Source organism: Elephas maximus, chromosome 19 (genome assembly GCF_024166365.1).
Source record: "Elephas maximus indicus isolate mEleMax1 chromosome 19, mEleMax1 primary haplotype, whole genome shotgun sequence".
NCBI lineage: Eukaryota > Metazoa > Chordata > Mammalia > Proboscidea > Elephantidae > Elephas > Elephas maximus.
Genome location: NC_064837.1, coordinates 66,147,861 through 66,263,918, shown reverse-complemented (window position 1 = coordinate 66,263,918; position 116,058 = coordinate 66,147,861). Strand labels below are relative to the sequence as shown.

Below are 116,058 nucleotides of genomic sequence, written 5' to 3'. Positions count from 1 at the left end.
ATGACAGAGTAGAACTGCCCCAAAAGATTTCCGAGGCTGTAACCATTACAAAAGCAGATCGCCAGGTCTCTTCTTCCGTGGAATTTGCTGGGTGGGTTTGAACCGCCCACGTCTCGGCTATGATCCATACAATTAGAGGTATTGTATTTTTCTTTTTCCCTGAGAAGATATAGCACAGCTCCTGATCTTGGGTTGAGGTCCGGGATTTTGATCCTCAAGACTTGGGTCAGTGTCCTTGATGGACTGAGGGGGCGTGGGGAGGGTTCATTATTTTCCTCCCCTCACCCAGCTTCCCAGTGCATCTGAAGGCAGCAGCACCGGGCTGTGGTTTAAGGTTTCATCTCTCTGCTTCAACCTGTATGCTGACCTCCACCTCCAAGAGCCCCAACTCAGCCTCGGCAGGGCAGCCTGTCAGCATCCGTGCCATTGCCGGGTAGGAAGGGGCTGCAGAAGTGCCTTCAGGACGCCGCTCCTCCTTTTGTCCTCACCTTCCTTGGACAGTGTCCCTCTGTCACTGGCCTTTCTCACTGCCCCTCCGGCCCCTGCTGCTCTTGCTCACCTTAGAGCCCTGGCATGGGAACTCCACAGCCTGAACCAAACCAAACCCACTGCTGTCGAGTCGATTCCGACTCATAGCAACCCTGTGGGACAGAGTAGAACTGCCCCATAGGCTTTCCAAGGCTGTAATTTTTATGGGAGCAAACTGCCACATCCTTCTCCTGTGGAGCACCTGGTGCGTTTGAACAGCCAGCTTTCGGTTAGCAGCAGAGCCTTTAACCACTGCGCCACCAGGATTCCTTATCCTCAGTCTATACAATAGAAATATGGGAGCAGCTCTGTCCCGATCACACCTTCCATTTTAAAATTGCTTAATGCCGTCTGTCCTTCCCAGGTTCACTCTAGAAACTCTCCTTCCTGGTGTCTCTGGTGGTGGCCCGAATAGTACTGGCTGTTGTCAGCTAACGAGGCCCTGACTAGTGGCGTGTGTGACCGTGTTTAGTGTTAAAGCACATATTTACAGAAGGAGACAGACCTGGCAGGGACAAGGTCTCAGAGAACTTGCACGCCCCTTCACATAGCATCACTGGACATTAAACAGGCCATGTCATGGGGGACAGAGAGCCAAGAGCAAGGGGCCTGTCCTGCCCTCAGCCCACGAAATGGCTCTCGCCTGCAACGGGAGCAGGCTCAGGGTTAGGCCTGGGCCGCTGCTTGGCTGGCACTCCGCCTCCTGAGAGTTTCACAGATGAGACTCAGAAGCCACACAGCCCTTCCTTCGCACTGCGTAGGAGGTGAAGATGGGCCTTGAGGTTTAACGGATGGAGATGCACTTTGTTTTCACTGGTCCTGTTCTGTTGTTCTGGCTCAGGTCTCTCCTGCAGAATAAACCTGCCCCTGACAGCGGACCCTGAGCCTGTGAGAGTCTCCTATCTCCCAGGACTGAGAGGAGTGGGAGATGCTCAAGTCAGCCTATATTTTAAAAACATGCCTGAGGTCTGCTGTGAGAATGTTTCTTATTTTCTACCTGTTGGGCGATGGCCTTCATCTGAAGAAACACTAGAGGCTAAAAGCTAACTTTTAGTTAGCAGGTGATGATGCTGAAGGGGAAACCCTGGTGGCGTAGTGGTTAAGTGCTATGGCTGCTAACCAAAGGGTCAGCAGTTCAAATCTGCCCGGCGCTCCTTAGAAACTCTGTGGGGCAGTTCTACTCTGCCCTATAGGGTCACTATGAGTCGGAATTGACGGCACTAGGTTTTTTGTTTTTTAATGCTGAAGGAGTCCCTGGGTGGGCCAAACGGTTAACACACTCGGCTGCTAACCCAAAGGTTGGTTCAAGCCCACTCAGAGGAGCCTCGGAAGAAAGGCCTGGCGAGTGACTTCCGAAAAATCACTGAAAAACCCTGTGGAGCGTGATTCTGCTCTGACACGTGGGGTCGTTTGCCATGAGTGGGAATTGACAGAAACTGGTTTTTGGGATAATGCTGAACATCGGATAAAGACGCAATTTGACCAAGTTTGTCTGGCTTTAGCCCTGTTGGTTCTGTTTAGAAAAGTGTTAGAATGTCAGGCAGCTGGAGTCTGGGTAGCCCCTCTGGCCGCCCTGTCTCCCTGCTTTTTCATCCTTTCAGATACATTGTTTTGATGTACTGTCTCCTTTCCAGTTTTGTATTAAATCAAGTGAGAATTCCTGGTTTCTCTGTTTGAAATGAAGTGCTGCCTGGCTTGGCTCCCTTCGTCCCCCGGGGGATACCCTGAGGTGACAGCTGAGATGGCAGCACTGTCCCCAGCCCACGGTGACCCTGGCTCATAGCTGGGTCTTTCCTCCCAGGAGCTGGGGCAATGGCCTCACCCCCTCCAGGAGAGGACGCTTGGCTTCGAGGGTGATGTCGACCCTCCTGCTCACTGTCATCGCTGTGACGCTCCTAATTTTTAGCACGCTGAACATCATTAGCTACACAAAAAAGCTAAATGATCACAGAATCCTAAAGAGCACGTTGTTGTCTGCAGCCTTAAAACGCTTGGAACACTCAGAGGTCTAGGAAAATATCCAAAGATAGCAAAAATATGTGTTAGTTCTATTTTTTTTTTTGAGACACTTGTTGCTATAGAGGAGATTTAAACCAGATTTACCTGTAAAATTTATCGATCTTCCAAAGCAAAAAGAATAAATTGGGAACGGCCTGCATGCTGACACCACCAGGGGGAAGGACCCAACCTGTTGGTCCGTTGGAGACGTGTGGCGTGGGTGTGGGAGCATCGGGGGGGAGGGGGAGAGGCCATGGTTTCCGATGCTACATGTGACGTGTCCCTGGCCACATGGATCTGCCCTGTCCTAGCGTCATCTGGATCAGAGTACGGCTTTACAAGTGTGAGCTGGCAGTGTGATTATTTGTACAAGTTAAAGAAAATACTGTCTCAAACGGCAAACCCTGATGAAACACCTGTGGGAACCTGTGGTCCGGAGTTGCCAGCTCTCCAGGGGCTGTGATGGAAGGCAGGCAGCCTGGGGTTCTTGTTTTCGTTTTGGTTTTGCTTGGTGGGCAGGTTCTGCCCCAGGGACTCCATTAGAGGCGTTGGTGTCGGACCACAGGGAAGTTCTCCAGGCAGTTGGGGGCCTGCTTCGCCTCCCTCAGCCCACCCTTTGCCCTGGCCATCTTAGTTGTGTTGGACACGGCGGCTTTGCTTCTCTGTAGCCCTGTTGTCAGCAGATGGTCTCGTTCTATCCGTCAGCTCCAAGTGTCTGTTCCCGTGCTCAGCGGTGGTTGAGTGCATCCCGCCACTTGCTCTAGGGGTCTTCTGGCAAGAGGCAGGGCAGTTAAGACACAGGCCCACAGCTGGCCATGAGCTCTGAGTGGCATTAGTTCTGGCTTGTCTGTGAATGGAGCGGGGCTGTGGGTGGACGAAGGCACTGGTACGCCAAAACCACCCACACTGCCCAAGAGAGTTGTGTGGTAGGGAGAGCAGGAGCCCAGCGTCTGATGAGCGTTTGGATCACTGCTCCCTTGCTTATTGGTATGTGACCTGCGCAAGTGGCTCAGCCCCTGAGCAGGTTTCGTCCCTCGTAAAATAGGAATGCCTGTTTCCAAACTTGCTGGAAAGAAGAAAGTGCAGAGGCTTAGCAGCTAGTATGTTAGAGTCTGTTCTCCCCTGTGGGATGGGTGGGGAGCTGGCCTTAGAACAGCACACCCCCGACTCCTGCTCCAGGACCCCTTCTGCACGGAGCCCAGGCCTGGCACTGATGGGCCCTGTGGAAGGAGCCCCTGCAGAGCTAGGACTGCCACTGTCGAGAAGTTGCTTCCTCCTCACCGTAGCCCTAACCAAAGAAAAACCAAACCCACCGCCATGGAGTCAATCCACATGTACAGCGACCCTATAGGACAGAGTAGAACTGCCCCATAGGGCTTCCGAGGCTGTCATCTTTACGGAAGAAACCCTGGTGGCGTAGTGGTTAAGTGCTACGGCTGCTAACCAAAGGGTCGGTAGTTCGAATCCACGAGGCGCTGCTTGGAAACTCTATGGGGCAGTTCTACCCTGTCCTATAGGGTCGCTATGAGTCGGGAGCGACTCGACCGCACTGGGTTTGGTTTTGGTTTAATCTTTACAGAAGCAGACTGCCACATCTTTCTCCCGTGCAGCAGCGGGTGGGTTCCAATTACAAACCTTTTGGTTAGCAGCTGAGCACTTAATCACTGCACCACAAGGGCCCCTCTAGCGCAACCCTAAACTAAACCTGTTGCCATCGAGCTGATTCCAACTCTTAATGACCCTATATGACAGAGTAGAACTAGCCAATAGGGTTTCAAAGGAGTGGCTGTTGGATTTGAACTGCTGACCTTTTGATTAGCAGCTGAGCTCTTAACCACGGCGCCACCGGGGCTACTGCAGCCCTTGGCAGAGGAGATTCTCCAGGGAGAGCCTGGCCCAGGACCCAGCGAGTTTGGCCTGCTGTACAGCGAGAAGCTGGGGCAAACGGAGCAGAGACTTCGGGGGGCTTCTCTCCCCCCGCAGGTCCCAATGCCTCTCCCCCTTCCCTGGGCTGCACCCTGTTCAGTCTTGGCGATATCACCGGGACGACAGTGAGGCTCACGAGCTGCCATGTGTGTTTGGCAGTGCAGTCCTGCCACTGTCCAGTTTCCTGGCAATGACGACTGTTAGGCAGCCCTGCCCTCAGGGACAGACTGCTGTTAGTTTGTTCTTTGTCTTTATGAGCCTTTTTCTCTGTCAGGCGAGTGAGCAGCTTAGTGCCACTAACCACCCCCCCACCCCACCCCTGCTACCGGGGCTGTTTACCCTGCGATTCACTCCATCACAGCTCTGGTCAGACCTGAATTTCTCCATAACAGGCCCCAGGTTCCCAGACCAAGCATTTAGGCCTCTGGCCGTTTGTCTGGAAGGTGTCAGGGAGGCCCAGAGCCCTTGGGCAACATGGGGAGGCCTGGAGGCCCAGCACTTCCCAGTGAGAGTGAGTGGGCTAAAGACTTCTGGAATGCAAGCATGGCTGGCTGGTGCAATAGCAGCTGCTGGGGCTGGGAAGCACAGACTGCGCTGGTACTGCCCTATGATGAACTGTGGCCAGCTGGCTGGCTGGCCGGCGCCCAAGGCTCGAGAAAGGCGCTCATCACTCATGCCTAGGGAGGAACAGAGCCACAGACAACCTTGGGCCTGCCCTTCTAGGCCAGATTCTTGCTATCTAGCATATGGTATAGGCAGGGTTTTCTTTCTTTCTTTTTTTTGAGTTGCTACCTCTGAGCCCTCCATGTGGAAAGCCCAAAAAGATTAAGCCAGAACATTTTTTCTTTCCAAGCCGCGGCCCCTTCCAGCTCTCTCTGGGTAGGCCTTCACCTCTCTTCTTATTAGGGCCGCTGGGCAGACGTGCAGCCAGAGAATTCCTGAGGCGCAGCCCCTGCCTTCCTGACGCCTGAGGAACCCTGTAGTTCCCCTCCCCATCAGCCCTCAGACCCAGGAAGTGCACAGGCAGAGAGGTTATTAGCCTTGGCTCCAAGGGTCTGCTGGAGAGCTTTTGTACAAACAGCAGTTTCCTGCTGGGGCAGGCTCAATCAGGGAGCATATGGGAGCCTCGCAGCTTATGGCTCCCAGGGCAAAGTCGGCAGTTGCCACCATCTGCTCCGGAAGGAAGGAGGGTGCCCCTGGCCCACAGGACCCCTCAGAGCAGGAACAGAGAGTGGGCACCTAGGGACTTGAGCCCTGACACCTTTTCCAAGTTGCCACCTAACATCACAGCTGGCACAGAGTTGGAAGGAGCCTTGGGGACCACTGAATCTCATACCTCTCAATCCACAGATGAGGAAGCAAGGGCCAGGCAGGGGAAAAGGCTCACCAAGGTCTTGGGCAGGACAAGAAGCCAGGTCCTGGGCCACCTGCCTCATCGAAGGGAGGAGACAGGGCAGGGCCGAGGCCTGGGAAGGCCAAAAGTTGGGGAGCCCTGGAGAGCTTCAAGGTCAGAGAAATACAGTGCTAGCTACAGATGCAAGTCAAGCTGTAACCTGTCAATTTTCTATAAGCACATTAAAAAGGTAAAAAAAAGATGAAATTAATTAAAAAAGTTTTTATTTAACTCAGCATATCCAAAATAGCATTTCAACATGTAATCAATATAAAAAAATTAGTAAGATCGCTTACATTCTTTTTCTCATCCAAAGTCCTCAAAATGGGTGTGTTTTCCATGAGTTATGGCCCATCTCGACTCAGACTAGCCACGTTTTAAGTGCTCGCAGCCATGTGGGCCTCATGGCTACATGTGGACAGCATCAGCCCCATCCTGGCCTTCCAGCTGAATGACTGTTTTCCTCACTTGTTTAATATCCTACCTCTTCCTAGATGCTTCTCCAAAGAGTGAGAGGCCGAAGATGAAGCAAGAAGATAACCAGGCCTCTTTCTTCGTTCCTGTCCTTTCTCCTGTATTTTATTCTTGAGGCCAGGGCACTGCTCTGTGAACGGGGGTAGCCACTGGCCCGCAGTGACCAGCTGCCCGGAAATCCAGGCATGCCAGCCAGCCTTGTCTGGGTAGCCGGGCCTGATTCAGCTCAGCATTGGAAAGTCACGCCAGGAATTCAGCTCTTGTTTTTCCTCCAGTGAATCAATCAGCCCTAATCTCTGGGGTGTGTGAGGGCCCCTACAGTGCTCATTTATTTCCAGGAGGCAAAGCTTGAATGTTCCAGGTCACAGCCTCCTCGCTGCCTTCCACCCCCAGCCCTCTGCTAGCTCAGCAGGGCCTCACCTGGACATTTTGTCCCCTCTGGGACATGGGGAGGCAGCAGAGTGGGCAGTGGATCCGCTGGGAGTTTGGCCTGGGTAACATCCCAACTCAGCTCCCTGGGACATTGCCATCACCTCCCAATCTCAAAGATGAAGGACCTGAGCTGACTCCTCGCTATTGTCGGGTCGGGTGTGCTGGCTCCGGGAGCCCAAGCAGCCCCTTTCTGGAAACAGCTGATTGCAGGCATGCTACTAGTAGAAGAAAATTGTTACCCAGGAATAAAGTGCAGAGGGGCTGGGGACGGGGGCTGAGTGGCCTCTCAACTCTGGCTTCATCTCCCGACTCACACGCGCCCAGCGCGGAGGACACTAGCAACCTTCCCCGTTCAGGTGCTGGCCGACCACCCTACTTCTGTTCCTACTTGGCCAGGAACCGAGGGCCAAGTTCAGCAGCTTGTCCATGGGATGCAGCCCAAGGGGACTCAGGCCTTCTCTGTCTACTGGTGAAAGTGGTCAGGCCCAGGCCACTGTCCCTAGTCTCTCCCTTGCTGGGCCCTTCATCTCCCCCCTGGCCCCCAGCTGTGTTCTGTCCTCAGCGAGGCCTGCCAGGACAGCCCCAGGGTGCCCAGCCCCCTGCTGCCTCACTCTCCCCTCCCCTTGCTCCCCCTTGAACCCTCTTCCACCAAAACCGCTTGCTTTTCACAAATGAGTCCAGCTCTGCAGAAGAGGCTTCTAGAGCTGAGACGGTGAAGAGTGCATGGGGACCCTGGGACCCTCATAGAAGGAAAAGGTCAAAAAGCTGCACCCACAGCCACAAAAGTCACTGGGGCCGTGTCCAAGGTGAGGGTGGGCTGGAGGGGAGGCAGGCAGTAAACCCAAGCACAGTGGCTTCCACGTAGGGTCAATCAAGCCCTCGGCATAGCAGCACCTGGTGTGCCTGGGGCAGGGATGGATGTGGGGGGTGGAACCCCTGGAGCTGGCCTGAGAATCTGAGGGTCCCTGCCACATTCGTCCTGCTGCGTCTGGCTCCAGAGCCACATACAGGTGTGCTGACACCTGGGGAGCCAGGCTGGGTGTGGTTGACTTTTAAAATCTTTCTTGTGCCATTAGTCTGAGGGTGTGTGATCCCTTATCCGCCCTATCATGTCAGTGAGAACACAGGGCAAAGAACTGGGCTCGGTAAGCAGGGAGCCTTGCTTTCCGCCTGCCTGGGGCTGCCAGGAGCTGCCCCACCTCTCCTGGTGTGGATGGGGGCCTGCCTGATAGTGGGGCCTCCCTGTGCGGCAGGAGGCATTCATTAACCCTGAGCCTGCGCTGGCTCTCCCTGGGGGCCTCCAGGGCTGAGCCAGTCTGTCCCTGGGCCTGCATGAGTCTGTCTGGGGCGCTGTCCCTTCCAGCCAGCTGTTTTTCCATCTGGGTGTGATCTCTGGGCATGTGGGTGTAACAAGCCTGGACCTTCCCTGGGAGGCGGCAGCCTGGCTGCCCCGCCTCTGGGTGCTGCCCTTTCCTCCCAAACTGGTTGTGCTGGAGTGGGCGGGGTAGGTGCGCCTGGGTGCATGCGCGCCAGCTCCAGGCTTTGCTCACCTGCAGAGGTGCCTCCCAGAAACTGCCTGGCCCCTGAGCCCGCACCCCACCTTGCCAGAGCCAACTGCCCAGCCAGCGAGGACACACGCCGCTGCCTGCCACACGAGCTGGCTGAGCCCAGCCTGAGCCAGCACTGACTTCGCCACCATGTTCAAGGGGTTGAGCAAAGGCTCCCAGGGGAAGGGGTCCCCCAAAGGCTCTCCGCCCAAGGGCTCCCCCAAGGGCTCTCCCAGCAAGCACAGCCGGTGAGCAGGGCCGGGCAGGGAATGGCTGGGGCGGGGGTGGTGCAGGCACTTCAGCCACCTGAAGGCGGAGGCCCGGAGTCCAGGACCAGCCCAGCTTTGGCATTTGGTGTCCCCAGGCCAAAGGGCCTGAGGGTGGTGCTCCTCCAACAGGGAGCTGCTGGTCCAGGCAAAACTCCAGCCCTGGGCCTCCCTGCATTCTCCAGGGGGCCTGAGTCCCAAGGCTGAGGCCACTAGGAGAGAGGTGCTGGACAGGGCCTGAGCAGATGTCTGCCCCTGTGGGCAGCTGGGAGGCTGGGGTGGGTGTCTGGCTTCCTCCCCACAGTGCTGTCCCTGGGCTCAGCTTAACCTGGGGAATGCCCCGAGAGCCTGGGTGCGGGGTGGACCCAGAGAAGCTGAGAGGGGGCGCCCAGGGGCAGGGAGGCAGGGGCTGTGCTGCCCTCCTGCCTAAGCTGCAGCTTTTCCCAGAGTTCTCACTCTGGCCTTGGGATTTTGTTAGAGTTGCGGCAACTGCTTTACTGAGTGGGTATATAAAGGGGGTGCTGTAGTGCAAAGGGGAGGGTCCCGCGGCCTGGGACACCAGCAGAGCCTCCCTCAGCCCCACTTCCTGCTCATACTGAGGGCTTCTGGGCAGCTCTCTGCTGGGGCCCAGTCTGCATGACAGCTGGGGACCAGGGCCTTGGGCTCCTTGGAGTCCCCCCCCAGGAGACTTGGTTGGTGTTCTTCCCACCCACTAGCCCCCAGGCCTCTCTGCAGGGTGTAGGTGGTAGGTCACCCGGGGTCTGAGATGAGAGCAGAGATGAAAAGCTGGAGTTGAGGGTGTGGAGAGCCCATTATCCTGATAGGGATCAGGGTGATGGCGCCCAGCTGGGCTTCTGGACAGATGGGAAAGATGGCAACTAAGACTCTCTGTGGAGTAACTTGTCCTCCCTGGGGCACCTGAGCACTGCCCACAGTGGGTCATGCCTCTCCCATGGGGCCAGACCCAGGACCAGGCACAAGGGCTTAGTGCTCAAAGGCTCCTCCCCAGGCAGGGCCACTGGGCAGGATTCCTGGCTAAGCCAATCGATCCACACGGCCATGCTGACTCTGGCTGTAGCCGCCCAGAGAGGACTCGTCATCCCCCTCACATGCAACCCACTCATTCAACAAGCATTTATTGAGCACCTACTGTTCTAGGCACTGGGGGTACCACCGTAAACAGAACCAACAGCCTTTAAGGCACGTACTGGGTACCGGCTGTGCACCAGGACCTGCACTAAACACTTCAATGCATTAATTCTTTTAACGCAAAATAACCCTTTAAGGTAGGTATTGTTATTAAAGCCCTACTTTCCAAGTGAGGAAGCAGAGGCACAGAGAGGTTAGGTAACTTGCCCAAGGTCACACAGCAAGTAGCGAGGGAGAAGGCTCAAACTTGGGCCACTTGGCTACAGAGTTCCTTTGCTGGCTGTCCCTCTGCCTGGGAGGCCTGTCTTTTGACCCCTGATTCAAATCCCAGCCTTCCACCCTTCCCCCTACCCCAGGACAGGCCTGTGACCCCACAGGGCACTGTGTCTTTTATGAGGTCTGCTGGACCCCCTAACCAATGTAGCAGGCCTTCTGTAGAGAATCCAGAATGAATATATAGAAAAGGACCCTGGGGCCCGGCCCAGGCACATGCTGACTCCTGAGAAGCTGTGCCACCCAGAGAAAGCCAGGACCAATCTGCACCTTGAACCCCAAATCTGGAGAAAGTTGGGGTGCCCCAGCAGTCTGTGGACTCCCCTTGCTCCAGCACCGTGTGGCTCTTCCAGATGGTTGCCAAGCCTGGGCAAAGCTTGTGGGGCACAGGGCTGGAGGTGCATGGGGGCCTGTGCTGCTGCTCCCCTGTCCCCAGCAAGCCCAGCCGCCTCCCCAGGGCCCCGCCTTGCTGTCTTGGGTGTTAGTGGCTGAGCCAGTGATTCACTTGCTCCCTGGGCCACCAGCCCGCCAACCAGAAGTGGATGGGGAGCTGGGGCGGAGGCTGGGGAGCTTTCTGCTCCACGTGACCCACACAGCTGGGACAGCGGTCCTTGCTTTCTGAACTCTCCTGCTGGGGACAGTGCCCCCCACCCCAAGGACTCGGTGTCTCAGAGTCTCCTGCCAGGGAAGTACCACAGAGCACCCCCAGGTCATGGGCTCTGCCCTCTCAGACAGTGAGCCTGGCTGCAGGGTGGCATGGGGCAGAGGTGGGCCAGGTGACTCACCTAGGTGGACAGACCTCCTTCCCAAGGGGACCAGAGAGGCCTTTTCTGACTGTGGTACCCTCTGTCCACCCCCACCCACCAGGGCTGCCGCCCAGGAGCTGGCCTTGCTCATCTCCCGCATGCAAGCCAATGCTGACCAAGTGGAGAGGGACATCTTGGAGACCCAGAAGAGGCTGCAGCAGGTGATGCTGCATAGCTAATGGCTGGTGCAGGGGCAGCCGGATGGCACCAGGAGGCCCAATGCTATGCCTGATGACCTCTGGGGGTGCACATGGGTTACTCCCTTCTCCTGCCCATTAGCGATAGGGGAGATGGTACAACAGCCCCTAGTTCACTGCCCACAATCCCTACTGCTCCTCAGACCGCATAGTTGAAGAGAGGGCTCAGCCTTCCTTCTCTATTGGGCTCGCAACATTGGGGGCCAAAGGGGTTTGCAGAGGTGGTCCAGGCCCACAGATGCCCTGGGTCTTGAGGTTGGTCAGTGTGGCTGAGATCCCCTCAGGGTGGGGTTCAGGCCTGCAGAGCCAGGCAACAAGGATGTGGGGGCCTCTGGGCCTTGACGAGAACCCCTCCTGTCCCGGCCACGCCCCCAGGACAGGCAGAACGGTGAGTGCAGCCAGCCTCTTCAGCACCAGCAGGTGACGGGCCGCAACCTGAAGGAGGCAGAGATGCTGCTCAAGGACCTCTTTCTGGATGTGGACAAAGCCCGGCGGCTCAAGCACCCACAGGCCGAGGAGATTGAGAAGGAGTGAGTGGGGTGGTGCCAGGAGGCAGCGGGGGGCCTGGGGAGACCCCCACTCCAACCTAACACCCCCCACCCACCTCCCCGCAGCATCAAGCAGCTGCACCAGCGGGTGACCCAGGAGTGTGCCGAGTACCGTGCCCTGTACGAGAAGGTGGTGCTGCCGCCCAACGTAGGGCCCAGGGTGGACTGGGCACGTGTGCTGGAGCAGAAGCAGGTAAGACCGCCCTCAGGTCTGAGCTGCCCTCTCAGAGCCCCAAGTCATTTCCTGCAGCAATTAGAGAACAGTCCAGAAGTAGCTGTCTTTAATCACTGGCCTGCTGGGACCTGTGGATGGTTTGGGGGTCTGAGAAGGCAGAGAGCAGAGGAGACTGCAGTTAGGGAAGTCTTCCTGCAAGAGGAGGCCTGCAAAGAGGGGTGGAGTGGTGAGGAGAGAACATTCTAGAAAGAAGGAACCAAGGCTCCTGCTGGGAGGAAGCCTGGGGTGGGATGTGAAGTGGGGCTGTCTGAGCCGGTGGGCAAAGCTGGGTCACAGGGCACCCCGAACGTCAGGTAGGGACTTGCTCTTTGATGCCACAACAGAAGGGATGCCGTGGTGACAATGAAGGAACAGTGGGGGAGGGGAAGGGAGGAGCAGAGCGTGCACAGGTGGCTGGAGGTGTCCAGGCAGGAGGCACTGAGGAGGAGGCAGGGAGGGAGGGGGCTTTTCAGAGGCTGAGCCCCAGTCCTGAGACCAGTGGGACACAGGGAAGGCAGCTAGGGTCACTGCAAGGTAGCATGTCCCATGGATGAGCTGCAGGCCCCTCACCTGGCTGCTTACCTGGCCTCCCATCCTCTGCCCAGCTGATCCACTAGCTCCATTACTCCTGGTGAGGATGCGGGTGGGCAGGCAGCATGGGCCCTGTAGCAGGGGTTCTCTGGACCCCGCACCCTGCCTGCCGAGCACTGGCTCCTTCTGCAGAAGCAAGTGTATGAGGGCCAGTATGGGCCGGGCATGGCGGAGCTGGAGCAGCAGGTGGCCGAGCACAACATCCTGCAGAAGGAAATCGAGGCCTACGGGCAGCAGCTGCGGAGCCTTGTGGGGCCGGTGGGTGCGCCAACCCTGCCCCTTCCAGCCCCTTGGCCCATCAGAGCCTGAGTTAGGCCCCGGATGGCCTCAGGGAGAGGGATGGGGAGGAGGGCCCCAGGATGGGCTCTCTGTGCACCCTGCCTCTCACTGGGCCTGTGTTTTCTCTCCCTTGGTTGAGGCAGGATGCGGCTACCATCAGAAGCCAGTACAGGGACCTGCTGGTGAGCAGCGGAGAGGGCGGGGCCGGGGAGGCCGGGGTGACCACAGGCAGTCTGGTCTCGGAGACTCAGTATACAGGGTGACAGAGGGCAGGGTGAGCCGGGAGGCTGGAATGATGGGATGACCATGGCAGAGTGAGCTGGGAGTGAGGTGGACCCAGTGTTTCTGAGCCTGGCTGATGGTGCTTCTTGCCACCCCCTCTCTCCTTCTGCCCATCCTGAGCGCAGAAGGCAGCCTCGTGGCGCGGCCAGAGCCTGGGCAGCCTCTACACACACCTGCAGGGCTGCACACGGCAGCTGAGCGTCCTGGCCGAGCAGCAGCAGCGCATCCTGCAGCAGGACTGGAGCGACCTCATGGCGGACCCCGCAGGCGTGCGGAGGGAGTATGAGGTCAGGGGGGTGTGAGGGGGTGGAATGAGTGTCAAGGACTGACCTGGTCCTGACTGCCCCGGCACGGTTTCACCCAGCACTTCAAGCAGCATGAGCTGCTGAGCCAGGAGCAGAGTGTGAACCAGCTGGAGGATGATGGGGAACGCATGATGGAGCTCAGGCACCCAGCCATGCGGCCCATCCAGGTGCAAAGCCAGACCCTCCCACTGCCTTGGGGACCTGAATGGGGCTTCCAGGAGACTGCTGGCAGGGAGAGGGATGGCTGGGTCGGGCACAGTGGGCAGGGGGCGGATGGACAGGGCATGGTCGAGGCTCTGTGCCACTGTCCCCAGGCCCACCAGGAGGCCCTGAAGATGGAGTGGCAGAACTTCCTGAACCTATGCATCTGCCAGGAGAGCCAGCTGCAGCACGTGGAGGCCTACCACCGGGTAAGCCCGAGGGCAGGGCAGGTGCCTGGAACAGGGCCAGGCCGGAGGGGCCTAAGGGACGCCACAGGACACCAGTACCAGCTGCCTTCGAGCAACTCCAACTCATGGTGACCCCATGTGTGTCAGAGTAGGACAGTGCTCCATAGGGTTTTCAGTGGCTGATTTTTCAGAAGGAGATTGCCAGGCCTTTCTTCCGAGGCACCTGTATGTGGACTTGATCCTCCAGCCTTTCAGATAGCAACCAAGCACAGTAACCATTTGTACCACCCAGGGACCACCTCTCATAAATAAAATAGCTGCGTCATTGTGACTCGGCCCCAGAAGGAGATGCTATCATGCAGGCAGTCTCACCACTATCATCCCCAGGGGTATGACAATCGGTTCTTGGAAGTGGAAAAAAATCTTACTCTTTTTATGTATGAAGCACAGACACACACATAGTTGTGTGCCATTGAGTCAATTACGACTCATACCAACCCTATAGGACAGGGTAGAACTGTCCCATAGGGTTTTCTAGGCTGCCATCATTACAGGACCAGATCTCCTTTGAAACAGCTGGTGGGTTTGAACCACTGACCTTTTGGTTAGCAGCCAACCACTTAACCACTGCCCCACCAGGGCTCCTTAAACATAGAGTACATAAACAGATATATAGTACACCTGCGATATTAGCACTTCATTGAAAGAGGGGAAATTAGGAAAAATCACATAAAGTCTCCTTTGGGGGGCAATAATGGAAAAAGGACTGAGAAACACTGATATAAGATACAACTGGGTTTTTTTTTTTTTTAAATTTTCACCCAAAATGTTTCATATACTTTTGAGAGAGACAAAAGCCGAGGATTTCTCTCTCATTCTTGTTTTTTGTTTAGGGGCACCCACTCCCACTGACGATAATTCCAAAATACCATCCAATGGTGGGAGTCCCTTTAAGCAGTTTCCAGCTTCTGCCCTGAGGCAGGGACAAGTTAGCCCACAAACACGCACCCCACAAACAGCTAGTTTGGATTTAGCGTGGTTTGGTTTAGCTTGTTTGGATTTCATTGGGTTGGGTTCAGTCAGTTCGAGTTTAGGAGGTTTGGGCTTATCTGGTTTGGGTTTAGCTGGGTTGAGTTCAGGCTGTTTGGATTCAGCTCAGATTGGGTTCAGCTGGTTAGCAGGGTCAGCCTGGGTTGGGCTCGGCTGGTTAGCAGGGTTGGCCTGAGTTGTGTTCATCTGGTTGGAAGGGTCAGCCTGGGGGTTGGGTTCAGGATGTTTGTTTAGGTTTAGCTCAGGTTGGGTTCAGGTGATTAGCAGGGTCAGTGGGCAGCGGGCTGCCCTGGGCTCTTCCTTGACCACCTTATAACCTCAGTTCCAGGAAGAGGCCGACTCGATCAACCAGACCCTGGTGAAGCTCAACTCCAGCCTGGACACCAAGTACAGCCCTACTCCAGAGGGCCAACCCAGCGCCCGCACAGAGCTGCTGCGACAGCTGGAGGTGAGACGGCCCCACCCAGCCACCTTCCCCCCGACTGCACCCCACTGCTGGGGACCGGGAGCGTCTGTCTGTCTGAGCCTTCCCCTCCCCCTCCCAGGTACCCAGTCCTGCCCTGAGCCTGGGCCTGCAAGGCAGAAGGGAGTCCACTCCCAGCTCTGTAATCAGCAAAACCTAGCCCCCGGGCCACAGTTTCCTCAACTGTAATGTGAGGGACGCGCCTGGGACACTCTGAGAGCTCTCCAACTTCCACTCCGGAGGCCTGCGTGCTGGGAAGCCCACACCTCAGTCACACCTGGGGAGGGGCTCCTTTCCCCTTGCCGGCCTAGGCACCTTGCCTTCATGGAGGCAAGGTGTGGGAAGGTGGGTCTGGGCTTCAGTGGAGCCTGAACCCCCGCTGTCTGGACTGGTAGGCAGAGGAGAAGCAGCTAGCAGTGGCCGAGAGGACCGTGGAAAACCTGCAGCGGCAGAGCCAGGAGGTGGCCCCTCTGCCCCTGCGCAGGACCCCACCCCAGCAGCCCCTGCACGTGGACAGCATCTGTGACTGGGACTCTGGAGAAGTACGGGTGGCTGCCCCAGCCTTGCCCCACCTCACCCAGCCCCACCCCTCTCCAAGCCCTGCCCTCCCCTGATTAGTCCCCATCCCACTGGCCTGGGCCCCTTCTGCCTGTGCCCCTGCCTGAGCCCCTTTCTACCTGCCCCCAGGTGCAGCTGCTTCGGGGTGAGCGGTACACGCTGCTGGACAACTCTCACCCACACACCTGGGTCGTCCAGGGCCCCAGTGGGGAGACCAAGCATGCCCCGGCTGCCTGTTTCTGTGTCCCAGCTCCAGATCCTGATGCTGTGGCCAGGGCCTCCAGGTGGGCCACCCTCAGGGTCCCCACAGTGACACTCAGGGACAGGAGGCAGGCCACGGGCCCAGGCTAGGCCTTGTGGTATCTGAGGCCCCCTGCCCAAATGCTGCCCCCATAGCCAGCAGAGAGTGCTGGGGGTGGGAGGGGGCAGGCCTTCCTCTGACCCCCTCCTCATTCCAGGTTGGCCTTGGAGCTGCAGGCCCTTAGGCAGAAATTGGCCACCATCCAGAGGGGCCTGAAGATCAACATTGAGGAGCCCATGCAGCCAGGCCAGCAGGGTGCCAGGGACTGGCCAGGGTGTGGGGTCTGGGCATAGAATATATGTCTACTTCAGCCAGTGCTGGGGGGCTGCAGTGGGCAAGGGGTGGCTCTGGGTTAGAGACAATATCTCCAGGGTTGGCAAGCCCCTGGGGCCGCCTCTCCCCTTCTCCACCACACCCCGCATATGCCCCTTGGGTAGATAGGGGGTAGGCCCCGAATCCTTACCATCACCCTCTGCCCCCAGCTCCTACCAGCTCGGCCCTGGCTGACCCGCAGGCCCAGAAACTCCTGACACAGATGACCCGGCTGTATGGGGACCTGGCACAGATAGAGAAGCAGGTGCTGGATTGGGCCCGGGCCCCACTGAGACGCACCTCGCCCCTGGAGGACCTGGAAGGCCGCATCTGCAGCAGTGAGGTGGGTGAAGGCAGGACAGGTGCACGCACTTTAGCAGGGGCTAAGGCACGGATGGGAACAGCACTGCCTTGGGCTGGAGCAGAGAGAGCCTAGGGCTCAGACAAGCTGGGTCCCACCCCAGCCTCGTAGCCTCTCTGGACCTCGGTATTCTTATCTCTGATACAGACATAATACTACCTAGCTCAGTTGTGCTGAGGATGAAATGTAGTAACATCTGGGAAGGTTCTAGAAGGGGCCAGGCCAGAGTAAGTGTGTCCTGACCAGGGCCCTGAGGAACCCGGAGCATCTAGGCTTGGGGAGGGGAAGGCTTCCATCCCAGAGAGGCCACTGCACCCCGTAGACACCGCTATGAAAGCTGAACGTGTTCTCTGCAGCTCCCTGCTCCTGAAGAGCTGAAAAGAAAGCCGCCCTTGCCCACACCTGGGGGAGCAATCTGGGTGATCTCTTCCAAATCGGTTTCTATTCAAGCCTATTGTCTGTGTTTGATTTTCAAAACAGTGAATCACGCTGTTCACGTTATTGTGCAACTTGTTTCTTCCACATACTCCACGGCGTACTGTCGATTTTAGGATATCGCCTTTCAGCTGGGCCAGGGCGCCAGGTGGGGGTGGAGGTGACTTCAGAGGTAGAAAAGGGTGAAGGTGGGTGTTGCAGGTTGGGTCCTGGGGTGCACATAAGCGAGTGGGGGAGGGATGTCTGTGGAGTAGGGTGGAGGCAGGACTGCAGAAGTAGACGCTGCCCCTTGAGACAGTCTCTGAGGCCAGCCCCAGGGAGCTATGGTAGGGCAGGGGCTGAGCCTTTACACCAGTGTTCCTGAGTCACTGTTGACAAGATGTCCCTCAGCCCGGCGAACCCCACAGCGAACAGAGTTAAGCACTGCTTCTCAGCAGCACCCGAAGGGAATACGTCTTTGGGTCCTGAAGTCCCAGCATCTACCGCCTCAGGGGTGTTGAGGGACCACGAGAAGTTTGATGGGAGTTAGGCAGTGTCATAACTTGTGGAACAGATGAATGAATGAGTAGAGGAATGAGTGCGGGTAGACAGCCAGGGCTTGGTTGCCTCATCCAGGAATGTTACCGTAGGGGCCTGAGGTTTTGCGACCAGGTGACAACAGTAGCTAACTGAGTGCCTGATGCTGCTAAGCTCCTGACATATAGGATCTCATTTACTCCCTCTATTCTGTAGATGAAGAGACTGAGGGTCAGAGAGGCTGACTTGCCCAGGGTCATCCACATGGTAACTAGCAGGGCCAGGACTGTACCTGGCTCTCTGGCCCTGAGCCCAAGCACAGTCACCAAGCTCTCCAGTCTCCATGGGGTGAAGAGGGGTTGACCTGGCAGGAGGGCTGGGTGGAGTCTGTCTCTCCCACGTGGACCAGAGCAGAGATCCTGACCCCCACCTGCCCCTGCCAGGGCATGGCGGAGCGCCTGCAGAGCCTGGGAGCTGAGAAGGAGGTGGCCCAGCAGGAGTGTGAGGCATTCCTGTCAGCGAGGCCCATGGGTCCTGCTGCCCTGCAGCTGCCCGTGGCCCTCAACAACGTCAAGAACAAGTACAGTGACATGCAGGTTCTGTGCAGCCTCTACAGGGACAAGTGAGTGCCAGGGACAGGGCTGCAGGTGGGCGGCGCCCTGTGGCTCAAGGCTTGCCTGACCCTGGCCTCCTCCATGCAGAGCCAAGGCTGCCCTGGGTCTGGAGCGGCAGATCCGGGACACGGACCACATCATCCGGGGCTTTGAGTCTGCCCTGGCCCAGGAGGCCCCCATCCCTGATGGCCCGGGCGCACTGCAGGAGAGGGTCAGCGAGCTGCAGGTGAGGCCCAGGCGGCGTCCTGCGGGAGGCTCAGCCTGGCCAGCCACCAGGGCAGGTGGAGGGCGGACAGGGCGGTCTGCCAAACCGCTCAGGGTGCGTCGCCACTGTGTTCCCCCAGCGCCAGCGGAGGGCGCTGCTGGAGCAGCAGGCCTGCGTCCTGGGGCTGCACCGCAAGCTGAAGGCAGCTGAGCACGCGTGCGGCGCGCTGCAAAACAACTTCTGTGAGTTCTGCCAAGACCTGCCGCGCCAGCAGCGCCAGGTGCGAGCCCTCACCGACCGCTACCATGCTGTGGGGGACCAGCTGGACCTGCGGTGAGTGCTGGGCTGTCAGGCATGCGGCACAAACCCACGGTGGACAGGCTGGGTGCTGCTTCAAACTGTGTGACCTTGGGCTGGTGACTTAACTTCTCTGTGGCTCAGTTTCCCCACCTGTGAAATGGGATGATAGCAGTACCTGCCTCCCACAGTGGTTGGTACCAGGCAGAGGCTGTCAGGACACAGTAGGGAGAGCATGGCGGGTCACTGAGGCCTCCTGACCTATCCCAGGAACGGAGGCACCCCCTAGCCACCTCCCTACACCCCTCACCTGTTCCCAGAGAGCTGCTCACCTCTGGCCTCATCCCCCTGCAGGGAGAAGACAGTGCAGGACGCTGGCCTCACCTACCAGCAGTTCAAGAACTGCAGAGACAACCTGAGCTCTTGGCTGGAGCACCTACCTCAGAACCAGGTGGGGCCCCGCGACGGGTCCAGCCACATCGCCTACAAGCTGCAGGCGCAGAAGGTACAGTGCCTGGGCCGCAGGCGACCTGGGGACCCTGCCCAGAGCTGGGTCTCAAGCCACCTCTCTTGCCGCCTCCTCCACATGGCAGCCGCCTGTGTGCGTGCTGCCCCCTAGTGACCAAGGCTCAAAAGTGCTCTATTGTTAGGTGCCTATGAGTCGGTTGTGGCTCATAGTGACCCTGTATGACAAATTAGAACTGCCCCATAGGGTTTCCTAGGCTGTAAAAAAATATATATATATATATATTTTTTAATCTTTACAGAAGCAGATAACTAGGTCTTTCTCGCATTGAGCCGCTGGGTGGGTTCAAACCGCCAACCTCTTGATTAGCAGCTGAGTGCTTAATTGTTAAGCCACTGGGGCTCCTTAAAAGTCTGTAATGCATTGGCTGGGAATTGAACCCGGGCCTCCTGCGTGGCAGGCGAGAATTGTACCAATGTACCACCAATGCAAGCAGGGGGCTCTTCAAAGCTCAGACCACCAAGCCCTCATGTTCCCACACCCCTTCCTCCCACCCCAAAATGCTCTCCTTTTCCCACATAAGCCCCTAGCCCATCCGTCTGGTCTGAGGTGGGCAGCAAGCTTCATGCTCAGGCCACAGAGTTGCTGTGACTTCCAGTCACTACTGTGTTCTCTTCCTCATACTTGTCAGGCCCCTACTTGGTGCTAGGGGCTGGACCAGCGATTGGGGGTACAGCCCTGCTCTCAGGCAGCTCCCAGTCTGGTGGGCGGGACTACAGGTCACAGGCCATGAGGGAAAAGCACTTCTGTGGATAAGCACCCGCTGCCGAGCATGGCTGGGGGCAGAGAAAGTGGTAGGTGCCGGCTATCTACCAAAAACCTGAGGGATAAATGGAGTAGCTGTGGGGGTGGAGTGAAACGTCCCAGAGGGCACGGTGAGTCAGGGGACAGGACAGACCAGAGGCGAGGACCAGGTGGTATGGCCCTTGCAGGACACAAGATGACACTGGACATCTCCGAGGGCACTCGGATGCTGCTAGGAGGGGACCCTTCAGATTTGTGTGTACTAAGCTCGCTCTGGCTGTCCAGTGGACCTGGCTAAGGGGTGCGGGGCTGAAGACAGGGAGACGTCTAAGAGCCAGGGTAAAAATCCAGGGGAAAGAATGGTGCCTGGATGAGTGGGAAAGGGGCCTTAGGGTAGGAAGAGGTGGGGGGATTTGAGATATGCAGATGGCTGCACTGAAAAGTCCCAGGGTGCCCAAGGTTCTGTCTGGGACACTCGGGAAGAGGGGGTACCCCCACCTGAGGTGGGGAACACAGTGCATTCGGGGAGAAGGAATGAAGTTAGCTGGGGTCATGCTGAGCGTGAGGTGCCGGGGGAGGTGGGGAGTTGAGTTGGATCTGTGAGAGGAAGGTGTGGGCCAGGAGTTCCCATGGGGAGGCCTCAGGGCAACAGGCTGGGTCCCAGGGCTGCAGGAGACCGAGAGCGTTTAGGGAGAGAGTAGCAGGTAATGCCAGGAAGAGGGCCTGGCTGCAGATTAGAATCACCTGGGAGCTTTCAAAACACCCCCATGCCAGGAGCCCACCCCAGACCAATTAAGTGGGAATCGCTGGGGCTGGAGTATCGACATTTTTTAAAAGTTTCCCAGGCAACTATAAGGATAGTGATTCTCAGAGAGTGGTTCCCAGACCAGCAACATCAGCATCACCAGAGAACAAGTCAGAAATGCAAGTTCCCAGGCCCACCCCAGACCTCCTGAATCAGAAACTCCGAGGGTGGGCCCAGCAATCTGTGCTTTAACAAACCCTCCAGGTGCTCCCGACGCAGGCTAAAGTTTGAGAGCCACTGTGCTAGGACAGAACTCTGAGGGGCACCAGGCAGAACAGGACTCTGCTAAAGAGAGGAAGGAGGAAAACTAGGAGAATGAGGTCAGGGAAAGAAAGACTGCCACCCAGGCCTCCGGTCCCACCATTCCTGTCCTGGGCCACACTGGTTGCCTGTGCCTGGCTGGAGGGGAGTCAGGGGGAGTGGCTTCCTAGACTCCTGCTTCTTCCCTCGCAGAGGTTGGTGCAGGAGATCCAGGACCGAGAGCAGGACAGGGCCATGGCATTCCGCCTCTCCCAGGACCTGCAGACAGCTCTCCAGGTAAGCAGTTCTATGTCAGTTCGTCCATCTACCTCCCTCCCTCTTCCACTCCCCTGCTCCCGCACACCCAGCTTCCCCCACTGACTTCCAGTCTGTTGTCTTTTCCTCCCTGCTTAGGACTATGAGCTGCAGGCAGACACCTACCGCTGCTCCCTGGAGGCCACCCTGGCAGTGTCAGCCCCCAAGAGACCCCGAGTGGCTCCTCTGCAGGAGAGCATCCAGGCCCAGGTGAGGCAGAACCCAGCAGGGCTCAGCGTCCCTCAGCACCAGCTCCACAGCCTCTGAGGCAGAACCTGACTGCCTCCTTCTCCCTCTCTTTGACCTCTCCAGGAGAAGGATCTGACCAAGGCCTATACTGAGGCTGCAGCTGCACACCGGCAGCAGCTGCACCAGCTGGAGTTTGCCAGAAGGATGCTGGAGAAGGTAAAGAGACAATGCCCACTCCACTCCCCTAATAGCCAGCCTGGCCTGGTCGTTAACCTGGGAGTCTTCCCTCCCGTCAGCCTGCAGCATCCAGCCTCTGGGCAGGCTCAGCAGACAGAAGGTGCTGCCTCTCTCTGCCCCCCCATCCCATCTCTCCCCATCAGTTCTAACAGGCTGGTATCCATCCCAGAGGTAGGCCTTGGGGACGTCATTCAGCGTGACCACAGCTTAGCCACTGGGAAGTCCTCCAATGGGGCCAGGACCTCTTACCCAAGAAAGCAGAGAAAATCCTCAAACTGGGCAAGAGGCCACCAAGGTCTCCATCCTTGGGAGACCAGGAGCCAGGAGCTCTCTTGGTGACTGACCAGAGGACTTGCCAGCCTTCTATGACCCTCAGCCATATTTCAGCGCCCCCAGAGGAGTATGGGGCCCATTTCTGGGAAGGGTTTGGAAGGGAGAACCTGCACTATCTGCACTTTCTAGTGCAAGCTTGGCCTGAACACCGTCTTGGGTCCTAGCCTCATGGACATTTACCAGATCCTCTCCAAGTCCTGCGTCCAAGCATCTCAGGTCTTCAGAGCCATCTCCTAGGACCTACCAGACAGTCTCAGGAAGCAGGGAGAGGTCTCTGATATCAGAGGGGGCTGGAAAGATGGGGCCCATCCATTTCCTCCACCTCACCCCAGTACCCTCCCCTCTTCCACTCTCTCGGCAGAAGGAGCTCAATGAGGACATTCAGGTGGCCCAAGATGCAAAGCAGGGGTCTGAGAGCCAGGCGCGAGCCAGGCAGGAGTCAGAGGTGCTGATGTCCCAGCTGGAGGAGGAGAGGAAGCGGGTGGCCCAGGTGCAGTGTGAGCTAGAGAAACAGAGGGACCAGCTGCTACAGCTAAGGACCCAGCGGCCCTTGGAGAGGCTGGAGGAGAAGGAGGTGGTGGAGTTCTACCGGGACCCTCAGCTTGAGACCAGCCTGTCCAAGGTCAAGTCCCAGGTAGAGGACGAGAATAAGAAACGAGCTGGCCTGCAGGCAGACCTGGAGACCGTGGCCCAGAAAGTTGTCCAGCTGGAGAGCAAGAGGAAGACCATGGAGCCTCATCTGCTGACCAAGGAGGTCACCCAAATCGAGCGGGACCCTGGCCTTGACAGCCAGGCGGCCCAGCTCAGCAGCGAGATTGGGCACCTCCGGGGGGAGAACACCACCATCTCTGCCCGGCTGGAGGAGCTGAAGAAGGAGCTGCTGGCCCTTGAGCAGAAAGAGCCAAACGTGAAGGAGAAGGTGGTGGTGAAGGAAGTGGTCAAGGTGGAGAAGGATCTGGAGATGGTCAAGGCAGCCCAGGCCCTGAGGCTGCAGATCAAAGAGGATGCCGCACAGAGGAAGGCGGCTGAGGAGGCCGGGGCTAAGCTACAGGCTCGCGTAGAAGAGCTGGAGCGAATGATCAGCTCTGTGGAGCCGAAGGTCATCGTGAAGGAGGTGAAGAAAGTGGAGCAGGACCCTGGCCTTCTCAAGGAATCCTCCAAGCTGAGAAGCCTCCTGGAGGAGGAGAGGAGCAGGAATGCAGTGCTGGCCCGGGAGCTGAAGGAGCTGCGTGGAAAGCACCACGAGGTGGAGAAGCAGAAGCCCAAAGTGGAGCTCCAGGAGCGCGTCCTCCAGATCTTCCAGGTGGACCCAGAGACAGAGCAGGAGATCGCACGGCTCCGGGTGCAGCTGCAGGAGACCGCTGGCAAGCGGAGCAGCGTCGAGAAGGAGGTGGAGAAGCTGCTGGCCGACCTGGCTGTGCTGCGGGCCCAGAAGCCCACCGTAGAGTACAAGGAGGTGACACAGGAGGTGGTGAGGCACGAAAGGAGCCCCGAGGTGCTGCGGGAAATCGACCGGCTGAAGGCCCAGCTCAATGAGCTGGTCAACAGCAGCGGCCGCTCCCAGGAGCAGCTCATCCGGCTGCAGGGTGAGCGTGACGAGTGGAAGCGGGAGCGCTCCAAGGTGGAGACAAAGACGGTGAACAAGGAAGTGGTGCGCCACGAGAAGGACCCCATCCTGGAGAAGGAGGCCGAGCGGCTGCGCCAGGAGGTTCGAGAAGCGGCCCAGAAGAGGCGGGCCACGGAAGACGTGCTCTATGAACTGCAGAACAAGTTCCTGCTGCTGGAGAGAAGGCGGCCTGAGGAGAAGGTGGTGGTGCAGGAGGTGGTGGTCACCCAGAAGGACCCGAAGCTCCGTGAAGAGCACAGCCGGCTGGGCTGCAGCCTGGATGAGGAGGCGGGTCGGCGGCGGCAGCTGGAGCGGGAGGTACAGCAGCTGCGGGCCAGCGTGGAGGAGCAGGAGGGCCTGCTCAGCTTCCAGGAGGACCGCAGCAAGAAGCTGGCTGCGGAGAGGGAGCTGCGGCAGCTGAGCTTGAGGATCCAGGAGCTGGAGACGAAGCCACCTGCAGTGCAGGAGAAGATCATCATGGAGGAGGTACTCAAGCTGGAGAAGGACCTGGACCTGGAGAAGTCCACGGGTGCCCTGCGGCGGGACCTGGAGCAGGAGAAGGCCCGGGTGATGGAATTGAATCGGGAATGCAAGAACCTGCAGGTCCAGATTGACGTCCTGCAGACCACCAAGTCTCAAGAGAAGACCATCTACAAGGAAGTGATCCGGGTGGAGAAGGACCGAGCACTGGAGAGCGAGCGGTCGCGTGTGTGGGAGCTGCTCAACAGGGAGCGGGCAGTGCGGCAGGGCCGGGAAGAGGAGGCACGGCGGCTCCGGGAGCGCATTGACAAGGCGGAGGCGCTGGGCAGAACCTGGGCCCGGGAGGAGGCCGAGCTGCAGAAGGCACGGGAACAGGCGAGCCAGGAGCGCAGGCAGCTGCAGCAGGAGCTGCAGGAGCTGGAGCGACAGAAGCAGCAGAAGGTGCTGCACCTGGAGGAGGAGTCGCGGCTGGTCAGCCAGAAGACAGAGAGCGAGCGGCAACAAGCAGCCCAGCGTGGCCAGGCACTCTCGCAGCTCGAGGCGGCCATCCTCCGTGAGAAGGACCAGATCTACGAGAAGGAGCGGGCCCTGCGGGCCCTGCACACCAAGGTCAGCAAAGAGGAGCTCAGCCAGGAGACCCAGACGCGCGAGACCAACCTGTCCACCAAGATCTCCATCCTGGAGCCTGAGACAGGGAAGGACATGTCCCCATATGAGGCCTACAAACGGGGTATCATTGACCGGGGCCAGTACCTCCAGCTGCAGGAACTCGAGTGTGACTGGGAGGAGGTCACCACCTCGGGGCCCTGTGGAGAGGAGTCAGTGCTCCTGGACCGCAAGAGCGGGAAGCAGTACTCCATCGAGGCTGCCCTCCGCTGCCGGCGCATCTCCAAGGAGGAGTACCACCGGTACAGGGACGGCCGGCTGCCCATCTCTGAGTTCGCCCTGCTCGTGGCAGGTGAGACCAAGCCCTGCTCCTCGCTATCCATTGGCTCCATCATCTCCAAGTCCCCGATCGCCTCTCCCACCCCCCAGAGCACCAGTTTCTTCTCACCCGGCTTCTCCCTCGGGCTTGGCGATGACAGCTTCCCCATCGCCGGTGTCTACGACATGACCACAGACAACAAGTGCAGCATCAAGACAGCCGTGGCCAAGAACATGCTGGACCCCATCACTGGGCAGAAGCTGTTGGAGGCGCAGGCAGCCACAGGCGGCATCGTGGACCTGCTCAGCCGGGAGCGCTACTCGGTGCACAAGGCTATGGAGCGCGGACTGATCGAGAACATCTCAATGCAGAGGCTGCTCAACGCCCAGAAGGCCTTCACAGGCATCGAGGACCCAGTCACCAGGAAGAGGCTGTCGGTGGGCGAGGCTGTGCAGAAGGGCTGGATGCCCCGTGAGAGCGTGCTCCCCCACCTGCAGGTGCAGCACCTGACCGGCGGGCTCATCGACCCCAAGCGGACCGGCCGCATCCCTGTGGCGCAGGCCGTGCTCTCTGGGATGATCAGCGATGAGCTGGCCCAGCTCCTGCAGGATGAAGCCAGCTATGAGAAGGATCTGACTAACCCCCTCTCCAAGGAGCGGCTGAGCTACAAGGAGGCCATGGGATGCTGCCGCAGGGACCCCCTGAGCGGTCTGCTCCTGCTCCCAGCTGCGCTGGAGGGGTACTGCTGCTACCGCTCTGCCTCCCCCACGGTGCTGCGCTGCCTGCGCTAATGGGCCCAGCAGTCAAGGGTGTGTGTGTGTGTGTGTGTGTGTGTATGAGGGCCAGGGTGGGGTGACGTACCCCTCCCCGCAACAGGCTGATCAATCCCAGGGAGTGGGCTTCCCACTGTGTGACCGCTGTCTCATTATTCAGCCGTTCTTGGTGTTGGGCTTCCTCCCTGATTCTGGTGCCCAATCCATCCCTGGATGCAGGCTCAAACCTATTCTTCCTTCTTCCTCCCCCACCCGGTGCTTCCAATAAACGCATCCACCAAGCCTCTCATTCCCATCTGGGGACATGGAGTCAGTTTGTCTGGGGATGGGCACTGGGCAGCACTTCTGGGCGTGAACATGCCCAGCTCTCTGTGCAGGCACCTGGAGAGGCTGTGGTTCTCTTGACTCTGGGAGGTCAAGGAAAAAGATTGTGGGGCATGACACAAACCCTCCCATAAGCCCTCCCTCCACCCTTCCTCCCCGGTTTGTCCACTGTCTCTATTCTGTTCTGGGTCTCTTGGGTCAGGAACTGCCTCGAGCCCTCTTGTCAGTCTCCCCCTTATTGGCAAGTCCCTGCATCCTCCACAGTGGAACAACCCCAGGAAATTCAGAAAGGTGTCACTTTTATTTCCTGTTCTTAAAGCCAGAGGCAAACTAACATAAGCATATCGTAGGTGAACAGACAATTCCTTGGATCAGCCACATGCTCCCTGACCCCCTCTGGGTCAGGAACACATCCTCTCCTCTCCAACACCCCGCTTCCTGTTAACTTGGGACTCACTCAACTGGAACTCAACTCTTCCCCCAAACAGTTTAAATCCAAAAAGACCTGCAGGGGTCACCCTTTCCCTCGCATCTGGATCTGCAGCTGAGGGCTGGGGCAGGTGAGAGGTGCTTGGCTACAGCCCAGGCAGCTTCCTGCCCTCTCTCTGGCTCCTGAGCCTGGGGGTACAGGCTCTAACACAAGACCCTTCTGCATGGAGCGTCTGTGCCCCATCTTCAAGCAGCGCTGCCAGACCCAACAAACAACACAGGAACTCGCTAACCTGCTGGCGGGACTAACCCAAACTCAGCCCTCTCCTGGCTGATGCCAAATTCTTCAGAGCTTTTCTATCTCCCCAGATTCATTCTTTTTCTTGGGTAGTGGGTGGGACAGCAGCTGGAGAGAGGGCTGCAGGTGGTGAGCCTCATATTCTCAACGACAAAACCGCTCCAGCACACACTGGCGGGGGGCCAGGGAGGGCTCCGCAGAGGAGAAGTACGGGTGGGCCAGGGCCGCCTTGGCTGAGATCCGCCGACTAGGGTCGTACTGCAGGAGTTGCTGCGGAGAAGGAGATCAGGCCTGAGCGCAGTCACGGCAGAGAGGAATCAACCTCCTAGGTACCAGCTGGAGGGCCCCGAGCCCCCAAGCGGCTGCCCTCAAACCCACACCTGCACGCAGCCACCACCTCCCACCTCATGAGCCAGTTCTGGACACTCTCAGAACCTGGGGACAAAGAGCCAGTTCTGGTCCACCCCGACTGAGTAAGGCCCAGTCTCCTTCAGGCCTTCAGGCCACTGAAGCTGAGTCAACTCTCCCCTCCTTTTTGAGGGTTCCAGATCCCAGTCTGCTTCTGGTTGAGACAGACTTCTCTCTGTGCACCCGTCAGGGATTCTGGAAGCCGAGGGCCAGAGCTGGCCTAGAAGCACCCGGGAGGGTGGGGACAGGAATGTAAAGAGCAGGGAGGAGGATGGAGAAGCCCAGGCCATGCCCAGCTCTCACGTTCCCATCCCACTGTTGTCAAGTTGATCCTGACTCACAGTGACCCCACAGCACAAGGTAGAACTGCCACATAGGGTTTCCAAGGCTGTAATCTTAATGAAGCAGATTGCCACATCTTTCTCCCGCAGCGTTGCTGGTACGTGCCAACTGCCGACCTATTGGTTGGCAGCTGAGCGTTTAACCACTGTGCCACCAGGGCTTCTTGCTCTAGTGCTAGAGTCTCTAAATCTAGCCAGGACGTGGAGTCCCCAGGATGAGTGCTAAGTGGGAAGTCCATGCCATTCCAATGATGAAAATCCTGCCTGCTTTTCCCAGATCCAACACCAGATTCAAGAGAGAATGTGGCTTCGGGGCCTTTGTGAGCACAGACTCGGGGCTCTGCTTGACACCTCCTGGGCAATTTGGCCTGGGGCTAGCCCAAGGGGTCACGATGGGCAGCAGAAGGGGTGGGTGAGGACTGTAGCGGAGGCCCAGGCAGCAGCGACAGCCTGTTGTGCACAGACGAGCCACCGTGGAAGGCACCGAGGGGAATACCGAAAAAGGAGACGGTCCCCTGCCAGGAAAAGCTGACAGCGTAGATGGGGTCATAACCTCCCCAGGGGAAAAGCACCAGAAACACAAGACAACTAGGAACAAAAGGCAATTCTCATAGTGCAAACACAAAGCTAACTCGGAGAGAGGAGTTTTCAAAGATGAACACTGGACTCACGGGGAGAGGCTTCCAGGTTGAAGAATCAGTACAGGGGCAGAGACAAGCCAGTTGTGTACAGGGATGAGAAAAGTGATTAGCTTGGACTTACAGAAGGAGCCAGGGTTACGTAAGAGGTTGGAGGGCAAAGGGCCACTGGCTGGAGCAGCAGCTAGCCGAGAAGGCCCTTCCTGCCCTCCCCTCCTGGCCTCCTCTCCCGCCCACCTGTACCTACCATGAGCAGGTCCCTGCCCTCTGGCTCCAGACTGGGCACAATCTCCTCCAGCCCCTTCCTGGTCCACTTGGGGAAGCTGCCCTTATAGTCTGGCAGCTGGGTGACTCCTGGCCACGTGGCTTCACTGGGTGTCCCCAGGGTCCGAAAAATACGAAAGAGCTGGTCAATCTCAGAGTCGCCAGGAAACAGGGGTCTGCGAGTTACCTGGAATGGAGAAGAGGCTGTGTGGAGTCCACAGCTCTGTCAGGCCCATTCTAATGCCAGACAAACAGCCGGAACTGGAGGGGGGCCTTCAAGATCTCTTTCCAAAGGCTGTACGAAGAATCCTGGCTTTTCCTGGGATAAAGCCCACTTTATCAGTCCTTTAGCCGGTCCCAAACACCCCTTAAAACCAGCTGCCTTTGAGTCAATTCAGACTCATGGCGACCCCACGGGTGTCGGAGTAGAACTGGGCTCCACAGGGATTGCAGTGGCTGATTTTTTGGGAAGTAGGTCACCAGGCCTTTCTTCTGAGGCCCCTCTGGGAAGACTCAAACCTCCAACCTTTCGGTTAGTAGCCAAGTACGTTAGCCGTTTGCACCACCCACAGACTCCTAAGTACCCCTTAATCCACTTCTAGTAGGAATATCCAGGAGCCCTGGGGGTGCAGTGGTTAAGCACTCAGCTGCTAATCGAAAGGTCCACAGTTTGAACCCACTGGTTGCTCCATGGGAGAAAAATATGTGACAGCCTGCTTCTTTAAATATCTTAGCCTGGTCATCTCTGGAGACACCTAGGTCAACTGGGGTAACATAGCTCACAAAGAAAATGTTCTACATCCTACTTTTGTGAGTAGCATCTGAGGTCTTAAAAGCTTGCGTGTGGTCACCTAAGATACATCTATTCGTTCCATCACGTCCAGAGCAAAGGAGAATGAAGAAAAACAAGGACTAAAGGACTACATGAACCAGAGCCTCCATCAGCCTAAGCCCAGAAGAACTAGATGGTGCCTGGCTACCACCATGGACCATTCTAACAGGAATCACAATAGAGGGTCCCAGACAAAGCCGAAGAAAAATGTAGAACAAAATTCAAATGCACAGAAAAAGACCAGACTTACTGGTCTAACAGAGACTGGAGGAACCCCTGAGGCTATGGCTGCTAGACACCCTACTAACTCAGTACTGAAGCCCTCCTGAAGTCCACCTTTCAGCCAAAGATTAAACAACACACGTTAAAACAAACAACACACGTGAAGAACATGCTTCTTAGTCCAATCAAGTATACGAGACCAAATGGGCGACACCTGCCCAAAAGCAAAGACGAGAAGGCGGGAAGGGAGTGGAAAACTGGACAAATGGACAAGGGGAACCTGGGATGGAAAGGGGGAAAGTGCTGACACATTGCAGGGGTTGTAACCACTGTCACAAAATAGTTTGCATATAAATTTTTGAATGAGAAAATAATTTGCACTGTAAATTTTCATCTAAAGCACAATAAAATTAAAAAAAAAAGATTACAGTCTGGGAAACACTATAGGTCAGTTCTACTCTGTCTATAGGGTCACCATAGTTGGAATAGGCTCAAGAACAATGGGTTTGGTTTGTTTTTTTTTTTTGGTTTAGTTGGAGTAGCAGGGTGCCCCACCCCCCAACCCAGCAGGACACTGCCTGTGGCCTCCCTGTGGCCATGCTTTGTCCCTCCCTCTACCATCTCTGCAAAGATGCAACCAATGCTCCAGACATCCACAGCAGTGGAATAGAACTTGCAGCCCAAGAGGATTTCGGGGGCACGATACCACAGTGTCACCACCTATGGGGACAAGAAAACAGTATCAGTCAGGGGGACTGAGTGTGTGGGTGACATTCCTTCAGCTGCCCTTCTCCCCCCTTTGCCCCAGCAGTACCTCGTGGGTGTAGGTGCGCAAGGGTACCCCGAAAGCTCGAGCCAGCCCAAAGTCCGCCAGCTTGATGGCTCCCAACTCATTAATGAGCAGATTCTGGGGTTTCAGGTCTCGGTGGATGACCCGGTGAGAGTGGCAGAAATTCACCCCTTGCAGTAGCTGGTAGAGGTAGCTCTGGAATAGTTAGCATGAAAAGGAGCTGGCTAAGCAGAAGGGGCCTGGCTGAGAGAGGTGTTAGCTTATCTTCCCCATCAGTCCCTTGGTACCTTGACTAAGTGCAGGGGGAGCTCAGAGGCCGGGGTGGAGTCCATGTACTTCTTCAGGTCCTGGCTGAGGAACTCAAAAACCAGGTAAAGCTTCTTCTCACTATGCACCACGTCCAGCAGCCTGGCAGGGAGATGCTGGTGAAAACATGGCTCTCAGCAAGACTGAGATGGGTACAGGGTTCACTGTCTCAGCTTCCCTTTCTCCTTCCCCAACTCACCTGACAATGTTGGGGTGCTTAAGTTCTTTGAGAAGGGAGATCTCCCTGATGGCGGTGCTTGGGACACCCTCGGTCTCCCTGTAGGAAAGGAGGGTATAGAACAAGCATGGACTCAGGGAGCAAGTAACACTCTGGAGGCAGAAGGGTGTTTCTGGGGGGGGATCGTCACTTCCATGTGCCTTATTCCCTAAGGGTAGCTCATCTCCTAACGACGGGGACCCTGTGCTCCTCAGCCCATATTTATAGCTCACAGAACAGGGCCCAGGGGCAGCCCCTAGTCAGTGTGAGGAAGGGGGCAGTGAGATGGGGTAAGGATGAGGAAGGGCTGCACCTTTGCGACTGTCCCGGTATAACCAGGCAGCACTCAGAAAAGGAGCTGGATGGAAAATTCTGAGGTGAAGGAACGGACATGGCAGCCCCTGGGCTGTGGCTTGCTCCTGGGCCCAGGCGTCTCAGGGGCCATCCCAGCACTCACAGGTCCAGCCTGATCTTCTTGAGGGCCACCAGCTGCCCAGTCTCCTTGTTTTTGGCCTTATACACCACTCCATAGGTGCCCTCTCCGATCTTCTCTACCTTCTGGAACACATCCATGACCGCAGAGCTGCCCGGGAAACAGACGGCGCCTGGGGCATTCGCCCCCATGCCCAGCACCCCAGCTCCCCTCTCTAGCACCCATATAACACCCCTGCTCAACTCCCAACCGTATTTCCCCAGCTCCCAAGGCCTGTGGCCCAGCTCCCCTCCCCCTGCCCCCAGCCCATCCCTGGGAACCTGGCTTGCAGCCCCTGGCCTAGCCCAGGCAGGAACCCTAGTCCTCAGGCCCTGCACCCCGGGGGGGCCTGGAAGCCTGCTGCACCTGTGCCTGCTACGGCACGCAGGAGGGCCCAAACTTCCAGTGCAGCCTCCTCTGCGCTGGCTGCCAGACTCAGGTTCTGGGGACGGAAAGGCAGCCCAGAGGGCCTGCCCAGGGGCCAAGGCCAACTCAGGTCAGAGATCAGGGATCGGAAAGAGTTTCTGAAGCCACCATCCTGTCCTAGGCTGCAATCAGGGCTGAGGGGATAGGCCCGGCCTGTTTGGCGACGCCTGGCCTCCTCTGAGGCCAGAACTTCGGTGGGGCAGCCCGCCTGCCTCCTGAGCCCCCCACCCGGCTCCTCTGCCCGCTGCACCCTCCCCTCAGGCCCCCAGCCCAGAGTTCACCAGAAACCCAGCGTTCCCTGCAGCCTCAAGGCCAGGCAGACTGCCTGTTCCACAGCTCCCCCTCCTGGCCCCAGCCGGCGCTGCACCACGTGCACACATTGAAAGGTCATGCCCCGAGGCCTTTATTCAGGAGGACCTTCTGGAACTCTCCATGACTCCACACAAGGTACAGGATGTCTGTGGCCCTGAGGGCCCCAGAGCGCGGCCTGCGGGAGTAGGGGTGCCAGGCTTTGATGACTGTTCTCCGGGCTCTCGTTGCTGGCACAATTGCAAATTAGGGGAAGGGCTGGGTTAACAAGCCCTCCTCTCTACTCTCAGGTCTCATCCAAAGGCTGTCACTCTGGGGAGAGCTCCAGCACCTTCTGAGCAGCACACCAGAATCTCCTGTGGAGCATGTGACAAAGGAGGGAGCTGTCATTTCCTATCGGCTGCTGTCCCTCTCCTGCTGGTACATCCTCTGCTCCCGGATGGCTTGTTCCAACAAGGGTAGATTCATTCCTTCCACACAAGTCAGCACCCGGGCCTTCACCATGGCACCTCCGTCTGAAAGACAAATGCCAAGGCCACAGCAGTGATTGACTGGAGTGTCAGCGACACACTCTACAGATGCATTCTAGCTGTTTTCCCTCAATTGGCTTAGTCCTGAGTTTTGACAGGAAGGGGTGAAGGCAGAAAGGATGGCATTCAGGGTAACAGCAACTTGTCTACTTGGGCCTCAGAATGGTGGGCCTCCCACTATGTGCCTGGAACTTATGGAGTGGCCTGAAAATTCTACTTTTCCAGGGAGGGAGGGCAGGAAGTAGTACAGGATTCCTGGGCATGTCCCTCCATTGTCACCTTAATTCCTGCCATTTTCTCCTTAGGTCCCAAGAGCCCAGGGTTGAGGAGAGGGGTCTCAATCACCATCCTAGCTCTCCATTTACACTGAGGGAACGGTCCCCTTTGGCATCCTGGAACCTACTGGCATTGAACATTGGGGCAAAGAGAAACACCCATTTAATTTTTTTTTTTAAGGGGCTGAGCTCAGGAGAGCTTGGCCTTATAGGGGTAACTCATCCCCACTCTGGGTGAGGGGGCTGGGGGGGCTTCTAGCAATTAGCAGGACCTGATGGATTATGGGAAGGTCTGTCAATGTTCACGTGACAGCATCTGGGGTTTTCCCTAATACACGTTTTCTTTTCTTTTAAACTCATCTTCTCTTTTGCTCTCTGGGCACTTCAACAAACACACTCACTGTTCTAGGACATTTAGTCTGTCTTCTTTTGATGCAGTTTTGAGATAAAAGCTCTCTGAAGAGATAAAGTGTACACCTGGCTTTTCTTCTAGTCTAGGCCATCTCATGGATTTAACACAGCTGGGGGCCAGTCTTCAGAATGTCAGGCTGGCTAGGTCCCAGCTTTCAACACATGCTTCCCTTGGAAGATGAAGTCATTTGAATATGAGGTTGTCCATGTGTCTTCAGCTTCTTTTAGCACTACAGCCAGGCCGCAGTGACTGACAACATGGCCTTGAGTGGGTGGGCGTGGCACAGTATCTGGATCAACTGATCAGGGCAGATTGTTGATTCTCATCACTCAGGCCTCTTCAGGAATAGCTGCGTTATCTATACGATCAATCAAACAAATATTTGCCTCATCTTCCCTTAGAACTGAGAGGCCTAAATCTTCCCTTGTCGCATGTAGCCCTAAGTAATTTTCACAGAGCAGCCATAGATGCTCAGGACAACACAGAGGGAACAAGGACAAAATCTAATCGCAGTTGGAGCTGTTACAAACCTCAAAAATTGGATCCTATGTCAAATGTTTCCAAACTTCCTGTACAGAAATTTTCTTGACCTGACTAAAGTTCATAAAACTTCCCTTCCTTTGTGTACACCAGTTCCTTGTTTCTTTCTTCCCCTCATCCTGGGGAAACCCACCCCTCTAGATTTAAATTGTGGAACACGTTCCATCACTCTATGAATGGCAGAAGTTACTAAATATGAAAGCAAGCTTCAGAAACATGATTATTGTATGGGGCAAATTAATAATACAATAATTATATTTCTGAAGCTCTAATGACTGAAGACCTGATGAGTTGTGGGATGACATCAAGAACATCATATATGAAGAAAGCAAAAGGTCATTAAAAAGACAAGAAAGAAAGAAAAGACCAAAATCGATGTCAGAAGAGACTCTGAAACTTGTTCTTGAACACAGAGTAGCTAAAGTGAATGAAAGAAATGATGAAGTAAAAGAGGTGAAGATTTCAAAAGGCAGTTTGAGAAGACAAAGTATAATGAAATGTGCGAAGACCTGGAATTAGCAAACCAAAAGGAAGAACCCACTTAGCATTTCTCAAGCTGAAAGCAGTGAAGAGAAAATTCAAGCCTCCAGTTGCAATATTGAAGGATTCTATGCACAAAATATTGAACGACACAGAAAGCATCAAAAGAAGATGGAAGGAATACACAGAGTTACTGTCCCAAAAAGAATTGGTTGATGTTCATCTGTTTCAGGAGGCAGCAATGGTACAGAAGAAGTCCAAGCTGCATTGAAGGCACTGGCAAAAAACAAGGCTCCAGTGACTGACAGGATACTAATTGAGATGTTTCAAAAAACAGATGCAATGCTAGAAGTGTTTACTTGTCTATGCCAAGAAATTTCAAAGACTGCAACCTGGCCAGCCAACTGGAAGAGATTCATCCATATTTGTGCCCATTTCAAAGAAATGCAGAAATTATTGAACAATGTCATTAATATCACGCACAAGTAAAATTTTGCTGAAGATAATACAAAAATGGTTGCAGCAGTACATCGACAAAGAACTGCCAGAAATTCAAGCTGGATTCAGAAGAGGATGTGGAATGAGGGATATCATTACTGATGTCAGATGAATCTTGGCTGAAAGCAGAGAATACCAGAAAGATGTTTACCTGTGTTTTATTGACTATGCAAAGTCAGGGACTGAATTGTGTCCCCCCAAAATATGTGGCAACTTGGTTAGGCCATGATTCCCAGTATTGTGTGGTTATCCTCCATTTTGTAATTTTCCTATGTGTTATAAATCATAGTCTTTGCCTGTGGTTAAAAAGGATTACGGTGGAATGTAACACCCTTGCTCCAGTCACAACCCTGATCCAATGTGAAGAGAGTTTCCCTGGGATGTAGCCTGCACCACCTTTTATCTCACAAGAGATAAAAGGAAAGGAAAGTAAGCAGACAGAGTTGGGGACCTCATACCATCAAGAAAGCAGTGCCAGGAGCAGAGTACATCCTTTAGACCTGAGGTTTCTGTGCTGAGATGCTCCCAGACCAAGGGAAGACTGATGATAAAGGACCTTCCTCCAGAGCCGACAGAGAAAGAAAGCCTTCCCCTGGAGCTGACGCCCTGAATTTGGACTTGTAGCCTCTAGACTGTGAGAGGATAAATCTATTAATGCCATCCACTTAGGGTATTTCTGTTATAGCAGCACTAAATGACTAAAACAGCATTCAACTGTGTGGATCATAACAAATTATGGATAACACTGCAAAGAACGGGAATTCCTGAACACTAAACTGTGCTCATGAGGAACCTGTACACAGACCAAGAGGCAGCTGTTCAAATAGAACAAGGGGATACTGCATGGTTTAAAGTTAGGAAAGGTATGCATCAGGGTTGTATCCTTTCACCGTATTTACTCAATCTGCATGCTGAGCAAATATCTGAGAAGCTGGACTATATGAAGAATAATGGGGTATCAGGATTGGAGGGAGATCATTAACAACTTGCCATATGCAGATGATAAACCTTGCTTGCTGAAAGCCAAGAGGACTTGAAGCACTTACTTATGAAGATCAAAGACTGCAGTCTTCAGCATGGATTATAGCTCAACATAAAACAAAAATCCTCACAACTGGACTAATAAATAACATCATAATAAACAGCAAAAAGATTGAAGTTGTCAAGAATTTCATTTAACTTGGATCCACAATCAACGCCCATGGAAGCAGCAATCAAGAAATCAAAGGATGCATTGCATTGGGCAGGTTTGCTGCAGAAGACCTCTTTAAAGTTTTAAAAAGCAAAGATGTCATTTTAAGGACTAAGGTACGTGTCACGGACTGAATTGTGTCCCCCGAGAAGTATGTGTCAACTTGGTTAGGTCATGATTCCCAGTATTGTGTGGTTGTCCTCCATTTTGTGATTGTAATTTTATGTTAAAAGAATTAGGGTGGGATTGTAATACCACCCTTGCTCAGGTTACCTCCCTGATCCAGGGTAAAGGGAGTTTCCCTGGGGTGTGGCCCACACCACCTTTTACCTCTCGAGAGATAAATGGAAAGGGAAGCGAGCAGAGAGTTGGGGACCTCACACCACCAAAAAAGCAGCACCAGGAGCAGAGTGCATCCTTTAGACTTGGGGTTCCTGATCAGAGAAGCTCCTAGTCCAGGTGAAGACTGAAAGAAAGACCTTCCTCCAGAGCCAGCAGAGAGAGAAAGCCTTCCCTGGAACTGACGCCCTGAATTTGGACTTCCAGCCTACTAGCCTATGAGAAAATACATTTCTCTTTGTTAAAGCCATCTACTTGTGGTATCTCAGTTATAGCAGCACTAGATAACTAAGACAGTGGCCCTGACCCAAGCCAAGGTATTTTCACTCTCCTCATATGCATGTGAAAGCTGGACAATGAAGAAGGAAGACTGAAGAAGAATTGATGCGTTTGAATTATGGTGTTGGCAAAGAATACCGAATATACCATGGACTTCCAGGACAATTAATAAATCTGTCTTGGAAGAAATGCAGCCAGAATGGTCCTTAGGAGCCAGGATGGCGAGGCTTCATCTCCCGCACTTTGGACATGTTATCAGGAGGGACCAGTCTCTGGAGAAGGACATCATGCTTGGTTGAGCATCAGTGAAAGAGAGCAAGACTGTTTACAAGATGGATTGACATAGTGGCTGCAACGGTGGGCTCAAACAGTGAGGATGGCACGGGACTGGACAGTGCTTTGTTCTGTTGTCCACAGGGTCACTGTGAGTTGGAACCAACTTGATGGCACCTAACAACAACATGGGGCGAACTGGACCGTGGTGCTGGTCCATCTGTGAAAGGCCGGTGTAAACAGAACTAAAAGGACAGCATTTGAAGAAGGGCTGCAGGGAAGTGGGAAAGGAGTTTCTGGGCAAGACAGGAAGAAAAACTATATAGATGGGGAAATGGTCATGTGGGGGATTTCTTTTTGCACGAACAATCTAGAGCAGAGGAGAAGGCACTGAGGTCAACAGTGCCGAGCAGAAGCTAAGGAAGGGCCGAGGAGGACAGGTATCCTTTTGGGAAGCTGATTGTGCAGGGAAGGAGAGCCAAAGCTAGGGGGCATATAGAGTGAAGATGATATTACTGCTGCTATTTTCAGTTTAAGATCAAAGAGGCTTGGGTGCATTATATGCTGAGAGGAAAGAACCAGTTGCGAACGTTAAGGACACAGTAGAGAGAGCAAAGCCCCTGCAGGAGGGTAGGCTAGGATTGGAAGCACAAGGCATGGGCTCGGATGCCCCCGCTTCCTCTCAGACTGAAGAGGACTTAACCATGGGTGTGGGTGGATGCATATACTTTTAGGATCAGGTTCTGCTGCCTGAGGTGTCAATCTTACTTGGGATGTAAAAGGTGAGTTAATTTGCTGAGGGGAGGCAGGTGATGAAGTCAGCTGTTTTACATAACAGGTAAACGCCTAAACACACTGCTCTGGAGCCTGGAGAGGGGGTTGACTGGGACACACTGAAGGATTTCTAGGCAGTGCTGAAGGCCCAATAAGATTGAAAACACAGTTGCTGTTGACTCTGACTCATGGCAACCCCATTTGTGTCCAAGTAGAACTGTGCTCCATAGGGTCTTCTATAGCTGAATTTTCAGAAGTAGATTGCCAGGCCTTTCTTTTGAGGTGCCTCTGGGTGAACTCTAACCTCCAACCCTTCAGTTAGTGGTTGAACATGTTAACCATTTGTATTACTCAGGGCCTCCTCCAAGAGATTTAAAAACAAACAAACAAAAAACCTCTTGCCTTTGAGTTGATCTGACTCATAGCGACCCTATAGAACACAGAACTGTCCCACAGGGTTTCCAAGATTGTAATCCAAATGGAAGCAGAGTGCCTCATCTTTCTCCCGAGGAGCGGCTGGTAGGTTTGAGCTGACGACCTTTTGGTTAGTAGCTGAGCTCTTTAACCACTGTGCCACCGGGGCTCCCTTTAGAGATTGAGAAATCATTGTGCTAGGAATCCATCGAGCTTTGTGCTTCCTCCCCACTCTCTGGTGAAGGGCGGAATCAGAGAAGGTGTTGGCTGGGGTTCAATCAGGCAGGAGAGAGGGAAGGAAGGGCACAGGCTTGAGACTTCTGCCAAGAAAGTGATTGAAATGATGAGCCCTAGCTGAAGAGAAGGAAAGTAAACAAGAGTGAAGCTTCAAGAGAACCAAGAAGTTAGTCCAAAGCCGACAGGTTCAGATAAGGCTGAAGGAAGATGCCTGGAGGGGAGTGAGAAAGCAGAAGGAATGCCGTCAGGTCTGGTGTTGGAGGTGGGGCGGTTCCAGGGAAGAGGAGGCCTGAGGTGTGGCGAGGGTGAGGAGCAAATGGGGCAGAGGGTCTGTGGTGGAACCACTTGGCCTAAGAGAAGGAGAAAGGTCTGCAATGACAAACCTGAGGAGCCAGCAGGACTCTGGAACCCCGCCTCTGGGTTCTGGGGTGTGTGTGGCTTGGAGGCTGAACAGGCTCCACATAGAAGGATGGGAGGGCAACTGCTGTCCTGGGGGAAAGCCAGATTTCAGGAAAGTTCCAGTGAAGGCAGGAGGATAATAAGGCTGGAAGGCATGGAGCAAAGGTTCCAGAGGACCCAGGAGAAAGGTTTAGGCGGGCGGGCAACAGGGCTCAGACGGGAGGAAATGAATGCAGATGATTTATGGTGAGAAGTGGGGGGCAGCCACTTGTAATCAAGTCGTCTACAGTGTGGATATTAGGCATTACAGCAAGGACTCCAAGCAGAGCTGGGCAAAGGCTATCCCCACGGTTAGTCCCTAGACAGGAAGTCCTGCAGCCCTTGGATGGTGCCAGAAGGCTTCACAGGGCTGGCACAGCTCCACCTTCTCAGTCTCACTTAGCTCCATATGCAAAAATCTCAGAAAGGTGGCTTGAAGTAGCCTCTCTGTCCTCAGAACTGTCCAGGATTCACATCTGACAGACCTTTGCACCCCACAGGGCTTGGGGTCAGACACGCAGACTGGGAGACTCAAGGCAGCCCCACTTCCTACTGGAGCCCACACTCTGCTCTCCCCCCCACCGTCTTAGTCCATGTTCAGGTTGTGAATGATGAGCAGGTATTGCTTAGAAAATCAAGGAAAAATGTTTAAGAAGGAAAAATACAGGTTGTAGTGCAAACAATGATAAGCAGTGAGGCGCAGGGCAGTTAAGAAAGCTGTTTGACCTGAGGCTGTATTAGGTTCAGATTCAAATTTTTGGGGGGGGGGGGGCGGGGGCAGGAGAAAACTTCAAAGGAGGTGCTGGGTACTTCCAAGTGGATCAAGGCAGAGGCACGTGCCGTCCACTCTTTGCAAGGTTGGCAGTGATCAGGCAGGTCCAAGGGGGTGGCCTGACTCTTGCTTTATCCACATTCCCATCAACCTTTCACCTACTGATGTTAGTACCATCAAGGATCCTCTCCTGGGTTTATGACTTCACGAGGGCTTTTAAAGTGGCAGTGCTCTAACGTAATAATTTCTCCTGCATTTGTTCACTGTGATTCTTCTAGAAGGGATGCTCTCTTCAACTATTCGGTTTCCCTGAGACACATCCATACAGGAAAGACAGAATAAACTCAAGGGAAATGTAAACTTTCACCGAAAACACAATAAAACATTATTTAAAAGAAAAGAACAGAAAACCCAGTGGTCCCGTCTGCAACTGATCATGGGGATAGCACACGACCAGTCCACGTTTAGTTCCGTTGTGCAAGGTGTCGCCATGAGTTGGTGTCAACTTGAAGGCAGCTAGCAACAATAATGAATTCCAAGGGACCAGGAAAAAAAAAATAAGTAAGAGAAAGAGAAGCATGTTTAATGCAATCAGGAGGAAAACTGCCAATTCCAGGCTCCAGCAAATGCAATAGGACAAATGGCCCCGGTTCTCCAACAAATAAACGGCATTTAAAAAATAAAAACAAAAATGAAGGCAGAGCTGTGAGAGCTTAACAAATTGAGAGACATGTAAACCAAACACAATGCCTGGACCCTGTCTGGACCCTGATTTAAACCAGCCAACTGTCAAAAGCTATTTTGTTTTTGCTGGCGATTGAGGGAAACTGAATATGGACAAGGTATTAGATTTTATGCTAAGTAGCTGCTATTCATTTTCTTGGGTGTGATAATGGCAGTGGGACTATGTTAGAGATACATATTGAGGTGCTTATGGGCAAAATGAAATGATGTCTTAGATTTACTTTAAAATACACCAGCAAAAAAACAAATAGGTGAGGGTGGTGTGAAGCAGAAGAGCAGGAGGGGGTCACTGTTGAACTTGGGTGATGCACATGGAGGTTCCTTATATCACTCTCTCTACTTTTATGTAGTTTGAGAGGAAAACATTAAATTAAAAAAAATACGTATTTGGGTTGAATTTATACTTGAAAGTTTTTTGTTCTTTCTCCATTTTTCTTCCCATAAATAACCCCATATGTCTACTTCAGCCCCTGCCCATCCCCTTGCCTTCAATCCATCCCCCGTGTTTGCAACTGGGCTTAAAGTTGTAGACTTAGGGCAACTGGTTCCTCAGGGCTCCCACCCTCACTGTAGGAGCCAGAGGGCCAGGGGAGGGCCACAGCTGATTCTGACCCATAGTGCAACGGTCCTTTGTACTCATTCTTATCCTTCCCCCTGATGCTGCTCTCAAATCAATTGTGAGGGCTGGGATTCTGTGAGCTCAAAGGTTTAAGCCTGAATAAAGATTAACTTTTATTAAATAAAATTTAATTAAAGTACCTTGGAATTAAAGTAAGTACCATCTAATCACTTTTCTTTTTCTTGGTGCATTTCATCCAGAGTTAAAAACCACTGTGACTTTTAGAAACCAAATTGTTGTGTAAATCAAAAAACTTATACATGTTCGTATCTTTTAATCTAGCAATTCTACTTTTAGGAAACTAGCCTAAAGAAATAATCAGAAAATGAGCTTTAAGATTAGTGAGTGAGGATGCTAATTACAGCATTAAAAAAAAAAATTTTTTTCTCCCCATTGGCTGTAAAGGCCCCATCCTATATGAGCCTTGGTTTCTTCATCTCTAAACCAGCAGTAATAAGACTTGGATTAGGGTTACTATGCAGAGTCAAGAAGATCCAAGCAAGCCATCTAGCACCAAGCCTGTCATGTTGTAGGCCTTCAGAAATTATTGGTTTCTCTCCCCCTTTTTGCTTACCCTGGGGACCATCTCTTCACTGTCCATCCGCTTAACTTGGTACCACATGGTAGGTCCACTCTGAGTCCCTCAGTAGAGCAGATCTCTCCCCATGAGTCTATGAACTTCTACGCCACGGGGTGGTGCAAGTCAGACCCTTCCTAACAGAGTCGCCCAAAAGACTGCCCCAACTCAGGACCCAGGGTGAGAAAGGGGGTATGAGACTCTGGCTTACCCTTCTGGTGCTCAAGCTCCCCAAGAACAATGTACAGGGAGCCCACCTGGGCTTGGAATGGCTCCACCAGCTTGGTACAGACCAGGATGTGGTGCTGATCCGATCCGTGCTGAGCCATCAGGGTCACTCTGGACTGGGCCATGTCGTAGAGGCCCAACCTGGAAATCAGGGAAAATGCAGTAATTTCTGTCTATAAAAAGGTTTTGGGAAAATGTTCAGTCTCATTCTGATAGAGAAATAGAAATTGCAATAACAAATCAGGGATAATTTTTCAGTCCTCGTTATTGAGGTATAATTTACATGCAATAAAAAGCACCTGTTTTAAGTGTACAGTTCAATGACTGTTGACAAACATACAGACATCTGTAACCACCACTCCAATCAAGATGTAGTTTATTTCTTAATTACCTCCATGAACAACTGTCTCCTTTGCCACAAGACCAGAGCTGGATGGTGCCTGGCTACCATTACGGAATCTTTTAATCAAAGATTCTATAGAAGAATCCTGATCAAAAAGGAGAAAATGTAGAAGAGGATTTCAAATCCTCATGGAATCCAGACTTTCTGGAGCCGTGGAGGCTGTATGAACCCCCAAAACTATTGCCCTGAGATAATCTTTAAATGTTATACCAAAAATTATCTTCTTAAAGCCCAAAAATAGTTTAGCTTAACTAGTAAAGAACATTTGCCTTGAGCATTGTTCTCTTTCAAGAACTATCTATACAGGATAAAACTGACAATAGCCAACTCAAGAGATTAGGTAGGAAACTTAGGGGACAGTGAGTTATGTTAATAGGGGAGGAACAATTTGGAAGAGGAAGGTGAGAATGGTTGCACAACTTGAAGAATGTAATCAATGTCACTGAACTGTACATGTACAAATTGTTTAACTGGTGTATATTTTCAACAACAAAAAATAAATTACATATACGAAAAAGATGTACAATATTTCCATCACCCCAAAAAGTTCCACTGTGCCTGTTTGAAGTCAATATCCCACCCAAGGTAACCACTGATCTGCTTTTGGTCTCTATAGATGAGTTTTTCTACTTGAGAACTTCATATAAAATGGAATCATAATAAAGTGTATCCTTTTGTGTCTTGCTTCTTTCACTCAGCAAAATAATTTTGAGATTTTCAGTAGTACTTCATTGAAGGGATAAAGCACAATTTGTTTATCCATTCACCAGCTGATCTGAGCTGCTTCATGAATTTTGGAATGTAAGTTTTTGTGTGGACATATGTTTTCATTTCTCTTGGGTAAATACTTAGGAGTGGGATTGCTAGGTCATATGGTAACTGTCTGTTTAACTCTAAAAAAAACTTCCAAATTGTTTTTCAAAATAGTTGTGCCGTTTTACACTCCCACTAGCGATGTATGAAGGTTCCAGTTGCTCCACAATCTTTGTCAACACTTGGTATTGTCAGTCTTTTTTATTTTAGCTATTCTAGTGGGTGTGTGATGGTATCTCATTGTGGTTTTTAGATTTCCCTAACGAGTAATGATGCTGGACAAATTCTCATGTGTTTATTTGTTATATGTACATTTTCTTTGGCAGTATCTGTTAAAATCTTTTGCCCACTTTTAAATTGTTTTTCTTGTTATTGAAGTATAAGAGTTCTTTGTGCACTGTAGATACAAGTCAAATGTTTTCTCCTAACTCGTGGCTTGCCTTTTAATTTTCTTAATGATATCTTTTAACGAGTAGAAATTTTAAATTTTGTTGAAGTCCAGTTTATTCATTTTTTTTTTCGTGGTTATTGCTTTCTGTGTCTTATCTAAGAAATCTTTGCATACCCGAAGGTTATTAAGATTTTATCCTGTTTTCTTCTAGCCATTTTATAGATTTAGCTTATACATACATCTGTGATCCTGTTCAAAATTTTTTGGTGAGGTGTGAGGTAGGGATCAAGGTTTTTGCCCCCTACACCATAAGTATATACAATAGTTTCAGCACCATTTGTTGAAATGACTATTCTTTTCCCACTGAATTACACTGATATTTTTGTCAAAAATCAATAGAAGAAAGGTAAATAAATAATGGTATATCTGCACAAATAAAGCGCACCTATTAAAAGTGATGATATAGACCTACATATTTAGCATGGAACTAGGTCTACGATATACAGTTAAATAAATAAATAAATAAATGGTACAAAATGGTAAGACAATTGTTGTTGTTGTGTGCCACTGAGCTGATTCCAACTCATAGCAACCCTATGGGACAGTTGAACTGTCCCATAGGGTTTCCAAGGCTGTAATCGTTACAGAAGCAGATTGCCACACGTTTCTCCCAAAGAGTGGCTGGTGGATTCAAACCAACAACCTCTCAATTAGCAGCTGAGTGCTTAACCACTATGCCATCAGGGCTCCTTAATAAGACAATATGATCAAAAAATTTAACATAGGTTAGAATATCTCTATGTTATGTACTTATATGTAGTAGCCAGTCCCCAAGACAGCCCCCAGTGATTCTCTTCCCCTGGTATTCACATCCTTGTATAATGCCTACCACAATGAATAGGGTGAACCTGTGTAATCAACAGGATATTGCAGAAATGACAGAGGACAGTTTCAAGACTAGGTCATAAAAGACATAGTGGCTTTCACTTTGTTCTTTCTCTTGGATCACTTGCTCTGGGGAAAGCTACAATATTATGAGGCCCTGTGGTGCAATCCACATCGTGAAGAACTGAGGCCTCTTGGTAATAACTGGCATAAACCTGCCAAACACATGATTGAGTCACTTTATAAACAGACCCTCCAGTCTCAGTCAAACCTTTAGAAGCTGGCAGCCCCAGATGACATCTTGACTGCAACCTCATGAGTGAACCTGAGCCAGAACCACCCTGCCAAACAACCTCCAAATTCCTGACCCACAGCAAAGATGAGATAATAAACATTCATTGTCATTTTAAGCCACTAAGTTTGGGGGTAATTTGTTATACCGCAATAAACAACAAACATAGTATATATGTCTATGCATATATTGTATGTATACACAACCACCCACATGTGCATATATACATACATATACACATGAAAAAGTCTGTAAAGATAATCACCAAAAGGTTAGCAGTGATTGGATAGTGGGATTAGAGGTGATTTTTGCTTTCTTTCTTTGCACCTTTATGGATGGTCCACATTTTTTACAATGAATACACAGTAATTGTTCAGCCTTTTTTAAATAATTAGACAAAATTATAATAAAACTATTTTAACTGTTTTTTGGGGTGGAGAAAGCCACTTAAACGTCCCCTCACCATGTGGGAAAACCACGATTCTCACCTGCCAAATGTTCTCAGTGAGCCCCCATCAGGAACTTGGCCACCACTGACCTCCCAGGGGAAGTAATAGATCCCAGGTTCAGGCAGCATCATTGGCTCCTGTAATCAAAGAGTTGAGATGGATTTTTAAAGACTCCTGATAACCTGTGAAGACCACATGACCTTGGAGATTAGCAGATCACTGAGACCAGCAGCATCTAAAAGCCTAATTCTAGCAGGTGGCTTTTTACAGTAAAATAATATTTTAATTGGAACACAGCCATACTCATTTGTTTATGTATTGTCTATGGCTGTTTTTGCACTATGGTGGCAAAGTTGAGTACTTGAGACAGAAACCATATGGCCTGCAAGCTTAAAACTATTTACTATGTGCCCTTTACAGACCCCTGCTCTAGAGGGCTGGGGACGGAATGGGCTCCACGGGGACTGGAGTGGGAACAACACTTCTCAATGTAGATTTTACATCTTGTTTTGGGCTCAGAAGCCTTAGGGAAGGTTCACTCTTTGAGGTGAGGAAGAACATTCCAACCAAGACGCCTCATCCTTTGGCTGACCGTCCTCTGCGCAGGAAGAGGCACCTCAAGGCCTGACAGGAGGAGACGCAATGCGAACAGAAAGGCACTGGTAGGGCCACTGTCTACTGACCCACATGATCAAAAGCAGAAAAACAAACAAGTGTTTTTGAAACAGAGCCTGTTCGCTGGGATGAATGACCCCTCAAAGAAGAAAAAAAGGACACGTGGCTATTTTCTAACCAAAACCAAACCAGTTGTCAGCAACTCGATTCCAACTTGTGGCAACCATGGATCACCAGGCCTTTCTTCTGAGAAGGTTCTGGGTAGGTTCCGACCAACCTGTTGGTTAGTGGTCAAATACTTAACTGGTTGTACCATCCAAGGGCTCCTCTAACAATTAACAACCATACACTGAACAGCCCCTTGCCACAAAGCAGAGTACACTGAAGCTGCCCAGAAGGGTGGTTCCTACCACTCTCTTAGGGACACCTGGCTTTTTTGTGTCTGTATGTGTGCTTTAGGTGAAAGTTTACAGAGCAGACTAGTTTCTCATTAGACAATGAATACACATGTTGTTTTGTGACACTGGTTGCCAACCCCGTGACCTGTGAACACTCACCCCTAGGTTACCCATTTCCATTCGTGCAGCTTCCTGTCTGCTCCTGCTTTCTCGTCTCGCCCCTGGGCTGGTGTGCCCAGTTCCTAGTCTCGTATACATGGTTGTTATTGTTTGGTTTATAGACCTGTCTAATCTTTGGCTGAAAGGTGAACCTCAGGAGTGACTTCAGTACTGAGATAAAAGGGTATCTGGGGGCACCTGCCATTTTTAATGAAATAAAACATAACTAACATACCAGAGAAAGGACCTACATAAAGAATCTCTGTAGAAGTCCCTCCCTTTTTTGTAATACCCCCAAATACTGTCTCACCATATCAGTTTTCCTATACTAGATCTTCTTTAAAATACTAGAGAACTGGGGTTTGGGGAAAATTGTTCAATGAAGAAAGAAACCTGGAAGTGATAACCTTCAGCCACTCCTGGAAAGGATAAACAAGTGGAGATATGAAGAAAGATAAATGGTGATTAGATAACCCTAAGTAAGATCCTCCTAGAAAGAGATGACACAGCTTTAGTCCCCAAGTTTACTATAACCTAGAATCTCAAACAATTGGTTGCCGTGTCCTCTAGCAAAGAAGTCATTGAGCAGTGCTGCAGGTCCATGTATGGTGGCCATTCCAAGAAGGAGTGCGAGAACAGGCCTGGCTTGTGCAGCTCAGGACTGGCTGGCTGAGGCTAAGCTGCCGCCCTTCTCTCAAAGCTATCCTGTACTGCTGTGACCAGGGAGAGGAGCTGTTTCTGGCACCAGAATTGAGACAGCCCCCTAGTCATTTCTGGCATGACAGAGAAGAAATAAACAAAGAAATTAAATCAATGCAGTGGTTCCTGTTTCGGATCATGGGGGCAATCCCATTCAGTTGAACAAAAAGCTAAAGCTTTAGAATCTTTTTTTAAAAGTAATTTTGCTTCCCTCAAGTGCCATCTATATTAGAAGTTAAGCTATAAGTAATTACCATGCTCTTATTTTTATTTTTTAAATTATCATACAATAAACTCCTTGCTGTTGAGTTCATTCTGACTTACAGCAACCCTTTATGGAAGCAGACTACCACATCTTTCTCCTGCGAAGTGGCTGGTGGGTTCAAATTGCCAACCTTTCAGTTAGCAGCCTAATGCTTAACCACTGCACCACATGAAAAAAACCCAAACCCATTGCCATGGAGCCGATTCTAACTCACAGTGACCCTACAGGACAGAGTTGAACTGCCCCACAGGGTTTCCAAGGAGCAGCTGGTTGATCTGAACTGCCAACCTTTTGGTTAGCAGTCAAGCTCTTAACCACAGCACCACCAGGGCTCCTTTATCACATAATAGAATTAACTTTTTGGGTTGTGTACATTTTTATGAATTCTAACCTTATTAATTCCTTGTTAGCCTATATTGCTAAAGGCTAACAATGAATCTTTAACATTAAAACAAGTTATACCACATGTTTTCAGCTACGACCTCAAAAGGTCCCATCATACGGGAATTACCACAAATTTTAAATATAATCTCAAATAAATAAATGCCAAAGTAACCAAATAAAAGGATCATTTTTAATCCTTTAAAAAGTTTTGCAATCAACAGAGTGAAAATGAATTCAGGGAAGAATCATCAATGAATGTTAGAAATACTGGGTAAAAACTTGATGAGGAATAGGATATTTACATGGTCTCAACATACATGCCCACAGATTACTTATTAATTATAAAGGGAAAAACGGTGCATTTCCCAGTGGAGAAACCTACTGAACATGACCTTCCGGTATCTCCACTGAGAAGGACACATCACTTCTGTGGTATTCCTGCCAAAAATGCATCATCTCTCCAGATAAGTAAAGGACTATTGAAGAAGAAGAATAAAGTAGGAGGACTCACACTACCTGACTTCAGAACTATATACAGCTATAGTAGTCAGAACAGCCTGGCACTGGTACAATGACAGACACGTTGACCGATGGAATAGAATTGAGAACCCATATGTAAATCCATCCACCTATGGTCACCTGATCTTTGAAAAAGACCCAAAGTCCATCAAATGGGGAAAAGACAGTCTTTTTAACAAATGGTGCTGGCAAAACTGGATGTCTGCCTGCAAAAAAATGAAACAGGACCCCTACCTCACAGCATACACAAAAAGTAATTCAAAATGGATGAAAGACCTAAATATAAAACCAAAAACTATAAAGATCACAGAAGAAAAAATAAGGTCAATGCTAGAGGCCCTAATACATGGCATTAACAGGATATAAACCATAACTAAGGATACACAAACACCAGAATATAAGCTAGATAACTGAGATCTTCTAAAAATTAGACACGGTCATCAAAAGACTTTATCAAAAGAGTACTTTATCAAAAGACTAAAAAGAGAAACTACAGACTGGGGAAAAATTTTTGGCTATGACAAATCTGACAAAGGTCTAATCTTTAAAATCTCCAGGGAAATACCACACAGCTACAACAAAAAGACAGATAATCCAATTAAAAAATGGGCAAATGATATGAACAGACACTTCACTGAAGAAAACACTGAAGTGGCTGACAGATACATGAGGAAATGCTCAAGATCACTAGCGATTAGAGAAATGCAAATCAAAACCACAATGTCACCCTGTCATTACTGGCACAAATCAAAACATCAGAAAATAAATGTTGGAGAGGCTGCAGGGAGACTGGAACTCTTAAACACTGCTGGTGGGAATCTAATTTGGTTCAGCCATCTTGGAAAACGATACGCTGCTTCCTTAAAAAGCTAAAAATAGAAATACCATATAATCCAGCAATTCCACTCCTAGGAATGTACAAAGAGCCATCACACAAATAAACATATGCATACCCTTGTTCGTTACAACATTGTTCACAATAGCAAAAAGATGAAAACAGCCTAGGTGACCATCAACAGATGAATGGATAAACAAACTATGGTACAAACATACAATGGAATACTATGCAACAATAAAGAATGATGACAAATCTGTGAAGCACCTCACAACATGGATGAATCTGGAGGGTAGTATGCTTAGTAAAATAAGTCAATCACAAAAGGACAAATATTATATGAGACCACTACTATAAAAACTCATGAAAAGGTTTACACACAAAAACAAACAGTCTTTGATGGTTACGAAGGAGGGGAGGGTTGGGATAGAAAAACACTAAATAGACAACAGATAAGTGGTAACTCTGGTAAAGGGTAAAACAGTACACAATATTGGGGAAGCCAGCACAATTTGTCCAAGGCAAGGTCATGGAAGGTCCATAGACACATCCAAATTACCGGAGGGACCAATTTTCTGGGCTGAGGGCTGTGGGGACCATGGTTTCAGGGAACATCTAGCTCGATTGGTATAACATATTTTATAAAGAATATGTTCTACATTCTACTTTGGTGAGTAGCGTCTGGGGTCTTAAAAGCTTGTAAACAGCCATCTTAGATACTCGACTGGCTTTACCCCATCTGGAGCAAGGGAGAATGAAGGAAACCAAATACAAAAGGGGAAGATTAGCCCAAAGGACTAATGGACCACAACTACCACAGCCTCCACCAGACTGAGTCCAGCACAACTAGATGGTGCCTGGCTACCACCACAGACTGCTCTGACAGGGATCACAATAGAGGGTCCTGGACAGAGCTGGATAAAAATGTAAAACAAAATTCTAACTCACACACATAAAAAACAGACCAGACTTGCTGGTTTGATAGAGACTGGAAAAACCCAGAGAATATGGCCCCTGGACACTCTTACAGCTCAGTAATGAAGTCACTCCTGAGGTTCACCCTTCAGCCAAAGATTAGACAGGCCCATAAAACAAAAGTAGACCAAATGGGCACACCAGCCCAGGGATAAGGATGAGAAGGCAGAAGGGGACAGGAAAGCTGGTAATGGGGAACCCAAGGTCGAGAGGGAGAGAATGTTGACATGTCATGGGGTTGGCAACTGTCATGGATTGAATCGTGTCCCCCAAAAACATGTGTATCAATTTGGCTAGGCCGTGATTCCCAGTATTGTGTGATTCCCAGTATTGTGTGATTATCCACCATTTTGTCATCTGATGTGATTTTCCTATGTGTTGTAAATCCTATCACTATGATGTTAATGAGATGGATTAGTGGCAGTTATGTTGATGAGACCTACAAGATTAGATTGTATCTTAAGCTAATCTCTTCTGAGATATAAGAGAGAAAGGAGCAGAGAGACATGGGTACCTCATACCACCAAGAAAGCAGCTCCAGGAGCAGAGTGTGTCCTTTGGACATGAGGTTCCTGCTCGGAGAAGCTCCTAGACCAAGGGAAGATTGATGACAAGGACCTTCCTCCAGAAGCAACAGAGAGAAAGCCTTCCCCTAGAGCTGGTGCTCTGAATTTGGACTTCTAGCCTCCTAAACTGTGAGAGAGTAAATTTCTCTTCATTAAAGCCATCCACTTGTGGTATTTCTGTTACAGCAGCACTAGATAACCAAGACAGCAACCAATGTCACAAAACAGTATGTGTACTGTTTAATGAGAAAATAGTTAGCTTTGTAAACCTTCATCTAAAGTACAATAAAAATTTTTTTAACGCATAGTCTGCATATAATTATGAAGAAACAACTGATCAATCCAAATTAAGGGACATGCTAAAAAGCTGATGCACTTTAAAAGTGTCAAAATCATGGAAAACAATCTGTTAAGACAAAGAAGAGACTAAAGCAAAACTAAATGTAACTCATGATCCCATACTGGATACTAGATTGAGGGAAAAGATTGTGATAAAGAAATTAATGCACAATTGGCAAATGATGAAAAGATCTGTAGATTAGCCGATAGTATTGTCGCAGTGTTAAATTTCTTTAATTTGATAATTGAACTGTATATAAGAGAATGTCCTTGTTTTTAGGAAATACACTTAAGCATTTAAGGGAAAGGGGCATGACTTCTGCAATGTGCTCTCAAATGGTTCAGGAAAAAAAGCCAATATACAGGGTTGACCGGCATGAGACAAAGTAAATGCAGCAAAAGGTTAACAATTGGGGGATCTGGGTGAAAGGTGTACAGATTTCTTGTTCTAGTCTGCCAATTCTTGTGTAAAATTGAAATTATTTCAAAACAAGAAGAAAAAACTCCCTAAGTCCAGGTCTTTGTCTGAGCCTATTCTACTTAATGCTGAGTATACCCATCGTTATTAGATTTGAGAGCAACTGATTTTCAAGAATGTTGGAACTAGAAAAGTCTTTGTCAATTAGCCATTCGTTAATTCAATAAAGATTTGTTGAGCATCTTCTTTGGGAAAGGCACTGGGCACTGTGCCAGGAGGGGGGAATTAACAAGACCCCATCTCTACTTATAACCCAACCCACTGCCATTGACTTGATTCCAACTCATAGTGACCCTATAGGACAGAGTAGAACTGCCCCATAAGGTTTTCAAGGAGCAGCTGGTGGATTTGAACTGCTGACCTTTTCGTCGGCAGCAGAAGGCTTAACCACTGTACCATCTCTACTTATGAAGGGTCCCAAACTGACACCTTAACATAACAAATGAGGACCCGGAGGCTTGAGTTGTCACAGTTAAAGGCAGAGCCAAAACTAGAGCCAAGTATTAAAAAATATGTTCCTGTAGAGCTCATACTCCATTTAGCTTTGGAATGTGTTGTTTTATTTCATATGATAAGAATGCTCATTTGAGATTTAGCAACAGTGGAGGGTGGGGGGGCGAAGTGCAGTGGGAGGTCCCAAACATACCTAGAGTCACCTCAGGAGCACGGGTGCTGTCTGTAAATGCCACTATTGGTGTTTCTGATGATGGTCTCTCCTTTTATCAGTCTTATTGCCAAACCACTAAAACAATATTGACACAAAGGAAATATTTACTGCAGGGAGAAATCACTTTAAAAAAAAAAAAAAAAAAGGCAGGAGAAGCTATGCTACACCAAATGAAAAAACCAAACCCATTGCCATCGGCTTGATTCTGACTCATAGTGACTTCATAGGACAAAGTAGCACTGTGCCAAAGGGTTTCCAAGGAGTGGCTGATAGATTTGAACTGCCAGTCTTTTGGTTAGCAGCCAAGCTCATAACCACTGTGCCACCAAGGCTTTCCTATGCTACACACATATTTTTAATGACATCATCCACTTTTAAATCATTGACTTTTATCAAAGGCATTGAGAAGTGGGAGTATGAAACCTACACCCTATTCCCAGCTCAGTCACTTAATAGCTATGAAATTACCCTACCTCTCTGGGACTCAGGTTCTTCTTTTACAAACTAAAGGTGCTAGTTCAAGACAGAGAATTTGACACATTGAATTGTCTACTTCTCTCTATCTCCAAGATCGCAACCCAAGCTTCATCATCTCTTCCCCTGAATTAGGGCAACAGCTTAGTAACTGGTCTCCTTATTTCCAGTCTCACCCCCTCTATATTCCTTTTTTTTTTTTGTAACAACCACAGTGACAGTTTAAAATGGAAAATATGTCATAGGAGGTATTTTTGGCAAAAATTCAAATCTATAATAAAGACTCTAGATCTAACCAATAGCTTATGGAAAATACAGAAAGAGGAACATGTTAAGGATACCACCCAAAACCAAACCAAACCCAATGCCGTCGAGTCAATTCCAACTCATAGCGACCCTATAGGACAGAGTAGAACTGCCCCATAGAGTTTCCAAGGAGCGCCTAGTGGATTCTAACTGCTGACCTTCTGGTTAGCAGATGTAGCTCTTAACCACTACGCCACCAGGGTTTCCAAGGACACCACAGAGAAGGTAAAATCCAAATGTGCGAAATTCCACAGGAAAATGATCTAGTTTCTTCAACAAATAAATTGGAGAAAAAAATATATAGGGGAAATCTATACATTAAAAGAAGCTTAAAATTTGTATCAACTCCCTGAGGGACCAAGTTACTGGGCTTAGGGCTGGAGACCATGGTCTTGGGGGATATCTAGCTCAATTGGCATAACACAGTTTATAAAGAAAATGTTCTACATCCAACTGTGGTGAGTAGTGTCTGGGATCTTAGAAGACTGTGAGCGGCCATCTAAGGTACATTTACTGGTCCCATCCTGGCTGGAGCAAAGGAGAATGAAGAAAGCCAAAGACATAAGGGAAAGATTAGTCCAAAGGCTTAATGGACCACAACTACACAGCCTCCACCAGACTGAGCCCAGAATAACTAGATGGTGCCCAGCTACCACCACTGACTGCTCTGACAGGGGTCATAATAGAGGGTCCAGGACAGAGCGGGAGAAAAATGTAGAACAAAATTCAAATTCACACACACACACACAAAAACCCTGGTTGGTCTGACAGACTAGAGAAACTCCAAGAGTATGGCCCCCAGACATTCTTTTAACGCAGTACAGAAGTCACTCCTGAGGTTCACCCCTCAGCCAAAGACTAGACAGGTGTTTAGGGCAAACAATAATACACGTGAGGAATGTGCTTCGTAGTTCGATCACATATATGAAACTAAATGGGCACACTAGCCCAAAAACAAAGACAAGAAGGCAGGAAGTGACCGGAAAACTAGACAAATGGAAACAGAATGCAGGGTGGAGAAGGGGAGAGAGCTGACACATTGCAGGGTTGGCGACCAATGTCACAAAACAATTTGTGTATTAATTGTTTAATGAGAAACTAATTTGCTCTGTAAGCTTTCACCTAAACCACAATTAAAAAAAAAAAGATACATATCAATGGCAATGCGTGGACCTTGTTTGGGTCCTGATTTGAACAAATCAACGGTAGAACAACTTTTCAATGAAACAATTGGGGAAACTCAAATATGGACTGAATTCCATGATGATATTAAGAAATTTCTGCTAACATTTCCAGGCGTCATTATGGTCTTTTGATTATGTTAAAGGTATTTTAAAGATGCATAATGAAAGTATTTATGGATGGTATGATATGGGTTTGCTTAAAGTTAATGCTGTGGGTGGGTGGGTGGATGTATAGCTGATAATTGCTGGTGTTGCGTGATGAGTACGTTGGGGCTCATTGCATTATTCGCTCTACCTTTTACACTGTTGAAATATTTCAAAACGAAGTGTTTAAAATTATAAATCAGATCACCTATTTCCCTGCTTATAATTTAATAAAAGCTTCTTCGCATTATACCTATTAAAACCCACTGTGTTTACCGTGGCCCACAACACCATGTAGGGTCTGCCCTTGCTTCCTGTCATTTTACTTTATCCTCACCTGAAGACCTGTACAGTTCCTTTCCCTCAGGCTTGGACAGTCTTCCCCTAGACCTTCACGTGGTTGGTTTGTTCACAATCAAGTCAAACACCTTTTCCTCAGCAAGGCCTTGCTTCTCTACCCCACCTAAAATGTCATTCTCCACCATGCCCTTACCTTTATTTATTTTCCCTTACCTTGATTTATTTTCTTTATAGCATTGTGATAAATAATACACAGTGTGATTCGTTTTCTTGTTTAATGTCTACGTCTCCCACTAGACTATCAGCTCTATGAGGGCAGGGATTCTGACTTATTCCCACTTTATCCTCTGTGCCTAACACACCGTCTGTCATTGCAGTGCTTAGTTAAGTTTTTATTGAATGGATGAATGGATTCATGAACAAGAGAGAAACAAAAGTGTCTACCCCTACACTCAGCCTAGACAGGAAGAATCAAAATCACATCAGACCCTATGTTAACGTGACTTCACTGTTGCTCTGCCTTCATTTGCATTTCTCTGTTCTTCCTGGACTGTCCTGCTCAAGCAAACGGGCAGCATCAGTAAGGGCCTTGTTGAGTATTGAAGCCTGAGACAAATACTGATCCTGTCTTACTAAAAAATTTGGTATTTTGCTCACCGTGGATTGTTTTTGCATTTTTTATTTTTACAATGTTGCCTTGAAATACTATTTATCTTGATTCTTTTTTTTTTTTTGGCACTCCCTTAAATTTTGAGCCCGAGGTGGATGTCTCACTCACCTCACCCTATCCCGGCACTGGGTTTACTAAAAACCGATGCCAATCAAACGGAGGACTAAGCATTTAGTTTAAAAAACCGGGAATTTAGTACATTGACTAAAGTTACAAAGGCAAATGAGGGAGGGCTAAAGAAGGGATTAGTGTGCTGTATCTTTATTATCGTGGCATGAAGGGAAAAGATAAAACTAACAAATCGAAAGAGAGCATATAAGCATATTGTTTATCAATTACTGAGCAACTGGTTAAAAACGGCTGCCTCTGAGGATGAGGCACTGTAGGTTTTCATTGCAAACCCTCCTGTACTGAGTTTTTTAAAATACTGGATCTTATTACTTTGATGATAACGATGATAATCGTGAAAGCAAACGAAAACGTCTGGATTCCAAGACCTTTAAACACACTTCTCGCTCAGTCACATTCTAAGTCCACGCCCATCCCAAAAACAGGGGGGAGCGCCACAATCCCACACCCAGGTCCCCACAGCCAATGCCCCTAGGAGGAGGAGTGCCAGTATCTTAACAGTTAACTGGAGCCTGTCTCCATTGAGCCTCTGTCCCCGTCCCTTTTTTTCCAGTCTAGTAGGGTTTGGGGGAATTCCACGACCGCCCCATGCAATTCCGCAAAGCCCGGAGGCTCACCACCCCCAAGTCCTTCAATGTCCTTTCCCGTCTCATTTCCGGGGGAGGGGCGGGGCGAGAGAGTCCCAGAGCGCAGGCGCAGCCCTCCCACCCTCGCCCCGCCCCTCCCCGGCATCCCGCCAACCTGGTCCTGGCGTCGCCGGCCGACCGGCCTCCCGACCTGGTTTTCCGCCCCGCGCGGTCACGTGACGAGGGAGGGGCGGGATACCCGCAGCGCCCGGCTTCCCTGTGCCCCCCACCCCTTGCCCGGCAATTTCTTGACCCCGCTCCTGGGTCCTCCCCGCAGGCGGCCGCTCGGAGGCCTCCGTTGGCCAAGAGCAGAGGATTGGCCGGCCGCGGGCCACGGCGCCGACGTCGGACCGCGTCCGCCTCGGCCGGTCACGCGCCGAGGCCCCGGTGAAGGAGAAGGGGCGGGCCGGGCCGGCCGGGGGCGGGGACTCCGCTGGGCCGGGCTGCTCTAAGGGCCCAGCCGGGGGTGGGCCTGCGGATAGCAGTCGTCGCCGCCAGCGCCCCCGCCACTGACCGTCACCATGAACCCGGACCTGCGCAGGGAGCGGGCCGCCGCCAGCTTCGACCCGGAGCTGCTCACGAACATACTGGACGGCAGCGCCGAAAACACCCGGCGCCGGCGCGAGATCGGTGAGGGCGGCGGGCCCGGCCTCACGCCTTCCCTCCCTCGATGGGGGGTCGGGGGGTGCTGTAGGGTGCAGCCCCCAGCCCCTCGCCCGGCTTTAGGGGAGCTGAGATCCCCCACTGGGAGGGGCGGTGGAGGGCGGGGGAGCACATCACCGCATCCCGAGAGGGGAACCTCTGCCCGCACCTGAGAATCAGCCCCTGATCCAGGGAGCCCTGAATTTGTCTTCCTCTTGGGTGCTTCAATCTCTTCCAGAGAACTTGATTCTGAACGACCCCGACTTCCAGCACGAGGACCCGAACTTCCTCACTCGCAGCCAGCGGTACGAGGTGGCGGTCAGGAAGAGCGCCATCATGGTGCAGAAGATGCGGGAGTTTGCCATCGCAGACCCTGAAGAAATCATGTGGTTTAAAAAGTAGGTGTCTTAGCATTTTTTTTTTTTTTTTTTTTAGCATAGAACAAGTGCATATTTTCACGCCTCTTGAAAGCCATATGTGTGGAAAGTAAGATGACATGTTTGTAGAATGCTGGTAATGAATGGAAATGCTTGAGTTTTGCTTCTCAAAGATCTTACCCTGCAAAAAAAAAATTCTGTAGTCTCAATGTAAAAGGACTTTGCTCTTTGTAAGAAGGAGGCCTGCCAAACTCAGAAGCTGAGTGTCGAAGAATTTTTGTTGTATGTTTACGTAAGTCCAGACATTTAAACATTTTGGAGCAGTAATGGATTCTATTTTCATTTGATAGTGTAGATCTTGAATTTAAAATAATGGAAAATACGGGGGTGGGTGAAGAAACATCACTCAGAACTCAGAATGAGTGTATTCTAAGAACCTAGCATTGTTGAATCTGGTGGCAGTGTTTAAACGACACTCTTGTCCATAGGAGACCGGAGAAAAACATGCTTTAGTCCTGAAGCTGAAAATAGTGTTTTTTTAGGTCATCCGTTTCTTATTAGTTTTTTAATTAAAAACAAAACGTGCAGTTTTTGCCTTCATCTAAACAACCAAAACCAAACCATACCCACTGATGTCGAGTGGATTAATCTAAACAGACATGCCATTATTACCTGATTTTAGTACAGGCTTATAGCATTTCTTTTACTTTTCATTTATTCCTGGGCATTTCCTCTTTGAAGTTTCTGCATTTTAGAAGAACTCCAGTGTTTTCATCAGTAAAGATTAAATTTTAAGAGTGGTATATATTAAAGAACCAAGAAAAGTGACGCTTATTACAAGTTCTGTTTTTATGTAGCAGTAGCCATTCTTTTGTGATAGTAGTGGTTCTATTACATTTGGTATCTAATTATTTGCAATTTGACTTGGTTATTATTAAGATAAAATAAAATGTCTTTCTTTTGGGGGTAGCCCAAATCAGAGTACTCAACCAATTTGTAGATGCTGTTTTTAAAGTTTGTAACTCCTGGCTGTGGAAGTATAGAGGTCGGGTAACTTCCTGAAGCCTGCATTTCTAAATTACCTGAGCTGATTTTTGTAAACGTTTTAAAAATAGTGAGATTTGGTCTCTCCTGAAAATGACACTCAAGAAGAGGTTTTTTCGTTTGTTTGTCTTTTAAACGTTGATAGAATATGTTGTTTCAGAGTTCTGGAGAAGATTTTCTAACCTGTAGTGATCGATGTTGTGTAACCAGACTCCAGTGATGTCACAATGAAGTAGAACAAAGTCCTTTATGCGGGTTAAAGATGAACAGATACTGGCCAGTTTGTTTTGTATATCATCTGTATGTGTGTTTGTGTGTGAAATAATGTGCAAACTTGATCACACCATTTGACACCCTTCCAATTTCACTAGGATTTGACAGGGAGATCAGTTTAGGTTAGAGACAACCAAAAGCCAAACCCAGTGCTGTCGAGTCGATCCCAACTCATAGCAACCCTATAGGACAGAGTAGAACTGCCCCATAGAGTTTGCAAGGAACGCCTGGCGGATTCAAACTGCCAACCCTTTAGTTAGCAGCCGTAGCACTTAACCACTATGCCACCAGGGTTTCCAAGGGGATTGAAAGTTAATCTTGCCAACCAATGAATGCCATGGAGTTTAAGACTTACATTGATTATGACTCACACCGGTGTTTTATTAAGAAAGAGAAAATGCTGCCAGTTGGCTATCATAATGCCATCAATTGTGGGCTGCTTCAGGGTTTCTTAAACCCGAAAACACAGTGAAAAAGAGGGTAGACTCTAGATACGGTAATATTTCCCTTTCTGGAGATTTTTGGCATTTACTGGTCTCTCACGTTTAGTTTTCCTGTCCCAAGATAAAACTCATTTATAAGAACACTTTGAAACTGATCCAATATTAGTAAAATATTTTGAGATTCTCAACTTGAATATGAAAGAACTGTTTCCTCCAGTCCTTGAGAAAACAGACCTTGTGTTTGGGGAATATTAAGGTTTTCTTAAATCTTCTCCTTTCTTGTAAATTTTATCTATTAACTATATTGTTTACTTTGTCTTTAACTCTGTTGTTAGGGAAAAAAACTAGAATGTTCTTAAGAGTAATTTAAAATTCTGATGAAAATCAGTCATGGTTTTTGTTATCCTTTTTTAAAGCTGCTTGGGGAAAAAAAAGACTTACAGGTGATAGATATTTTTCCATCAGGAGGCATATAATGTTCTTGAAAAAAATTTTTTTAATTCTTTTTTTGAAAAGCATCTCCAGGAGGGATTAAACATAGCTGTGAAACTAGCTCTCAGATTTCGTTCTTGAATTGATTTTCAAGTGGCCTGAAAAAAATTCAGTGCATTAAAAACATAGATATTTGACAGTCTTTATTTTGTGTCACATTTTCATTCTCAGTTTTTTAGAATTCTTTTTGTATTAGCATCATGATTTTATTATAAACCTCAGAATACTTTCCTGAGTTGCTCAGCCTTCTCAGTTCCACCACGGGTATAAGTGTCTTGTATTTCCACCATTTTTAGCACTTAAATTTCTGCTTTTATTTCTCGGAAATTCTAATGTATTTATTTCCCCTTTATAAACTTATGCAAAGAAATAGGAAAAGTGTTAAGTACTTGCTGGTTTAGTGAGACGTGATTGCTGGGGGATGCTGCGTTACTGTTGCCTTTGAGGGGGTGATTCGTACCTGCATCTGCCTACTCAGGCTCTTGGCTCCCACTGCAGCGAGGCATGGTGCGTTTGATGAAGTGGGTTACTTCCAGACCAGGGTACTGAGCTGCTGCTAATCTGAATTACTTGGAAGCTAATTAATTCACCTCTTCTTATAGTCCTCCTTTCTCTTATTTCTGTCCATTCAGTTTAAATGAACTTCTTCGTATTCAAACCAAACCCATTGCCACTGAGTCAGTTCCAACTCATGGCAGCCCTGTGTGTTTAAAGTAGAATTGCACTCCATAGTATTTTCAAGGCTGTGACCTTTTGGAAGCAGATGGCCAGGGCACCTTTGTTCCAAGGCACCTCCACATGGGTTTGAACCACCAACCTTTTGGTTAGTATGTAGTCGAGCACCTGACCATTTGCACCACCAAGGAACTAGAATCTCAGGGTTGAAAAAGGATTTTAGGCGTTAGCCAGTCCAGGCATTCCTTTGATAAATTTAAATAAGTCTGTCCCCAGCATTCCCAAAAAGTGATCTTCCACTCTAAACCTATGCCCGAACACCGTCAGCAGCAGCAGACATTTTCCACTGATGCTAATGAGCCTCTTCTGTTGAGTTTTACACATGATTTAGGACACAAGTCATTATGGAATCCATAATTATTACGTTAATTCACTTTGGCTGATTAGCAGTATCCTATATCTAAGAGCATATGTGGGGAGAGTTGTTTATTTCCAAGTGGATAATGGTAGAAGGTAGAAAAGGAAATGAGCATAGTGTGTGTTTAGGAATAGGAAAATAAGATGCTGTGTTGTGTTTACTGTTGTTTCTTTTAGGCAGTGGGATGGTTTCAGGGCCTCCCCAAAAGTGGATTGGCAGCCTGCCCTTCCTCCCCTTAATTTGTGCCCTGCTCGTTGTACAGAGCAGGGTAAGCTGGCAGTGCCACCCTTCCTATTCATCCCTGAGATGTCACGAAGATCAGTTAGAAGCTTATTTTGTACCTTAAGCTCTTTGGGTAGACACTGTGTTGATACATAAAATAGACCCTGTAAAGCCTGTAATTCGACATAGCTGCTGGGTTTGTTTTAAGGCATTCTAACCTGTGTAATTTTTGTTTTGACTGTTTCACAGATTCCGTTTTATGAGAAAATAGTCGAGGTCTGAATTTCATTGTGATGTGAGAGTCCCTTAATTTGTGATGACCATTGGGGTGTGAGTTTTTAAAATTCTCACATTACCCACTTAGTGAGTGTAAACACTGACAACCCTGGGAGATCTGTGATTCTGCCCTCAAATACGCATTTACCATCCTCGATGTTTGCTTAGGTTATCTAGGGAAAGAGAGTTTAAAATTGATCTTCTTTAGGAGCTTTTGTTAACAGCTCTGCAAATAAAAGTGTTCCTATGGAGTTCCTTTTGATCTACAAAAACAAACCTAAAAATAAAGCAAAAAAAAAAAAACCACACTCCAAAAAATCCAACCAGTCAAATAACAAATAACGCCAACAAAACCAAAAACAAATAAAAGCTTTCTAGGTGAAAACGTGGGTAGCATTTCCTTCTTGGATTAAGTATAGAACTTAAAGAGGAATTCTGGCCCTGAAACGGCTAGGGGAGGAAGAAATGCCTCCAGGTTCTGCTGTTGTTTTTTTAGGTAGTAAAATGGTACATTTTACGTATAATTTCAAAATAAAGGGGTTTAGATTTTCCCTAGCCTTCGTTCTGAAGGCCAGAGCTGTTTGACACGAGGGGGTGGTGAGTGCAGTTTCTGGAGTAAGGCTGAGATCCTTTTCTTTTCTCTCCTGTAGACTACATTTGGGCAGTTTTGTGGAACCTGTGGGCCTCAATTACTCCATGTTTATTCCCACCTTGCTGAATCAGGGCACCACTGCTCAGCAAGAGAAATGGCTGCCTTCATCCAAAGGACTCCAGATAATTGGCACCTACGCCCAGACGGAAATGGGCCACGGTTAGTCCACCTTCAGGGTCAGTGGGGGACCCACCTCAGGACTTCAGATAACAGTGACACCTGGCGTTTGATTTTTCTGCTGCCATGCACTGGGGCTTTTATTTTTAAATTGCTAAATCTTAAATTCAGCTTCTTTTCTCGTAGGTGATTTCCCCATAACCTGGTCTAGGACTCTGGGATGTAAACCTCCTTCAATCTGATTTCTTCTAGCCTTTAAAAAAAAAAAAAATTTTTTTTTTTTTTTTTTGTCATGGCAGCACTATTGTGACCCCATTTTAAGGAGCTCTGAGCTGTTTGGAAAGATGAGGCTTACAATGTGGCAGGATACCCCCTGGTGTTGATGTGTGTAATTACTGAAGACGTGGGAGTTGCTGAGAGGGTTTATGCCTCAGGAGTGTCTGGAATTTTTTTTTTTAGTGTCTGGAAGGTGCCCCTTTGCTTGAAAGCGGTTACAGATGGGGGTTTTAATGGGGACAGAGGGCTATAGCAGTTAAGTGTCTTACTTTGTCATTGTCCACTAGCAGGGTTATAAAGCAGTCTGGAAAATATTCCATGATTTTCATCATCTGATGCCAGCAGTCTTGTTTTACAGGGTTTATGTTTTGTTTTTGTGCTTCAGGTGAAGGTTTACAGAGCAAATTAGTTTCTCATTAAACAGTTAACACAAATTGTTTTGTGATGTTGATTGCCAACTTTTTTTTAAAAAAAAAAAAATTAAAAAATGCATGTCCTTGGATTTTGTCTTGCCACTGATTCTTGATTAATTGTTCCTAAATGCCTGGCTACCTTCAAAAAGTTTTGTTTTTTGGTCTTGATGTGGAACAGATTTGTTTTTGTAGACACTGGCAGGTACGAGTGTCTAGAATCTGAGCTGCCCAGCTTCATTTCTAATTATGGCAGCGAAGGAGTAAAGAAAGGGAAAAGAAAAGGAGAGATGCAACTAGTAGCAAAAATGTGTCATTTGTGTTCAATTTGGTGGTTTCTGATTTAGGAATTGCTTTAAGGAAAATGGTACTTATCATAAGCCATACGGGAACTGCAGTTTGTGGTCATGGTGTGATGTTACCAACACCCTGCTAAATAGTCCAGACTTTATCTTCAGGATGGCCCATACTGGGATAGTAAGCCTGAGCAAAGGTTTCTGATTTCCTAAGGAAGGAGGATGGCACTTATACACGTACTGTCCTTCTGTCTTGCACTGTGTATTTGTGCGTGTGTGTGTGTTTTTGAAATAGCTTTTGGCTTAGAGCTCTTTCTATTCTTATTCCTCATGGTAGAATTGATTTGACTTCATAGTCATGTGATTCATAGTAGGGGTAAGATGTGAAATAGTCTGAGCCTAGTGGGTCTGTTATGTGTGTCTCTTGTTGGTCTAATCTGCTGCCTCTGTTTATAAAGTGCAATTATAAGTATGTATTTGTCCTCAATTTTGAAGGGAGAGAGGAAGAAATGAGAACTTGAACTTTACTGGTTTGAGGAGTTAAGAAATTGAACTAAGAACCTGTCATGGATTGCATCGTGTTCCCCAGAAATATGTTTCAACTTGTCTGGGCCATGATTCCCAGTATTGTGTGGTTATCCTCCATTTTCTTGATTTTATGTAAATTATCCTTCATTTTGTGATGTGTTGTAAATCCTAACCTCTGTGTGTTAATGAGACAGGATGAGTGTGGAGTGTATCTTGAGCCTTACAAGACTTAGGCCACCCACTTAAGTCATACCCTTGTTTGAGTCACACCTTTTATCTTACAAGAGATAAAAGGGGAGGGACCTCACTACCACCAAGAAAGAATACCGGGAGTGGAGTGTATCCTTCAGACCTGGGATCCCTGCACTGAGAACCTCTTAGACCCAGGGGAAGCTTGATGCTGAGACACATGGAGATCTCCAAGGAGCACCAGGCCCACAGATGTTGAAAGGGGGCAAGGACCTTCCCCCAGAGCCAACAGAGAGAGAAAGCCTTCCCCTGGAGCTGGTGCCCTGAATTCAGATTTCCAGCCTCCTAAACTGTGAGAGAATAAATTTCTGTTTGTTAATGGCATCCGCTTGTGGTATTTCTGTTACAGCAGCGCTAGATAACTAAGACAGATCTTGTATTTCTCTAGGTGAGTTTGCAGTTAACATTTTCTTTCCATGATTGCTTCTAGTTGTAGGATATTTTCTGGTATTTCAACCAATTTTGTCCGACTCTCTATAATTACTTATTTTGGAGAACAAAGTTTTAGCGATAGGTCTTATTTCTTGTTGGAATGGTGTTAATTCATATCAGAGTGAGTTGTGCTTTATTAACTATGGTTCAGTTAGTTAATTTGTGTCACATGACAGTAGAGCTTTGTATACAATTCATAAAATGTCCTTCAACATCCAGGAGATTGGTGACAGAGCAACTTATATAGAATAAAGATCTTATTGTTCAAGTTCTGAGACTTTGGAAAATTAAAGATTCTGACATGATGGGCCAACAATGATTATGTAAAGTATTCTCACAGAATTAGCTGTGCTTGGAGTTCAGGTTCTTTCCCCTCTGGGTAGCTGCTGAGACGTGTAAGAACTCCTCAGAATTGCTCAGGCCCCTTCCAGGTTCCTTCAGAATCTTACAGTCCAGTCAGCTGCACAGAGTCTTGGTCGCCCAGTTTCATCTCTTCCTTCCCCTGAGGGCACACCCATCTGTGTAGGTACCTGAAAAAATCCCCCCTGTACATACCTTTCTGGGGGTCTGTGACTTGGGGCCGGGCTGGAGCTGAAGAGGGCTCCACTCCCTGGAATTCCGGCATTGAAGGGACAGCCTCCAACTGTGCTGGTCTCTGGCAGTCCAGCATTGATCATCCTGACCACACGTTTCCGAGGTCATAAGGTAGGTAGTCTGCTTGGTCTTCACAGATACTTGATCATTTCGAGTCCTGGCCACATCATAGGGATTCTTCTTGACTTTTTGTTAATATCATTATCATTATTATTATTTAGAAAAACAGGGCTCATATAATATAGAGTTATTGTCCTTGATGATACACTATCTTTGCAAATCCCCATCATTAATACTCGGATATGAAATAAAGCAACTCCTTCTTGCTTTGAAATTTGAAAGATAGGCAATGGACTTGATTCTGAGTCATTCATCTTTCTCTCCTGCATCTTCAACTGCTATTTCCTGATGCTGGATTGTCTCTAGTTCTCTTTCCCAAATGATTCTCTTCCATGTTGGACTTGTTCCCTTGGGTATTTGGGCTGTTCTAACTTTTCCACTGTTACTAATAATGCTACTGTCAACTTCTTTGCAAAGCTATATTCTTTGGGGTTGTACTTTTGGATAACCCCAATTCATTCTCAGAAATGAATTGTGACATAGTTTGAGACTTTCCTGAAGCATAGAACCAGTTTATATTCAGCAAGTTATTAGTGTAGCAGTGTCTGCATAGCCCCATCAACATGGTTACTTTAGTATATCTGAGGTTTTCACTGGCTAACGCTTTTCAGAAGTAGACTGCCGGGTCCTTCTTCCTAGTCTGTCTTAGTCTGGAAGCTCAGCTGAAACCTGTCCTCCATGGGTGACCCTGCTGGTATCTGAATACCTGTGGCATAGCTTCCGGCATTGCAGCAACACGCAAGCCCCCACAGTATGACAAACTGACAGACATGGGTATTTTCAGTCGCATCATATGCATGTGAAAGCTGGACAATGAATAAGGAAGACCGAAGAAGAGTTGACGCCTTTGAATTGTGGTGTTGGCGAAGAATATTGACTATACCATGGACAGCCAAAAGAACAAACAAATCTGCCTTAGAAGAAGTGCAGCCAGAATGCTGCTTAGAAGCAAGGATGGCGAGACAGCGTCTTATATACTTTGGACATGTTGTCAGGAGGGATCAGTCCCTGGAGAAGGACATCATGCTTGGCAGAGTAGAGGGTCAGGGGAAAAGAGGAAGACCCTCAATGAGATGGATTGACACAGTGGCTGCAACAATGAGCTCAAGCATAACAATGATTGTAAAGATGGCGCGGACCGGGCAGTGTTTCATTCTGTTGTGCATAGGGTTGCTATGAGTTGGAACCGACTCGACAGCACCTAGGAACAACAACAAGTATATCTAAGAGTTAAAGCTTTGGTTTTTTTTTTATTGTGCTTTAAGTGAAAGTTTACAAATCAAGTCAATCTGTCATACAAAAATTTATATACACTTTGCTATATATTCCTAACTGCCCTCCCCCTAATGAGACAGCCTGCTCCTTCCCTCCACTCTATTTTCGCATCTGTTCCGCCAGCTTCTGACCCCCTCTGCCCTCACGTCACCTCTCCAGATAGGAGGTGCCAACATAGTCTCATGTGTGTACTTGATCCAAGAAGCTCATTCTTCACTAGCATCTTTTCCTATCCCATAGTCCAGTCCAGTCCCTGTCTGAAGAGTTGGCTATGGGAATGGTACCTGTCTTGGGCTATAGGAGTTAAAGTTTCAATTTTCCATTGCCAGTGAGTCTGGACATTATGACATGTTCTACATTTCCTGTGTATAAAATGGGCCTTTCTCCTTTGAGTACTGATTAAATAGAATCTGCATGTTGACCTTCTATGATTGTCTCCAAAATTTTTTTTTATTGCCATGTGTTTTCCTAAAATTTTGGCCTTATGTATTCAGTACATCCCTCTGATCTCTTAAGTAGCTATAAATTTTCTGCCTCCCAGAACTTGGATCATCATCTGTTTTCTTCCAGTGTCTTTGTTTGCTTTATAGTTAATGCTATGAATTGGGTAGGATATGGAGTGAGGGGTGACTCCCATATTGTTCTCTAGATTTCTAGCATGTATTAACCAGTGGCTCTTTTCCCGTTGTTATGTTTTTTCTGGTTTGTTTTAGAGTTATTTGGAAACCCTGGTGGCGGGGTCTTTACAAGTTGGGATCAGCTCAACGGCAACAATGGGTTTGTGGTTTAAATGTGTTACACTAATTTATTTGTTTCTTTGTTTTTCTCCTAGCATTATAAATTTTCGTTCCTTGCTGCTTTGTAAAATATTTTAAAATCTGGTAGGCTAAGCTTACGTTTAAATGCGTATGTTAACAGGTATTCTTGCCTACTTAGTCTTCTAGATGAATTCCAATCTCAATTTGTCAAGTCTGAAAAACTATTCTACAAGAATTTTAAATGACTGTTATATAAAATCCATGTATTTTCTTGGGCAGTGTTACTGTTACTAAATTTAAGTGCTCTCAGCCAGGAGTTAGGTACTTCTTTCCAATTATTCATACCTTCTTTTATCCATTCTATTTTTACTTACATTTTTTCCTAAGTGAATCTTTAATATCTCTATCTTAAGCCAAGTTACTTCACAAATTTTGAAAATTTATTTTTTTGTAAATTGTTTTTCCCTTTGCTGGGGTTTCCACTTGGACGATACTAATAGATAAGCATGCTATTGATTTTTTTCCCCCTTACAACCTGCAGCTTTTCTAAATTCACTTATTAACTGCTGCTATTTGGCGTTTGTTGCTGATTTCCTAGGTTTATAATCATGGTAGGTAGGTATAATTATGCCACCCACAGAGGTGCTGTCTTTATTTCTCCCTTTCCCACGTATTATTAACCTAATCGTTTTCTCCTCAGTAATGGCTGCCAGCTTCCCATCCCAGTAGCAAGTGGAAGGAGGGATGCCTTTGGGTGTTACAATTTTCAAAGAACTGACTCTAGCACTTCACGTATAATGTTGGCACTTTTGTGATTTTTACAATAAATTATTTTTAAATAGTATGTTATCTTTTTTGTGCATAACCAACTTTTAACAACAAATACTTGATTTAAGTTAAAAAAAAAAAAAAAACTACCCAGATCACTTTTTCCATGTAACATTTCTAAATTTTATCTACTTCTGCATAATCCTTATCTAGTCACAAGAGACATTTTTCTCCTGAAAACATTCTCCAGTCCCAGAACAGACTCCAGTTGTAGTTGTTACACCCCCCGGCCCTGCCCTAAGTGTATTTTGTGGTGGCTCTTAGTATTCATTATCATTATTTCACAACACAGTGCATTGATAGCAGCCCCTTCCATGAATTTGATGTGGTGTTTTGTAGTGGCCTTTCCTTCACCAGAAATTGGGCTGATTTCCAGTAATTCAAAATAGCCTTGCAGTGCTAAGGGGGCTGGTCCCAGGCCACGGTTTTTGGGCCAAGTTCAAAGAGTTTTCTCCTCTCAGGTCCTAGGGCCACATTCAGCTTTCTTTGTAGACACCCTGTTCATTAAAATTGGGCACAGTTGTGATTCCTGCTGGCAAGTGACAGGCACCCTCCCATCCCATGAATGTGTCTTTTCTGAGTCTTCCACATTCTACTTTAACTTTTAAAATGATTGTAGATTCTTATGGGATTGCTATGAGTTGACAGTGACTCAGTGCTCCTCAAAACAGCGATTATTCAGAAGTTGCAAAAATAGTAGAAAGGCCCGTGTGTCTTCCCCAGCTTCCACCTGTGCTCCATGTAAGGGGAGTGCCACCGTTGACTCTGGTCTGAGCAGGCCTTTTTAGTGTCCTCACCAGAGGCCATAGCCCATGTTGCATTTGTAGGATACACTGTCCAGCTGGAGGCCACCGTGATGAGGCGGTGAGGTGCTTGTCCTTGTTTCGCAATTGTCTTTTTGATGAGAACGATGTAAAATGAGGGAGTCAATCAGGCATTCTTTAAATTTTAAGTGATTTGTTAGCTTAAAGCACAACCACCTGATTGGAAGAAATACAGGTAGTCCCTGACTTATGACCTATTGGAGTTATGGCAAACCACACTTATGACCGTCTGTGGCTTTTTTTTTTTTTTTTTTTTTTGGTACATCTTATTGTTAGTAGCATGTACTACATACAGTGTTGCAGCACGTAATTTGCTGATATTATTCTCATATGTTCATTTGCAGATGTTCAATGCTCAAATTTATAAAGATACTGATAATAAAAGGCAAAAAAATGAAAACTAGAAAAAAAATTAGACTTATGTAAAAACCTACTTAGGACACAATTGTTGGAACGGAATCCTGTTATAGGTCGGGGATTACCTGTAGTTGATCCGTCCTGGCCTGAGTAGTATACCCTGGTGGTGTTTTGGAGTTTTTTTGCCTCCTTACCTTACCTGGAAACCCTGGTGGTGTGGTGGTTAAGTGCTGCTGCTGCTGCTGCTAACCAAAAGGTCGGCAGTGCGAATCCACCAGGCACCCCTTGGAAACTCTGTGGGGCAGTTCTACTCTGTCCTATAGGGTTGCTATAAGTCAGAATCGACTTGACAGCAACGGGTTATCTTACCTTATGTGGAACAAACTGAGAAATTATAAAACTGAAACGTTGGTCAGATTTATTTCCAAGGTATTAAAAAGAATAATGAGAACAATGTGAAGTGGGTTAATTTAGAGCTTAAACAAAGTATCAGTAATGTGGAAAAATACAGAGGTGTATAGAACTATTTCCTATTCTTAGAAATAGAAATGAATCCATGCAGAAGTCTAAGGCATCTGCAAATTTTAATGGAAAAGAATGACCTTCTCATAAAGTGGATTTAAAATGGACTAAAATCAAGATGTTCTTTATCATTTGTGATAATTCCCATATAATTGTGGAGAGCTTGCTATGCATGAATCTGTCACTTGTAATTATAACAGCCTTTGCTGGAAATCTTTTTATATTGGAAATATAATTGGGGTGAAGAGCACTGTCAGTTTTTGTATTGTTTCTGTAGAGGGTGGGTGAATATTTGACATCATGAATCTGAAATGATCAGAGTTAAGTGAGGAAAGTGGATCTCTGCTGGATCTTTTGTGGAGAAACAAAAGGTTCTGGCCTGGAAGCATTATTGAAATGATGTATAGGAAAAATATTATTCTGGGGGATCATAAAATTACCATTCTGAGAGAACCACTGTGTTCTCCTGTCTCACCTTCTAGTCAGAGTCAGGCACTCTACAACTTAAATTCTGCATGCCATGCCACTTTTCCAAATTGTTTACTGCCTTTGATTTAATTGCTGAGCTGTGATCCTCTGTCTTGCTCACGTGGTTTTGTGCTGCACAGGTTTTGGAATCAGCAGCCATTCACTGCCAAGATTATTTTAGAGATGAGTAGCATAAGAAAACACTCCTAGCCGACTTAAGAAAAATGGAAATTGCCAAGATGTATAAAGTAATACAGAAAAGGGCAGTGCTCCCATCCCTGCTAAAATCCACACAACTGATCCGTACTCACAGAAGGTTTTGTTTTTGTTTTTCTCCTTTCCTTATTCTGTCTGTTCAAATTGCTGGTTCTCTCCCACCTGATGGCTTCTCTCAAATGCCCACCCTTGGTATCTCTTCGAAGCTTTGTGCACCGTGGGCAGCCTGAGCCTCTGGACCTTCACTTGGGCATGTTCCTGCCCACCTTGCTTCACCAGGCAACCGCGGAGCAGCAAGAACGCTTCTTCATGCCTGCCTGGAACTTGGAGATCATTGGCACTTATGCCCAGACAGAGATGGGCCATGGTATGGTGCCTTCAGACTACCTTCTGGGCTGGGCAGGGCTCCTGCGAGCTTAGTGTGTACAGAGTGCCCACAGGGGCCTGCGAAGACATCTCGACAGACACTGCCTATTTAAAAATGAGACATTTCTGCAGAGTCCAGGTGGTTCATGCATACGGGTCTTGGCATAGACATTACTCTGATCACTGGAAATGAAAGCTCATATGATCACAGAAATGTGCTGAATTTGTTTCTTTTGATTCCTATTCAGAAGGTCAAAGATTGCAAGTCAGGCATTATCTGCCAAGTGTTTTTTCAGGCTCACTGAAGTTGTGTTAGCCCTGGTGGCGCAGTGGTTAAAATGCTTGACTGCTAACCAAAAGGTCAGTGGTTTGAACCCACTAGCTGCTGCACAGGAAAAAGATGTGGCAGTCTGCTTTTATAAAGATTATGGCCTTAGAAACCCTAGGGGGAAGTTCTGCTCTGTCCTAAAGGATCTCTGTTAGTCGGAATTGACCCTACAGCAACAAGTTTGGTTTTGAAGTTGTATAGAACCGATATGAGTATAGACTCTGAACCTGTCTTTTTTGCTTTCCTCGTTTGTCTGATTGATTACCTTTACTACTGATAATCTTCATGAACTTTACAAATTCCAGAAGAAATACAAATGAACAGTATGTGCATCCTCTGTCATGCTTAAGGGAAATGATTTGTTGATGTGGCTAAAATATGTCAGATTTTGTACCTTGAAGCTATTTGTACCTTAAATGCAGTAAAGCTCTGTAGGTGGCCTGACCAGAGCTTAGGGAAAATAAAATAAGCCATATTTCTTTTTCATAATGAGGCTGGAGGCAGTTTCTCCTATCATTGGCTCTGGATCGCTCTCTGTGTTTGCCATTCTTTGGCTTCTGGCTTCTTTTTTTCTGCTTTTAGGTTTCAGAAAAACCCTTCTAGTGTATATTTGCTACTTGCTTCTCATTTCAGTATACCTCCATTTTAATTTTATAGCGAGTTTGGCTCTAGGCTTGGGTGCTGAGTAGTATCTCACAGTACTTTCACAAGGCTCAGAGTGGGAGATATCGGCTTCAGTTATGCATTTAAAAACATTTTGTCATTGTCCCGTTTAATGTATTGCCTTTTTTTTCCTGTTTAAAAAAAAAAAAAAAGGTTTCTTTGGTGAAAGTGTCTGGTTCTTTGATTCTGACTCAGGGAGGGTTGTGGATGACACACAAGCTGGCCATTTCTGTTCAACGTGTCAGAGTTTAAGGGTTTAGTGAAGGCTGGCATTATCGAAGCAGTTTGATAAAAGGTTCTAAGTATTTGCTTCAGTATACTATTATTAGGGAGAGGGCCAACTGGAAGGTTTTTCTGTAACTTTTCAAAGAATTTTGGCATATTTGTATTAGGATTTAAAACATAAATCCCTGTCCATCTCCAGTAAATATGGGAAACTGAGAACTCTTCCTAGTCACACTGGTGAACCAGCTAAGGCGATGTTAAGGCCAGGCATTGGAAATCTGCAGGGTAAACTTGGCCCTTAGGAATCCAAAGGAGCACTGTTCTAGGTGTTTTTCCCTGCAATAATTAGGCCTTATTTTCCATTCTAGCAGTTATTCTGAAATAAATACTCAATTTACAAGAACTTTAGCTGGAATCTCTTCTCATCACATGTTCTCTAATTCTTCACTGTCGTTCAGAATTGCAGAGTATTGAGTTGGAGTGGTTTAAACAAAGTTCCTATGAGTTGAGGATGGCATACTTGGAACTTACAGAGGGGGTTAAAAGGACAGTTAACTTCCCTGTTAAGTTCATGTGCTGTGATCTTAGGAAACTAAGATTCTGAGCTGCCTTTAGACTTTCTTTTGGTTCATCTAAGTAAATGTTACAAATTCACTGCAGTAAATCGAGTACAGTGCGCTTGCCATTTATATTTTCAGCTTAATGGGAAGCTATCTGATTTAAGGATAGAGAATTAAATATCTTGGTTTTCAGCCTTTTCTAGCTCATCTGCAAATGTTCTTGTTAGATTGTGTTTTCTTTGAGAGCCTAGAGCTTAAAGGACTGGGCAAGAAATTTTACCTTGTAACGATTTTTCACCATATTCTACCTAAAGGAAGTGTAATTTATTTCCTTAGGGACTCATCTTCGAGGCTTGGAAACCACAGCCACTTACGATCCCGAAACCCAGGAGTTTATTCTCAACAGTCCTACTGTAACCTCAATTAAGTGGTGGCCTGGCGGACGTAAGTGAATTTTCCAGCATTCTGCTCTGTCGGGCTTTTCTGCTCTGTCATCTGAGGTCACTGTGAGTCAGAATTGACTGCGTGGCACACAACAGCAACATGACGATTTGTTATAAGTTGGTGTTTAGAATGTGGAGCTTATTTGAAAATATCATTTTGAAATGTAGAAAACACCTTTAAATTCTTCTACACTGTTCTAGATTCTCTTGTGTCATGGTGTGTATGTTTTCCAGAGTTGACATCTCTCTTATTCTGCTTTTCTTTGTTTTTCATCTAAGCGTTCTCGTGCGTTAGCATAGTTTACATACTCTCTATTTAAACTCACTTACTATTCCACTGATTGGTTAGTCATTTCCATACTGTCAAGCATTTGAATTGTTTTCAGATTTTTATTATAAATAGTTGTGGTGTGAAACTTTAAATATCTTCTTCCTTCTATTCTTTTTTACTGTCTTGGGATATATATTTCAGATAGAGTCAGTGGTTGAAAGCTTTTGCTGCTCATGTTACGTATTTTAAAATGTGACATTACATTTTCTTATCAAAATGAGAAAAAAAAAAAACTAACATGCAGAAAAGATCAGTCCTTCTGGATATACTAACCAAAAACCTCTTCAGGTAGACCTATCCCATAGAACTTTCTGCAGTGGTGGGAGTGCTCTTTGTCTTCGCTGTTCGATATGGTGGTCACTAGGCACACGTAGCTGTTGAGCACTTGAAATGTGACTAGTTGATTGGGGGAACTGAATTTTTTATTTAATCATGAAGAATTTAAGTTGAAATAGCTATACATGGCTATTGGCTACTCTTTTGGGCAGCACAATCTTAAGGAAGAAAAAGGATGTTATTTAAGTTAATGCTCTTATTCTCCTAACATTTCTGTATGTTAATGATCTAGAAATAAGTGAAAAAGGAAGTAAAGCTGTCTTTTTTGGAATAAATTATTACTTTGCCGCAATTCAGTGAATTTTGATAAATATTAGCTTCAGTGAAGTTTCTTTCTGAAAGCGAGGTTTTGGAAAGTGGCTTTCTGGGTACTCTGCTGAGGTAGTCTGGTGTAACATTTAACATGCTTTTTTTCCCCTTTTTTTTCTACCCTTGGAAAATGAAAGTGAACGTTTGCTCACCTCTTGTTCTCTTTGATGTTTCAGTTGGAAAGACTTCAAATCATGCGATAGTTCTTGCCCAGCTCTTCACTCAAGGCAAATGCTATGGATTACATGCCTTCATTGTACCTATTCGTGAAATCGGGACCCATAATCCTTTGCCAGGTAAGAATTGTTCGCCCAGTGCTGAGATGAAAAGTTAATCTGATCACTTTCCTCTGCAGAAAGTACAATACACAACTAAAGAGGAGGGGAGGAAGCCAGGCATCCCAGCACCTAAATATCTTGTGACTTTTGTCTGTGGTAGGTATTACCGTTGGAGACATCGGTCCCAAATTTGGCTATGATGAAATAGATAATGGCTACCTGAAGATGGACAACTACCGTATTCCCAGAGAAAACATGCTGATGAAGCACGCCCAGGTACCTTCAGACAGAAAATAGGGGCAGGTACATCAGACATGGGCGTTTCAGTGGTGGGTGGTAACTACAGGGTTAGAAGATCTGTTCTCTTAGGTGAAAATATATTTTTACTTCAGATGCTCCTTTTACTGTGACAGTGAAATCAGAAACAGTTGGCAGGTATGTAGAAGCTCATGCTGGATCGCCAAACCAGTGGTTCGCGAGCTTTAGCGGCGTTAGAATCGCTTGCAGGGCTCACTAAAGCGCCAGTCGCTGGGCCCCACCCCAGAGTTTGGTTGATTAGGTCGGGATGGGGACAGATTTTGTATTTCAAAGAAGTTCCCACGTGATGCTGACGCTATTGTTCTGAGGGCCACACTTTGAGAACCATTGGCCTAGCCTACCACTTGGCTTCAGCAGAGGAAGCATCAGTCACATGTTACTCTTGCAGGTGAAGCCCGATGGCACGTATGTGAAGCCCCTGAGTAACAAGCTGACCTATGGGACCATGGTGTTTGTCAGGTCCTTCCTCGTGGGCGAGGCCGCACGGTGCCTGTCTAAGGCATGCACCATTGCCATCCGGTACAGCGCTGTGCGGCACCAGTCTGAGATCAAGCCAGAGTAAGTGGGTCTGAAGTGGGGGCCGCTGAGGGCCTGGCTTTGTCCCAGGTGTGGTTTAGAGAAGACAGATTGGCTGTGCAGAACAAGCTAGGATGGCAGCGTACTAGACCTCCTACTTAATGTCTAGGTTTCTTTAAGTGGAAAGATGAGAATAACCACCTTCTTTTTAACCTAAGAAGAACAGTAATATCATTTGAGCTCTAGAAATGAAATGTTCAAAACACGTAAGGCAGTTTGAAAATTCTAATTATTCCTAAATAAACTACAAATTCAGTGTAGTGAAAATGGCATTAAATTGGATTCCCTTTTGTGTTCATGGAGCCCTGGTGGCACAGTGGTTGAGAGCTGTGGCTGCTAACCAGAAGGTCGGCAGTTTGAATCCACCAGCCACCCCTTGGAAAACCCAATGGGGCAGTTCTACTCTGTCCTGTGGGGTCACTATGAGTCGGAATCAACTTGACGGCAGCGGGTTTGGATTTTTTTGTGTTTATGGCCATGGTTTATTTTTAGTACTGCCTTTCACTTGGGCATGACTCCCTGGTAACCTTTTTACTCTCAAAGAGGGGAGAAAGTAATTGATAGGAGCAGAACTTTGATGCTCATTCTTATACTTCAAAATATGTAACTTGGATTTTGTCTTCTCCGAAGTAGTGGTCAAAATATAGTTAATTCCACCATGTGGTGTCTTAGACTTCTTTAATATTTCCTTCCTCCTATGAAGTTTGCTGACTTTGGTTTTGTATGTTGCTATGAGATATATTTTCCTTAGTCACACTGGAAAGATTAGAAAGATGGATTTCACAACTAGAAAATTCTGTGCTTCTGAAGCAATACAACAAGGTGGTTACAAGTATGGTCTCTGGAGCCAAATAGCCTAGATTTAAATCCAGGCACTACCACTTAATACCTGTGTGACCACAGGCAGGTTCTTAGCCTCTCAGTTTCCCCGTCTGTAAAATGGAGATAATAGTAGCTACTTCACAGTGTATGAGGATTAAATAGTTTAGTATGTATAAAATACTTAGAGTAGAACTTGGCACATAGTAACTTCTGTGTAAACGTTTGCTTATTTTCTTAACTTTTTTTTACATATTTTAGTGAGCCAGAGCCACAGATCTTGGATTTTCAGACCCAGCAGTATAAACTCTTTCCGCTCCTGGCCAATGCCTATGCCTTCCAGTTTGTAGGCGCATACATGAGGGAGACCTATCATCGGATCAATGGAGACATTGACCAAGGTGACCTGCGTGAACTGCCTGAGGTACACATCTGGCCTCTCACTTGCGGGCGCCCTTCTGTTTCCTGTTAGTCTGTTGGGTAATGTCCAGAGAAAACCAAATGATGGGAATTCCTGAAAAGAACCTATATGTTCTCCAGAGAGTCACAACTTTTTCTGATTGAAAGTGGGTTGGGTGTAGAGATTTGTGGGTTTTGTTTTTGATGTTTCAGAAGTATGTCAGTCAAAGTATGTTGGTTATTTGTCCATCAAAGAGACATAAGCGGTGACTTTATTGCCGAATAGAATAGTTCACAAGGGACTGTGGGGACGTCACTAATTCAGGCCAGTTAGAAGGCCATGCTTCTTCAGTCTCTAGGCATGGCAAGTGATTTCACAAATGAGTAGTGCTCTTAGGTGACGCCAAGTGTTTTCTCATCAGAACATGGACTTTGGCCACTACAGGTGTTCTGATGGCCTTGGGCTTTTCCCTTTTCAGCTTCATGCCCTCACCGCCGGGCTTAAGGCTTTCACTTCCTGGACTGCTAATGCTGGTATCGAAGAGTGCCGGATGGCTTGTGGAGGGCACGGCTATTCTCATTGCAGTGGCCTTCCTAACATTTATGTTAATTTCACCCCGACCTGCACCTTTGAGGGTGAAAACACGGTCATGATGCTCCAGACAGCAAGGTGAGAATCAAATTTCTGATTTATCTGCTACTAAGGATGCTTGAGTCCTTTTCATAGGCTCCTACTCTCATGCTTTGTCTTCACACGCATTTGTTCCTGAAAGACAGAGCTTTGCCTTCCATCCTTACCCACTGTTTTTATCTCGTGGTCAGACTAAAAACCAAAATCCAACCAGTTGCTGTCGAGCCGACTCCGACCCATAGCAACCCTAGAGGACAGAATAGAACTACCCCCATAGAGTTTCCAAGGAGCGGCTGGTGAATTCGAACTGCTGACTTTTTGGTTAGCAGCCAGAGATCTTAACCACTGTGCCACAAGGGCTCCATGGTTAGACTAGAGAGTGTGAAACACTTGTCCCATAGCTTAAAGTCATTTCAAGAGTTTGTCTTATTTTCTTTCACGAGACGCACAGTTCCTAAAGGCATGTGTACTGGTGACATTTAGGTTCCTGATGAAAAGTTATGACCAGGTGCACTCAGGGAAGTTGGTATATGGCACAGTGTCCTACTTGAATGACCTGCCCAGTCAGCGCATCCAGCCACAACAGGTAGCCGTCTGGCCCACCGTGGTGGATATCAACAACCCCGACAGCCTAACTGAGGCATACAAACTGCGTGCAGCCAGGTGAGCTCGCCCTCAGGAGCTAGAGGCGGCAGCTGTGTGGCCCTCTGGGGCAGCCTCTGGGACAGGGAGGTATGAGTGTGGGTGGGTGGTCATTTCCTCAGAGCTCAAGTTGTCTTTCACTTCTGAGCAGATTAGTAGAAATTGCTGCAAAAAATCTTCAAGCCGAAGTGATTCACAGAAAAAGCAAGGAGGTAGCATGGAACCTCACTTCCGTTGACCTCGTACGAGCAAGTGAGGTTAGTGATAGTTCTCTCTCTTTCCTTCTCCAGTGCAGAAACCCTTATCACTGTATTTTGAATCTTTTTCAAAGGCTCTCTTACTGTTTTCTTTTATCTAGGCACATTGCCACTATGTGATTGTTAAGCTCTTTTCAGAAAAACTCCACAAAATTCAAGATAAATCCATCCACGCTGTCTTAAGGAGTTTGTGTCTCTTGTATTCTCTGTATGGAATCAATCAGAAGTCCGGGGACTTTCTTCAGGTCAGTAATTTCTAAGTTTAAGCCTTACCTTCTTTTTTTTGCAGAAAGCTAATTGTGGTCTAGTGTATAGTCGTGTTATCGTTGTGTGTGTATCTGTTATTTTATACACGTATATATGTGTATGTTGTTTCTTGGTTTCTTACAGGGGAACATCATGACAGAGTCTCAAATTAGCCACGTAAATCAGCGGATAAAGGAGCTGCTGACTACAATCCGCCCTAATGCTGTCGCCCTGGTTGACGCTTTTGATTTTCAGGATGTGACGCTTGGCTCTGTGCTTGGCCGCTATGATGGGAATGTCTATGAGAACTTGTTTGAGTGGGCCAAGAAATCCCCGCTGAACAAAACAGAGGTAAACAAATCAAGGGCTTTTCTATGAATTAAAAGTGTCTTGAGCCGTGGACACCAAAATGTTAACAGTGGTTTCCCCAAGCAGTGGAATTACAGTAGATTTGCGGGGGGGTATTTGTTTGCCTCTCTGTATTCGCCAAGTTCTCTCCATTGAGCGACTAGAAATGCTATTTTGTCAGTAAATATAAAAAAAAAAATGACTAAAATTAATAAGTATGAAATGAGCGAATAAAACTAAAATGATTTTAAAAAATCAAACTTTTTTTCAACTTTTGAAAGTCTTCATTTAGAAATGTTAAGGCAGGGAAGACCACCAGAAAATGATTCATCTAGGAAAGCTTTAAAAGCGCTTGTAGCCTCTTTATTTGAGCAGCACGTTCAGAAGGGAACTGAGTCATCCTTGCATTAAGCAGGTTTTCAATTCTCTCATACATTTAATAACTAATGGAGTATTTTCAAACACACAAAAATAGAGTCCTATAATGCACCCCAGGTACCGTTGTCAGGCTTCACCAACCATCACCTCATGGCCAGTGTGTTCCATTGCTTTGAATCAGGATTCAAATAAGGTCCAGATAATTTCTTGATGAAAAAATCGCAAACTCTAGTTACCAGTAGTTTCTTCTCCTCCCCTTCTCTGCAGGTCCATGAATCTTACTACAAGCACCTGAAGCCGCTGCAGTCCAAGCTCTAAGTCTGGAATGCTGTGATAATGAGTTTGATCTGCTCCAGGAGGCGTCCTTCATACCTGACACACACACATCTGGCGTGGGATCTTCATGGAATTCAAACAGCTATAGAGAAAATGATAAATTGACCCCTTTCCTTTTTTAATGAATGAACGAAAAAAAAAAAAGACATTTACAAATTTCAGAGATTCGATGAAAAATGGATGTGTTTTAAGTGCAATTACCACTGGAAGAGACCCATGAAGCATTCAGACAAAGCTTTGAGAAATGCAGTGTGGCTTCCTTCTGTAATGCTGCTGATCTCAGTAGATAATTAGTAGAATGTAACTACTAAGTAGTTAATTTTCAGTTTTTAATCACTAATCACGGGATATATAAATGTTTTAAAGCAAAAGTATTTTTCAAATGGTATAGAACCTTCCAGGCTTTCCTGCTACTGTCGCACCACACCTACCATGGGGCCTGGCCTGAAAGCAGGGCTGAGGAAATGGGACTGGGGGAAAGTTAACTCATCAGGAAGCTTGATGTTGTGAGTTTGTGCTTGGCAAGTTTTCTGCGTGCTCGCCTTCCTTTGCCCGTGTATTGCTCCCATCTGACTATGCATAATAGCATTTTTTCCAACACAAGAACTTCTTCAGCACAGGTCTGCTGCAGGACTATTGTCTCTCGTAATTAGGAATTGGCCTCCTGTTCGAAGGATCCCTAAATTGTCACTTCAGTAGCACAACTTCCTTTGTCCCTATCTTCTTTAAAAGGAGGAGGTAGCAAAGTCATCCCTACATGTGACTTTTGCAACCGAGGGAACTCAATGGTACTGAGATCTCGCTGTCTTTCCCTCCTTCCCTACCTCCTCATTTCTCCCTCCCTCCTGCTTTCCCTCTTGAAAGAGATACTAAAGAGGGGTTGGGGGCGGTTGTCCTGGAATCACAGTTCCTCTTTAATAGAATAAGTGTAGGAAGAGCTGTCACCTAAGGCACTGCTGTTACTTTGGTGACCTTAATTACTTGGGTTTTCTGGGACAATCCAGATTCCAAATATTCTGTCATTTTGACATAAGCTATTAAAATGCCTGAAGGCTACAGTATTGGGCATTAAAAAAACAAAAGCATTGCACCTCTTACACCCAGAAGTAGCATAGCAATCCTTCCCAAACCATATGTTCTGGTTTTTGGTTTAGAAAATATAATCATTTAAACTCCGGCTGAAGGGTATATGGAGGTGCCATAGAGTCTGGTTCTTACTGTATGTCTGCCTTTGTTTTCTGTGTGTTTCTAGGAGCTTTATCTGAATTGCTAAAGGTCCTTTTGGTCGAAATGTAATTGACACAATCATTCTATAAAGGTTAAACATGTACCTCTTAATGAATTTTTTCCCCTTAAAATCAGTGTAAAGCAACACAAGTCATTTGATTTGTCTTAACCTGTTAAACTGTATCTTTGACATCTGCCTCTTAAAACCGATTGTTCTAGAATCAATCTTGACAATACAGTGTAATTCAGTAGCAGTGTAATTTCTTGACTGCCACATCACGCTATTATCCTGGGACCTGATGTAAAATCCATTCCAGTGCATCTGGTCACATGAAACCTTTCAGTTACAGCAGAAATACTGTGTGTTAACACAAGCCTTGATCTTTCCATCGGGAGAATTAATTGATAATTTCATGTTAAGATTGAAGTAGAAAGCACTCTGTCTTAATCTCATTTGGGCATTGCTTGACAGTAATTTAGATTCTGGGAAATAACTGAAAGTAAGTTTAAATTGTTTACTATTGACTTATTAAATGTAGAATTATTTCAAAATTAGTGGTTAAATACCTTGTTCACAGGTGGATATCTGTGGGCAGGATCTGAAGGTGCTTGAAACGACACTGTCTCATCCAGCAGCATACATCCAAGATCTTAGCACGTCTGAAGAAACTGTAGACATGACAGCCACCTTCAGTCCAACCAACACCTTGGGTTTTACTTAAAAACTAATCTGACATTTAACGCTGTTTTCATTAAGAATGGAATGTTTTGTCTTGAACTGTCCTCAGTGTAATCAACGAATAAAGATGCAGTAAAATCTCACTGATTTGTCCTATTAAGAGAGAAGAAGTGTGCTACGTAATTAAATGTAAGTTTACGTTGTGGAGAATTTTTAAATGCAGACTTATTAGGTTTAGGTAGCAGTAAGACCAAAACCAGAAGGAATGAGGGCTTGCCTGAACAGGTAGCTGTAAAGCAGCCGTCGTCACTGTAGTTGCTGCTGTAAATGGGCGATGCCATGGTGAGTTTAGGAGTCCTTGGGTCCTGAGAAATGAAGCAGCCAATCCAGTTTTTCTCCAGGCAGAGCCCCATAGTGAGGAAAATGGAAGAGTTAAGATCTAACACCCCAGCCTTAGCAGCGGGTAAGTCTGGTTTGGTCGAGCTCTTCGGTGAACCATCACACAAAAAGTGCAAACAAATTTCAACCTAGTTTTCTCCAAAATGGTAAATGCTGAGTAGAATTAATGAGATTTTTCTGTATTAGCTTTTCTTAGATTATATTGACATAAGCCTTTTTTTTTTAAGAGTACTTAGCAGCGTACAAAAGCTGAAAATTGGATTTTCTATCTGTAATGGCTCAAGGTTGATCATCCTGTGTTTGGAGCGTGGTCTTATGCTCTACCAGGTACATACTGAGGTGTGTTTCAGTGTTGGGACGTGAGTGACCTCAAAGCACCATTGTTGCAAAAGCCTTTGGGGACCTTAATGTTCTTGTCTTTGGAATGTACCACTAAAAAAAGACCAGACTTAATGGTCTGAGACTGGAGGGACCCCAGAGGTCATGGCAGCCAGACTCTCTGTTAGCCCAAAACTGAAACCGTTCTCAAAGCCAACTCTTCAAAGATTAGTCTGGCCTGTGAAACATAAGATGATACTGGTGAGGAGTGTGCTGCTTAGCTCAAGTAGACACAGGAGACTATGTGGGCAGCTCTTGTCTGGAGACGAGGTGAGAAGGCCAAGGGGGGCAGGAGCTGGTTGAATGGACTCAGAAAATACAGGGGAGAGAAGCAATGTGCTGTCACATTGTAGGGAGAGCATCTAGGGTCACATAACAATGTGTGTATAAGCTTTTCTATGAGAAACTGACTTGAATTGCAAACTTTCACTTAAAGCACAGTAAAAAAAAATTGTAACTGATATGTACCAGCTTATCTTTAGAACATCTTAATTGCAATATTTTTATGTTCAAATGCTTTCTAAAAACTCACTGTAACTTCAGATTTCATATACCTAAAGGCACTTTATAGTTAGTTCCTAAAGTTAATATGTTAGATCTTAACTCTTAAGTTTTCCTCACTTGGGGGCTTTGGCTGGAGAAATACGACTAGTTTCTAAATTCATGATTCTGGGGAATCCATAATTCTTCAGACAACTTACTTTCCTCAAAGTACCCCTCCCCCATTTCTGAAGGCTGTCCATCCATCTTAGGAAGGAAGTGAATTGGATGCAGATAGTCTATACCACCTGTTGTATGTGGAGGGTACACGTGGGCTTGCAGGGTGTCTTCCTGCAGGAGCTGCTGCTGCAGCTGGGGAGCAGCAGCGTCAGGAACTTGCTTGTTCTGAGACCAACATCCTAGAGTCTACTGACTCAGATAAAGGCTTTGATCATTTTTGTGGAATAACGCAGGGAGACCATCTCAGCTAGTTAAACATTTACTACTACAATCTCAGAGTAGAATGGTTAAACCAAGCCACACTGTAAATAACTATTTGAAATTAATTTTCATTTTAAAATATTGTTGGGGTTGTGCTTTTAGCTGTCCAAAACTACTAAAAATTTCTGTACCTATTCCTGTGGCCCCTGAAAGTAAACAGCCTTCTAAGGAACCATTAGAATTATCGGATGTGAGCTGTCACAGATCAGAAAGTTCCTAGAAGTCCAAGGGTTTTTTTAGTTTTGTTTTTGCCCTAAAAAGGGGCCATTTTGTCTTGGGAAGATGAAGTTAAATGGAGAGCGATTTTAAGAATTCTGAACCAAAATAAAAAGCTACAATACTGTTTTCATAAATTTTCGGTAATATGTGATCTTCAATATTCAGACTGCTGATAACTACTTGTAAACACTTCCAACTGCTATGGTTTCCGTGAAATTACTTGTGTTCTTTGGAGCGTGTAATTGCTTTGCTACATTTTTTCTTTCACTGTTGTGGTTTGAGTATGGGTCCTACTGAAGAACCTGCATTTACGATGTATTTTTACCCAACCCTGGCTGGACATGTCCTTCGGGGCTGGGAGTTCCGAGGAGGTGCCCCGGCCGGAGGGTATGAATCCCGGCGACAGCGATGACCCGCTAGCACTCCTTGGCCAGCGGTAAGCCAACGACTAACCCCTTTTGTGAAACTGAATAACCCTTAATAAAATCTGTATTTAGCACACAAGTGTACGTGTCTTTGTTGGGTGTTGGGTTACATTCTGGTTTCGCAGATTGGGGATTTCGTTAAATTGAACGTCACAGCCGCCTCCCTCAAGCTTTAAAAAAAAAAATCAAGCTTTAGGTGTGGGATAAATACGGTTTCACAGGTGAACCTTTCGATTTTAACCTATTTCTCACCGCCGTGCCCCGCTACCCATCGGAGTTAGCCCTCGAAAGAGAGCCGGAAGAACTTGAACTGTTCTGTCTTCCAGCCCAGTTCCTGACAGTCATCCAGGGAGGGGCGGAGAGAGAAGCCGAAGGGGCCCCCAGGCCGCGTCGCTCTTCCCTAGGCGGCGTCGAAGGAGCCCCTAGCAACGCTCGGAGGCGCCAATAGAGGCTGGGCCCAGGCTAACGGCCGCGGCGCGGCTCCCTGGGAAATGTAGTTTGTCTTGGCGCTCCCGCTCCCTTGGTTCCGGCAGATGAGTGACCCGCGGACTACAATTCCCAGGATGCCTCGCGACTCGCCTTTCTGCCAGAGGTTGGTGTTCACCGGGCTCCGAGGCGGGAGGCCTGACAGAGCCAGGTTCCAGGGGAGGTGGACCTGCGGCTATGGCTGGGGCAGTCCTCTAGGACCGCGCCTCGGAAAAGAATGGCGCGTAACGGGGGGCTCCAGGGGCTGGGAGGATAGAGGCTGCGCTCTGGGTCGAGGTAGGCTGAGCGCGCAGGGGTGGCGCATGGCTGGGCGCGGAGTCCCGGAACCAAGGGGTTCAACGGACAGGGCCTTTGCCAAGGGGCGGGGTCGGGATTTGAAAATGCCTGGCGTGGGGCTGGCTGAGTAGATGAGATGACGTGATGGCACTCTGGTTCTTTGGCTTTTGCAAAACCCAGAAAACCCACTGCTGTCGAGTGGATTCCGAGGCATGGCGACCCTGTAGGACAGAGAACTAATCCATAGAGTTTCCAAGGCTGTAACCTTTATGGAAGCAGACTGCCACATCTTTCTGCCGCGGAGCGTGGAGCGCTGGTGGGTTCCAACCGCTGACCTTTTAAGTTAGCAGCCAAGCGCTTTAACCACTGCGCCACCAACGCTCCTTTGGCCTTTGCAGACCACTTAGGAAATCTCTGTGGTTTGGGAAACTGAGGCAGATTCCCTTTGGATGGGAGATGGCAGAAGTTTCTTGATGTTATGAGACAAACTGCTTGGATTGTAGGTCGTGAAAATTGCTATTACAGACACTAACACTCAGGGTAGCCTTTGTCCATCCCCCCAGATAAACTTCGAATTCTCATAACAGGGCAGACAAACAGTTGAGAAATAGTGATGACCGTCTCTGACTCCTTCCTTCCAAGGCATGCCAGAGGTTGGTTTTGGTCAAGTGCAAGTGAGGAGGTATAATTCTGAGGAAGACTCTTCTCTGTTAATGAGGTGAGTGAGACTTGCAGTTAGTGTGAATGGGGGAAAAAATTCCATTGTTAGTGAAAGTAGTGTGAAGCCATGGCCAGGGATCACATCCGCTCCTCCTTGTGCTGGATTGCTATCTAGAAAGTAATCATGGGTGTTGCCTGGGAAGCCAGTAGGCCATGGGCACGTACCCACCTCCTTTCCAAAATGATACGTACCTGCCATTTCCCTCATCCTCTTCGAGAATAAGGGATGAGGACCGCTGCACTTTAATGGAGTAATCTGAGTGTAGGCCTCAGTAAACCTATCACGTTACCCAGAACACTCTGGTTCTCATCTGAATTGCTCCCCCCATAAGAAATGTGTAATTTATGTAAATAAGCTTTGATCTCTTGGATGGGTAAAGTGAGGAAAACCTGGACTGGCCTTGGACTCGAGCACTATTACAGCCACAGCATTTTTAAGCAACCACTTTAATTTTCTTCACTAGGTGAGGAGGAGCCTGATGTAGATGGAATTCAAGTGAGCTGGACAGTGCTGTGAAGCAGACCCAGAGCCTTGAGATGGTAGGTGGAATGCGGAGTAAGACGAATGGAAGCGTGGCCTCTTCTCCCCCAAGATCTTGACTAGATGCAGTAATTTGGGAGGTGGGTGACAAGGACCAGGGTGTGGTCCCTGGAGGAGAGTAATGGAAAGTAACATGGCTATCAGACTTCTCATTAAGTAACGAGTAGGTTTCTTCTGAGCCTCTGAATGTCTAGCTGAAAGCGTTTTTAAACGTCTGTCAGGATCGAGGAGTCAGGTCTGTGGAATGGAAGAAAAGATGAACAATCACGTATGTTACATCCTGGCTGGAAGGGGACTCGTGTGGCGTCTGGAGGTCAGGGAAAAGGAGAGACTTCTGCCCACCTGATGACATCCCCTGCTGGCTAGTGGGGACTGTTGTCATGTTCTGAACGAGTCCATTTTCAGAAACTCTAGGCAAGCATAACAGACTTCTGTCTTAAATGCCGTTGGGTCTCCTTTTTCTCTGGTGACATGACAAAAGGCAAAACAGTTCATTCTGCATTCCCAGCCTTGGGTTTCCTCTGTTTCAACACACTGTTGACTGTTTGATTTTGTTAATGTGATTTCTTTTTCCATTTTAGGCAGCAAAAGCCAGGAAGGGATTAAAAGGTAAGCAGAGAAATGGAACATCACCCTTAAGCCAAGTATGTGTGTGTGTATTCCTCCCCCACCCCCACCACCATGGCTTCAAAAAGAATTTAAACATGTTTGCGTTTAAATGTAAGGAGCCCTAGTGGTGCAGCGATTAAAGCACTTGGCTGCTAACCACCAGTTTGATGGTTCAAACCCACTAGCTACTTCTGGGAGGAAGATGTAGCATTCTGCTTCTGTAAAGATTTACAGCCTCAGAAGCCCTATGGGGCAGTTCTACTTGATGGCAGTGGGTTTGGTTTTGATTCGACACCTAAATGTTCTTGGTGAGAGTCTTGTTGTTTTTCCCATAATTCCATAGGCAGCCTTGGTCTTTCTAGGGGACCCCTCCTTATGTTGGCTCATTGGCCCTCAGAGTAATTCAGAAATAATTAAGGGATGGGACTTTGGAGAAAATCCTTCTTGTTGGGTTCTGTATCCAGAAGTAGATGGTTGAACCATAAACCAGTAGACAGCAGTGCTGAGGTGGATACGATCAAAAATATCTGCATTCTCCTTTTCGTCTCTGTCATATGAAGCTTTATTCCAATTACTTTTCATGGAATGACATATTTCGCATAAGTAGTTTCCTTGATAAGAAAGAATATATAGAAATCTCCCTGCAATTAATTCCCAATGTTTATTTTTTTAAACTGGACTGTGGGATTTCTAAAGATGAATAATATGGAGCCCACAGTCCATTTATGTGTTCGCTGTCCTGTGGCTGAAACCATGTTTGTCTTTTAAACACTAGTTTAAAGCTCCCAATAAACATGCCTGTTGCTAACAGCACAGAAAAGTGGGAAAAGCCTCAGGCACAATCTAGCTGTTCTACTAAAGCCTTTTAAACATGCGGTCACCTTCTGTTTGCACGTCTCTCCCCTGAGAGTCTGTGCCGGCAGTGCCATAGAGTGCCTTCTCCGTTTCCTGGGGGCAAACGATGAAGACTGCGCCTCCTCAGTCAATTGTGCTCCAGTATTTTAGTGGAAATGGATGTAAAGTATATAAATATTCAAACCCGCGGCCTGACCACCCCTAATACAGCCTTTTGAATTTGTTCCATGTACGTAGTTGTTAGGTGCCGTTGATTCTATTCTGCCTGGCATGACGGAGCAGAACTGCTCCATAAGGTTTTCTTGGCTGTAATCTTTACGGAAGCAGATTACCAGGTCTTTCTACTGTGGAGCCACTGCGTGGGTTTGAACAGTCAACCTTTCCTTCAGAAGCCAAGCACTTAACTATTGCACCACCAAGGCTTCTTAGTTACTTGTATAGATAATTCTTCATTAAAAAAAAGAAGAAAAAGAAGGAGGTGTTTGAAGTTCAGAGTGGTAAAGACCCTGAAGCTAGATACAAGTACTAACTCAGTACTCGTGCTCTACCCCCATCAGAAAGTGGGCAAGGAGGTGAGCGTCCAGACCAGTGCTGGGGAGGTCTCGGATGGAAGGATACATGGAGGCTGTTGGTGTGGCAGAAGCTTGTATGTGCCCAGAGGTCTTGGACACTTTTCCCAAAGGTCCACACCAGGCTTTGTTCAGAGTTTAGAGGATGGCGCATTGGCCAGTGTCTCATGGGGGGAGGCACATAGAATGTGGATTATACTGAAAATCTTTACCATCATTCTTTGAAAAAGTTATTTTTAATTTCTACCCTGAGGCCTTTCACCAGTGCTTCATGACTCGTTGCCAGGGGGTTAGAATATAGCATGAGCAGTGAAGGGAAAACTAAGTGTTAAGACCCAATATCTGAGAGCTCTGAACCCCTGGGGTGAGCTTGCAAGAGTTGAGGCTTGTGAGAGCCGTTCTTCTTGTCTCCTGAAATCATGACAGCTCCTTCTCTGTTGCAGGCTCCATTGATGATGTCCTGGGTGACCTCTTAGGGGATGACAGTAAGTGTCCCCTGGTCTAGGTTTATTCTTTTTTTACTTGATATATAATTCACCTACCAAAGAGCCCTGGTAGTGCAGTAGTTAAGAGCTATGGCTGTTAACCAAAAGGCCAGCAATTCGAATCCACCAGGAGCTCCTTGGAAACCCTCTAGGGCAGTTCTACTCTGTCCTATAGGGTTGCAATGAGTCAGAATCGACTCGACAGCAACGGGTTTGGTTTGGTTTTGATTTTCACCTACCATAAAATTAGCCATTTTAAAGTAAACAATTCACAGGTTTTTAGTATAGTCACTATGTTGTATAACCATCGTCACTATCTAATTCCAGAACATTCTCATCAATCCAAAAAGAAACATATTAGCTCTCAGACAAATAATTGAGTTATTATTTTTTTTTCTTGTTGAGTTGTAAGAGTTCCTTATATATTGTGGATAGTCGTCTGTTATCTTGTATGTGTGTGTCTGCCATACTGAGGAGCAGGACTTCAGGGTCACCATGGACAATGAGGTTTAGGGCCCCCTCACATGGCCTGGGAGAACCCACAAAGCACCAGTCCATGTGTACCAACTTACAGTTTTGGGGAGTGGAAGTGGCATTGTTCTCCCTGCATTTCCTCGGCGTGGCGTGGGGTGGAGTGGGGCTGGGTACTTCATCCGGCATAAGCTGACATTTAGGATGGACTTCCACTTGGAGATGTACCACTTCCCCTCCATTCAGGCTTTTCAGAGAGTAACTTAGGACCTGTGGATGGAGTTAGTTCCTTCCTCCAAACAGGTCTTTCTTTCAGTAGGAGGGCCTGGGAGACAGTTTGGTGGGGGAACTGGGATCCTTTTCATTCTGACTCCAGGTGTCTTGCTAGTAACACCTTTTCTGTTTTCTCTTTTTCCAGTGGCCCTACCTGAGACGCCTGTAAAACTAGCTCCACGTGCCAGAGACACCGCAGGCAGGCCTCAGGTGCTCCCTTCAAGGGCTAGAACGAAGTAAGCAGTGGAGTGGCTTCCCAGTGATCCGTTTCAGTCCACATGTGCTTGGCCCCTCCACAGCCTCACTTCTCACTTAGCGGGTACCTGCTTTCAATGTCGACAATCTCCACCCCTTTCCCTCAGCTCCTGGTCACTGAAGGAGCCTGAAGTGGTGGGAAGAGAACTAAACTGGAAGTCCCGAAGTTCTGGCTTGTAGTCCTACATCTGTTACTTACTGTGTGACTTCAGGCAACTGTCCAAACTTCTCTGAGCCTCAGTTCCCTAATCCTTAAAATAAGAGGATTGTGCTAAATCAGTGGTTTTCAAATTGTGTTTGCTCTTCTAAGGCTCTCATGATAGAGGAGAGATAAGGGGAGAGCTTTGTGACTTTAGGTGATGGGTGAAATTCCTTTTAGCAACTCTTTTCTCCCAGAGAAGAGTCTATTCAAGGTCACTGGACTCTCTAAGCCACTCTCCCTTCCTAAAAATTCCCTAATGCCGCCGGGGATGCAGGTGGAGCTGATTCCGCCACTTTGCAGGTCCCTTCCAGAAGATGATTTCCTCAGCACCATGGCAGGCCTGGCAGGAGCTGATGGTGAGGTGAGCCTGGCCCGTTCCCACTCCCTCACCCTCCTTACTCCTCACCAGAAAAAGTAAGACGTTGTGGCCAAAGAGCCCGTCACAGGAAGGTTTAGAAGTCCTTTACAAAGCCAGCTTCTTCCGAGTGGACCCAAAGCAAATTCCTCCTCCCTCCCACGAGTGAGATTAGCTAGAAAGTAGAACTCCTAGGAACTCTGGTGTCTTGGATCCTTTTCGTAATAAACTTGATATATATCCATAACATGGGTGGCAAGAAGCACCATCGGAGTGCCTGTGATGGACGCGCCCTCTCCACTGGGAGGAATGAAAAGAGGCGGTGATTTCTGGGTCTCCACAACTGGGCACCTCTGGCTTCAGGCAGCAGCTGAGTCCTGCGAGAGGGGAATGGAGGGACCTTCCTGTCTATGTCCCATTGGCCAAGCTCTTCTCCGCCCTCACAGAAACAACCATGGACTCAAGCCCTGAGTTCTGTGGGTCCCTGACTAACATGTTCCTTGTCTGTGCCCTTGCCCTCCTGTGCATTTAGGTTTCAGACATCTCGGATGCAGACCCGCAGGCTTTGCTCCAGGGCATGAAGGTAAAAAAGCAGCTTACACACTTCTCAGATCCAGGGGTGGGGGTGGCGTCTTGGTGTTTTGTGCCAAGGCGTCCTTCTCCCTCTAACTTCTCCCTTTCATACTTGTGTTCCCGAGCTCCTCCTAGTGCAAGAATGGAGCTCATCCCTGAGCTGTTGCCTGTGCTGCCCCTCTGGGTATAAATCAAACCCAGGGGAGGAGGCTGTCCATCTCTTCCAAGTGGACAGAAACTCCCCAGCCTGAGATACAGTCCACGCCACAGGTCTCTGGTGAGATGGGGCCTCCACCACCCCCCACCACCACCTAGGGGGCAAGAAGGGAAGACCTTCTCCTCTGCTGTTGGTTCTTAACTTTTCTCAGGATTTCTCCTCACATCTCCCGCCTGTCCCCTAGCACAGCCATCCTTTCATCAGATCAAGCACAAAGCCAACCTTGGTGATAGGATTTTAAGGCATAATTTCTGAATGGCTTACAAACCATGACCTCACAGCACTTGGGTTCATAGGCCGCGATCTCACAGCCCGAAAACACTGTCATCTCTTGTCCGCGCTCCCCTTCCAGTCAGCAGCAACCTCCTGCCTGCTCCTCTGGGCTCACCATCCGTTTTGGTTAACTCTTTGGTCCCTCAGCAGGGCTCTAAAGAATTGGAGCCTGGCTCCTTCTTGGCTCCAGAATCAGTTTCTTTGAAATCTCCCACCCCCAGGCCGGCTGGGACCCCTGACATGACCTTCGAGTCCTCTGACTAGGCCATTTCGGTGCTGACTTCAAGTCTCATTCTGGAACTATGACCCGAACGCCATCCCACTCAGCTTACCTTTGGTTCAATTTTCTTTCCTAACTCATCTTTTCTTCTCAACAGTTTTCTCATAGTCTTTTGTCTCCTCATCTCAAGTTCTTCCCCATGGGGCGCCAGCCCCCTTCCCCAGGTGGAACCCCCACCCCTACAGCAGCTTCCAGTGAGTCTTTATACTGAGGCCTCTGTCACGTGACCAAAGTCCCTGACTGCCTTATGTCCCTGCTTGGTCCAGGGTATTTTTTAGTATGTCATCCCACAGAACAGGCATTGACCTGAACAGCCTCCTCATCCCACCTCTGCTTCTAATGGCAGCTCAGGTGCCCTGACCCCAGGCAGACTGAGGAATCCAGAATCCCCCTTGACTTTGCACACGAGGGATCTCTTTGCCTTGGGCCCCTTCTCACTGCCCAGGGGAGGTCCCCTTGGAAGTCTTAAATCCCAGAGTCCTGCCAGTTCACTTTCACTGCAAGCTGAAAGTTCCCATATCTGCTAAGCCTTTGAGGGAAGCTGGTGGAAGCAGATTAAAGTCTTCCCTCCTGGTCCAGCATCCTGGCAGCCGTTGCTGGTCACAGCCAGTGGAACCTAATTTGCTGTGTAAACTTTCACCAAAAATGCAAGAGAATATTATCATATATTTAAAAAAAAAAAAAAGCCAGTGTAAGTACCAGTCTGAGACTATCCAGCTTCTCTGAGGCCAAGCACGTGGAGACTGTGTTTTACCCTGCCTCTGTCCTTGTTCTTTAACTGTGTCTGGGTCTATCCCCATTTGTCCCACATAGAAAATGGAGGCAGTGTCACTGCCGACTACCTGAAGTGGAAGGGGGTCAGCCACCACCAGTTGACTGAGTACCTTTGGGACTTCCTCCTGCTTTTCTAGGACATGGACGACATGGACGCCGACCTCTTGGGTCTGAAGAAGTCTAAACCAGCCTCTAGCAAAACAGCTGCAAAGGGTTCTGGAAAAGAAGAAAAAAAAAAGGAAGAGCTGCCTGTTATTCCCAAGCCTGCTGGCAACGAGAAAGGTGAGTGGAGAGAGCTCCAAGAATGAGGAAGACTGGGGACCTGGATGATGCTTGGGGGAGCTCTCATGCCCTGTGGTTCTTCTCTGCCTAGGAGGAGGAGGCTGAACGAGCTAATTATGCATGTGTGTGCGTGCCTGTACCGGTGCACGTACGTAGAGGGGGCGGGGGGAGACAGGCTGAGCTTCCTCCCTTAGGGCTCTTCCCGTCCCTTGAAGCCCAACATGGGTAGCTCCCGGAGAAACCATTTGAGTTCAAGTGGGAAATTGTAGGTAGCTTTTGCATCTCCCAAACCCACTGCTCTGTTTGGAGTGACTTGAAACTAGAGAGGCTGTGTGACCAGGTTCAGGAAGTAGCTTCCAGACCATATTGCCCTGCCAGAAGCCTGTGTGAGAACGTCCACGGACCCACAGCTTCTCGGGAGAAGGTGCATCTCATACCAGGGTCCCTGTCTTGAGGCAGGAGAACCTTGGCCAGTGGAGACCGAGGCCTGTAACCAGGCCTTCTCTTTGCTTGGCTGCAGGAGATGCCGCTCGCACCAGGAAGCCAGCTCCCTCCCCCGGCAGCTTTAAGCATCAGTCCAGGAACTTTTCCTTTGAAGGTAGGGAGGCATCACTTCACGGTCATCTTTCTGAGACGCTCTGTAAGGCTTGCTTGCTTGCCTGAGGCAAATCCCGTGTGTATCAGACAGGGAGGATCAGACCATCCCACTGATTTAGTTCCTCTTGAGTTCAAGGAGGGACTAGTTTCATTGTATTGGCTGGAATATTTTGGGAACTTATTTGCAAGGGCTTTGAAGCCAGAAGTCAAAAGCCAGATTTTATAAATTATATGGAAAGTCCTCTTTCCTTTTGTGAACACGCTCATGTTTTCATTGCCTCCCGAGGCCTCAGGGGCATTTCCAGTGGGCTGTGCTACAGGGAGAGTCAGAGGGCCACGGGCGAGCCAGGGGTGGGCACACTGGGATGCAGCCTGGCAGCCAGCCCCAGCTCTCCCGACTCCCTCGCCCCTTGCTGCCCAGGCCTGGCCTTCCAGATGCTGAGGGGCTTTATTTCCTGAACAAAGTGCTGCAGTCTGACTGTGCTTTCCCTCCTGACTGTGAGATGTGGAAGACCCATTGGCAGGACTTCTCTCAGATGACGAGGAAGGAACTGCCAAGCAGCCGCCCGTGACAGAGAGTAAAACAGCTTCTGACAAGAGCCCCAGCACCATCAGGGACCAAGGTAGGGGCAGGAGTGGGGTGGTGCCGGGGCAGGTTCAGTTGGCACAGGTGGGATGCCTGCCACCTCGCCCAAAAGGTCAGGGTTGCAGAGAGCACCCCCCATAAACCCATTCAGATATCACAGTTGGGGACTGGGAGGCTATGGGTCTCGTGCCCTGTGTTCTGTCTTGTAGGTCCCTCTATTCCTCTAACTCCTGGTGACACCCCCATCCGAAAGAAAGGAGAACTGATGTTTGATGATGGGGACGACATCATGGCTACCCTGGGGTTTGGAGACAGCCCCGAAGCAGAGAGGGGGCAGACGGGAGACCAGTAAGGAGCCTTAGGAGCGAAAGCCCCTGGCCATGCTTCAGGCTGGGGAAGCCAGCGGGGTACAGTGTGGGCCATCGGCGGTCCTCACAGTCACACGTGCCTCTCCTGTGCCCGTCCCACAGGGAAGGGCCCCGCCCCGCTCGTACCAAGCTAGATGAGCTGCTGGGTCGAGGCACTGCCGCCAAACTCCTGGCGCGCCCGGGCACCGGCGAGCACAGAGAGATCAAGCCGGACAGGAGTTACCAGAGGTTGCAGGGTGAGGTGACTCGGAGTGGGCTTCTAGACCAGTGCTTTCCCATAACCCGTAATAACAAATAAGTTTCACATTACGACACTCACGTTATTGTACATGCTTATCACTGAGGAAGATGTTTCTTGAAATAATACTTACCATTACCACATCCAGAGCCCTGGTGGCACAGGGCTCGGCTGCCAACCAAAAGGTTGGCAGTTTAAATCCACCAGCTACTCCTTAGAAACCCTATGGGGCAGCTCTGCTCTGTCCTGTAGGGTCACTATGAGTCAGAATTGACTTGACGGCGATGGGTTTGGTTTTGGTGGTTTGGTATTACCACATCCAGTATGCTGTTATTCTTTATTTATATGCTATTCGGTTTATAAATTCACTGGTGTGACAGTAAGTTGGTTTCTTGACCAGCTCATAGGTGGCCCCTCACAGTCTGAAAAACACTGCTCTGGACTAGTGTTTCTCAAAGCAGCAGCCACAGGCCTTCCAGGATCGTTACTTGTTACTTGGTACTCCCACAGCTTCTTGGGCCTTGCCCTATAGAATCTCTGGGGACAGGGCCCCGGTGAGAGCAATTTTAACAGCTCCGAGGTGATTCTTGAGCATGCTGGAGTTTGAGCAGCTGAGTTTCACACAGTGCCAGAGCCCCTTTAACGCCAAACCCCTCACCCCTGCCTCCTCAAGACAGCAAGCTGCTCATTCAGCCACAAAGGCTTTTGGTCACAGATTTCTTAATTTACAGACAAAGAAGATACCTGGGGCATTGAAGACTTCACCTTTGGGGCCTATCAGCCCACCGTGGGCTCCTTAGAGGGCCGGCACTCCCGCCGGCAGTCGGTCAGGTAAACTGGGCCTGCCAGGGGTGTGACCTCAGGGACATGTTGCCCACTGGAAAACAGGCTCCCTGCAGCCTGTTGAAGGCCATGGTGTGCAAGACACTAGGCTCCATGGGTGCTGAAGGGAGAGAGAGCTTTCCCAGGCCCTGTCAGTCCAGACAGGTAAGGGGATGGCCTCAGAAGGGAGCCTGGTCCCAGATTCTGCTCCTGGTCTGCCCATACCCAACCCGGTCTCAGAAGGAAAATGAGAAGGTGGGCCTGACCCTGCCTGAAGCACTCGAAAGCCATAGATGGCTGTGATGTCACAGTTTGTTCCCCTGAGGAACATACAGTTCACAGGACAGGTAAGGCCATTCACCTGCAGCTACCTTTCAAGCCATGTTCCCAGAGAACACTGCTGGATGGGCCTGCTGTGCAGTCACCACAGTGGTCTCTTCTGAATTTGCAACAAAAAATTAAGTCCGTGGATAGAATTTTCTGAATTTGGCGTTTTTCCGCCAGTATGTATCGTAAACTTTTTATCTTGAGGCAATTTCAAGCTTAGAGAAAAGTCAGGCACAATACAAAGAACTCCCAGCCTCTCCGTCTATCCGGCAGCTCACCCATACATAGACATTTCTTCCTGGGCCCGGTACATCATTAAGCTTAGAGCCTACTGGCCCTAGTCAGGAAGGAAGGGAGGCGAAGGCCAAGCAAATGAACTTGATCCGACCAGTTTTTCTTTGGACACGTGTGCCTGTGGTTGTGATTGGTCATATGCTCTGTGGAGGCACGTGGTCCGTGGTTCAGGCGGTGGAGTTCAAGATGTCTGTATTCAGTGGCATTCAACAGAGAGTTCTTGTCGCTGCCTTTGGAGCCTCAGGCTGGCTCTGCAGGCCCCGGGACATTATGGAGTCTGTGGTGTGGGCCTCGTAGTCAGCCCCCAGCAGTGAGGAGAGGCTTTAAGGGGGCTGCTGGGATGGGCTGCTTCCCCAGCCTCAGACACCCTTCTCTCTTGTCTTGAAGTAGGTTCTTACCAGAAAGCAGCACAGACCTCAAGGGAGACCTGGGCTCCAGACAGAGCACTCCAGCCGTGTCCAGCCCCATCCACCCCAGAAAGGGAGGTGCCGACTGGTTGGGCCTTAAGGATGATGACTTTGACCTGCTCCCACCCTCTCCCACCAGAGAGGCCCAGAGGGGCGGCTCAGCACTTTCCACGCCCTCAGTGCCCCCTCCTGCCAGCCAGCACTCGGCCCCCAGCCGACACTCAGCCCCGGCTGGGCTGCCTGTCTTAGGGGCAAAGCCTCCTGCTGAGGGTGCAGCTTCCCCTTCCAAAGCCAGCCGGGCCTCCAAGCTGGGAACATCAGAGGAGAGAGAGGAGGAGGACTGGCTGAGCCATGCCTTGTCTCGGAAGAAGTCCCAGGGCCTGGTCAGAGAGGAGCAGGCTGGGGCCTCCAGGGGCAGGTACGGACTCGGTCTGCTGTAGCTAGTGGATGGAGGCTTGGGCACGGGCACCAAGGACCAACCTTGCCCATCTTGCCCATCAGCCTCAGTTGGAGCCCAGGCAGTGCCCTGGGCACACCCCTCGTCACAGCTTTACCATCACTTCACTCTGGGCACTAGCTCTTACATTTACAGGGAGCCCCGTCTCCCTGCCTTCACCCAGGTGCAGATATGAGGGGTCAGGGTGGCTGTTGCACACCCATGTCCTGACCGCTGTTGGGACTAGGTGCTGAAGAGAAGACAGGAGCACTCCCCATGGGGCTCTGGGCCGTGCAGAAAACCCAGTATCCAAATTGTTGGTGCTTCTGCTGGCCTAAGTGGAATGCTAAAGAAGCCCAGGGGCCAAGAGGCACTCCTGAGGGATGCCACGGAACAGTGGTGCTGGAGGCAGGACAGTGAGCGACTTCGGAGGCTGGGCAGGCCGTACACACCCAGAGGTGGTGACAAGACTGCTGTGCGGCCAGAGCGAAGGGGGGGTGAACTGGGGTGGTTCTGAGATGGAATGTCACAAGTCCTGGGGCTGGCGTGACAGTGAGGGGGCAGTTTGACCTGAAACCCAGGGGGCCTGAGGCCAGAACAGAAAAAACTCTGAGAGCAGAGAGGGGAGGTGAGAATCAGACAGACAGCTAGAGAAGAGAACCACCACCGCAGGGTGGCTGGACTTGGGAGGTTGAGCAGTACCTTAGTCCAAAGCTGAGTGAAGCTAAGCGGGGTCAAAATGAGGCATTGAACTTGAACTTAACGACCGTATAACGTGTCCCTGTGACTCCTTTGACTGTCTGCAGATGGTCAGTGTCCATTCCCTGCAGTATATGGTCTTTTGGGTGGTGGGGAGGGGGAGGCATACTGCCAGGGGAGGAGGCAGCATCCCTCACATCCCAGGAGCTCAACCCTGGGAGAAGAATCCCCACAGCTAGGTGGTGGCAGCAGAGGGGAGCTGGGGGAAGCAGGACGAGGAACAGCCACGGGGCTGTACATCTGGAGCTTGTCCTGGCCTGTCCCATCCAGCCTAGCCTGGAACTTTTGCTCCCTTCACTGTTAACATTGACTTCCAGCCAACCTGCTGGCACCCAAAGGCCTGAGCAAGCAGCTCCTGGAGGGACCTCAGGAACAACAGCGCAGGAAGTGCCACCCACTGGGCCTGACGAGTCCAGGTGCGTCTGCATTGGGGGCAGAGGATGAGTGAGAGGCTCATGGGGGTTGCCAGGATTTAGAGATGGAGGGTGGGTGGGCTCCTGACGTGGCTTGTTCGGTGCAAGGTGTTTGATACCTCATACCAGCCCTACATAGGAGTCCCTGGGTAGCACAACAGGCCCTCAGCTACTAGTGGAAAGGTTGGTCATTTGAACCCACTTAGAGGTGCCTCGGAAGACAGGCCTGGAGTTCTGCTTCCGAAAAGTCACAGCCTTGAAAACCCTATAGAGCAGCCCCACTAAGCGTTCTGAAGCGGGGTGCCCCAGCCCTTTACCCAACTACTGGACCTGACTGAGACCCTCCATCTGAGTGCACCACTAGCCTCCAGGCCTGGTCCATCAGTTATTTGCACCTGAGATTTTCCTGTACAGCCATGCCCACCCCGCCTTCTCTCCCTGTGTTCTGCACAGAATGCTTTCAACCTACACCCCCCCACCCCTGTGTCCTCAGGCCTCCTGTGACTTGGAAGCCAGCCACTACGGCTCCCTCTGCAGGCGATCCAAAGAGAGAACCAGCCCCTGGAGAGCTGTCCAGCACCGGTATGCTTTCTGCTCTGTTTGGGGTTTAACTGTGGGTCAGAAAGAGAGACTTGCGGCTTCTTTAGGGGCCACTGGAAGGTCAGTGAGGCTTCACTCCCCCAGACACATACAGGTCTGGGGTCTGGGCCTTTCAGGGCCCCCTACTCATTTCTCTGCTGTTGATTTTCCAGAACCTGCCGTTTGTTTCCCAAGCTCCCAGGAACCCCCAGGGTTTTCAGTGCCTGTACAGGTAAGGAGAGTGGACAGAGAAGGAGGTTGTGGGCCCGTGGGGCAACTCTGCCCAGCTCAGGCAGTGCCAGCAATTTGTCCTGTCAGCCAGCCAAGAGGGACATGTCTTGATGTCAAATCACTCAACTGGTGCTCCCACCACCACGTTTAGCTTGGCGGCTCCCAGGCAGAGCTGAGTGCTCATTTGCTGGCACATGGCACAGTAGGGGATAAGAGGAGGCCCAGGTGAGGCACTGGGAGTGTTATCAGAATGCAGGGCTGCTGTCATCCTGTCACTTCATCTAGAAAGCCTCTGTCCCCACCGTCCTCCCAGCCCACCTCCGTCTGCTTCCCAGGTGTGACAGTCACCTCTGAGACCTGGGCCAGGGAGGAGCAGCTCCACAGGATCATATCTCTAGGACCCAGGAGCCCTTTGGGAGATGGTGGGTGGTGGGCAACTCAGGAACCAGGTTGGCTGCCCACATGGGACTTGGGGCCAGACAGAAAGGGCCAGTACCAAGCTTCTGTGGTAGCTAAGACTTGGCGGAGACTTAGCTGTTTGTGTAGGATCTGGAAACCTCACTGGGGAAGGTGTTTGTAGGGAGGAAACAGGACTTGTTTACCTGAGCACACCTGATGGGGGAGGCACAGTGCTGCTTGCACAGGCAGTAACTGTGACCTCCAAGGCCTTGTCCTTGGCTCCAGTTGCTTCGTCCTTGTCCACGTCCAGAGCCACAGAGCAGTTGCAGGGCTTGGGATTTCCTGGAAACAGAAAGCCAAGCAGTCACTGAGCTACTGGGCCCTGTCACCACCTAACCTGGAGCATCTCTCCCCGTAGTCCCTGCACCCTGACCCCCTGCCAAGGAGCCAGATGCCTGGCGCGACGTGCCAGAGTCAGGTCCTAGCGGCACAGGCACCGCTTCAGGCAGAGCTGCTGCAGAGTCAGGCCCAGCTGGCTGAGCTGGAGGCCCAGGTGAGGGTGGGCGGCTGGCAGGGCCAGGGTGTGATGGGCAGTGTCGCTGTTCATAGTGGAAGGCCTCCCCAGCGGGGAGGAAGGATGAGAGCACCAGGTAGCATGGACCATAGACTGAAGGGCCAAGGCGCTATCGCTCTTCTGCCGTCTCCTAGGTGCGGAAGCTGGAGCTGGAGCGGACCCAGCACACGCTGCTGCTGGACAGCCTGCAGCAGCGACACCAGGCCGACCTGGAGCTCATCGAGAGTGCACACAGGTACCCGCTCCTGCTGCCTGGCCCTGCCCTCCCCTCACCCCCCAGCCCCGACACCCCTCTCCAGAGAGGCCTGGGCTCCCCACCCCACTTCCCGTCTGGCTCTGTCTTGGAGAGCCCCCTGCAGGGGCACCGCTCTGCCCCCAGAGCCCCACGGCTGGGTGTTCTGTTGGCAGAAGCCACGTTAAGGTGCTCGAAACGTCATACCAGCAACGGGAAGAGCGGCTCCGGAGGGAGAATGAGGAGCTGGTGGCTCGATACCTGTCTCACTGCCAGGAAGCTGAGCTGGCCCGCACTGAACTGGTCGCCCAGCATCAGCGGCGCTTAGCAGCTGCGGCACAGGAGAAGGACCAGGAGATGGAGCGGCTGAGGGAGCTGCAGCGGTGAGGGGCGGGGCCGAGGGGTGGGCGGGGCGAGGTAGCAGCAACCACCAGGGACCCTGACACCCCCAGCACGGCTGACAAGTGCCTGAGCACAGGGTCCATCCACTCACCTGCAACCCACCGGAGTCCAGTGGCCAGATGGACCCTGGAGAAGGACTGCACCATTGTGCCTGGTGCATCGATGTGGTTGCCTTTCATATGAGCATAAAACTACGGGGAGATGCACAAGGCCTCACTGTCGATGAGGCCAGATTAGGCCTTTAAGGCCATTCACTTGGCAGACACAGAAGGGTCATCGACAGACCTTTCTCTTCCTGCCTTTTCCTGATGCCATGCCCACCCTCAGCTGCTTTAATTCAGAATTCTTCCTCTGTGAAGTGTCTTTTGCTGAGGAAAAGACAGAATCTCTTCTGTAGAGAGTAGATGTGGCATTGAGGCAGCAAGTCAAATACGACAGGAGGCCAGGGAAACGGAGGCAGTGCCTGGAGTAGGGGGAGCACTGACCACTCTGGAGCTCTGGCAGGAGGAGCTGCCTAGCGGTATTCTCTGCACCACCCCATGCCAGACCTGGCTCTGTGGGTGCTCAGCCTCGTCCTGCCCACCCTTAGCCTCTCCCCACCTCCCTCGGCCTCTCCTCACCTTCATCCTCCTTCTCACCCCCCACCCCCAAGCCTCTCCTCACCCTCAGCCTCTCCTTACTCTCTCCTCACCATTGGGTTCACCTCACCCTCAGCCTCTCATCATCCTCAGGTTCACCTCACTCTCAGCCTCTCCTCACCCTCAGCCTCTCCTCAGCCTCACCTTCTCCTCACCCTCAGTCTCTCCTCACCCTCAGGTTCACCTCACCCTCGGGTTCACCTCACCCTCAGCCTCTCCTCACCCTTGGGTTCACCTCACCCTCGGCGTCTCCTCACCCTCACCTCTCCTCACCCTCGGGTTCACCTCACCCTCAGCCTCTCCTCACCCTCGGGTTTACCTCACCCTCAGCCTGTCCTCACCCTCGGCCTCTCCTCACCCTTGGCCTCACCTTCTCCTCACCCTCGGCCTCTCCTCACCCTCAGCCTCTCCTCACCCTCGCCTCTCTTCACCCTCGGCCTTTCCTCACCCTCGGCCTCTCCTCACCCTTGGGTTTACCTCACCCTCAGCCTGTCCTCACCCTTGGCCTCACCTTCTCCTCACCCTCAGCCTCTCCTCACCCTCGGCCTCTGCTCACCCTCGGCCTCTCCTCACCCTTGTCTTCTCCTCACCCTCAGGGCATCCATCCTGGAGATGCGCAAGGACCATGAAGAGCAGCTGCAGCATCTGAAGCTGCTGAAGGACCGTGAGATTGATGCTGTCACGAGCGCCACCTCCCACACGCGGTAGGTGCCCGGCCAGGCCCTGCCCACAGAGGGATGGTGGTAGGGTTCCCAGCATGAGGTGACCTGCTCCTCTTCCAGGTCCCTGAATGGCGTCATCGAGCAGATGGAGAAGTTCTCCAGCAGCCTGAACGAGCTGTCCTCCCGCGTGGAGGCCTCGCACCTCACCACCTCCCAGGAGTGGGAGCTGGGGGTCCGGCAGCGTGATGAGCAGCTCCGAGGTACCATGTGGTGGGGTGTCCCCTCTGGCATTCTGGCTGCTACCTCACTGGAAAGGGCCCACCTGGGAGGAATGAGGTAGGCAGGCAGTGGCCTATGTGGCACCCTCAGCCCTGCAGGAGAGGCTGGGCCGGCAGCAGCGGGACATGGAGGAGGAACGGGGTCGGCTGCAGGAGGTCATCGCAAAGATGGAGGCACGCCTGGGTGAGCAGAGCCGGCTCCTGGAGCAGGTGAGGGGCCATTTCCCAGTGCCTGCCCTTGCGTCCCCTGTAGCCAGTCAGGAGGCCTGGGGGCTTCCCTCTGAGGTGCCTCTCCTGCCCTTCCTGCCCCTGTGCCTCCCAGCCAACCCGCCCCGGCCCTCAGCACCACCTGGCTGAACACACACTGGCCTCCTGACCGGGCCCCACCTGGACGCTCTCGGCCTCTTCACCCCACTACCCACACTTGCTCAACAGCCACCTCCAGGGCCACCTCCATGGTCTGGCCCCTGGCTGTCAAGCCACTTTTCCACTTGTCCTTCCCTGCAGCAGCTGACACCTGGGACATGGGAGAAAGGCACTTGCCACTAAGTGCCATTCTAGATGCCTGAGTTAGCTGACAGATTTTTAAACTTCCTACATATTTTTCATCTCTAAGAGCAAACTTTTATTTCTCTTGTAGTGATCATATCCTAATAATGTTCACTGAAAGAAAACTCAAGTATGGGCAACAATAGAGGAAAAAATAAAATTACCCACTAGCCAGAGATACCCGTGGTGACATAATATATATCCTGTAGGCACGTCACTATGTAGGAATTTTATATCTTGAGTCATATTTATTCACTCATTCATTTGTAAACCTCATCAAGCCCCTGCCTCATGCCAGGCACAGCTCAGCTTCTTAACCACAAGGACTAGCCTTGGGCCAGCACTGGGTGAAGCTGCCCTTTGTGGCTTGGTTGATGGGAGGCAGCCTGAAGCCAGCGATTCCGGGGCAGGGATGTTGCTCTTCTTTCACCCTCCTGAGCCACCAGGTGCCTCTCAGCAATGGTTCCGGGGCCTCAAGCCTTGGTGTGGTGGGAGGCCTGAGATCCAGCTGGGGCCCTGTGGGTCCTCGTCCCAGGCAGAATCCCAGGGATGGGCCCAGCAGCCCCTCTCAGGCACCCCTCACTGTCGCCTCTTTGGAAAGGAGTATTTGTGGCATGGAGTGGGAGGTGGGGGTGGGTTGGCCCAGTCCCTTGAGAAGTGGGGAACGGGCGCTCAGCCTGACACGGTACCGGCAGGAGCGATGGCGTGTGAGTGCCGAGCAGTCCAAGGCTGAGTCTGCGCAGCGCTCCCTGGAGGAGCAGAGGAAGGTCCTGGTGCAGCAGACAGCCATGGAGAGGGAGGAGCTGGAGCGAGCCAAGGTGAGTCCCTGCTGCAGCTGTCCCCTGCCTCCCCCTGGGCCTACCTGGCCTCACACCATGCCCCTCTCCCCCCAGAGCGCCCTGCTGGAGGAGCAGAAGTCCGTCATGCACAAGTGTGGGGAGGAGCGGCGGCGCCTGGCCACCGAGTGGGCCGAGTTCTTCGCGCAGCAGAAGCTGAGTAAGGAGCGGGCAGAGCGCGAGGCTGAGCGGGCGCTGCAGGCGGACACCCAGCGGGAGGGCACCCTCGTCAGCCTGGCCAAGGTAGAGCCCAGGGCCTCCGGGACAGCTGAGGGCTGGGGAACCTTGCCCTGTGGCGGACCCCTTTCCCGTCCGCCCCTCTGTCCAGATGCAGCACCTCCCACTTGGGAAAGAAGCACAGAATGGGATGAGAGTATAGGTGAGAAAACAGTAGTCACATAAGAATAGTAACAACTTCCTCTATCGTCCTAAGTGTTTTACACACGTTTTCTCATTTGATCCTCGCAACGTAGACATTAGAAATAAGGGATGACATTCAGAGAAGTTGAGACCTGCCACAATCTCACGGCGTATAAGCGGCCGCACACACCTAGCCAAGGCCCCCCAGCCCCTCGTCTGAGCCCCTTGCTGCGCCACCTCCTGTGCACTCTCTGGGTGGATGGAGCTGCAGAGATGTGGAGGCCGGGCACACCAGAGGAGATCCAGCCAGGCTCTCTGTCTCCAGGAGCAGGCGGAGCTGAAGATCCGGGCCAGTGAGCTCCGGGCCAAGGAGGACCAGCTGGCAGCCGAGAGGGAGGCACTGGAGCGAGAGCGGCAGGAGCTGCAGCTGGAGAAGGAGCGAGTCAACGCGGCCGCCTTGCGTGTCCGGCTCCGCGCTGGGGAGGTGGAGGCCATGAGCAAGGTGTGCGTGTGGCCAGGGCACAACAGGGGTGCCTGAGCCCAGCCACCCCTCTGACCCCGCCGTCTTCCTGCAGGTGGCCTCGGAAAAGTATGAGGCTGGGGAGCGGGCGCTGCTCGAGGCCCGCCAGGTACAGTCGGAGCACCAGGCACGGCTCCGGCAGGTGCAGCAGCAGCAGGAGCAGCTGCGGCAGCAGGAGCAGCACATGCACCAGGCAAGGCGCCGCCCCATCTCAGCCCACCCACCCTTCCTCCCTTCCCCGGCCACCCACCCTCACAGCCGCCCTTCTCTCCCGGGGGACGGGGACAGGAACATCTGAGCCTGGCCCAGCAGAGGCTGCAGCTGGATCGAGAGCTGGATCGCATCCAACAGGACCTGCCCTCCGGCCTTGTGGGGCTGCTCTCCAGGCTGCAGGGTCCAGCAGCCCCCAGCCTGAGCGGTGAGTGGGCTCTACAAGGAAGCGCGTGGGCCCGGCAGTCTTGGCAGAGCAACGGCAAGAGAAGCTGCCCGTGTCCAGCTGCAGAGTGGGGAGGCCTGCCTGCTGGGCTTTAGAACACAGCTTGTTATTGCCCTTTACACAGTAAGGCCTGTCAGTTATAGAAAACTAAGTCAGCAATAGGGGGAGAATAATTTCAAAAATTTATCACCCTCAACTCCACTCTCTAGCCTGGAGAGAACCACTGTTAACATTTTGGTGCATAACGTTTCAGGCTTTTTGTGTGTATGTTTTTAAAAACAAAAATGGGATCCTGTCATATGTTTTATAACTTCATTTTTTCATTCAATAATATACGTATGGAGTTCCTGAGTGGTACAAGCGGTTAACATGCTCAGCTGCTAAACAAAAGGTTGGAGGTTTGAGTCCACCCAGAGGTGCCTCATAAGAAAGGCCTGGCAATCTACTTTCAAAAAATCATCCATTGGGAACCCTATGGAACACAGTTCTACTCTGACACATGGGGTCGCCATGAATTGGAGTCATCTTGACAGCAACTGGTTTTAATATACACATGGGACATGGTTTCATGTCAGTAATTAAACATTTAATCATATTCCCAATCAGCATGATTTTCCATTACAATTCCCTACTGAATTTTTTCACTAAGGTAAGCACCACATCGGTGGAAATCTTTGCGCATACATCTTGCAGCCTTGTCTGATGATTTCCACTGAATAGATTCCTAGGAATGGGCTTGCCAGGTAAAAGCACCTGAGTGTCTTTAAGGGCCCTGTGCCCTCTGAAAAGTTTATCCAGGCGACCCACCCCCCAGCCCCAGCCTGGGAGGCAGCCTGGGGAAACAAGTCTGCCCATCCCGCTTTTCCCGCTCACCATCTTGTCCCTGACTTGCTCCTTGGCCTGTGCAGCCGTTGGGACTCTTGCTACCACCAGCCCTCCGTGCAGCCAGCCCCTGGCCAGCCTCGGCCCCTCACACCTCCATGCCAAGCTGGTGCTGCTGAGACACACGGCCGAGCAGGTGAGCATCCTGGAGCAGAGGCCAGCCAGGCCCGCTCCCACAGGGCTCGAGGCAAGCCCTGTACACACTGTGGTGATAAGCAGGGTCTTCTCAGCTCAGGGCAGAGGAAGGAAGGGGTGCACCTGGCCCCAGGGCAGGCCAGCACCATGCCCTGGAGGAGAATAGTAATGCAGATTGCTTAGTTAGCACATGGTAAGACCTGTCCCATTAGCCAGGCTAGCGTCTGCACCAAGCAATTGTCACTTCACAGTCCCGTGTAATGGCAATAATAAGGGTAAGCACATACTGCACATTGCCTGTGTACCAGCCTCTGTGCCCAAGCTTGATGTGCTTTTTAAATTTTTATCCTTACACAGCCCTGCATGTAGGTGGTCATCTCCATTTCACAGACAAGGAAACTGAGGCTAGGAGAGGTAAAGTCAGTACTGATAAGAACACAGCTAATAAGTGGCCTTACCAGGACTGAGGGCCTGTGTCCTCCAGGCCCTGCTGCTTCCCTGAGCCAGGCAGAGACAGGGAGGGAGTGGAAGTGGCCCCCAGGGAGGGCCAGCTCAGCCACCACCCTAGGACCCCACCTCTCACTCAGTCCGGAGAGCCGGTGTCTCTGTTCATAGAGGCATGTACAGGGGCAGCTAGCAGGTGACCACTCACCAACTCTGTCTTTCAGGACCGAGACTTCTTGGAGAATGAACAGTTCTTTCTGGAGACTCTGAAGAAAGCGCCCTACAATATGACATCGCATTCAGCCTGAGCGGCTCCCTGGCTGCACCCTCAACCTACGGCGCAGGCCTGGACTCACCCACTGCCCCAGCAGGCAACCAGCTCCATGGAGGTGGCACTGCCTCCCACCAGGTCCCCAGGGAAGGCTCCAGGTGCCTAGGACTGATTACAGCTCTTCCTGTAACGGAGTGCTGGCACTTTCTTTCTGAGCGTCTCAGCTATGGCCAAGAGCAGGCAGCCTCCTGGGCTCCAGGAGTTGGGGGTGCAGCAGCCTCTGGGAATGGCATGGTGGTGAGGGCTTCTCAGCCACACGCCCACCTTTAGCAACAGCTTCGGTTCTCCTGCCCCACAGCCATCCAGCCCCACAGCTGTCCAGCTCACACGCGAGAGTCTAACCGGCAGTGAGTCCACCCAGAGCTGCCTGGGCTCTGTGGATCCTCCCTTCCTCCACAGGCATGTGGTCCGGGGTCTTCCTCTTGCTGGGGCCCAAGGAAGGGACTGTTCTCTAGGGGTCCATGAGGAGCCCTCCACGCCACCCCATCCCTGAGGAGCTGGCAGAGATGACATGAGGCTCCTCCCGAAGGCGATGTCGTGTCTTGCAGGCCTTGTGAGGGGCCATGAGGAAGGGGAGGCATCCCAGGCAAGGAGGGCGTGCCCGGCCCAGTGTGGCCTGGCATTTGCTGTGCTCTTGGAATTCAGCCAGCCCTAACTGTCCCAGGTTTGCCTCAGGGTGCCCTCTTCCTTCCTGGCACTGCCTGAAGAGTCTACTAGCTCAGCACAGACACTGGCCTCACGGCTTCTCCTGAGGGGTGCCCACCGGAGATGGGGTCGGTACTGTGTGACAACGACAGGGACTTGTGGGGTACAAGGAGAGAAGTCCTCTCTGGGCTCCTTGCTTATGTGAAGCCACGGCGTGCTGGCAGTGAGGGTGGGCAGCCTGAAAGCTCTGCCCTTGGGAGGAACCCCAGCATCCAGGGACCCAGGAGGTGGCCTGCTGCTCAGGCCACTGCTACCCACAGGTGCCTTCTCAGTTCTCCACTTGTGTGCCCAGGCTGCTAGCAGGGAGCCAGAGGGAGAAGGGACAGGAGAATTGGCGATTACCCCAGCAGACCCACGGACAGACCAACTCAACCAATCACCATTACTTCCAAAGCAGCTTCCATCAGAGACTAGTTTATCCCCTTCTAGTGGAGAGGAGAACACCCACATGAGCTGGCACCTACATGCCTAGTGGGCTGGAAGCTGTCAGCTTCAGAGGGATCCTGTTTATTTACCGACAATTCACAGCTTTGTTTTGGACCCATTAAATTGCTATAGTCCTAATGACTGAATTCTTATAATTTGTCATGTCTAATCAGAGTTTGTAAGGAACCCTGGTGGCACAGTGGTTAAGTGCTCAGTTGCAAACCAAAAGGTCAAGTTTCAAACCCACCAGCTGTTCGGGAGAAAGGCCTGGCAATTTGCTTCCATAAAGATTACAGCCTAGGAAACCCTATGGGGCAGTTCTGTCTCGTCCTACAATGACTATGAGTTGGAATCGACTCATCGACAACAGGTTTGTTTTTTTTTTAAATCAGAGTTTGTACTTATTTATCAGAAGTGGTCGTTTGGTAGCCCTGTTATTTGCTGAAAAGCAAGTCCCAAAGAGCAGGCCGGCATTCCTATGAAAAAAGCAGCCAGTAAAACTTGCCAGGCTTGGTGCCCCTGGCAGGCACTGACTGCTGCGGCACGCCTGTAAAACGTCCTTATCATCATCCCTGTTTCAGAGATGATGAGACAGAGGGGCAGAGATTAAATAACTTGCCCAAGATGATGTCACAGACAGCAGAGCCTGGGTTGGGCTTCTAGTTGAACAGATTCCAAAGCCCCAGGCCTCAGCCACATCTCCTTTCTGGCGCCTTGTAGAACAGCTACACACAGTGCTCCTGGCAAGTAAAATTTGTCAAGATGCTTCCCCGGTCGGTGCCTCCACTGACCAGGGAAGCTCCAGGTGCCCCGGTAGAAGCCTTTGTTGAAGCGTGGAATTCCTTCTCTCAACACACCCTTAGGCAGTGCCCGCCACGAGCCAGCCGTGTGAAGAGCTGGGATCCGGTGGTGGGCACACAGCATCGAAGCGGTGACTGGAGGATGTGGGGTGGTCCGCACATGTGTGTTGGGGGTTGGTGCAGGGAGGCCAACCTTCAAGGCAGAGGGTAAGGATATGATCTAGAATTAGGGCCGGGTCAAGATGGACTTTGTTTATTTTATAGAGTTTGACCTTTTATCTTTAGAGCAGTGGGTAGTTGTCGAAGGACTCTGAACAAGGTTGGATCTTATTTGCATTTTAGAAAACCCATTCCAGCTATGAGGTGGCGAACAGAGGGCTGCTTGCAGCTGGGTTGGAGAGAGGACAGGCCACAGTGGACTGTGGACAGGAAGGGCCAGGAAAGGAGAGGGGTCAGGAACCCCAGGCTTCTGGGATGGGCAGCTGGGTGGTGTCAAGAACACAGGGTGCCCGTGAGATGGCCAAGCGGAGACAGTCCAGGGGCACTCACCTATAGTGACACTTTACTCAGTGCCTGTAACTGTTAAACTAGCATTAAAACGGGGCAAGTCACCTAATTGTCCCCTTGTGGATAGCACTAACTTCCTCCCAGGCCACAGACACTGAAGAGCCACATGCAGGGATAAGTGTCCTATATCTGCTAGTCTTTCTTTTCCCTGCAGAACTGTGAACTCCTCAGGGCCGTAGGCCTAATGCTTCATTCAGTCCCCAGAACTGAGAAATACTGGTGGAGAGTAAGGAGCCCTGGTGGTGCAGTGGTTAAAGCACTTGGCTGCTAACCAAACGGTCATCGATTCAAACCCACCCGCTACTCTGCGAGAGAAAGATGTGGCAGCCTGCTTCCATAAAGATTTACAGCTTTGGAAACCCCCCAGTGAGGCAGTTTCTATTCAGTCCTATAGAGTTGCTATGAGTTGGAAGTGGCAACAGTCGGTTTGGTTTGGGTCTGGTGGAGAGTAGCAATGATAAAAGACCTGTGGAGCCACTACTTCCCGTTTCAAGTTATCATTCGTGTTATTTGCTTAAAATTGAGACGTGGGAATCTGTGCAAAGCCTTCCAAACAGTTAAATTCTAAGCAAGCCCCGCTTTTTTTTTTGGTGCTTTAGGTGGAAGTTTACAGCGCAAGTTAATTTCTCAAAAATTTATACACCTACTATTTTGCGACATTGGTTGCAATCCCCACAATGTGACAGCACTCTCCCCCTTTCCATTCCAGGTTCCCTGTATCCATTCATCCGGTTCCTGTCCCTTTCTGCCTTCTTGTCTTGCTTTTGGGCAGGAATTGCATATTCGGTCTAGTATATTTGATGCAACTAAGAAGCACCTTCTTCACATGTGTTATTGTTTTTCATAGGCCTGTCTAATCTTTGTCTGAAAAGTTGGCTTTGGGAGTGGTTTCAGTTCTAAGTTAGCAGAGGGTCCAGGGGCCATAGTCTCAGGGGTTCCTCCAGTCTCTTTCAGATCAGTGAGGGTAGTCTTTTTGTCATGAATTTGAATTCTGTTCTACGTTTTTCTCCCATTCTGTCTGGGACTCTGCTGTGATCTCTGTTAGAGTGGTTGGTGGTGATAGCCAGGCACCATCTAGTTCTTCAGGGCTCAGGCTGGTGGAAGCTTCAGTTCATGTGGACCTTTTGTCCTTTGGGCTAGTATTTTCCTTGTGTTTTGGTTTTCTTCATTCTCCTTTGCTCTGGACAGGATGGGACCAATAGGTGTATCTTAGATGGCCACTCACAAGCTTTTAAGACCCCAGACACTACTCACCAAAGTGGAATGCAGAACATTTTCTTTGTGAACAATGTTATGCCAGTTGACCTAGATGTCCCCAAGACTATGGTCTCCAGCCCCAAGCCCCACTCTTAAGGGGTTCTGGGACAGTGAGAGAACAGTAAAAATTCTCGAAACTAGGGAGCAGTGGAGGAATACCAGCACCCGGTTGACAAGCGTCCATGCCTGTGACTCTGGAGGGCCTGTGTGGCTTCCTTTCTTGAGAAGCAGGTTGGGAGAACTGGGGGCTGGACTGGGTGGGAGGAGGTGAGATTACAGGCAAGTAGAAGACAATTCAGAAACAAAAGGAAAGACAGAACAAAAAGGAAAAGGAGAGCCCAATGTAAATATAAAGTTAAGACAAGCTTCTCAAGGCCAGAGGCCCAAACCAGTGCTACTGAAATGGAAAATGAGGGAAATTCAAAGTGAGGGAGAGAGGTTTAGCTGTTTGGACGCTGTTTATGCAAACCAATTTCAAACCGCCACTTCTTGCTGGATAGAGAGACCCCCTAATCCTGTTGTAGCACAAATGTGAGGATCCAGGCCTCTGCTGGTGCCAGACCAACTCAGCTGGTGACACGTCCTGGCTTGAAAGCATCTTGGAGGGACCACTCCAGTGGGGCTGGGAGGTAGCCAGGCCACAGGGATAAAGGTGAGGGGGTGGAAGGCAGCAATGGCAGCATGTGCAAAGGCCCTGTGGCCACAGGGAGCAAAATGTCAGAGTGTATGAAGAAGGTTTAATGTAGCAGAAGCTTGAGTTCCAGGACAGAGGTACCAAGTTTTCCCTTAGAACTGGATCCTAAGAGCAACGCAGAGCCTTAGTTGGAAGGGTTTGGGCAGGGACACAATTTCATTTCTGTCTTCACCAGGTCACTTACGCCGCTGTGTGGATATTAACTGGAAAGTGCCAAAAGCGAACAGAAACAGTACTTTAAGTGCTTCACATAAACTTACTTCACCCTCCCAACAACCTTATTTGGTAACACTATTACCTGCTTTTTTTCTTTCAAATGAGGCTAAATCATAGCAAGGGTAATGGGAAGGTCACAATCTGGAATCTGAACTCAGGCAGTCTCCCTCCCCCATGATGCAGCACCATGGGGAGTTCGGGGTGCCCCGTTCAGGGCTTGGGCGTGTTCGCTGAACTGCACCGACAGCGCCGCGGGGCGGCTGGCTACTCGCGGCTTCTGCCTCCCCCTGGTGGCTCGCGGGAGGCCCGGCCGCTCGGAGCTCCGCCCAGCCGTACAGGCACTTCCGGAGCCGGGGCCCTCCCCCCGGGAAGGGGAGGAGTCTGGGGCCTGGGCGGAGCGTGACTCGAAGGCCGAGACGCGAGGTGGGGCGGGGCCAAGGCGGGGGGCGGGGCCGCCGCCGGCGCGCTCAGGCGCTGTGTGGCCGCCTCTGCGCGGGTCCTAGGAGCGGCGGCGTCGGCGGCTACGGGGGCGCAGAGCTGGGCGAAGATGGCGGCGCCCTGGTGGCGAGCCGCGCTGTACGGAAGTCGGAGATGGCGGGCCTTCAGCACCTCCGGTGAGGGGGCAAAGGGTGGGGGGCTGCCGAAGGACCCTAGAGCCCGAGCCCTGGGCTCGAGCCAGCGCCGCCGCGGCTCCCGAAGGGCCGACCTGACGCCCTGTTTTCCGCCCGCAGCCGCCTGCAGCCGCCGGACCGCCCCGCTGGGGCCGATGCCCAACGAGGACATCGATGTGAGCAACCTGGAGCGGCTGGAGAAGTACCGGAGCTTCGAGCGCTACCGGCGCCGCGCGGAGCAGGAGGCGCGGGCCCCGCACTGGTGGCGGACCTACTGGGAGCATTTCGGGGAGAAGTCAGGTGCGGGGCGCCCTCCACGAGCACGGAGCGACCTTGCCGGCCCTGTGGACGTGGGTCACCTGGCTGAACCCTGTGGATGCTTTTGACGATTTAGTCCCACCAGCCATCCTCACACTCCCTACTGGAGCGTTCCGTCCCGCCCCCAGTAGAGTTCCGGCTTAAATAAGTCTATTTCTAAAATCCTTTCCTGGCCCCCGAATTCCGTGTTAGGACATCCTTCTGTGTCCCTAAAATACCCTGTATGTAGCCCTGGCCACCCTGAGGCCTGACTCTCTTCTCTGCTTCCCCCGGAGTGTAAGCTCCCTGAGGACAGGGATCCTGTCGCCGTGCAGTGCCTGGCGCATTTGTGTACATTTTGCTGAATGCAGTTGGAAGGCCCTGGGGAAAGTTGACTTAGGGACCCTGTCCTCAGCTTACCCTTCCTGAGTACGTCCCTTCTGAAAGCATTTATGGAAGCAGTGCTTATGGTGGTATGGAGTGTAAGTAGCCTGACTTAAACTCTTGCCGCACCTTTCAGAGGTGACTTCCCTGAGCTTCAGTTTCCCCAATTGTAAAGTAGAATGATTGTATCCACGTCACCAAATTGTGAGAATTAAAGGATGTAATCCGTTAGAATTCTTAGACAAATGCCGTGCCTGATAAGGGTTCAAAGAACATTAGTTAGTATTGTCAGTATACTGGGCAGATGGATGAAGGTGTTGGGTTCCAAGTTCTCTAGGGCCTTGCCACTCACTGTGTCACCTAGGAGACTGTTTGCAATGCAGAGTCTCAGGCCCCACCACCACCTACTGAATCAGAATCTGCATTTTAATAAATTTCCCTGTCGATTTGTATGCTTTGCCCATTAAGGGGTGGGAAGTTCTCTGAAGTCCTTCTAACCTCAGCCATTAATTCCCCCCAGGGACACAGGTGTGTCTATGCCAGCTGTGAACAGGGCTCAAATGTGATCCCAGCTGTAGTTGGGATGACCGTGCACCGTGATTTCCCATGACCCAGAGAGTCCTAGGAGATGGTGTGACTCGGTTTGCCAGTTGCCGTCGAGGCGATTCCAACTCATGGTGACCTTATGTATGTCAGAGCAGAGCTGTGCTCATAGGGTTTTCAGTGACTGATTTTTAGGCAGTAAATCACCAGGTCTTTCTTTCACAGAGCCAGTGGGTGAACTTGAACCTTTCAGTTAGCAGCTGAGAATGTTAACAGTTGCACCACCCAAAGACTCCTTGTGACCTGGTTTAGGGATCTCAAGTTGTATCCAGTTTGCTGAGCAACCGGGCCCTTTTCGGGTCTGAAGCAGATTGCATAGTGTTTTAGTTGTGTGAATTAAAGACAAAGCTTTAGCAGCAGAGCATGGGGGAGTAAGGGGACTCAGCAGGGACAGGTGGCTTAACCAAGCCGACCTGGCCCCACTCACCCAACAGACCCCAAAGACAAGATTGACATCGGGCTGCCTCCACCCAAGATCTGCCAGACCCAACGGCTGCTGGAGCGGAAACAGGTCCTCCGGGAGCTGCGGGAGAACATGGAGGAGGAGCAGGCTGCCCGCCTCCGCACAGGTAAGCCCCCGGGGGTGGGACGGGCTGTGTGTACCTGCCCCCACCCCCACACTGCATCCCAGCTGGCATCTTCCTTCCCAGCACGGATCCCACTGGAGGAGGTGTGGGCCGAGTGGGAGAGGACCTGCGGCCCCTACCACAAGCAGAGGCTAGCCGAGTACTACGGCCTCTACCGAGATCTGTTCCACGGTGCCACTTTCGTGCCCCGCATCCCCCTGCACGTGGCCTACGCCGTGGGTGAGGAGGACCTGATGCCCGTATACCACGGCAATGAGGTCACTCCAACTGAGGTAACACACGCCCACAGCCTGGTCTCAGACAACTGCTAAGCAGGGGGATTTGTTGTGCTCCTTGTTTTTCTCATTTCCTGCTAACAATACCAGAAGGAGCCATGGCGGTGTAGCAGTTAAGCACTCAGCTGCTAACCAAAAAGTTGGCAGTTTGCACCCACCGAGGAGTTGTGCAGGAGAAAGATTTGGCAATCTGCTTGTGAAAGATTACAGCCAAGAAAACCCTATGGTGCAGTTCTGCTGTGTCACGTGGGGTCAAATGAGTTGGAATCAACTTGATTCCACCTAACTACAAACAACGCCATGGTAATTTGCAAAGAAAATAATAAAAAAAAAATGGAAGGAAAAGAAGATACATTTTCAGGCACTCCTATGACTGTCCTGGTGTTTCTGGAGTCCCCTCCCAGCCCCTGTTCCCCGGCTCTCGGGCCCCTGTGTGGCGCAGATCTATGGACAGAAACTCTGAAGGTCCCTTCCATGTACAGCTCTTTGCGCTCCGGACTGTGGGGGGCCGCCAAGAGCTCTTGGATCAGAGTGGCCTCTCCCTTCTCCCAGATTCCCTCAGGCTACCTCCCATTTGCAGGGGTCTGTTGAGGAGCCCTGATGGTGCAGTGGTTAAAGCGCTCAGGAGCTAACTGAAAGGTCAGCGGTTGCAACCCACTACCTGCTCTGTAGGAGAGAGATGTGGCAGTCTGCTTCTGTGAAGATTTATAGCCTTGGAAATCCTATGGGGGCAGTTGGACTCTGTCCTATAGGGTCGCTATGAGTCAAAATCAACTCAATGGCAACGGGTTTGGTTTGCAAAGTTTGTTCCTGGCGGGGATGAGAGCTTCCCTGTTCTCTCCCCACCAGGCCACCCAGGCCCCAGAAGTGACCTATGAAGCAGACGAGGGCTCCCTGTGGACACTGCTGCTCACCAACTTGGGTAGCTGTCTGGGGCTCCCGGGAGCTGGGAAGCAGGGGAGGGGCCGGTGGAAAGCTGTAGCCCCAGCTCCTTCTAGAGGAGCAGGGCACACACTCAGTGGGTGTGTTTTTGTGCAGATGGACACCTACTGGAGCCAGACGCCGAGTACGTCCACTGGCTGGTGTGAGTACCTGGCCGGGAGTGGGTCAGGCAGGTGAGGAGGCTCCGGTTTCCCGAAAAGAGCTCTGGACCTGAATCTTACTCTTAGCCCCACCAAGGGTTAACCGTGTGATCTGAGATTTGTCTCATCTCTGAGCCCCCTTACTCATCTTTAAAACTAGGGTGATGCCTTACCCACCCTGAGGCCTGTTGTGAGGATCGCGTGGGGAAAGGAACACGAGCGTTCTTGTCAACTGTGCCATGCTTTCTGAGGGCGCGCGGAACCCCTGGGCAATCCCCGCAGCACTGAGGCTGGGCTGCCTTTTGCCTTCTCAGTAGCCCCTGGCTCTGAGTGGGCAGAGGTCAGGCATGTGACCCCAGCTTTGGGGCACATCAGGGCCAGTGGCTGAGAGGCTGGTTTCTGTCCTTTTTTATCAGCTGCACTTGTCAGCCCAGACAGCAGGGCCCTTTGGGGTCTTCCTGGGGCGGGTACAGTGGCCATCCCAGAGCCAGGCTGAGCGAACATGCCCTGTTCAGACCCCAGAGCTTTCAGGAAACAAGAAAGGCAGAGCAAATGGCTGGGGCGGACCTGCCGGCTCCCCTAGTAAACAGGCAGCTGGGCCTCACTCTCATCCTGACACTTTCTGGAACCTTGTCCTCAGCCTCTGAGCCCCACCCTCCCCACGGAGCTGGAGCCGTACATCCATGGATTCTTGGAGCTCTGCCTCCTACTTTATGGGATGATAAAGATGGTTCTAGGGTCTGTCTCCAGGAGCTGCCACAAAATCTAGGGAGCCAGAGGGTGGAGTGCTCCCTCAGATGGCCATTCACAGATCTTCCTTCCCACCAGAACCAACATCCCGGGCAACCGTGTGGCCGAAGGGCAGGAGACATGTCCCTACCTGCCCCCCTTCCCTGCCCGAGGCTCTGGATTCCACCGCTTTGCCTTCCTGCTCTTCAAGCAGGACAAGCCAATCGACTTCTCCGAGGACACCCGCCCCTCACCCTGGTAATCCACACCCCCCAGGCCTCGTGCCAGCTCCCCAAGAATGTTGGTTTTGCTCAGTTCTCCTGTCTCTTGACTTTGGTCTTGAGACTGGTGAAGCATAGTATGCCAGGCAGACCCTAAGGGGCTTCTCTAGGTGGCGGGGTAGGGGTACGGGGCTCCAGGGCCCCTCTCGCCACTCCCAGATGCACCCTTCTTACAGCTACCAGCTTGCCCAGCGGACCTTCCACACTTTTGATTTCTATAAGAAACACCAGGAAGCCATGACTCCAGCTGGGCTAGCCTTCTTCCAGTGCCGCTGGGATGACTCAGTCACCCATGTCTTCCACCAGCTTCTTGGTAAGCCCAGCATGGGTTGCAGGGGTGCAGCGCGACTGTGTTCACAGACCTCTCCTGGACCTACTAGGGAGAAGGTCCTGTCTAAGAGGGCCACAGGAGGCGGGAGGCTCTTGGGGGGGGGGGGGCATGGCGGGACTGGCTCTTCTAAAGGGCAGGCCCTGCCTAGGCCCCAGTAGCAGGCAGGGCACGGGGCTACCTGCTGCACCCTCACCTGTGCCTGCTGTCCTCTTGCAGACATGCGGGAGCCCGTGTTTGAGTTTGTGCGGCCACCCCCTTACCACCCCAGGCAGAAGCGGTTCCCCCACCGGCAGCCCCTGCGCTACCTGGACCGGTATAGGGACAGTCACGAACCCACCTACGGCATCTACTGAGGGCCTGAGTGCCTCCTACCTGTGTGGGTGGGCTGGGCCTCTCAGGCCATCCTGCGTGGTTCTGGCTGGCAGGAGCAATAAAGACGGCTCTGGAGGGCCAGGCTGGCAGAAGCAACAATGACAGGGCTCTGGAGGACCAAGCTGTAGGCTTGGGCCTGGCTTCAGGCCACCCCTCTGTGGCCCTCCCAGCAGGCTCAGGGACGGTGTAGTCAGGTAGAGGATGTGAATAAAGATGGTTTCTACTGTAGGTGGTCTGGGTCTGTGTTCTAGGAGCGGCCAGAGCCCCCTTGGGTGGGTTGTTTTGCTTCCTGGGTGGTGAGAGGCAGCCTCCCCTCGCAGGAGGTAATGCCTCACCTGGGCCTCCTGGGGGACTGGTCCAGCCACTGGAGACGGCGCAGAAGAGAACGCAGTCAGGGCGCCTTGGCCAGTTCCCACAAGCTCTGGAAAGATTTCCAGTTTAGCATCAGCCCCTGTGCCTGGTGCTCACTGTGTGGGGGCCAGTTCCTGGCCTCCCACCTGAGGTAGGCCCTCAGCACCCACCTGTTGACAAACCTGGCACTGTTGGCTTGTTCAGGCTAGGAGGTGAGCAGGGCAGGGCTGAGCTGGCAGGCTGAAGCCTCTGGCCCCCCATGTGACCAGTGGGCCCAGGTTTCCCTTTTGGAAAAGGAGACCTGCTCCCTCCCACCTGCCTCACGAGTCACATGAGGCCAGACTGATGAGCACCAGTGAATGGAGTAGGCCCTGCTCTGGCCCACGGTGGCTGAGACGCTGTCGTGGGGCATCACCTTCATGCTTCTCCTTTCTCCCAAGGCCTGGCAGAGGCGCCACACACAAGGGTCAGAGAACAAGCCCGTAATTGGTTTCCCTTGAGGAACGGGTGTGTAGCCTCCTTTCCAAAAAGTGCACAAAGGAAAACATCCTGCTTCGTTTCCTGCCTTGGCTGTCAGGGAAGCTGAGGTCCAAAGGCAAGCTCAATTTTGGCAGCCGTTAGTGTCTCGTACTTG

At 49.9% G+C, this 116,058-nt stretch overlaps 6 protein-coding genes across 17 annotated transcripts; 4 read left to right on the top strand and 2 right to left on the bottom strand.

Annotated features, from left to right (window-relative positions):
• The first annotated feature begins 8,197 nt into the window (after positions 1 to 8,197).
• Positions 8,198 to 26,169, top strand: EVPL (envoplakin). 2 transcript variants are annotated; one of them, XM_049859431.1, is made up of 22 exons: positions 8,198 to 8,546; positions 10,854 to 10,953; positions 11,365 to 11,519; positions 11,604 to 11,730; positions 12,475 to 12,600; positions 12,765 to 12,803; positions 13,029 to 13,190; positions 13,268 to 13,375; positions 13,523 to 13,618; positions 14,970 to 15,095; positions 15,506 to 15,652; positions 15,798 to 15,952; positions 16,127 to 16,215; positions 16,452 to 16,624; positions 18,037 to 18,215; positions 18,295 to 18,433; positions 18,552 to 18,745; positions 19,064 to 19,214; positions 21,238 to 21,321; positions 21,439 to 21,549; positions 21,652 to 21,744; positions 22,460 to 26,169. In XM_049859431.1, exons 1-22 carry the CDS (start codon positions 8,449 to 8,451, stop codon positions 25,898 to 25,900), a joined length of 6,093 nt encoding a protein of 2,030 aa, XP_049715388.1. In that variant the 5' UTR covers positions 8,198 to 8,448; the 3' UTR covers positions 25,901 to 26,169. The 2 variants fall into 2 exon arrangements, with proteins under 2 accessions (XP_049715388.1, XP_049715387.1); XM_049859430.1 differs by having other exon boundaries at positions 16,127 to 16,224.
• On the bottom strand, positions 25,415 to 32,580 carry CDK3 (cyclin dependent kinase 3). Of its 3 annotated transcripts, XR_007513990.1 has the most exons (9): positions 32,490 to 32,580; positions 31,409 to 31,534; positions 30,934 to 31,011; positions 30,716 to 30,836; positions 30,453 to 30,623; positions 30,257 to 30,358; positions 28,568 to 28,771; positions 26,929 to 27,203; positions 25,415 to 25,711 (listed from the first exon to the last, which is right to left on the bottom strand). XR_007513990.1 is itself a non-coding variant. In XM_049859434.1 (8 exons), the coding sequence occupies exons 1-8, from the start codon at positions 32,546 to 32,548 to the stop codon at positions 27,078 to 27,080; spliced, it is 987 nt and encodes a 328-aa protein (XP_049715391.1). In that variant the 5' UTR covers positions 32,549 to 32,580; the 3' UTR covers positions 26,369 to 27,077. The 3 variants fall into 3 exon arrangements, 2 of the variants coding, with proteins under 2 accessions (XP_049715391.1, XP_049715392.1); XM_049859434.1 differs by lacking the exon at positions 25,415 to 25,711 and having other exon boundaries at positions 26,369 to 27,203; XM_049859435.1 differs by lacking the exons at positions 25,415 to 25,711; positions 31,409 to 31,534; positions 32,490 to 32,580 and adding an exon at positions 31,265 to 31,395 and having other exon boundaries at positions 26,369 to 27,203.
• TEN1 (TEN1 subunit of CST complex) lies at positions 32,120 to 56,120 on the bottom strand. 2 transcript variants are annotated; one of them, XM_049859436.1, is made up of 5 exons: positions 55,860 to 56,120; positions 51,891 to 51,986; positions 45,052 to 45,149; positions 41,763 to 41,920; positions 32,120 to 32,673 (listed from the first exon to the last, which is right to left on the bottom strand). In XM_049859436.1, exons 3-5 carry the CDS (start codon positions 45,141 to 45,143, stop codon positions 32,552 to 32,554), a joined length of 372 nt encoding a protein of 123 aa, XP_049715393.1. In that variant the 5' UTR covers positions 45,144 to 45,149; positions 51,891 to 51,986; positions 55,860 to 56,120; the 3' UTR covers positions 32,120 to 32,551. The 2 variants fall into 2 exon arrangements, with proteins under 2 accessions (XP_049715393.1, XP_049715394.1); XM_049859437.1 differs by lacking the exon at positions 51,891 to 51,986.
• A 43-nt stretch (positions 56,121 to 56,163) lies between these two features.
• On the top strand, positions 56,164 to 80,366 carry ACOX1 (acyl-CoA oxidase 1). 2 transcript variants are annotated; one of them, XM_049859432.1, is made up of 14 exons: positions 56,164 to 56,374; positions 56,625 to 56,784; positions 69,735 to 69,895; positions 72,007 to 72,114; positions 73,266 to 73,385; positions 73,528 to 73,643; positions 74,074 to 74,243; positions 75,342 to 75,504; positions 75,959 to 76,149; positions 76,594 to 76,773; positions 76,904 to 77,009; positions 77,111 to 77,254; positions 77,400 to 77,606; positions 78,249 to 80,366. In XM_049859432.1, exons 1-14 carry the CDS (start codon positions 56,266 to 56,268, stop codon positions 78,297 to 78,299), a joined length of 1,986 nt encoding a protein of 661 aa, XP_049715389.1. In that variant the 5' UTR covers positions 56,164 to 56,265; the 3' UTR covers positions 78,300 to 80,366. The 2 variants fall into 2 exon arrangements, with proteins under 2 accessions (XP_049715389.1, XP_049715390.1); XM_049859433.1 differs by lacking the exon at positions 69,735 to 69,895 and adding an exon at positions 61,257 to 61,417.
• Positions 80,367 to 83,196: 2,830 nt separating this feature from the next.
• On the top strand, positions 83,197 to 106,318 carry FBF1 (Fas binding factor 1). Of its 7 annotated transcripts, none has more exons than XM_049860502.1 (32): positions 83,227 to 83,387; positions 83,568 to 83,703; positions 84,030 to 84,105; positions 84,572 to 84,647; positions 85,230 to 85,257; positions 87,125 to 87,166; positions 88,056 to 88,146; positions 88,668 to 88,728; positions 89,255 to 89,305; positions 90,977 to 91,121; positions 91,642 to 91,719; positions 92,222 to 92,341; positions 92,514 to 92,652; positions 92,775 to 92,908; positions 93,642 to 93,741; positions 94,744 to 95,178; positions 96,273 to 96,371; positions 96,862 to 96,950; positions 97,121 to 97,179; positions 97,996 to 98,130; positions 98,286 to 98,386; positions 98,560 to 98,766; positions 100,020 to 100,127; positions 100,206 to 100,345; positions 100,455 to 100,573; positions 101,608 to 101,730; positions 101,806 to 101,991; positions 102,434 to 102,610; positions 102,684 to 102,821; positions 102,917 to 103,046; positions 103,973 to 104,082; positions 104,750 to 106,318. In XM_049860502.1, exons 4-32 carry the CDS (start codon positions 84,645 to 84,647, stop codon positions 104,831 to 104,833), a joined length of 3,432 nt encoding a protein of 1,143 aa, XP_049716459.1. In that variant the 5' UTR covers positions 83,227 to 83,387; positions 83,568 to 83,703; positions 84,030 to 84,105; positions 84,572 to 84,644; the 3' UTR covers positions 104,834 to 106,318. The 7 variants fall into 7 exon arrangements, with proteins under 7 accessions (XP_049716458.1, XP_049716459.1, XP_049716454.1 ...); XM_049860497.1 differs by having other exon boundaries at positions 94,741 to 95,178; XM_049860499.1 differs by having other exon boundaries at positions 83,975 to 84,105; positions 94,741 to 95,178.
• A 3,678-nt stretch (positions 106,319 to 109,996) lies between these two features.
• On the top strand, positions 109,997 to 115,323 carry MRPL38 (mitochondrial ribosomal protein L38). Its single transcript, XM_049860565.1, has 9 exons — positions 109,997 to 110,135; positions 110,253 to 110,432; positions 111,851 to 111,985; positions 112,067 to 112,275; positions 113,128 to 113,200; positions 113,317 to 113,362; positions 114,189 to 114,347; positions 114,547 to 114,683; positions 114,918 to 115,323. Exons 1-9 carry the CDS (start codon positions 110,069 to 110,071, stop codon positions 115,052 to 115,054), a joined length of 1,143 nt encoding a protein of 380 aa, XP_049716522.1. The 5' UTR covers positions 109,997 to 110,068; the 3' UTR covers positions 115,055 to 115,323.
• Positions 115,324 to 116,058: the final 735 nt, after the last annotated feature.

Excerpts from the sequence above, each read along its gene's own strand:
- EVPL (XM_049859430.1), top strand. The coding sequence starts at position 8,449 with ATGTTCAAGGGGTTGAGCAAAGGCTCCCAGGGGAAGGGGTCCCCCAAA. Across the intron at positions 11,731-12,474 it reads GTGTGCTGGAGCAGAAGCAG|AAGCAAGTGTATGAGGGCCA; the intron begins GTAAGACCGCCC and ends CTCCTTCTGCAG. Across the intron at positions 16,625-18,036 it reads GCCGCATCTGCAGCAGTGAG|GGCATGGCGGAGCGCCTGCA; the intron begins GTGGGTGAAGGC and ends TGCCCCTGCCAG.
- CDK3 (XM_049859434.1), bottom strand. The coding sequence starts at position 32,548 with ATGACAGCTCCCTCCTTTGTCACATGCTCCACAGGAGATTCTGGTGTG. Across the intron at positions 30,837-30,933 it reads AAGCACCCCAACATTGTCAG|GCTGCTGGACGTGGTGCATA; the intron begins GTGAGTTGGGGA and ends TCTCCCTGCCAG. Across the intron at positions 30,359-30,452 it reads TGCGCACCTACACCCACGAG|GTGGTGACACTGTGGTATCG; the intron begins GTACTGCTGGGG and ends TTGTCCCCATAG.
- TEN1 (XM_049859436.1), bottom strand. The coding sequence starts at position 45,143 with ATGATGCTGCCTGAACCTGGGATCTATTACTTCCCCTGGGAGGTCAGT. Across the intron at positions 41,921-45,051 it reads TCACTGAGAACATTTGGCAG|GTTGGGCCTCTACGACATGG; the intron begins GTGAGAATCGTG and ends CCTGATTTCCAG. Across the intron at positions 32,674-41,762 it reads GGAGCTTGAGCACCAGAAGG|ACGGAGGTGCCATGGTGAAG; the intron begins GTAAGCCAGAGT and ends TTTGTCTTTCAG.
- ACOX1 (XM_049859432.1), top strand. The coding sequence starts at position 56,266 with ATGAACCCGGACCTGCGCAGGGAGCGGGCCGCCGCCAGCTTCGACCCG. Across the intron at positions 77,255-77,399 it reads AGTCCGGGGACTTTCTTCAG|GGGAACATCATGACAGAGTC; the intron begins GTCAGTAATTTC and ends GGTTTCTTACAG. Across the intron at positions 77,607-78,248 it reads CCCCGCTGAACAAAACAGAG|GTCCATGAATCTTACTACAA; the intron begins GTAAACAAATCA and ends CCTTCTCTGCAG.
- FBF1 (XM_049860501.1), top strand. Across the intron at positions 88,729-89,254 it reads TGGCAGGAGCTGATGGTGAG|GTTTCAGACATCTCGGATGC; the intron begins GTGAGCCTGGCC and ends CTGTGCATTTAG. Across the intron at positions 92,909-93,641 it reads GAGTTACCAGAGGTTGCAGG|ACAAAGAAGATACCTGGGGC; the intron begins GTGAGGTGACTC and ends CTTAATTTACAG.
- MRPL38 (XM_049860565.1), top strand. The coding sequence starts at position 110,069 with ATGGCGGCGCCCTGGTGGCGAGCCGCGCTGTACGGAAGTCGGAGATGG. Across the intron at positions 110,136-110,252 it reads GCGGGCCTTCAGCACCTCCG|CCGCCTGCAGCCGCCGGACC; the intron begins GTGAGGGGGCAA and ends TTCCGCCCGCAG. Across the intron at positions 110,433-111,850 it reads GCATTTCGGGGAGAAGTCAG|ACCCCAAAGACAAGATTGAC; the intron begins GTGCGGGGCGCC and ends CTCACCCAACAG.